This window comes from Ursus arctos, unplaced genomic scaffold (assembly GCF_023065955.2).
Source record: "Ursus arctos isolate Adak ecotype North America unplaced genomic scaffold, UrsArc2.0 scaffold_9, whole genome shotgun sequence".
In the NCBI taxonomy this organism is placed as follows: Eukaryota; Metazoa; Chordata; class Mammalia; order Carnivora; family Ursidae; genus Ursus; species Ursus arctos.
Window position 1 is genome coordinate 64604363 of NW_026623111.1, and position 101051 is coordinate 64705413.

The 101051-nt window shown below is 42.1% G+C and overlaps 2 protein-coding genes and 1 long non-coding RNA gene across 5 annotated transcripts; 1 reads left to right on the top strand and 2 right to left on the bottom strand.

Annotated features, from left to right (window-relative positions):
* Nucleotides 1–1222: 1222 nt before the first annotated feature.
* Nucleotides 1223–20006, bottom strand: COQ2 (coenzyme Q2, polyprenyltransferase). 2 transcript variants are annotated; one of them, XM_026509835.4, is made up of 7 exons: nucleotides 19737–20002; nucleotides 14700–14866; nucleotides 8476–8597; nucleotides 7167–7252; nucleotides 5640–5773; nucleotides 4415–4603; nucleotides 1223–1610 (listed from the first exon to the last, which is right to left on the bottom strand). In XM_026509835.4, the coding sequence occupies exons 1-7, from the start codon at nucleotides 19981–19983 to the stop codon at nucleotides 1563–1565; spliced, it is 993 nt and encodes a 330-aa protein (XP_026365620.2). In that variant the 5' UTR covers nucleotides 19984–20002; the 3' UTR covers nucleotides 1223–1562. The 2 variants fall into 2 exon arrangements, with proteins under 2 accessions (XP_026365620.2, XP_026365619.2); XM_026509834.4 differs by lacking the exon at nucleotides 1223–1610 and adding an exon at nucleotides 1866–2519 and having other exon boundaries at nucleotides 19737–20006.
* Nucleotides 20007–21713: 1707 nt separating this feature from the next.
* LOC130543241 (uncharacterized) lies at nucleotides 21714–26050 on the top strand. The gene is made up of 2 exons (XR_008958438.1): nucleotides 21714–22172; nucleotides 25392–26050. It is a non-coding gene; the product is annotated as an uncharacterized LOC130543241 (long non-coding RNA).
* Nucleotides 26051–28604: 2554 nt separating this feature from the next.
* Nucleotides 28605–62267, bottom strand: HPSE (heparanase). 2 transcript variants are annotated; one of them, XM_026509832.4, is made up of 12 exons: nucleotides 61925–62267; nucleotides 50160–50305; nucleotides 48290–48415; nucleotides 42883–43056; nucleotides 40983–41151; nucleotides 40658–40705; nucleotides 39862–39955; nucleotides 38913–39019; nucleotides 37667–37781; nucleotides 35448–35566; nucleotides 34689–34835; nucleotides 28605–30196 (listed from the first exon to the last, which is right to left on the bottom strand). In XM_026509832.4, the coding sequence occupies exons 1-12, from the start codon at nucleotides 62140–62142 to the stop codon at nucleotides 30037–30039; spliced, it is 1623 nt and encodes a 540-aa protein (XP_026365617.1). In that variant the 5' UTR covers nucleotides 62143–62267; the 3' UTR covers nucleotides 28605–30036. The 2 variants fall into 2 exon arrangements, with proteins under 2 accessions (XP_026365617.1, XP_044244062.1); XM_044388127.3 differs by lacking the exon at nucleotides 42883–43056 and having other exon boundaries at nucleotides 61925–62224.
* Nucleotides 62268–101051: the final 38784 nt, after the last annotated feature.

The following is a 101051-nucleotide window of genomic DNA, read 5'->3' on the forward strand; positions in this document are numbered from 1 at the left end:
CAGCTTTTCTACCTGGCAGAAGAAAGAAGAAATTAAATGTAAAGGAACTAAAATAATTAAGTTTAAGCAACTTTTTGAAGGCAAGACAATCTCTGAATTTTAATCTATATTCTCTCCTGTTCCTGTTTATCATTAATGGCTGCAATTTTGCTGATTCTAGGATTTGTCCCATATTAATGTTCATCAACCAACTTAGGAAAATAAAATTGAAATACATTGTACTTATCTTCCTCTAATTGGAATTACTGCTAATGGGTTAAGATTTTAAGCATTTTAAAATACAGGGTGATCTGCAAATTATGCAGCCAGTCTAGAACAGCTTATGTAGACTTTGGCAAATCATACAGTCAGTCCTCAACAGAGTTATTGCTCTTTTAGACACTGGAACGTTTTCCTAAATGGAAAGGGATTCTGCTCTCAGGTGTCCTTCAGGGTACGATGTAGGGGATGCCATACCAGGCCTCGCTGCGCTAAGCACAGATCCCCACCGGCCGTGCTCCTCCACCATTTAACCTGGCCAATGTTCTTCTAGAGCCCATGCCTGGGAAAAGGCATTTAGAAATCAACATTTTTTGCTACGAGAAACAGTATTTTTTTAAGAGGCATAACCCTTTTCTACGTTCAATTTTTTCTGTTTCTTCATTTCTTTCATTATTGAAGACATCCCTCCATCTGTTTAAACTCAGTATTTTTACTATTACTGAATTTTTTAGAAAACTGTATATTTCCCTAATTTTTTTCCAAAGGATAAAATATATGTATTTGTAAAACAAACAAAAACCAACCCAGAAATCAACAGATTTAAAGTTTATCTATCCTGATACAACGTGAGAATTAAATAGAAGGCGATCATATTTCCCTTAAAGTAGGATACATTTCTATTCTCCCCTTCGACTCATTGCTGCTATAGTAGAGTAGAATTATGGCCGCTACTACTGCTGTAAATCTAAACACTCACTTTTGGTGATTCAGTATTTGCTGAATAAACAGTTCACTACATTTTCCTGTGCTTATTTATCGGGGCTTGGCACACGTAAGTGCTCTGTCAGCTGCATAATCACCACTAACATTATCACCATTACACAACTGAGTGTTTCCTGCCACCCACAATCCACATACACAAACAACGGCCTCCCCTGCACCCCACTATCCACGAGAGCCACTTAAATCAAGCAAAACATATTTTAGGTTAATAGTGTTAAGTTCTGGAGAGAAAAAACAGTAAAGGAAGCATAGGTAGCATTTATTATGTAATTTTATAAACAGTGGCCAGAAAAAGCCTCTGGCAAGGTAACATTTAAGAAAAGACCTGCTGTGAAGGACTGACATAATTCAAGGACAGCATTCCAGGAAAGAGGAAGTGTACATGCAAAGGCCCTGGGGCAGAAGTCCACCAGCCAGCTGAGCAGCAGTGAGGAAGCCAGCGGGGCTGGAGAGGGGTGTGGGAAAGTACCTGCAGATAAAGCCAGATCACATAGGGCCTGGCAGGTGACAGGACTTTTGGTCTGTACTGAGGAACCTGGGAGATCCTGGAGGGTTCTTAATAGAGGAATGACGGAATCTCACATAGATTTTAAGGAAATCACTCTGGCTGCTGTGTTGAGAACATTCTGAAGGGGGCAAGGGAAGAAATTTTTAGGACACTTAACCAACATGCCATTATTCTATATATCACAATCTGAGAAGATAAAAAAAGAAAAGAAATCAACAGAAATTAAAATAGTCCCTGGGACTATGTTGATCAATTTGCTTTCGGAGCAATTCAACTCAACCCACAACCTCTGGTCACCATGGCTATACACAGAGACCGGATGTGCGAAGTAAACGTCGGGACTGGTAACAACAGAAGTACGTATGGATGCAAATTTTTATTTGTATAAATTTTTATTTACTTATTTAAATTCTCCTAAGATATAAAAAACAGAATGGTTTCCTCAATTACAACTTTTGGTAGTGAGTAAAGGCCACAACAAAGAACAATAAACCCCAACTTTCTACAGCAGCTTTTATTTTTCCCTAAAAATAAAGTCCGTTTTCCTACATTCATTCATTTAGATGAGATACAAATCAGGCGTCTTGTAAAGTGCCCAAAGTCATATCATTCCCGTCATAATGAGCAGAAGACTCAAGGTCACTCAAATCCTAAAGAGTTCCTGGTTTCTGAGACAGGGGAAGGATTTTGCTAATAAATACTTGAACTAAATCCAGGCAAATATGGTCTACGTCTTCATCTTCTGGTTCTTAATTCATTAACATATTGCAAGACTGCTTGTTCAAATCTAACTATGTGCTAACAAGACCTGAGAGTGTTTTGCCAAAGTCTGTTTTAAAGATTCCCAGATCAACGTCATTTGCTACTTTTCTATTTTACTATCTATACTTTTCTTTGCTTCATCTGTCTTCTTTTCCTTCTGCAAATTCCCAAGGACAATCCCTAACAGAAATATTAGTCCTAGTGTTCGGTTGGAGGTAAATTTATCCCAACAATCCTCAGGTCTGTGGATGTCTAGAGTGTAAATCTGTAAGAGAAGATATCAATGCTGCATCAGCACTTAGTATAAACTTCTCGCATCGCCAATAAACACATCAGTACGGAGAAGATAACAGCACTTTGTTACAGGATCTTAAGCAATGGGAAGCCCTTAATGTACCCTAAGCTGTTTCCCTGTGTAGAAAAATCTACCATATCTCTACTGGGTAACATCCAAACCGTGTCCTAACACCTTCCACTTGAGCGGTGCATGAATGCTCGGAGAGGCAACCCCTGCTATTTGTACTTCTCTTTAGAAAGCTCTGAACTAGTTACACTGACTGATCTAAAATCTGCCTCCTACCAGTCCTACCCTCCAGTTCTAGCTTTACTCCTTGCAGCCATGTTTCTTAACAGGTGGACAAGTCACCTTTGGGAAGGACAGCTCCCTACTGTGAAGGGCTGTCTAGTGCATTGAAAGATATTTAACATATCTGGCCCCACTCACTAAATGGCTGCAGTGACTTCTGCCCAGTTTATGTATGATAACCAAAATACCCCTATGCAAGTGTAAATCTCCCTCCCATCCCCACATAGAGAAAGGAATCCAGCAACCTAGATCTGCTACTAGTCACCTAGAGCAAACATATTCCTTCTTCTCCATAGTAGTCCTGTAAAAATATCAAGAAAGTCCCATGTCCCTGTCTTAGTCATTCCTAGGCTTATTAAGCATTAGCATCCCTCATTTTCCCAACTATTCTTTATTATATGGCCTGTGAACTTAAATCATGATTATTTCCTTTTTTTCCAAATCTGAGAAGGCTATGTCCATCTTAAAGTATTGTGTCAAGGACTAGATAAAAGACCACAAATGCCATTTAGAATTATAAGGTGGGTTCCAAATGTTTCTTATGGTATTTGTAATTTTCCTTGTAATTTCTGCCTTCCTCCACTAATATCCAGGTGCTTAAATATGGCTACACATCCATTATCCTGATCAGACAATCAATTGATGGTGACAACCCCCGCAGAGCTGAGTTATGAGTAAGAGAGGGCTACAAAATTTTGAGGAGGAAAATGGTGAAATCTAGAGAATGCTGGAGAATCACCAGTTTCTGTCTTTTAGTTTTCCTTGTGAGGAAAACAATGAAGATGATACAGCATGGGGTTTACTTTATGGACACTGGAGTTTAGTTTCCGTCATACTGCTATGCAAGTCTGGCTTATACTGGTAAGTAATCTGCAATAATCTGTATAAAACAGATCATCTACATACAGGCTAACATCTTTTTGGATCCATCTGAAGAAAATTAAAGTAACACTGATACAGAACTAGAGTCCAATTTCAAGCAATCTATTTCATTAAGATTAGATTTAGTTCATTCATTTTACAAAAGTCACTAAAGTAGATTCACAATATAAGCTTGTGGGTGCTGGCTGGATATCTTGAAATGACAGCTTCCCTCTATCTAGGCAGAACTCTGACAAGTTAGCACTTCATGTCTTATCTGGCCTTGGTTGCTAATGCCAGGGGGACCCAAACTTATGAATGATTAGTTTCCAAACTACCATATCCATCACTGAAGACCACATAGTAAAAATACAGTTATGTTGATCAGAGTTTGCTTTCAGAGCAATTCAGCTCAACCCACAACCTTCAGACATTGCTGAAATTTTTCCAGACATGAATCAGAAGAAATTCCAGAAACATCAGAGGGGAAAAAAAAAAGTCTAGGTTTTGTTTTAGAGTATTTCTCTAAAATAATACAGGTAGCTTTGTTAGATGACATGTTGGGAGCAGGGAAGGGATGGTTCAAGGTAGCATAAGCCAAAGTTGTTTTAAGAAGTACCTTGCTTGGTAAACACAGAGGCTGTTTTGGTTAAACAACTTTTACAATTTATACCAAGGAAAAATGAGGGGGAAAAGTAAGAAAAAGGTCTAACCTGGTGTGCCAGATGGGCTCCTACAGCGGCCAGAGCAGTGTAGTAGGGCGCCGTCTGACCACTGTTCACTCCCACCAGGCTCAGAGCCCCCAGCATCGCCACACCAAAGCCACTGAGCCACTGCTTCGTGTTTTCACGGAACCGCAGCGCCGTGGACTTGAGGCCAATCAGAGCATCATCTCTTTTGTCCTAACATCAGAAAGCAGTAAGACACTGTCCGGTTTTTATTGACATGCTATAAAATTCACCATTGTCGTATAACCATCACCACTATCTGATCCCAGAAAAAAAAAGAGTCTTTCAAAGGACAGAAGCTATGAAAGCCGACAGAAACCGAGACACAGGCTGGTTAGCAACGAATGTGCAGGCCGAATCGAAGGTGTCACTGCTAAGATGTCTTCCAGCTCCATTCCCACATGTCGTATTTCTTATAACCCTATTAGTGACTCTTAACTACACAGTGACTACATTCAAAGTAAAACGCAAGTCTGTTTGCAAAGCTTCTTATCTCAGAGTTCTCAAATCTCAACAATTTCCTATACATTTTAGTTTCAATGTTGCTAAAATCACAGATGTAGAAAAATGCTCAACTGCCACCTAACCAAATCCATTCACGTTTCACTTCTAGCTCAATTTATTCCTTGCCTCTCCCATCAAATCCTTTCTGTGTATGCAGAGCTGGGTTTTGGTGATACACTCACATCTGACTGATCTCCTCCAGCAATTTAATTTCCAAGCATTTCCACATACTGTTGGAATTCTGGTCATGTGTTATCAGAGGCTGCACGCTGAACTCTGCACCCACCTACAGGCAGACGGCTATCCAATACACTATCTTCTGGACACCAGATCCAATAACGAACATGGGCTTAGTGTATGTGTTTCTTTTCATACTGTGAGCTCAGAGAGGAGTGTGCTTCTCTCCCTTTGCCTCCCCCCGCCCGCGCCACTCTCACACTCTCTCTCAATCTTTAAAAGAAAAAACAACAACAAAAGTATTTATATGCCTGGCACATACTGTTTGAGTGCTTGTAAATAAGAGTAGATTTCTTTAGTAAACATATATTACACATGAAACAAAAATATTTTGCTGGTATCAAGGAAGCGTGAATGATTTTCTTTTCAGAAAAAATACTTTCCCCTTAATGTGGTTCATAAAGTCCTTAAATGGCAACAATAACTAAACCAAAGTTAAGAAAAAAGTGTTGTTGTTGTTTTTTTTTACCTGGTGGGCGTAGATAGTATCATATATTAGAGTCCACATAATTCCAGAAAAATAAAGAGGCAGGCAAACAGATGGATCGCAGGAGCCCTTGACAGCAGACCATCCAAGTAATGCTCCCCAATTAAAAGTCAGCCCTACAGATGGTGAGACAGAGGACAAGTCTAAATGCACTTTCGACTCCCCAGAAGAGGAGGGGGCATCAGCATGTAGTAAGTGCTTCTATGCATTAGGCTCTGTGCACTGTTTTCTACTATGTCTCTTCCTGAAATTCTCTTGGCTCTCGTGGTGGTGACTAACTACACTGAACAAAAATGGAGACAGGCTCAGAGAGGTGAAAGGACAATTAAAATAACAAAGGTAACAGAAGGAATAATATCACCCTGATAAACAGGAGGTTTCGTGAGAACATTTACCCTCCCTAGTATGGTGCCTGGCACAGTCAATGAGTAGTAGAAGCTAGGGTTTCAACTTAGACCTACCTGAGTCAAAACCTTGTGTTCTTTCCTTTATGACTCAATTTCCCCCCTAAACTACAGAAATAAGAGTACAGGCAGGTACACTTATTTATTCTGTAAGCATCTTCTCTGAGGACTATAAACAAATATCCTCATGTGAACAGCTCCTAAATCTCCTTGTGCAACCTGATCCCTTCCCTCCACTTCAGACTAGACACTGAACTGTCTGCTGACATCTCTACCTGCAAGTCCCTCAGGTACCTCATACTCAGTGGGTCCCACGTGTCTTTTCTCAGAAACCCCTTTTCTTCTTTTATTCACTAAAAAAATAGTTCGAACAACTAGAATAGTTCTAGGAATATTCTTATTCTAGGAGTAGGTGTTTCTGCAATAGATTGTGATTTCCCTACCTATCTACCTTTTGCTCCCATTGCCAACAAATATTTATGGAATACCCGTGATATACCAAGTGCTATGCCAGACCCTGGGCCATCCCCATGCAAAGAGAGCTTTATCTGTTAGGCATTTACAATTTACAACTGGCGGGACAGAGGCAGCCCTCAGCATCTTCTCTTGTAGTTACTGCCGGTGAAACGAGTACGTGCCACACTAGAGCACCTTGGGAGCCGGAGGCAAGACTGGCTTACTTTCTCCTGGGACGTCTAAGGAAGGCCTCACAGAGATAGGCTAGCTAAGCTTTCACATACTAGCCCTGGTTCTCTTGTCTGACTCTGCTTTCTACCCCACTCCCCCAAGTCCTCAGGGCATCCAGGTTGGTGACCTAAAGAGAAGGGTAGGGTCCAATCAGTTAATTTTTTCTTCATGACATACCTCGATTTTTAAAAGAGAATTTCAGAAAATAATAATGATGAGAATCTTAATAATACGCAAAATTCCTTAGCCAATAAATATGGCTAATTGTCCTCCCTTAAAATATGAAAATCTACTCTTGGTTTAGAAAATTTCATGACTGACTTGACATTTTATCTCTACCACATTACACACATACACACACACAAAAGTACAAGTTTGAGGGTATCGAAGGAAACACTTGTAGTTATTTCAAGCTCACCCAGGGCTAATTGAGGCCAGTATGTAATTCTTTTCATTAGTGGGTAGGTGATGACAAGAAGCAGGGACGCTGCTCCCAGAGCTATACTGAAACCAAGAAAAACCATTGAAGATTAGTATCCCCATCTCTTAGAAATCACTAAAGAAGACAACAGTAGTAATACTAACTGGAAAATGACTTAAGTTATCTTTTTTGTTATGTAAAATTATTTTCTTACACTTTAATTAGGATAAAAGATGATTAGAAAATATTTTAGGTGTTACAAAACAACTGAACAAAACAGTAACACATATAGTGCTTTCATGTATTAGGCGCTATTCTAACTGCTTCACATATGTTAACTCATTATCTTCACCACAAACCTAAGAGGCAGACAGTTTTATTCTATTTGTTTTTTGCAGATGAAGACACTAAAGCACAAAGCGATTAAGTACTCTGTTGACTGTCGGTAGCAGGGCCAGGATTCAAACCTAAGGCAGGATGGCTCCAGAGTCCAAGTTAAGAGCCACCATATGCTACTGCCTCTCTAAGTGCTGTTTTCCAACAGAACCGGCGTCAGGATCCCCCTCCCGATATGCACGATGGGTGTTACTTCTCGAGGAGAGGGCAGAGCAGCTATAAAAGCATGACAGCATAAGGTGTTCCTAGGTATTGCACAGCTCACCTAACACCGTCCTTCCAGGAAATACCTTCCAAAAGCATTTTCATGTGAAGCTATCAGGGCAAAGAATGCAATTAAGTCTAGTCTCTATAAAGTGACACTTATTTTTTATCTTTTTTCTTTCTCATTTCTATACTTTGCAAGCAGCCATCTGATAACCAGAAGTTTAAACCTGTCTCTATTGAAGAGACCTAGGAATGAATCCCTCCACTTTTCCCCTCTGTCATCAATTATGAGTGTGACTCTGGGAAAGACCTGGTTAATCTTTTTGCAAAATGAGTCAAATCACTTCTATCTACTTTAGAGACACTGTCAGGATAAATAAAATTATACATAAGGGCATATACACACATCCATGTATGCATCTGGAAAGGCTACGAAAGTGCCATGCGTTTCTTCGGGAACACGTAACCGAAGTACAATGGTGGTGCAGAATAAATGAAATGCTCATCTTCTCATTCCTTTGGGTGAAAGCATTCTTGATTTTAGGACATGTGGTGATTTCTTTATACTTGCTAATTTACAGATGCTCCATAAGTAGCCAATAAACAATTTTGTGATAAAGATATCTCAATTTTATTTATTTCTACTTTCTCCATTTCAAAAGAGAGCTTTCATACGTGATTCTGAAAAACACATTTACTATACCTGTAGTAATTCAGACACAGAAGAACACCCAGTGCCAAGGTCAGCTGTCCCCCGAGGAAAATAAAGGATCGAAAAATGGAAATGTCTCCAGCAGCTATTGGGCGACTTGCTGTTCTTATAACCTTAATACATAAAAACACATACCTTAGCCGCATGTAATGGTTCAATCATGGATTTAAACATGCAATCAAGAGAATGGCCCAAGGCAGGCACGAAGGCAAAAATACAAATAAAAAGTGAAATCAACATTGGAAGCACTGCCAAATATCAAATCCTCATATTTAAAACAGCTTTGAAAAGCACTAAAAATTCCCACCACTCATTCCCCTTTCTTTTCATTTCCCATCTCCGACCACACAAAACGAAGCAACTTCCTTATCTGGCTAGTTAGCTACACAGCTTATTAGCAAGTATATGTTTAATTTCCACAAAGAAAAAGGAGACAATAATACTGGTAATTCTCAGGAAAGAGGAAATTGCAGTGAATGTTTTGATTACAGGAAGCACTGCAATCAGCAAACAAATGTAAATAAAGAAAGAAGACAGATTATCTGGGTTTGAAAAGGGAGTGCTATTGCCAGGCCATTTAAAGATGGATCTGTAATCTAATATTAGTTGTACCCAAATATAAAGGGCAGACTCAATATAAGAATATGAACAGACAGAGCTATTATGTGGACAAATAAGATATATTAGTTGTTCTTTTCCTGTCTAAAGATCATGAAATGTGATTATTCTAAACTGAAGCATAAAAAAAAGAGCATAACCAAAATTTTCAACATGGTTAGAAGAACTCAGGATCTGCGATCCAAGAGCCCAGCATGTGAGTCCAGTTCCATCACCTACCAGTTGGGTGAATTTTGGCAAATTACCTAACCTCTCTCAGACTCAGGTTACTTACCTGTTAAAAGAAAAACAGAGAGGAAGAAGAAGAGAAAGAGGTAATAAGAGTACTACCTCACAGAGTAAATGCAGTGTCTAATGCACGTAAGTATGCAATAAATGTTATTGCTATTAATATAACATATTTCCATTTTGATTTTGATTTATATCAAGGGTTAGCAAGCTATGGTCTTTGGGCCAAATCCAGCCTACTGCCTATTTTTATATGGCCCGTGAGCTAACAAGAATGGTTTTTGCTTTTTTAAGCAGTTGAAAAACAGTTAAAAAGAGAGTACTAGTATTAAGACACATGAAAATAATATAAAAGTCAAGTTTCAGTATTTATAAATAAAATTCTTTTGAAACAGAGATATCCCCATTTGTTGACCTATTGTATATGGCCACTTTCATTCTCCAACATAATCAAATAGTTGCAACAAAGATGGTACGGCCCACAAAGACTAAATATTTACTATCTGTTCCTTTACAGAAAAAATTTGCTGACCCATTTTATAGCATGCTTCACTGTGCAATAAAACAGTTTGTCAAAAACTATAATGACTCACCTTGGTTAGAGTGCCAGACTTGGATCTTTTATCTTTGATTTGATCCCTATACTTTTAGTTAGAAATACAGTCATGTCCTGTATTTGTTTTAGAATATTATGATTATTCCAGCTAGTATGTGAGGGCTCACAATGTACCACTATTCTAAAAGCTATGTATGCATCACACCATTGAGCCCTCATAACAACCCTGACTTTTAGCCACTCACAAGTTCCTGCCATTTCTGTTTTAGGAAACTGAAGCAGAGGGTCAGTAACTTTCCAAGGTCACGGATGGTAGGCAGCACCATCTGTCTAGTCCCCCTGACCACACTACTAACCACAGATTACACTGTCCCTTCAGTAGTGAAAATTACCTGGCTATATTCAAAAGCTGAAATTAACAAGCACTCCATCAAAAGACTAAAAATGTTGTAATACGATGATCAAAACATACTCTATGAGGTTTTTAATAAAACCATTTGCTCATAGCTTATAAAACTAAATCACTGGGGCGCCGGGGTGGCTCAGTCGGTTAAGCATCTGACTTCAGCTCAGGTCATGATCTCGGGGTCCTGGGATCTTTGGACTCCCTGCTCAGTGGGGAGTCTGCTTATCCCTCTCCCTCTGCCCCTCCCCTCGCTCATGTTCTCTCTCCGAAATAAAATATTTTTAAAAAATAAAATAAAACTAAATTATTAATACCTATATGTTGAGATTATTTCAATGTTTATGGGCCTAATGCTTATGACATGGTTGGGAGAGTATACAGAACATCAACAGAACACATTTAACTCATATACCCGAATAACAATTCACTTATCATTTAATATATTAACAATTTACTTATTATCTAACATACTAAGCAAAACCCTGAGCCACAAACATATCCTTAATGATATACAGTCTTTAAGAAACTGTGAAATAAGCATTACAACTTGGCCAAGCTTTTTAACTCATCCTTTAAAATACAAAAATCTGTTGTGTTCCTTTACACTGATAATGAACTATCGGAAAGAGAAATTAAGAAAACAATCTCATTTACAATTGCAATAAAGAATAAAATACCTAGAGACAAACTTAACCAAGGAGGTGAAAGACCTGTATACTGAAAACTACATGACATTAATGAAAGAAATTGAAGAAACAAATAAATGGAAAGATATTTCATGCTCATGCATTGGAAGAATTCATATTGCTATAATGTCCATACCTCTCAAAGCAATACATAGATTCAATGTAATCCCTATCAAAATTCTAATGGCATTTTTTACAGAAATAGAATGATCCTAAAATTCGTATGGAACCACAAAAGACCCCAAGTAGCCAAAGCAGTCTTGAGAAAGAAGAACAAGCCTGGAGGCATCACACTTCCTGATTTCAAACTATACTACAAAGCTACAGTAATTAAAACAGTATGATTTTGGCATAAAATAGACATATAGATCAATGAAACAGAATAGAGAGCCCAGAAATAAACCCACACGTTTATGGTCAACTGATTTATGACAAAGGAGCTAAGACTATAGAATAGAAAAAGAACAGTCTCTTCAATAAATGGTGCTGGGAAAACTGGACAGCTACATACAAAAAGAATAAATCTGGACTCCTATCTTACAGTATACACAAAATTAACTCAAAACGGTCTAAAGACTTGCACGTAAGACAAGAAACCATAAAACTCTTAGAAGAAAACATAGCAATAAGCTCCTTGACACAGGTCTTGGCTACAATTTTTTGGATCTGACACCAAAAGTAAAAGCAACAAAAGCAAAAAAAAAAAGTGGGACTCCATCAAACTAAAAATCTTCTGCACAGCAATGGGAACCATCAACAAAATGAAATCAACCTACTGAATGGGGGAAAATATATGCACATCATATATTCAATAAGGGGTTAATATCCAAATATATAAAGAACTCCTATAACTCAAAAAAAAAAAGAAAAAAAAGAACCCAAAAATCCGAATAAAAAATTGGCAGAAGACATGAATGGACATTTTTCCAAAGAAGACATATAGATAGCCAGGAGATGCATGAAAAGATGTTCAACATAGCTAATCATCAGAGAAATGCAAACAAAACCACAATGAGGTATCATCTCACACCTGTTAGAATGGCTATTATCTAAAAGACAAGTAAAGTTTTGGTGAGGATGTGGAGAAAAAGGAACTCTTGTGCATTACTGGTGGAATGTAAATTGTTGCAACCCCTGTGGAAAACAGTATGGTGGTTCCTCAAAAAATTAAAAATAGAACTACCATATGATCGAGAATTCCATGTCTGGGTATTTATCCAAGGAAAACAAATACATGAATTTGAAAAGATATATGTACCCCCATGTTCACTGCAGCATTGTTTACAATAGCCAAGAAATGGCAACAATCTAAATGTCCACTGACGGATAAATGGATTAAAAAAACGGTGGTACACACATACATCCACAGAATGGATGGATCTCAAGGGCATTATGCTCAGGGAAATAAGTCAGACAGAAGACAAATACTAAATACTGTACGATCTCTCTTACACGTGGAATCTAAAACAAAAACTCAGGCTTGTAGAAAGAGAACCAGGTTGGTGGTTGCCAGAGGCAGGGGCTGGGGAGGGGATGGTGGTTGGGAGAAACTGATTTTTTTTTTCCTTCTGTTTAAATACATTGAACAAAAATTGGCAAAAAAAAAAAAAAAAAAAAGAAAAAAAGAAATTAGGTTAAAAAAAGATGAACATAACATTTTAAGTCATGTTAACAAAACCTCCTCAATAGCTATAAAACACTCATTTAAGAGCTCTGTTGTATGTGTATACAGAATCTGGACTCTTCTAATCAGAGAAAAATGTCATAGGGGAGATAAAAGGTAACATTTTACCTAAGGAGAAAAAAAAATCACTCAAGGGGAAACTAAAATGATCATATTTTGTTAATTAAAAGTTGGTTGGTCTGAATATATTATTTTTTAATTAACCTTTTTCTTTTGAGATAACTGTAGATTCACAAGCAGTTTTTAAAAAATGTAAAGATCCCACGTACCCTTTATCCAGTTTCCCCCAAGAGTAACATCTGCGAAACTTTACAGTTTATTTTTTTTTTAATATTTATTTATTTTTAAAGATTTTATTTATTTGACAGAGAGAGAGACAGCCAGTGAGAGAGGGTACACAAGCAGGGGGAGTGGGAGAGGAAGAAGCAGGCTCCCAGCGGAGGAGCCTGATGTGGGGCTTGATCCCAGATCACCAGGATCACGCCCTGACCCAAAGTTAGATGCTTAACGACTGAGCCACCCAGGCGCCCCGAAACTTTACACTTTAATAAAATATTACAACCAGGATTTTGACATTAGCTGCTCCAAACATGTTCAAGACTTAACTAGAAGCCTCAATCATATGGTTATGAACCCCAGATCAAGAAAGTATGCATCTCCTGGCATGAACTGACTTATCCCAGCTGGGTCAGCGGGGCAGAGAGATGTGTTCAGGATACAGTTCCTGCCACAATCCTATCCTCCAGCCACACACAAACCCCATCGCTGCGGTGGTTAAGCTTCACACTTTATCTCACAGCCATGCCTCTATATCTGTTTCCTCTGACCTTCCCTCGCAAGCCCACCCTTTTTTTGCCATCTTATTCTGACACAGTTCAAAGGTCACCCCCCTGGAAAGTTCTCTTTGCTCCCTTCGGCAGAGGTAGGGGGGTCTTCAGCAAGTTCCCCTGTGGGTACGACTCTGACAACAGCGCTGCTGGAGTGTAACCAGGAAACTGTGAGGTCAGGAATACTGTCTTTCATCCACGCACTCCTCCTAACACCTGCCACTGTGTCTCACACACGGCAAGTATCAATCAATATTTTTTTGAATTAAAAAAGACATTGTGATACTGTTCTTATAAACTAAAAATTATTACAGGTGTGTCTTGCTAAAGGAAAATTCAGACCAGTATGAAAGGCAAACTAGGGATGATTATTCACTTTACATAAGTGTATACAAGATCATTCATTTTATATAATTCACCATGGGTTTCTTTTAAACTGAAAGTTTACTTGATTATTTACTCAAGCATTTAATGAATGATCTTATACTTGTTTATGGCAGAGTCGCTAGGATAAAAGGCAAACAAGATGGACGCTTCCCTTGAGAAAACAGCTGTCTGTTGACGAAGAAATAATTATACACATGCATTAGAATACGCATAGAAAATAATCCAGAGAAACAAAATGCAACAAACTGTTGAGTGAAGCTTCTCTGAGGGTCTGGCAGAGGAGATAAGAAAGACTTGCACTTTCTATACTTTCTGTTTCTGTACTGTCTGAATTTTTCAGATTAAACACGTACTATTTTTCTAAGGAAAAAAAAAGAATAAAATTACATTTTTTAAAAAAACAATTATAGCAAATGCTAATAGGGGCTTCCCTGGCTTATTTAAATTAAGATTTGATTTACAGAAGAATAGTTACAACTCCAGTATGTATCTCAAAGGAAAGAACGAAAGTTCTTTTGGATAGACAAAGGTTCAGGATGAACTTTTCACTTTGCTCCTAACATCCTTACCTTGGCCTTCTAAATTCTAATTCATTTTGTAAACATGAAGTACACACCCTGTCTGCATGGCCGCTCTTGTGTTGAGAAAGGAACTACACTGCACTTTGCAATACTAGCTACTCAACTGAAAAACGGCACTTCTCAGGCTGGATTTCAGTAAGTCCACTAAGTGATCCTCTGCCTTCTGTACCTCAAAAGCGATGCCACATGTCACTCTGCAGACTTGAGAAGAGCCTCCCTATTTCTTTCCAGGAAAAAACTACCTTTTTATCATAGTCCCGGTCCCACATGTCATTAATAGTACAGCCTGCTCCGCGCATCAGCACAGCTCCAGTGCCAAAGAGGGATAACATGTACCAATCTGGAAAACAACCTGGTTCAGCTGCTAACCCAATGCTCCAAGTACATGGCAGATACAGCAGCCAGGTGCCTAAGCAAAAATAAAAAGACAAGAAAGGTACACATTCAAGTTAGTTAACTGTCTTCATTTGTTCAAACACTACACCCCAAAGAAGTAAAGAACACAAAATCAAAAACACAAGATAAAACTAGGAAAATAAATGAACAACTCATATCACAAAGGACTCTTTTGCCCAATACAATAGGGTTCCTAGAAACTGAAAAGAGATCAATAGTCCAGTGGAAAAACAGACTAAAAAGACTATAGAAGTTCACAGGAAAAGAAATACAAATGACTCTTATTTATATGAAAGATCAACTTTCAGAAATACACATCAAAATTACATTGAGATAACATTTTTCACATGTTAGACTGGCAAAACCCCGTCTGACAACACACCCTGGGGAGTCAGATACTCATACATTTCTCATGAGGTTACAAAGCAGTCCACCCCTATGGAGGGCAACCAAACTATTTTTACCGTGCGTGTGCACCCCCACACACCAAATACATACATTTGAATGTCAGTGTGTTCACAGGCCATGTCAGGGAGGATACAGTAGAAACTGATAATGATTTTTGCCTCTGGGGAGGGGAACTGGGTGGCTGGGAGACAGGGGAGGAAGCCTTCGTTTTCCACTCTACACCTTTGCACATTCTGAATTTTGCATTATATGCATGGATTACCTGCTAAAAAAGAGTTAGCAAAACTTTCTTCTGTTGTTAGCACAATAAAATAAAATGGTCTTGAAGCAAGGAGGTCATTAACCTACTGTTTTTTAAACATTTTGCAGCTACATGCACAAATGGCATTAGTTCTTGGTACTCAGCCCATAAACTAGATGAAATTAAGCTAAAACCAAATAGATTGTACAGAAAAGAGATTTTACATGTAAATTTTGATATTCTACTTTCAAAAGAAAGTCTTTCAACAAATGTTTGGAGATGGTGCCTATTATGATAAATTCTGACCTTTACTTCCCAATTTAGACACATAAGAGAAAAAGGAGATGTGGCTAAATAAAGAAGAGATCCTATACAAAAACGGCCGAGTGCCAAAGTGCCTATAATCATATTTAGGGGCAGCCGGGTGGCTCACTCAGTTAAGTGCTCATCTGCTTTCGGCTCAGGTCATGATCCCAAGGTCCTGGGATCAAGCCCTGCATCAGGCTCCCTCCTCAGCGGGGAGTCTGCTTCTCCCTCTGTCTGCTGCTTCCCCTGCTTGTGCTCTTTCTCTCTGTCAAGTAAATAAATAAAATCTTAATAAAAAAAAACAAACAGGGGCGCCTGGGTGGTTCAGTCGTTAAGTGTCTGCCTTTGGCTCAGGGCGTGATCCTGGCGTTCTGGGATCGAGCCCCATGTCAGGCTCCTCCACTGGGAGCCTGCTGCTTCTTCTCCCACTCCCCCTGCTTGTGTTCCCTCTCTCACTGGCTGTCTCTCTGTCAAATAAATAAATAAAATCTTAAAAAAAAAAAAAAACAAAGTGCCTATAATCATATTTAAACTTTTTAAGTTTAAGCTTTTTTCATTTATAGATATTTATAAAGTCCATACAGGAACTGAGAATACAATAGTGACTAAGGGAGAGAGGCTTATAAATGAAAAGGAAGAAACACAGTTAAACAAACAAAAACAATAAAATCGATCAATTACAGGGTCCTACAGAGGCATAAAACAGTGCCACCCAAGTCACTGGGGAAGGGACCAGGGAGGACACAGCAGAAAAGGCAAGGAGACGCTGAAAACAAGCAAAGGCCAGTTCAGACTCGAATTCAGGCTCAGGTTGTCCTGGACAGAATCCTATTTGGTGTGTCCCACATAAAACAAAAGCAACAAAAGCTAACATTTACTGAAATGTTAGCTACTGTTCTAAATGCTTTATACACACAAACTCACTCAATCCTCCACCACACCCTTACAGAGTGGGAACTACTACTGTTCCTATTTGACAGAGGAGGAAACAAACACACAGAGAGGTTAAGCTTTAACTACTTCTTTTTTCCTGGATCTACCAGTATAGCTCAGAGGGACAGAGGGACCCTGCCCTGACAAAAACAAAAGAACACCACTTCAAAGGCATGATTTTCCTGGTGCAATTAGAACTGAAGGGTCTATTTAAAAAACAATTCTGGAGAGAAAAGATGTATAGTCACCTACAGCATTTTTGTGTCAGCAACAAAATTTCCTTTGCCATTAGTCTACATTATAGGTACTATATTCACTTACCTATAGGAATCTGTAGGGCACCCTTATGGATGGGGGGGGGGGCTTCCTATAACAAAGGGGAAAGTCAGACATTTGGTCTGATGTCTGCTACTAATAAATGGAAAGATGCTAGACACTAAAATATATTAAACTTTAAGGTTCAGTCTTCTTCATGTATACATGAGGGGAAAGACTATCTACCTCTCAGAACTGTTATGAGAAAACAGTGCTGGTGATGATGAAAATAAAAAACAGTAAGAGCAAACATGTAACTGTTACTATGTCCCAGGTGCTGTCATGCAACATTTTTGGTTCTCGTGACAAACCTAAAAGACAGGCAGTGTTTTTATGATACCCACTTAACAAATACAAAACTGAAGCACAGAGGAAGTAATTTGCCCAAGGTCACAAAGGCCAAGAGTGGCAGAAGAGAAATTTAAACGCAGGTAGCCTGGCGCGAGTCGTCTAAGGCCAATGCTATCACTCAGTATACCTAAATCTCTACATACGCTGAAGTTCTTACTGCTCCTCTGCGCTCCCGATTCTCAGCCACGGTTCTTGCCACTCTTCCCTATGGCACTTTCATTATTCTCTCTTCCCTGAAGAAGGATGCAGACGTGACAAGGATGCAAACAGGTTACAGTAAGAAATGTCTATTGTAGAAAAAGGAAAAAATCCTCTGGGAGATGAAATAAAATGAACAAGTTCTGAGAGGTGGTGGGCAGACCAAAAAGCCTGTGAAAATGGAACCTAAGATTCTTTACTAATCACATATCATCTTCAAGACAACAATAATCACCCATAAATGCAGTAAAACAAAAATTACACCACCAATTTAGTGTAAAGAGTGCCACCTCCTGGAACTTTCTGAAATACCGTCGTTTGCGACACTGGAAGTTGTAATCTGCTCTGAAAAACAATGAATTCCACTTTGGTTTACAAAAACAAGACCTAACTTCAACAAAGTAAAACAACAAACATAAAACTGCCCCATGAAAGAATAATTTAAATAAAAAAATATCAAACTTGCGATTCTACTGTCAATTTATTGTCCCTGGCATATAGGAGGGGCTCAAAAATGTTTGTTGAATGAATCGTAACATAGTACCATTAGTAAATTGTCTAAAAAACCCTGCAATCATCATCTTCCTTAGAAATAAAGCATGCAGGCTGGTATCTTCTTAACATACATAACTATTAACCCAGTCTTCTTCAATTCCCTCTTCTTGAGTACTAAGGCCTAACTTTCTTGAGCACTTATTATGGCAGGCACTGTTCTAAGGACTTCACACACATATATATAAATGAATTCTCATGACAACCTTATAAAGTCAGTACTATTAGTATCTTCATTTTATAGGTGAGAAATGAAGAGGGCTGGTTCCAGAGCTTTACTCATAACCTCTTAGTAGCTAGACCCTCGTTATGTGGTGCAGTGGTTTAGCCACTAATGTAAAAGCCAGAGGTTTATGGAAATGGGAATAACGGCAGCTGTTGATCTGTCCTGGATATTTGTAGGCCTATACTGCTGCTCTGTGACACAGACACCAGGACAGAATCATAGTCATGCTTCAGATTAGAACTGGGCTTGGAAATTTATGCCTATCAACTTTTATCTGGCCCCAAAATGCAAGGAGTTGTGATGGCAGGACTGTGCTTTTAATTTGCTTTTATACTTTAATAGCTAATTGTTATAACATTTAGTGCTCTGATCCCAAATAAGTAGTGCATAAACCTAGAATACCATAAGCAAGACCTAATTTGGGGTCTTGCCTGGGCAGAGGTGGAGTGACTATATCTAGGGATTTCCATGCACTGCCATGGCAAATGTCATCATCTAGATTACCTGGAGTTCAGGCTCCGCCCCTCCCTCCCCACTGTCCATCCTTCTTCTGTCCAGCTCTTATCCAGACTTGTCTCCTAGTGTTTCCTACACCCACCTGCCATCCCAGATCAGCTCATATCCTTGGTGTTTCAACTCTCCACCCTTGAGTCTTTGCAAAAACATGTCCCCGCCCATTAAGTTTTCTTCTCTCTTCTGTAAAATCTACCTGCCCTTTGAGATCCAATTTGTTCTTGACACCTGCTAGCAATGGAGATCCATGGTAACTACTCTTTTAACTGTAGCACTAGCCATCTGTACCACTAACATTTGATCTCCTACTTTCCTAGCTCACCCAATAATTTTTCTTGTTCAACTAGGCCACGAGTTCTTGAAAGCGGGGAGTTTCCAAAGATCTTTCTGTTCCTGAGACTAGGCGATGTGGTAGGAATTCGTCTGATACTACTGCCAGGCTTTATAGTAGGCCCTAGATAGAAATGTCCCATATATAGTTCACCCGGTCTGGCTCTGCTTTCCTCAACGTCATTACAGTTTTAGTTCTTTGCTTTGGGAGCCTTACAGAATTATGGGGAGGATCAAACAATAATGAATGTGGAAGTGCTTCAATACTGTAAATCTGTGCAAATAAAGGGACACGAGAACGGAATTTCCGCTCGATGCACTGTTTAAACAAGGACTGTGGAATGAGCCAAGTTTTCGCTCGGAGCCCTCCGGATTAAGGGGGATGGGAAAGCCGGAGGGCCACTTCGGAGTCCGGGTGTCCCGAGAGCACCGGGCACCTTGGTTTCCACTACACCCGCAATCCCCCTTACCTGCGGCGCCGCGCGCCACGGCCCGTCCGCCCACACTCACCAATGGGCTTGTCCAACCGCATGAGGCGCAAGTAGGGCTGCAGAGGGCGGGGCGCCGAGTTCACGACCGCCGCGGCCGACAGGCTGAGCCGACGCCTGCGCGGTCCCGGCCCGGCAGAAGGCTGCCAGCGCCCCGCGCGGGGCGCGCTCACAGCGCGCGCCAGGGCCAGGGCGCGGGAGTCCCGCCGCCATGAGTGCGTCAGGACCTGCAGGCCCCGCGCGAGGGCCGCGCCACGAGCGCCCAGCATGGCGCTTGGGAGGGCGTGGCCCCGCACCGGCCTGAGGTCATTCCCTGGCGTCAGGTCGCGCCAGGCCTGCGCAGTGACGTCAGTGGATGACGGTCCACGCCAGCCTGGTCTGAGTGGCGGAGTGGTCCGAGCCTTTCTAGTAACGGTAAAGGAGGGTTATCGTGGTCGCTTTAACCTTAGGGGGCGGGGTTCCCCAAGGTACTTAGCGTTAGGAGGAATTCCTATTATCAGCTTTCCCAATAAATGCACAAGGAAAAAGAAAAAAGAAACAGAACAAGAAAAAAAGAAAACCTCGAAAAACCTACCAAAATACTGGTCTGCGGGCAGGTGTTTCCTTTTTAAAGCTAAAAGGGCACCAAGCGCCAAATATAAGAATGCAAATTAAAACCGTGCTCAGAGGTAAGGGACATTCATTACACAAGTGAAAACCTTAAATTTGACAGTCAATTCAGAAGAGTTTGTGTTATCAAACTTGTGGGATGGTAGAAGCCTGCAGCTAAAACATCTGGTCGTGCTCATAATTATAGCCAATTCTTGGATAGCGCTGGCCACCAGGCACTGTTACAGGCGCTGCGCATGTATTATCTCGTTTAACCACTTACTTAGTAACCATGGGTAAGTCACTCATTTGCATTGTAGTGTTCTAGAGAATTGGGTTTGTCTTTAAGCTCCTTTCCTTAAAACCAGAACAGTGATTCTGTGCTATCTTGAGGCTCCGATGGTGGTGAGGAGGGGGTGGCCCTTCATAATTCTCCAAAACTAGCTCACCACTTGTGCTCTGATTGTAGACAGAGGGATCAAGGCATCAGGATATTTTGCTATATAACTGTAAATGAGAAAACACACTCCCTCCTGTATATGTTACCTCTACTCTCAGTACTCCGCTACAATGTTTCTTCACTTCTGAAACCAGATGGATGCGTTTTCCACATATTAAGCAATTCTGTGACAACTTGTGGTATCCTCTAATTTAACCCAGTGCTGGTACTAACTACCTGGAGACACCATCAGACCCCACAGCTTAAGGGCTTGGGCCCACAAGACAGCCCCTTGTGCCACTTCAGATGCTGAATGCAAGTCCAGATCATTACCCGTGCTTCGGACCTATTGGCCATAGATTGGAGGTTCCGAAGACCCCTTCTGGCATTTGATTAATAAACTAGAGTGGCTCACAGGACTTAGGAAAACATTTTACTTATTATATTACTGGTTTATTATAAAAGGGTGTAACTCAGGAACAACCGGATGGAAGAGATGCATAGGGCAAGGTGTATGGGAAAGGGCACAGAGCTTCCATGCTCCACTCTCCCCAAACCCCTGTGTGTTCACCAACCCTAAAGCTCTCTGAACCTTGTGGTTTTGGGTTTTTCGTGGACACTTCATTACATAGGCATGGTTGGTGAAATCCCTGGCCATTGGTGACTGAACTCAATCTCTAGTCCCTTTCCCTTCCTTGGATGTTGGGTGTTGGGCTGAAAGTTCCAATCCTCTAATAACACATGGGTTAGTTCCTCTGGCAACCAGCCCCCACCCTTCAGGATTTTCCAAAAGTCCCCTTGTTAACACGACTGAGGTGTGCTCAAAAGGGGCTCCTTACGAATGACAAAATACATTCCTATCACTCAGGAAGTTCTAAGGGTTTTTGAAACTTTGTGCCAGGGATTTGAGACAAAGTATATGTCTTATATAAATTTTCAATATATTCTATAAATATTTATTTATTTAGAGAGAGCTGAGTGGCATCTGGAAATTTACTTGTTCCTGCTAGCTTTGCAACTTGCTCTCAGAAGTTGAAAACTGATGAGCTCACTTTTAAGGACAGATAACTGGAGGACATTGATAAACAGTAACCTAGAGACTCCCAGTCTTTTGCAGCCAAAATAAATAGATCAACCTCAGGTAAAACACTTCAATTAATAATTTATAAACCCACCTCTAGGGGTGAGGAAAGCTCTAAAGTGACAGCCTTTGCTGATTCGGACATGTGGCATGGACTTTTCCTGCTTATCCTCACCCAGTTATAAAAGTTACAATATTTTGCTGGATTGGACTTGCTATAGAGGGACAGAAGGTCTTGCAACCCTGGTTATTGGAGAACAGTGAAGAACTTCTGAGGCTGCATTAGCTCTGGATAAGGGTACTTTTTGGGGATCGCACCTTCAGGGGATGTCACTGCAGTTGGAGGACAGGTAAGATGTTTAGGCAGAGGGCCGCCTTGCTGGAGGGGAACTCCTGTCCTTCCAGCCATCCTCAGTCATGTGTTTGGCTAAATTAATTAAACAAGGAGGCCATTAAACTGATGTGGCTTGAATGCTGTGACAGGCAAAAATCCAAGCTATAAATGCTACAGGATTATGAATTCAAAATGCTAAGAACAACCAATCACAAGTAGCCAATTAGGCTTTAAACTGTAGCCAATCAAATAATTTGCTTCTGCACTTTTTCCATGTAAAAGTGGCTCCTGTCCAGGGAGCATTCCTAACCACTTCCATTTGGAGCTGCCTGATTCAAACCAGTAAAGGCTCAAGTAAACTCTTAAAATTTTTAATACGTGTCAAGTTTCTCTTTTAACAGTTTCAATGCCTTCTTCATCTGAATTCTCAAACTCAAACCCAACAAAGACATTGCCTTGGCCTTTGGAAAGATGGGTTTCTGTAGGCATATCAAGGATCTAGATTGTTCCCAAAGTGGAATATATCTATGTCATGTGATCCTTAGTTACACTTCTTGGAAGCCTTTCAGTGTATATTTATGTAGAGGGGAAAATCCCACCTTTTCCTTTCCTTTTTATTTTTAAAGATTTTATTTATTTATTTCAGAGAGAGAGAGAGGGAGGGAGAGTGTGCAAGCATCAGGTGTGGGAGGAGAGAGGGAGAAGCAGACTCCCTGCTGAGCAGAGGGCCCTGGGATCATGACCTGAGCTGAAGGCAGATGCTTAACTGACTGAGCCACCCAGGTGCCCCTTTCTTTCCTTTTCATCATTTTTAGGAGATTTAAATTTGAGGTGAGAATGCTGTACATTGTCCTGTCTCTGATGAAAGGAACTCAGGGGAGGTACAGAGAAAACTGAGACTTCCAGAGTGGATAGCCCTTCCTCTGCAGCTTGGTGCAAAAGTGCTCTTCCCAGGCATGGTCCTGCAATTGTCACCGTCGATGAGAGTGCCCTTGTCTGGAGCTAAGCTTCTAGTTTCCTTGATGGGCTCATTACTTTAGAGCAATCATTGGACCTGTCATCAGAGCAGTTTTTGTGTTTGTTGGAGAAAAAGCCCTAGAGCTGGATTGGGATGGGGGAGGTGAAGGGATGAAGGTGAAAGTTGAGTTTCTGAGTTCACTATTTTGTTTATTACACTATCTACCACTGAAAGTTACATGAGAGAGCAGCAGCTTTCCATTACTACTGCTGTAGCATTTGGAATTGTAGACATAGTCCTTAAACTATATATAATTTTTTTCTCCTTAAACACTAGTAGAACTTTGCTTTTTCTGTTTTACAGAACTTAAGTAATTTTCCTTTGTATTATACTAATTTTATGTTCTCATTTTGGTTGTAAATTTCTTAGATAATTAACTAAATTTAACGAAATATTTATTGAATTCTTGTTTCACAAGAGCACCGTACTTAGCACAGGGTATGCCAAAGGCGGAAAGTCCTATTGTCAAGGAGCACACAGACTAGAGGGGAAAACAGACAGTGTTCGATTCTGGGTGACAGCACTGTGTTCTCTAGACCCACGGCACTGTGGGCGCACTCCAGAAGAACATCCTGCTGAGGCTGGTGTGGTGAGGTCAAGAAAGTCTTCCAGAAGAAGCGATGTGTGGTCTGAAATCTGAAGCTCAGGTCCCAAGTAACTAAGCCAAGATAGGATAGGAGGTGGAGAGGGATGGAAGCAGGATGTGCTAGTCCAAGAGCACATACAAAGTTCTGCAGAGTAAGGAAAAAGATCTTCTGAATTGCTCGGTGCTCCTATAAAAAGCACTGGCCTCCTGGGATACTGAGATGTATATAGTGTAACGATAGAGAATGTTTGCCTTCACTTCCCCTAGAAGCATTTTATTTTTTACATACCATGAAGATCTGATTACAGCCATTTGTCTAGTGAATTGCTCTGCTCCAGAAGGGTAATAAAATTTCTTATCTCCCTGGGGGCGCCTGGGTGGCCCAGTCGTTAGGCGTCTGCCTTTGGCTGGGGTCATGATCCCGGGGTCCTGAGATCGAGCCCCACATCAGGCTCCCTGCTCGGCAGGAAGCCTGCTTCTCCCTCTCCCACTCCGCCTGCTTGTGTTCCCTCTCTTGCTGTGTCTCTCTCTGTCAAATAAATAAAATCTTTAAAGAAAAATTTCTTACCTCCCTGGAAGGGACACATAATTACAGGCCAAACTAGGCTCCTAGGTTAAGTTCTGTGTTGTTTCCCCAACAATTACCAATTCTCCTATTCTCTGAAACCACCTGTGTGTCCTACAATTCAATTCAATTCTGTAACTCATTGGACAGAGTTGGTGCAGACCCCATAAGTTAAAGGCTCAGTCCCCCAAGACTGCCTCTACCTCAGATGCCGGTAACAGATGGGGTCTTCAAGCTAACTGCACTTCTGCCTTATGGATTACAAATTAAGACATTCCTGTGATCCTCCCTCAGGTTTGATAATGCTCTAGAATGACTCACAGAACTCAAGGAAGCAATAGATTTATGATTATAGTTTATCATAAAAGATGTAAATGGACAGCCAGATGAAGAGTTACATAGGGCGAGGTTCAGAAGGGTCCAAAACACAGACGGATCTCTGGGGAGTCAGAGTGAACCATCCCCCTGCCACATCAACGTGTCCAACAACCAGGAAGCACTCTGAATCTTGTTGTTGAAGAGTTTTCATCGAGGCTTCACTTTATAGGCACTATTGATTAAATCATTGGCCATTGTTGATTGAACTTTGTCTCCAGCCTCCCTCCTCTCTCCTGAGTCTCTTGGGGCTCTTTCCTGGGTCTCTAGCTTGCTGTCCTACTCTAAAGATGTTGGACTCGTCAACCTCCATAACCATGTGTGCCAATGTCTTAAAATAAATCATATCTATATATTTATATTTTTATATAAATTCTCCTATAGAATCTCCTGGTTTTATTTCTCTAGAGAACCCTGCCTAACACAGGAGCATAGTACCTAGTAGATGGTGAATAAATTCATTCCACAAATATGTGTTTAAATGATGAGTCAAGCAAAACATTTCACTTATCGTAATCCCTCCCCCCACCCCCGTTCTCCAAGCTTTCACTTTCCATGGTTTCACTTACCAAGGTCAAACGTCATCCAGAAGCAGATGATCTTCCTTCTGATATATCATCAGAAGGTCAATAGGAGCCTAATGCTACATCACAATGCTACATAATTTACTTCACTTCATCTCATTGTACAGGCGTTTGATCATCTCACAAGAAGAAGGGTGTCCTACAAGAAGAAGGGTGAGTACAGTACAATAAGATATTTAGAGAGAGAGAGAGGGAGACCATATTTACATAACTTTTATTATAGTATATTGTTATAATTGTCCTATTTTATTAGTAGTTATTCTTAACTCTTTATAAATTATAAACTAAACTTTATCATAGGTATGTGTGCATAGAAAAAAATAACTTATTTAGGGCTTGGTATTACCCACAGTTTTAGGCATCCACTGGGGGTCTCGAAAACCATCTCCTGTGGATAAGAGAAGGCTAATGTAAAAGTGTCCTTCATTTTTATGGATTTATGTATTTTAAGTACTTCTATATTCATCATAATATTTGATCCTTGGAACAATTTTTACTTCTCTACTGTGTTTCATCTGATTTGGGGGTGAGTCCTAAAAAAGGTATTTTAGATTAAAAAAAAATCATTTGGGGCGCCTGGGTGGCTCTGTCGATTAAGCGTCTGCCTTTGGCTCAGGTCATGATCCCAGGGTCCTGGGATCAAGCCCCACATCAGGCTCCCTGCTCTGCAGCAGAACCTGCTTTTCCCTCTCCCTCTCCCTGCCGCTCCCCCTGCTTGTACTCTCTCTCTGTCAAATAAATAAAATCTTTCAAAAAAATAAATAAATGTTTAAGGAACTTGATCTACTAAGTTTGTGTGTGATTTATTAGCTGTATAAGAGTTTTTAAAATGTGTTTAGAAATAATAAGCTAAATATGCAAGTTTGCCTTATTAAGTTTGGAGTGCCGCAGAGTGGAATAAACTAGCCTTGTTATTGTCCTTTGAAAGGTCTATGGTAATCTAAATAAATATGTAAGCTGGACTTAACAAAGTAAACTATCCCCCCCCCAAAAAAGGAACCTAAAAACCAATTTAAAAACTAGTGGGCTGTCATCAAATGTATGAAAATAAAGAGCAGATTTGATTTAAATCGAGGGTATCATAAAAACCTGTAGCATTTAGTAGGCATTTAATCTTGAAATAATAATAATTACACTGATAGAAAAGGTTTTTTTAAAAAATACTGTTTAATCTTTAAGTATCTAAATTTCTCCAGGGTTTTCCAACCCATGTCGGTAAAATTGAGAATGGAATAAAATTGGAAAAGGACAAGACTGAGTGTCCTACCTTGGAAAAAACCTCAACTCTGACCCAGACATGGAGCAAGTATGGGAATTGTTATTATCGCTATTATGTTTTTCTAAGGCATGTGCTGCGTGAGCTGGTCTACACATCATCAGTAACGTTTTCTAAAAGATCACTGAAGATATTTACAATTGAAACTAGTTATTCATTCTGCTATTTATTTTTAACACTCCTGCTTTGATTTTGTATTGCACTGTCAGATAAGACAGATGGGTGTTTATGTTAGTTTCGTTGGTAATCAAAATTCTGGTTAGAAGGATAATTAAAAGATTTACCAGTTGGGAGGTGATTCAGCAGCCTGATGAGACACATCAGAGTTTAAAAAAAAAAAAAAGGAAAATGAATGCCATTACTGAACAGACAAGCCCTTTGAACACACGAGCTTCACAACAGGACTTAGAATTTCCTGGTACCAGGGAGATGAAGAGGCCCACAAGGCCAAAATAAAAGACAAAAGTAAATTGGAACCAATATGATTTGTAGGAAATAAATGTATATGATATGTAAATGATATGTGAGGGCTCAAAATGTCTCACCAACAGGACAGGCAAAAGCTTTCTCTAAGGAAACTTAAAACCTTAATATTAATTCATGTAATATTCATTAATATGGGGGCACATGTGTGGCTCAGTTGGTTAAGTGGCTGGCTCTTGATTTCGGCTCAGGTCATGATCTCAGGGTCCTGGGATGGAGACCCTCTGTGGGGCTCCATGCTCAGTAGAGAGTTGGCTTCAGGATTCTCTCTCCTTCTGTCCCCCCCTAAAATGAATAAATAAATCTTTGAAAAGATATTTATTAATGTATAACTAAGAGCATTCCTTTCTTCATATAACAATGCCCCCCGTTTTTCACATAATCATCTGCCATTAATAAGAGCTCATTAGTGATGATTTTTAAAAGACTCTTTAAAGGTAATAGACAATACCTTCTCAGGTTGAAATATTATTAACTTTTTCTGTATATTAAAAATCAAAACACCTCAGCTAGTTTCAAATGTGTTCTCTGCTGTCATTAAGGAACATTTGAATGGCTGCTGTGTGCCAGAAAATATGTGAGCCACGGGGAATAGGAGATGATTTAAGATATTGTAACTCTTTCTTAGGAGCCTAGAGTCAAGTTAGAAAGATACATGGATACAATTAAAATGCACCATAAGTGCCATAGTAAACGTACAACTGCCAAAGGAACAAAGAAATGGGACTAAAACTACTTAAAGGACAGGGGAGTTGCGGGAACTGGTGTTTGGGAAGGTCTTAATAAATGTGAAAGTTTGCCACAGAGAGAACAGAAGGAGCAACACCAAAGGTGCAAGGGGCTGTAGGTTCAGACCCCCAACCAGGGGGCAGGCAGGAGAACAGCATACTTTTTTTTTTTTTTAATATTTTATTTATTTATTTGACAGAGAGAGCGCGTGAGCTGGAGGGAGGAACAAGGGGACAGGGAGAAGCAGGCTCCTGATGAGCAGGGAGCCTGATATGGGACTTGATGTGGGACTTGATCCCAGGACCCTGAGATCATGACCCAAGCTGAAGGCAGATGCTTAACTGACTGAGCCACCCAGCTGCCAGGGAAAAGAGAATTCTTGGCAAGAGTAAGAGTTGAGGCTGAAGAAAGAGGCAGGTGCCGGGTTATGGAGCACCTTATTGTGACTGTAAGAAATGGAGAGCCATGTAAGAATTTTATGCAAGTCAGGGAGGACAGTTAAGAGATTATTATAATAATAGAAGTGAGAAATTAGGCTTTAAATTTAATAAGTGGCACAGGGTACAGGGAAAAGAAAAATAGACAGGACAGGACTTTGATCATGATTGAATCTACGTGATGAGGGAGGAAACTGTGTTTGTACCGGATGATCTCTTTTCTTCAAGTCAAGGCTTCTCACGTGGGGGAGGTGGCAAGGACAGATAAAGGTAGCAGGTGTTAACAGTGCTGAAGGAAAATAAGACTTGCAAACGTAGGATCTGCAGGCTTAAGGTTTTTGGTTTTTTTTTTTTTTTTTAGCCTTAAGTTTTATTGAAAGAATAATCATGCAATATTGAGGTTATAAAAATTACTTTATTTTAAATGTGAAAATATAAAAACTACTTATATACAAAATTTAGGGGTATTGAAGCATCCAAACTCTAGGTTCTGTCTTTAGCTCCTTATAAATGTACTTAAATTTAATTGAGACAATATTCACAGAAGGCATAAATAGAAAGAGAACTATATTTCTAAAAATTAAGATACAGGAGAAAATAATTCCTTCTGTCACTGATAAAAGCACAGAACTATAGTGGTCAGTGCCATAGACTTCCCAGCACCCTCTCCATTCCAAAGGATTACTAGGAGACAATTATAGGGATCTCATTGATGTTGGTAGTGACTGGGGAGAATGGCCATGTGACCCATTCCTGACCAATAAGACATAAGGAGATGTGAGGAGAGGTTTGCTCAGAGAAGCTCTGAGAAAGGGCTCTTCAAGTCTATGAAGGGGAGGCAGAAAAAGTTGCTCATCTTTCTCTAGCTGCTGCCCGGGTTGAATGGGTCCGTGGAGTAACTCCAGCCATCATGCCACCAGCTTGAGAATGAAGCCAACACTAAATGTGACGGAGCACAGAGAGGCAAAGGACCTGGTTCCTTGGTGACCATCCTGAGCCCTCCCTACTTGAACTTCTTGTTGTGTGGGATTAAAAACATCCTGATGCTTTAAGCCATTTGAATCACAGTGTTCTGCTACTTGCAGCCCAAAGTTTCCCAACTAAAACAAGAACTAAAGGTAGATTAAAAGTAAACATTAACAGGTGGTTATAATGTATTGAGTTACATTTTCTCCTCTTGGCAAATCAATTTCACTTACAGTCACTGTAAAATTTCATTTGACATTTACATAATCCAGTCCCCCTGAATTGTCATTAATTCTTTTTTTGGTACTATCCCTTCTAACCGTCTGTTGTCTCTCACAGTATTGTTGACAAAGACAGAGAGAAGAGAAGCAGCAGTTGACTCTAGCTCTCTGTTTAGGTGAAAAGAGACTGTCTCTCATTTATACACAATTTGAAGATTGTGGCAGTGAACTCTTTCCATAGAGACAGCGTATAGAATAAGGGATCCTTCAATCTTTTAATGACTGTTTTTTTAAGATAAAAACAACTAAGCAATTTCTTAAAATTAATCATAGAGCCTTCATTTACTTGCCTTCTGGCTGTCTTGGGAACATCCCTATACCTTTTTAATAACCTTAAATAAAAATAGACCATGCAAAGCCCTAAGCGTAGTGTTTGGCACAAGGTATTATTAGCAGTGGTCTACTTAGAACAAAGGACGATGCTAAATCTAGCACTGACAGTGTCCCAGGGTCCCTGCAGCTCCCACTAGTTCATCTGTAATGTATCTGCTTGCCTTCCTATAGCTTGGGTTTTGCTTTCCTCTTATCAATAAATATACTTGAAAAATTCAATCTCAGGGCTAGTGTATGCCTTTCATTTTCAGAGGCAAGCAGTAACTTTGGCATTTCTTATCACAAAAAATCCATATGAGAAAGCTGGCAAGCCCAGTGAACTTCCTGGGCGGAGAGTTTTTTCTGTCAAAGCTGGGAGGGTGTGATCGTCCACCATCTTCAGAGTTCGACCATTGAGCTGCACGGATCTGCAAAGGGGAAAGACAGATCCAAGTTAGCCCAGCTGTGTGATGCCACCTTCTCTACAAAAGTCGTCTTTTTACGACCAAAAAAAATTTGTGACAGCCTGTATTATATAACTTGTATTTCAGTACTATATCGGGTAAGTATTCGACCCAGATGATCTCTGTGCTACGCTGGGAGAGCTGAGTCATTGCGACAGACCATATGGCCTGCAAAGCCTGAAATACTTACTAACTGGCCCATTACAGAAAATGGGACACACATAATCTATTCTAGGCTCCATGACGGAGGTATAAAAAAGATAAACACGACATAACTTCTGGATTTGTGGCATTTTTATCCCATAAATAATTGAAAAATTTTTTATAAAAGGCAAATAGATATATAGAATGGAGCGTAAATTTCACAAATTTAACATTAAAAATGGCAATGAAACTTTCTGCTTATAACTGGGCCCATTAACCCTCTAACTCCCCACTCCCCAGGAGGCTATGCATTCATTTGCATATCTTATGTTGTTAAGATATTTTGGAAGAATATACATTGCTGGAGTGAAACAAAAATAATTGTTTCACTAAACCACAGATTCCAAAAAAATGTATGTTTTCTTTGTATTCCACTGTTGGAATTCAAATTCAAAACCAAGTCAAAAAAATGTGAAAAGTATTTTAAGGACAAGTGTTATTTTTGTGCATATTTATCATTATTTAAATCAAATTAACAGATGCTCACAGCAATAAATCCAATATAAACAAGGGCTTATAAAGAAAACCTTTAGTCTTCTTTCAGTTCCACTGATAGTTAATTCCATAATTCTAAATAATGCTTACATTGTTATGATCTTTTTCTCAAGGGCTTTTTACACTATGAAGTTTTTACAATATGAAAAACAGTTTTCTTGTTGGAAATTGGTTAATGTCAGAATTGTATGTATGTCGTATACGTAATACACGTAATATACGCGGATCACTTACAGGAGTGCCTTGCATATAGTAAGCACTGCAGAAGTATGACCTGTGGTCATTCTTATTCTGATAAATAAATATAACAGAAGTAACCTGCTAATTCGTCATAACCATTTTTAATATTTTGATGTATATTCCTTCATCTCTTTTCATCTTTTTTATGTATATACGTGCATATCTTCATTTAAACAAGAGCGAGCATACCGTACATGGTCTCCCAAAACTTGATTCTTTTTCCCTTAACATATCTTAACATTTGCTCACACACATCTTCTACATCATTTTAACAGCTGTACAAGATTCCGTTGTGTGAGCATAGTAGCTTAGTAATTGTCTAGTGTTAGACATTTGGTTGTTTCCAGTTCAGAATTATTTTTTATTTTCATCTCTAAAGATCTCTCAAACTCTATCCTCACTAAGTATCAGCAGAAAAACTGGTTTCCATTTAACCTTGGTTGGCTGCCCAGCTCTGGGCTCTGTACCCACAGACGGAAGAAGATAACCATGATCGTGCTAGGGGCTATCAAGCCCGCCCTGCATTTACCCTTGGTCCACACGCGCCTGAATTTTGTCTTACCGCCTATATCACATCCATTTTTAGATGAGATAGGGGAGGAAAGGCCATGACTGTCATCAGGAAACCACAAACAAAAAAAGGCCTTGAAAGTACCTCTCAATGCCAGTAGTAAGAGCTGTTCTGCATGAATTTGAGACCATTTTCAAGGGTACATAGAAAAGTTTCAGAAATGCTTTAGGAGACACCACAGAGCTTGAAGGTAAATCTCATCATAGTAAATTAATAGTGCAGCGGGTTCAGATGATGAAATGTGGGCAAGATAATACCCAAGACCATCTGGCTACATTTGTTTAATCAGCTGTAAAGATAGCTAACGGATGCTATCCATACACTGAGGATAAGCTTAAAGCATGTGCGTTATTTCTACATTGGGCTGGGTAAATCAGGGTAGGGTTTTATTCTAGGGTAGTGTCTTGTTTCGTATTTTAAAGTCAGTAGCATGGTGACAAGAAATAGAAGACATGCTTGTCAAGGTTCAGATGAAACAGAGCTGAAAGGAATTAGCAAATAAGAGGAATCTAAATTAGGGATGGTGGGTAAAATTTATCTGAGAGAAATATAAAATACTGCTTTTATGTTAAAAATATAGTCCGCCAAATATTTACTAGACACTTACTACACCAGACCTTCTGTAGACACTATACAAGTTGTTCAACTAAAAAATGATTTTTTTTAAAGATGATCATTGTTTAACCCTCTGAGGTCATTAGAATGAACAAGTGTGCAGACTGAACACTCATCAAACTTCTCTGGGATACTTTTGCAACATTTTACTTTATTTTTTGCAACATTTTAAAAGAGAAAAACGTACAAGTAATGTATACTCATCAAAGAGAATTTAGGGTAATAAAACATTATCCACAATCTCACCAGTTTTCCATTAAGTATGAAATGTGTGATCAGAATGCAATGGGGTCTGATAAATATAGCAAAGAGAAGAATCATTGATGAAAATGGGTATACTAAGCCTGGAGAGAACAATCTAATTGTCCTGCAGACATCAGAGTTATTCTGGAGAAAATTAGGTATTTGGCATTGTTCCACATTAAGGGTAGCAAACTCAAGTGCCCACAAGAGGCAAGGAATTTATATGTACAAGTGCAGTGGGACAGGGTCACAGAGATAACAGGGTCACGGACTAAGAAGAGCCTGTCTAAACAAGCCCAGTTCAACTCCATCTCCTCGGGAAAACAAGCCCAGAGTTCCTAGAATATCTGTTTAAAAAATTTTTTTAATGATTTGTTAATTTATTTTAGAGGTAGGGGAGGGAGAAAGGGAGAGGGAAAGAGAGAATTCCAAGCAGACTCCCTGCCAAGCGTGGAGCCCAATGCAGGCTCTATCTCAGGACCCCAAGATCCTGACCTGAGCCGAAACCAAGAGTCGGATGCTTAACTGACGGAGACACCCAGGCGCCCCTAGAATATCTGTTTTTAAAGAGTTCTTAAGCTAGAAATCCAGGTATTTTCAAAGTTATCAATTTTTTAAATGTTGGCAACTCAGTAAAAATAAAAATTAACACGGAGTGCATGACCACCTCCCCTACCAGAGAAAATAGGGGAAAAGCCCTCTAAACCCACTTGTGCACAGGCATGAGGCATAGTTTCTGACCTCTGCTCTCGAGGACAGAACTTACAACGGCAGATGGAAAGCAGAGAGAGACATTCCCCTTGCCAGAGAGGATGGCTGCTGGGAGAGGCTGCCAGATCCCAAAGAGGAGGAATCACGCTGAGCTGAATGGCCTAAACTCCCCATCTAAGGTTGGCCTAAAATATCTCTTAACACTCTTCCAACTCTACAACTATTATTCCGTAACTTCAGAAAAGCTTTTCCCTTGTCAGCATCAGACACAAAAATACACATTTCAAAAAGTCAGAACCCAAATAGAAAAAAAGTATCTGTTAACCAAATCTGCATTATTTACATTAGGGAGGGGGAAAAAAGGTTTAAACGGCAGGAAAATGAGTAAGTAAATCATGGTATTTTTATAAAACATGCAGCCCATTAAAAATGTCTACAAAGGCTATGTATGGAAAGACATCTGTGGGTGCCCCCTCTTTCCCATTAGAGGTTTATGATTACGGTTGTAATAAAATAAAGCATAGGGAAAAAGTAAGGAATGGTATCCAATGGTAATGTTTGTCTACAGAATATAGGTCTTTGGGGAGAGCATGCTTACTGTCTTTTCAGTTTCTGATGCTAATTATCACAGAAAACATCACTCATATAGCATTTGCAGAGATGGGAGGAGATGGTGAGCATTTTGTAAACTCTTAGTTTTTTACGCTCCAATGTGAGAATAGTCATGATGAAAAGAGCTCCTTCCAACACACATTGGACAGAATCTTATGATGTTTGTGTGCCTGACTCTTCCAGGCTCATGCTCATTTTGGGTGTTCTGTTGCATACAGTCTTTTATAAGACATATCCAATGACTGGCTTTTTAAAACTAAAATGTGTTACAACCAACTTCAAATAACCCACCTAAAAGGTACACGTCCGGACGTTTTTTTCCCTTACTCTCACCAAATAAAAACACAACTTTAACACTGTAAGAGAATCACACTCAGCTCACATGGTGTAATATGTATACCAACCCCCACGCCCTTAGTACCAATTATACATAGGTACGTTCGCTTTAGTGACTATGTTACTGAGAATTGTGTTTGTAGAGATAATCTACGTGCCATGAGGGTGCCTTGACATATCAAATTGTTTCGAAATACAAACTATTCCCTAAGGTAACTGCTAATTTGTGTTCATATCCTTCTGCTTTGGACTCGGGGTGAGTTATAACTGTATTGATAAATATTCATATATAAACTTCCTGAATATTAGGAATTGTTAGAACTTGAAATAGTTGACCTTTTTTTTTTTTTTTGCTCCCTAGCAACACTCTATTCTGATAAATACCAATCAACTTGGTGAAAGTTTAAATGAAAAAGGGAAATTACTCACTTGGAAAGCAATCCATCAAGCCCTAAAGGTTTTATGAGGTATTTGTCCACTTGTTTGTCAAACAGATGAGAGGGCAGCCTCAGGCGTTTGGTGACATTATGGAGGTTTAAAGCATACAGAGTTAAATCTCCTTCTTTATACCTTGGGCTAAAAGCAAATAGATTAACTCCATAAAAACATTTATCTAACTTAAGCAATTAAAAACTCAATTACAAAAACATAATCATGGATACTAAGAATTCGTATCTATAATGATGCTGGCCCTCTTTTTACTCTTCCTTTCATGGTTACAGTAGATGGCTGATGTGGTCCTGTTTGAAAACACGATCGAAACTATTGCTCCTCACACTACCATTTCTTGGGTAAGAGCATTCTGAGATCTCTGCTGCTTTGCCAGGCTGAGTTGCTAGGAAGCTGGTCAGCCCAACCCTGTTCAAACATAAGAAGGTTAAATAATAAAAAGTGAATTTTCTGGGTTCCTAGGAATTCAAATTATAAACCATGTAAACAGGAGCTTTTCCTAGCCTTATGAAAAAACTAAAACAAATAAGAAAATTAAATCTATGGACACTTTTCAGAATTTCCATCCAAACCATTCCCCTACTTCCTAGGGGGTCCTCACTCTTTCAAGAGTTCCCACTCACCGGAAATCACGGGTGGCTTTATTTTGACTAATTATTATTTAAGTATCATCCTATGAGGAAGGACATATTACTGATGAAAACTTGTTGACTGGTAAAGGGTGTGTTACACACTTACTGGTTGACGTTGGTGCAATGAAGGTATACTCGAAGTTTATTTCTGTCTGGACCTTTCACACTTGCCATAAACACACTGGTGCCTACCAATTTCTTGAACAGAAGAGATAGCCAATAATCCTAGTTATGGTGGTTGGGGAGAGAAGGAACAAAAATAGATCTTATTTCTTTACTTAACAGAAACAGTGTGAGCAAATAGTTAATCCTACAGAGACTGTGACTGTTCTTCTGGAGTATTTAAATGGACTACACCTTTTGATCCACGTTCCCACCATGAATCTGAGGGCAGTTTCTTGTCTGCTGCTTTTTATCATTGGAGGACTATATTTGCACAATTCAGAGGGCCATGAGCACTAGGAGATATATCTCAAGAATGTAATTCATTGCTGAGAGAGTTTAAATATTCTTTCTTGTCTATCATCCAAGAATTCAAAGCAAAGCTCAAAGCAGAACTTTTAGATGTGCACAACTACATGCTCACACACACACAAAGGCAAGTCTTTACAATAAAACTTCTACCAGTTTAAGAGATTAAAATAATTTCTTTTTTTAAGAATTGTAAAATTTTTAGGTAATCTCCAGACCCTGCATGGGCCTCAAACCCACAACTGTGAGATCAAGAGTTGCCTGCTCCACCAACTAAGTCAGCCCGGTGCCCCCAAAATAACTTATTTTAGAACCTTATAATCCCCCTTCCTGAATAAAGTAATGGATTAGGCAACAGTCACTACTAGCTATGAAGTTAAAAAAAAAAGGGTGGGGAGCAAGAGAGAGAAAAGAGAGAGACGACCAGACATTATGTGCCTCTTATTGGAAGCATGTGACATCTCCTGTGAAGAATTTGCAAAACAAAACAAAATCCAAAAATCTGAGTAAGTTCAAGCTTCTAGGTCTAACTGCCAGTTTCCAAGAAACAGAGGAACAAGCTAATGGATAGCACAGGAAAAATTTAGCAAAGTCCAGAACATGGGAAACACTATAGAACAAATTACCTGCTTTCTTTAGTTAATAAATTCCACAGGACAAAAAAGGAGCAGAGGGGAAACTTCAAGATTAACAGACTTAAGAGCTATTTCAACCAAATACAATATATGGATCTTGTCTGTATTCTGATGTGAACAAGCCATTAAAAACACTTGAGACAATAAGGAAAATGTGAAACACCCACTGACTAAACATTGATGATACCGAGGAATTAGTATTTTACAGTATAATAATATTTTATATTTGCATAAAGCAGATACGTATTGACCTATTTATGGATATGGTGATACATCTGAGATTTGCTTGAAAATAATCCAGTGGTTGGGAGGTGAGGAGTGGGGAGGACTACATAGTAAACAGAATTGGGGATTTATATGCTTTTCTCTCTACTTTGAAATTTTCCATAATAAAAAGTTTTGTTTTGTTTTTTTAAAGAACCCTACTCAGAGTATCCCCCAACTCTTCCTTCTTCATCTGAGGAAATGTAGACCCAACAGGGCAAACACCTTTTGTTTTTCTGCTTACATTCAAATTTTTCACTGGAGAGAAGAGTCGAATCAATTATAAAGGAGATCTAACTCCAGTGTCATGTGGTGACTATTAGAGTGGAAAGCATTCAGGCCTCAGAGCCGGGATTTGTATAGGATTCTAGAGTAACATGGGACAGCTGTGTGACTCCCCTAATTACCCAACCATGTCTCAGTTTGAACTTCCTCATCTGAAAAATGGATCTAAGACCCTGCCTTGCCAACTCCCAGGATGGTTATATAAATCAAATAAGAAAAGTCATGTGGGGGCGCCTGAGTGGCTCATTCAGTTGGGCTTCCGACTCTTGATTTCGGCCCAGGTCACGATCTCAGGGTTGTGAGATCGAGCCCCACCTGGGCTCCTCGCTCCGTGTGGAGCCTGCCTAAGATTCTCTCTCCCTCTGCTCCTCCCCCCTCCATGCTTGCTCCCTCTCAAATAAATAAATGAAATCTTAAATAAAATTAAATTTAAAAATCCCATATTATGTCCCAAGTGACCCACATTAAAAACATTATTCTGCTTCTCAGTTTCTTCTCTTGGGACACAAAAGTATTAAAAAGTTTCTTCCAATTCATCATTCCACGGATTGGCTGCCTATTCAGAGTACCGAATTTCCTGAGAGGATTGATTCTTCATAGGAGGTTGGAACAAGAGGCCCTCAGTATACTCCAGGCTACTCACAGCAATGGGAAAACAACAATCACTTACAGGTAGAGGTTCGAAGTTTTCATCCACTAAGTGGTAGTTTCCGGCTCCGAAGAGCACTTGCCTCATCACCACTTCTATGCCCATTCTGGCCGACAGGCCCAATTTATCCAGCCACCTGGAACAGAGTAAGGCCCAGCTCTCTTCATGTTTGGAAACCAAAGAAACTCAATTCTAATTACGCTTTATTCTGATTAATTCATCTATGTGGGAGGAATTGACAGGAAACCAGAGAAGTGGTATCAATTATAAATAAGCCACTCTAATGAAATGGAGACTATCCTTCCCTTCTCATGTTCCCACTTTTGAGCATGACAATAAATCCTAGAATACTATAAATATGCCATAGGTGTTCCTTTCGGGGTAAGAGGAGTTCTACTAAGCAGAGTGGATAAATTCTCGCCCTAGAGGCAATCATTCTCAGTCTTGCTGGATACCCTCCCCACCTCTCCACCCCCAGACCCATGTGAGGAAGAAAAGGTTGAAGAAGAAAAGGCAGCTTGTAGTCATCGGTAGTAAAATGTGAAGTAAGTAGAATCACACCTAGACTGTTGTGGCTATCTCCCTGCCCCCCTCCATCTTTGGCTAATGGCAAGACAAACATCTTCATTCTTAACTCTCCTCCTCATGCCCCCATGAGCAAAAAGGATTCGTTCTTTATCGTGGATTTACAAGAATGAGGGTAGGAGGGGAAAGAATAAGTCCCCATTGTGCGGATACAGAACTATAGGTTAAGAATGTTCATGGAGTTATGGAAGGTAAGTACACCAGCTGTTTATAGCAATCAAGTTCGTTGTGGCTGGATGGCGAGGGGGATTTCGTAAGTCTTTAAACGCACTGGTAGCTCCTCTGGTATGACCTCATACTTCAGACTCTAAACTCCCTGGGAATCTACGAACAGAGCTACACGTACACTAAGGATCCTTCTCAGACTCGAACGTCTGGATGCACTCTTTCATGATCTCTTTCAGAGGAAGGACTCCTTGGCATATTTACGGGCCATAATTAAGGAACAGCACTTCTAAAACAATTCATTCATACAATGATTAATTTGGAACACCCATTACAGATGTCCAACACACTTCAGGAAAACATTTTCTTGCAAAATCTGGCATGAATCTTGGGTCTCTGCCATAGAAACCGTCTTTGATCCGCTGTGTGGCGGATGAGCCGTCTCAACAGAAGCTGTTTAATATAAGGCCAGGAGGACGTTGCAGGCTGATCCCCGAGGCGGTGCTGCTTCACTCACATAAAGCCAGCCACAAAGGTGTTAGACAGCAAGGGCGCTCCACCCCCATACGCAGAGCTCGTTTCTCCTAACCAAACCTTCTTGTGGGGTCGGGTCTCCTCAACAACCTATGGAACAGGAGAGTCCCCATTACATTTGCAGACAAGCTGACCAACTATGGTGTCAAAGCCTCGTATTCCCAGACCGATTTGTCCAATATACTTAAAAATACGTTCATGGTCATTTAGGTTTGGGCAATTTACTTTTATGGGAAGACTAAGTGTGGAAGGGATGTAAATCCTCCCTTCCTATGGCCTTGGAGAGTTAATGCTACCAAAAGGCTACTGGAAGTGCTTTTAATTTTTAATCGAAACACACGGGTAAGACCTGATGCTAAGGGGGGACTGAAAGTGACTAAGTGCCTGTTATCTAAAGAAAAACACGTAATTGTATATCCGTATGGAATTCAGAATTCGCTAGACTGCATAATAAACACTCTGGATTTACAAAAGTCCCTCCTTGTCCATGGTTTCGCCTTCCGTAGTATCGGTTACCTGCGGTCAACTGTGGTCTGGAAGCTGATGATCCTCCCGACCTGTCATCAGTAGGTCACTAGTAGCCTAACGCCACGTCACAATACATATGTCATTCGTCTCACTCCATCTCATCACGAAGCATTTTATCATCTCACGTCATCGCAAGAAGACCACATTTGAGAGAGACCGCATTCACCTAACTTTTATTATAGTGTATTGTTATAATTGTTCCATTTTATTACTATTGTTGTTAATCTCTTACTGTGCCTAATTTATCAGTTAAACTTTATCATAGGAACGTATGTTTAGGAAAAAGTATATAGAGGGTTTGATATTATCTGTGGTTCCAGGCATCCACTGAGGGTCTTGGACCATAGACCCTAGAGAGAAAGGGGACACGCTCCATTAGAAAAAAAAAAAAAAAAGACTATTACCTGGAAAACTTTTTGCACAGATGAAGTAAAAGTGTCCAACACATCAGGGTTTAGGAAATCTTCTTTGGTAGCAATTCGTCCATTCAAGTAGTAGCTAAATTATTCAGAGAATATTCAGAAAAAAGTAACTGTACTTTCTGCTTTTAAGTTAATTGGCTACCTGGCTCTCCTTCCTACCTCTTCCCATCCCTCTGTTATTAAAAAAAAAAAAAAAAAAAAGCAGAACTTCTGGCAAGAAGAGACCAAGATGGAAGAGGATCTGTTATTCTGTTTTTTGTTTTTTTTTAAGGTTTTATTTATTTGACAGAGAGAGAGAGTGCACAAGCAGGAGGAGCAGCAGGCAGAGGGAGAAGCAGGCTCCCCGCTTAGCAGAGAGCCAGCCGTGGGATTTGATCCCAGGACCCCGGGATCATGACCTGGGCCGAAGGCAGAGGCCTAACCGGCTGAGCCACCCAGGCGCCCCACAGTTATTCTGTCTGGAAAAGACACAGTCAGAAGTGCAGTACTTATAGGTTACCTGTTCTTTGACAAGCATAGTGATTTCAGCTACGCATATGCTCCATGATTTAAATGATAGTGTGCCTCGATCTTATGGGAACTACCACATGAGGTAAAATAAAGTTTAAATTTTTGTTTTATTAATATTAGAAGTCTAGTACATTGCTGCTTGAGATACCATTTGTTTCTTATTTGAGCTATGTCAATTAGTAGTTAAACGGAAATAATTTTTTGAAAACTAAGTAGTAAGTAAAACGAGCATTAGTTTCTTAGTACTAAGAGCAGAAGCCAGACTTACTGGTGCCAGGTAACCGAATCAATCACTTCTCCTCCAGCCTTCAGGAAACTGGAAGAAAAAAATCTATTACGATCTTTACTTAATCCTCATATGCACAATATATATGCGCAATGTATGCACAGGTCTGTTGCCTGGAAATGGGCTGGTCACTGCCTTAGCATCAGGCAAACACAAACTGGTATTCTGAGCCAGTCAACGTTTCCTCTTTTGGTAAAACATCTGCTTAAGTAGCAGATGGTTTAATAACAGGTGGACTATTGAGAATTCTCCACCAGAGAGAAATATTATTTTTAAGAAAAGTGGTTCTACTTCCTCTAGTTCCTACCTCCTCAGTATCTTGACCGTCTTTCCTCGAGGCTGGCCAACATCAGGCCCATAGAGATGCGAAGTTTTGAAAGTGGTTTTTCCTAGAAGTTTATGCAACTTGACAAAATCTTCTCCTAACTGCAATCCATCGATGAAAATACCAGCCTTCTTCCGGAAACTGTTAGGTTCTGAAAGATAGCAGTTCTCAAGGTAATCACGTACTTAGAAATTTGGTATTTGAAAGCAAACTTAAAAGAAGCATAAGAAAGCAAGAAAACATTTTCCAGTTACAAAAACTTAGAATTCAAAGGCAAGAGAAGGAAAACCCCTCATTATGAAGAACATATTTCAGTTAAACACAAATGCAAATGACATAACTAAAGTATGAGGGGCTATTACAATGATTTGAAGTTAATAACGGGGCTATTAAACTAAGGGATATTTGGGGAATAGGCTACATCCAGTATTTAATAAACTGATTTACTTAAAGAGGACAAAAAGCTTGAGTGGGAGGGGAAGACATTGAAAAACTGATTTCTACAATGCCATTAAAAGCCTTACTGAGCCTGTTTATTCAGAAATTATCTGTGCAGGTGAGCCTGGAAGTAGCCACACTGAAGACATGGGAAGGAGGCACAGAGTGTTCAGTCTACTTCCCCAAATATCTTGCACACACTCTGCCTTGTTCCCTTCTCCTTCTCTCTGGAAAGCAGACCTTTTTCTTGCAAAAGGGGGCCCAAGAAAGAGGGAAACAGGATGGCATAGCTCTGTTATCTTACTCTGAAGAGCAAAAGGAGTTGGGGTTGGGTACGGTAGGAAAGTAGGGAGGGAGAGATATAAGGACGGGTTCAGATGATCCATTATTCACGTGTTGCCATTATTGAAAGTTGTTCAGCGTCTAGCTAAGATATGGTTCCCTCTGCCCCTATGTTGTGTTCTGTGCTTCACCTGCCAGTTACCCTTAGCAACCTCATCCCCAAATCTGTCTCTAGACACTACTGTAACACACACCACTACAGACATGTATCTTATTTCTTTGCTTGCTTTCTGGTCCGTCTGGCTCCCTTCCTCTAGAATGGAACTCCAAGAAAGCAGGGACTTTGCTCTGGAGCCAGATAACCTGGGTTCAAACCCCAAGTCCTCCACTTGGTAGGCCCATGTCACGTGGGTATTTAACTAATCTTTTTGTGCCTCTTTTGTCATCCGTAAAATGAAGGCCATAATTGTATCCACCAAAGAGAAAATAATACTTATTAAATGCTCAGAACAGTGCCTGGAATATAGTATGTGCCCATCATATTACTACATCTCATTTCCCATTTTAGTTTCAGTTCCATTGGCTCATGTGTGGAAAAAGCACTATAAATATGTTTAAATGAATGTGACAAATCATTAGCACTTCAGTTAGAATTTACAAGTTCTTTGCAAAAAAGTGAAGAAGGGAACCATCAGGAGCTTGACCTGAGTGGTCTTCTACACCAGGAACTTCTAGCTGGAGCCTATCATGATGGTTAGGATGGAGTTGCTGAGATTAATTGACAAGTTGAGAAACAGAGAAAGAAATGAAAGGGCAAAAGCAAAAGTGCCTGCTGTGCAGTTTTCTGAGTCCAGCCTGCCAACCGTAATAGGTTTAAGCGATCCCGAAAACGTCAAGTGAGCCCAGGAGCTGTGGAAGTTTCTGGGTCCAGCCAGTTGTCTTCAGCTCAAGCAAAACATAAACTAGGATTCACAATAGGTTCTAGGATATACAAAGGAGTGTTCTGCCATAAGCAGTTGCAAAAGTTGCACTGTTGAGCACTCGTACAAGTGTGCCGAACCAAAAGTATATTTGCTAATATTAAAAAGAATGTCATAAATCGGAACAAGTAATGCCAAAGGGGAATCTCCTTACCAATGAAATGTTCCCCGGGGGCACTTACCATTGCCTAGTTCCCAAGAAATGTTATAATTCTTGGAAGAGCAATAGTCCAGGAGCAACTGAGCGTTAGAGCTGTTCCACTGCAAGTCCGCTGTTCGTAGTAAGGCATTTAGCCCAAAGATCAAGTCCAGTCCCGAGCAATTTGCAAAAGCATACAGCATATCCACAGAGCTTTCTAAAAGAAAAATGTTGCAACTTAATGGCTGGGTCAGCACCACAGTAATGAAGGCCTCCAGATTTGTTCTCCAACGAATAACTATTTTGGTTGTTAAACTGAAGGAATTATAGTCCTATATGAGTGACTATAATTATAAATATGAGACAAAAAATTGGACAGGCAAATAAAAAACTTAAAAAACCAGAATTTACTAGGACTTCATTTACTACAGCTGTTGAATCAACTTTCCATGCTGAACCAGGTAGAGTATCAGAAGCTTTCGTCTGGCACTCGGGTTGTGTTCAGATGACCTCAGGGGAACTCTTGCACGGGCCAGACTGTCATTAGTCCATACACGCCACACTCTTCATAACTGAAACATCTCTACTCACAAACCCAGTCACAAAATATTTTGGTAAATTTTACTCTATTTAAAAACAATTTTGGGGAAATTCATGTATAGGGTTTATTAATTTTAAATAAGTAAAATTTGACATTAAAAAACTGGCCTCGGGCTATGGATCTGTGGTTTCCAAACTCTGTGCCAAGACATCTGGCAAGCCTCAAGAAATTCACCATGTGGTTGTCAGACTGAACAAAGGAAAATATAGACAACTAGTTAAGTTTGGACTTCAGATAAATGAGAAATAATTTTTACTGTGTGTCTATACAATATTTGAGAAATACTTATAGTAAAAAAGAAAAATCAGTTTATCTGAAATTCAAACTCAACCAAGCAACCCTACTCGCATGGATACTACTGGACCCTTTAGTTTTGCAAGGGAAACGTCAACTCTGTTGGACATGACAAGAACTATATTACTAGTAGAATCTGGGACTGAACAACTTAATAACTGAAACTCTTAGGTATTTACTTGGGACTAGGTAAAATAACTTTAAAATTTAAACTAAAAAAATTACTGAGTCACGTAAGTGCTATAAAGGTTTGGGGACTTTTGAACTCCGCTTTTCTAATCACTAGCTAGTCTAAAATCACTGCTTGAGAGTGGCAATAATGTCAGTTTGAATATCACCTCCAAGTCGGGTATCGTATGCATAATAAGTCTGCAATTTTCATGTATATTTAGGGTTACTTGTTGAATAGAAATTCACTCTTGAACTCTCTAAGTTTAAAAAAAATCTAAGTGAATTACCGGGTGAGCTTAGCAGAGAAACCCTCAATTTAATATTGCCGGTAAAGGCTGAGGGGCAGAAACGTCTCTCGCAAGTTCTTTGAGGTGTTTTAGATGTCTGCTGTGTCACCCACTTCCACAGAGCTGCTGCCTGTCATCAGGGAGTTACGGACAACAAGGGTGGAAAAGCTCTCCCGTCCTGTGGCCCAGCATTCCACTGGATCCTGAGCCATGGTTTGGGATGACACAAACAGAGCCTTGGGGATTGTTGGGTTCTCCCCAAACCTCTACCCTCGTTTTTCCATGAGGAAACTGATACCCACGGAAATGAAGTGCTTTGCCCAACACTGCTTAGCTATTTGGTGGCAGTGCCCTTACTAGAGCCTGTTGTGAAGGGGTGACTAGACTGTCTTAGTCACAGCTCCATGTTAGACATACATATTGCAAAATCATGCCGTAAAAAGTTTCGTGAGTCAGGAATCCTCCTAAGACCTGAGCTCCAGGACCCACTCTCCTACTTACAGACTGTATGATCGGGGTGACCCCTTTACCTTGCGTGAGCCTCAGCTATGGATCCACAGTCCTGGAACTAGCACCACCGTGTGCCTACTCACAAAACCGAGGTTGAAACGGCATATGCGAAAACCCTTTGTAAGCCATAAAAGCCTTTACAGATAGCAGGCACTGTCACTACCTCATCCCTCTATGGCATTTTCGAAAAACCTAGAATGCTTGCATTTCAGAATATTTATTCAACTCATACTTGACTCTTTGTCTATTTCATTTTTCCAAATGCACTTGGAATTTATATAACTTAAAATTCTATTATATGCTTCCTACAACATAATAGTAACATCTAGAATAAGGGCTGTGTATTACTGAGTTAGAATCTACTCTTAAAAAGAAAAACACAACCCACTCAGCCTACTCTCTCCTCAAAACATGAACAATAAGAAAACTTACAGCTAATTTTCCAATTCCCAATTATGACCCAGTCTCTTATCTCTTATTCTACGAGAGGGTGGAAAGATCCCTGGGACAAGGATAACTTAAATGCTACACTAAAACTGGCACTGGTTCTTTCCCTGGCGTTACGCCATGTCTGTTTATATGAGTGTGTCCAGTTCCAGTGTGGGAGTGGGTGATGGAGGCGGACGAGTCAGGTGATGAGGAAGAGAGGTGGAGAAGGAGAGCAAAGAATTAGCTCATTAAGTAGAACTATTTGAATAAGGAAGTTCTTTCTGCAGTCACACCCAGAATTACATCTGTAACATTGCTTCCTTTTCCTGCCTAAACAGGCTTACAGAGTTTGCAGTCTTATGACAAATGTTTTTGTCACCTTCTACTTAAGTGAAACCCACCATCCAGTGGGTCCTGTAATTAGAAAACTTGCTTATATCTTCTAGGACACCTGTTTTAAGGGTATAGGCCACTGACTATTAGTCAGTGCCATGACAGACACATTAAAGGGCAGTGACTGTCCTTACCACCATAGACTTTTGCTGTCTCTTCCATTAGACAATGCCAGCCCAAGTTCCTCAGGCATTACCAACCTCAGTTGTCAGTACAGGACAATGTGTGGAAACACCTATAGGCCTCTGAGATACTTCTCACCATAAGGAGTTGGTGCCCAGACTAAACACAGTGCATTCCTATCTATATGTTTCTAAGACATGTATGTTAAAACAAAAAATTTCAAACCAAGAGTCAAATGTTTCCAAATACAAATAAAGTATCCATATTTATTAAATATTTTAGCTAATAGGGTGGCTACAATGACCTATTTACATAGTTAGTGAAGGAACTTTCTTCTGGTGTAGGAACTATGAAGGTCCTAGTCCCAGAGGCAGGGAAAGATGGTGGAAACCTGCCATCTTGATTCCAGATAGATTGTGTGAGGTAGGAAACTGGTGTAAACAGGTGTAATGCTTAACATGATGCAAAATAAAGTAGAAATCAATAGATTACCTAACACCATGGAGTCTTCTCTTAGCAGACCTATATCATAATGATTTATTGTGAGACCTTACTGCTATAGGTCTCTTGTCCTCTTGTCATTCCCTTCATGGGACTGAGATGGCCCTGTGTCAGGCCAAATTCCATGCAACCACAGATCATGTTATTAAAGTGTCAGAGTTGCTCCCCACCCCATTTAAAATGCAATAAATAATTTAGAGGATGCATTATCTAATGACATGTAAACTATTTTCTGATGTTTTATGTGTCACATCTTTTCTGTACCTTATAAATAAAAAAATAAAAACCCACTGGATACACTGAAATCCAGATAGTAGCCAATAAAATCTTACAAAGACAAAGAATCTACTTCCAATAATGTACTCTTAGAAAGGCCAAGTGACCCAAATTAACTACAAGATGATTTATTTTTTAAAAATGAAAAGACAGTTGTAGAATATCTGAGCAGTTATTCCCTTAGCTGAGATCTGGGCCAATATCATCCCTTACTTAGTTGGGTCTAAAACACCAACTTTCAGATAAAAATATTTTTCATAGTTAAATAAGGATTGCTTGTTTCAGTTGTTTTAAAGCCCTGCATGACAACATTATCCCATTTTGAAGACTGGATAACTGTTTCAGTGAATGGAAATAAATTCTGTCTTCGTCAAGCTAGTTCTATGTCTGCAAAGCCACAGAGGAAAGAAAAAGAGAGAGCTGCTTGATGGCCAGCAGTGTCTGGTATGACACAGGCTTCCACTGCCTAATGGTATACCAGCTCAAAATAGGGGTTGCTTCTGGGACGAGAATGGGTGGATTCTGGATGGAATGGATGACGAGGTGTGAATGGTTTTCACAACTTGCTCTTTTTTTCCCCTAAAGATTTATTTTTATTTTAAAATAAATAATCTGTACACCCAGCATGGGGCTTGAACTCCCAACCCTGAGATCAAGAGTTGCGGGCTCATCAAGGAAATTCAAATCAAAACCACACTGAGATACCACCTTACGCCAGTTAGAATGGCAAAAATAGACAAGGCAAGAAACAACAATTGTTGGAGAGGATGTGGAGAAAGGGGATCCCTCCTACATTGTTGGTGGGAATGCAAGTTGGTACAGCCACTCTGGAAAACCGTGTGGAGGTCCCTTAAAAAGTTAAAAATTGAGCTACCCTATGATCCAGCCATTGCACTACTGGGTGTTTACCCCAAAGATACAGACGTAGTGAAGAGAAGGGCCATATGCACCCCAATGTTCATAGCAGCAATGTCCACAATAGCTAAATCGTGGAAGGAGCCGAGATGCCCTTCAACAGATGACTGGATTAAGAAGTTGTGGTCCATATATACAATGGAATATTACTCAGCAATCAGAAAGAATGAGTTCTCAACATTTGCTACAACATGGACGGCACTGGAGGAGATAATGCTTAGTGAAATAAGTCAAGCAGAGAAAGACAACTATCATATGATTTCTCTCATCTATGGAACATAAGAACTAGAATGATCAGTAGGGGAAGAAAGGGATAAAGAAAGGGGGGGTAATCAGAAGGGGGAATGAAACATGAGAGACTATGGACTATGAGAAACAAACTGAGGGCTACAGAGGGGAGGGGGGTGGGGGAATGGGATAGACCGGTGATGGGTAGTAAGGAGGGCACATATTGCATGGTGCACTGGGTGTTATACACAACTAATGAATCATCGAGCCTTACATCGAAAACCGGGGATGTACTGTATGGTGACTAACATAATATAATAAAAAATCATTATTAAAAAAAAAAAAAGAGTTGCGGGCTCTACTGACTGAGCTAGTAAAGCACCCCCGTGATTTACTCTTCATACTTCTGTATTTTACTTTTTCACAAAGAATGTATCCGTGTCTTCCCTGACTTCCTAGTTCTTCAGAGCAGTAAAGGTTATTATCAGCTCGTGAATGAATGATTTCTAGATTTCACTTAATGGCTAGTAGGCAAAGTCAGGTGGAGAAGAGAAAAAAAACCAGAAGTTTTGGGTTCAAGATCTCCCATTAACTCTTGATAACATTTGAGTATTATGCCGCTTTACCCAACTGTTGTAGGGCTTACGTGATTCAAGCTCAAGTTCAAGCTATCCATGTATTTTGGGGGCTGGGACACCTGCAGGGTGCCCTTCATCTCTTACTCGAGTAAGTGCTGTTCTTGAACTTTTTCTGATGCTGTTCTCTGAGCAGCAATTGTTCCTGGAAGGGCCATTCCAACTGTAACTTCTTCTCTACATCAGAAGGGAGGGAGCCAGATTTGCAAATATCTGCAAATGGAAGAAATAGTTTAGAGAATCTCTTTTCAAAGTGGTGAGGTTGAAATCCCATACATTTTGTTCATTACCTATTTATGTGACTAAAGCAGGATAATATATTTCTGGTTTTTAGGCATGAGGTCAGAGAAAGATATATTCTGTTACACATGTCAATATTGCTGGCTAACCAATCACCACACAAAAAAAACACCAAAGGGCAGGTCTCCTAAGAAACGTTGGACGTACCCTGGACACAGCTACACTGGACATAACTTCAAGTTATTTAACAATTCAGAAGGCTCTTCAGAAACTTAAAATTGCTAGAGAACCCCACCGAAGAAAACATAGTTCAATTCTCTTAAGATTCACTTTCAAAATACTCAGAAATTTGTCTTGCTGGACTCTATCTGCTTTGTGATGATTTCCTCTTGCCATAATGGTGGGACGGGAAATGTTGACTTTTTTTTCTCCTTCAAATATGGTATCCTCAAACTTCTGAGACCACAACATGGGCAATTGGGAAAATCAACCACCGTGCTGTCAGGCTAACCGTGCTTCCTTATCACAGGACAGCAGAGCTGCTGGGCGCTGGCCGCCAGTGCGGGCTGACCGGCCAACAACTTCCTTTCTGGGAAGCTGCATGTTCTGGCTTTCTGGCAGCTGTTGCCTCATCCCTCCCTGTGCTCAAAAAGGATGTTTCAGAGGCACCTGACCCCCCCACCCCATATACACACAGGATGAGGAAAACTGATGAGCAAAGGAGAGTCTCCTGTCTGAACTTAAGAGACCTTTCAAACACACGTGACTGATAGGAATGGTTAAGTCTAAACATAAATTATTCCAATATGGCATTTGAAGAGAATTCTCCTGTTATTTTTTCATTTTTTTCTAATTACTCTTCTATCAATTTTGGCCCAATTACTGATTAACTCTTCTGGACACTACCTAGCTGAAGAAAATAGAAGGAAAATATGTAATATATGATATAATGAAATATTATTCACTAATATATACATGATGTGTACATAATTCAACTATATATGCACCATATTTTTCACAAATGTTACAATAATGATTTAACTTCCGTTTGATGTCTGTATAGTACTTATGAAAGACATAGGGCAGATCCTCGTTGCTCCCTAGGGCAGGTTTCTCAGGGGGAGCCAACAGGCTTCCAAATAGCAGAATCACCTGAGGAGCTTGCTAAACTCGTAATCTAAGGTTGGAACATGGAATCTAAATATTCAAACTCACCCCAGGTGACTACGGATAGCCAATGAAGTTTGACAATTACTGCCCAATAAATCAAATCTTAAAATCCATCCTAAGAGGCAGAGCATATCCCCACACCCTCTTGTTATACCTTCCATTCACATTCTATTTTCAGAATAAATGGGTTTCAATCCAATGCTGTGTGTCTTCAGCTGGAAATACTCTTTTCAGTTTGACACGTTTCTGCCCACACGCTCCCACTAAGCAGCTGTGTCCTTCAGCTACAATCATTGTCCTATTTACAGCACAATTAACTCTCAGTTATGCCCAGCACAATTTTTTGTGTGGGGTCTCACATTCATGAAAACATGGCGAGGAGGAAACCTGCCCCCTGCTTCCTCCTTTTGTGAGAGTGCCTCCATCGGGCAGTCGGGAGCCCTTGATTTCTTACTAATTGTTAAATGTCAGCTGGAACATTTCTCTGAGAATGCTCAAGACTGACTCAAGGGAATTAAAATGTATCGGGAATGTTTAAAAAGTTCACCCTGGTTGACTTGAGACTGCCAGTAACTCCTCTCTTCAAAGGTCGGTTCTTTTTGGGGATCGAAAATGAGAAAGTCCGTCTTGGTGCCACCAAATCGCAGGTATGCTGGAGACAAGCCTCTAGCCAAAGTGCGAAGCTTTGGAGAACTGTTCGGAGACAAGCACGTAATTAAAATTATGTTTTCCAGGAAAATCCAGTCAAACATGATTACGCTTGAGGTGGACCTATTTCTTAATACGTAGCTGTACGGGGCTTGGAGGGAGAAGTCCTAGCGCGAGAACGGGGAAGTCTTCTCAGTCTGACCCTGTCCAAGTACAAGGTTGCACGTCTAGGCGCCTGCAGGCAACCTGGAGCTCTGACTCTGGCAAGAACTTCTATTTTAACTTGACAAGTAGGATAGCGTTCAGTACTTTCAAAACACTCACAACCTTTTATGATCGATGAAGGAAGAGAGGTTAAGAGAGTGGGCACTCTAGGAAAGCTGACTTTGTGTTTCTTTGAAAAATAGATTGTCTTCAAAAATGTATATTCTTGGGGCCCCCGGGTACCTCCGTAGGTTAAGCACTGGACTCTTAATTTTGACTTGATCTCGGGGTCTTGGGTTGGCCCCACATCAGGCTCCACACTCAGTGGGGAGTCTGCTACTTGGGATTCTCTCCCTGTGCACCTTCCCAACTTGCACTCATGCGCTCTCTGAAATAAGTAAATCTTAGGGCACCTGGGTGGCTCAGTCGGTTAAGCATCTGGCTTGGGCTCAGGTCATGATCCCAGAGTCCTGGGATTGAGCCCCGCATCGGGCTCCTTGCTCAGCAGGGAGACTGTTTCTCCCTCTCCTCCCCACTCATGCTTTCTCACTCTCTCTCTCAAATAAAGAAATAAACCTAAAAAAATTATAAAATTAAATAAATCTCTAAAAAAATGTAAAAAAAACCGTTCATGTTCTCAGATAAGTTCATAAATGAGTTAGGATTCTTCCTCTTCTCCTTAACTCTGGCTTTCAAGGAAAACTGTCCTTCTAAATTTAAGTCAAATGAATTAGAATTAGGTAAGATTCTAATTCCTATCATCCACAACTCTAATTTGAACAATTCTAAATGCATAGCCCATCAAGTCAAAAATGCTGCTGGTGGGTGCCCGTTAGGTGCTCCGAATGGCACCAAATGCTCTAGAACGGAATCAGAGCGCGCTACAATCCCTTCCCGCAGAAAGATGAAGATGTCATGAATATTTAAGTGAATAAAATGAAGATACCAGAAGACACAGGTAACAGGGACACCTGCCATGCACTTCTGAAGTCTCACACATGTGATTCTGGCCACACTACTCTCTGAATTCTGTTAAAACACAGAAAATCAATGCCATGCAGTTCTTTGCAACGGTCCGATTAATTAGCTTCCAGGTGGGTTCTTCCAGATTGGAAAATCGTTCCAGCAGGACTAATTAATTGGCAACATGTCTTAACATCCGAGGAATTAGAGGCCTGACTTAAAATTTAAAATTTTTACATTTTTAAATCTAAAATTTTAGGATATTGCTGAAACTATATATACTGCTATGTAAAATGTTTGAAAGATAACTTTATTTATGCTTAGGAAAGAGAACTTAAAAGAGGGAAACAGACCAAAGGATAAGTCTCCTGCATTAAAAACTTCAGCAATTCCTCTTCCCCATTCTTTTGTTTATTCATAACTTGAGAACTTTTTACTGTACTACCTAGGCACTCGTGCCTTCATCACCCTCTTCCTCCATAAAAAAAAATATTTAAAATTATATTTCGTGATGATATTTCTATAAAGACAAACGAGTGAATATTATATATGAAAATATTTTCTTTGACCTAAAAGTTCATGTTCTTTGGCTCTTACAAGAAGTTAGAAGATTTTCATGGGCCCCTAAGGGTGTTGTAGGTTCCGGCATGCGGAAACGCAGTACAAAGTGAGTCTTCAGAAATGTACTGTATGGTGACTCACATAACATAATAAAAAAAAAAAATTAAAAAAAAAAAGAAAAGAAATATTATCAACCTGGCATTCAGTGCTGACTGAAACACCAGGCAGCACCAAAGAACCCAGGAAGGATGGCCTGTGCCCCCAAATCCTCACAACCACTTGAAAATAAGCAGAGACGCTAACTTGGACTAAGTAAGGATTCAGAAGAAAGCCATTTCCACTTCGCTACAAACACAAACAAAAATAAGCAGGGAAGAGGGCGCTGTTGTTTCATGAGCACAGAGTTTGCATCTGGGAAGACGAGAAAGTTCCCAGGTGGGGGGTGGCGATGGCTGCAGTATGAGTATACTTAATGCCACTGAACTACACACTTGAAACGGTTAAATGGTAAGTTTTTTTTTTTTTAAGATTTTATTTATTTATTCGACAGAGATAGAGACAGCCAGCGGGAGAGGGAACACAAGCAGGGGGAGTGGGAGAGGAAGAAGCAGGCTCATAGCGGAGGAGCCTGATGTGGGGCTCGATCCCACAACGCCGGGATCACGCCCTGAGCCGAAGGCAGACGCTCAACCGCTGTGCCACTCAGGCGCCCCAAATGGTAAGTTTTATGGTTGGTATCTTTTACCACAATTAGAAGAAACTGCAGACATAGTGTGATTTCAACAATGAAAATAATATATATAGAAGGTGGTAACAGGGGTCATTACTATGTACTGAGATGGACGGCAGACTCTCTTCTGTATTTTATAAGTGTTCCATAATAAGCATATGACATTTTAATTTATACAAGGTGGTTTTGTGTGTATGTTTCTATTTTTTAAAGATAAGCGAAGAGGGGCGCCTGGGTGGCAAAGCGGTTAAGCGTCTGCCTTTGGCTCAGGGCGTGATCCTGGCGTTCCGGGATCGAGTCCCACATCGGGCTCCTCTGCTGGGAGCCTGCTTCTTCCTCTCCCACTTCCCCTGCTTGTGTTCCCTCTCTCGCTGGCTGTCTCTATCTCTGTCAAATAAATAAATAAAATCTTTAAAAAAATAAATAAATAAAAATAAAGATAAGCGAAGAAACCAAAATTTAGTGAAGGGAGACATAGCCATCTGTTAATCAATAAATATTCATGGCAGGCCCATACTGCCAGGCATATGCTAGTTGCTGGGGATACAATAGCAAACAAGACAGAGATAGCCACTGTTCTCATATAATTTACAGTCTTGCATATATATATTTTTTATTTAAGATTTATTATTTATTTATTTTAGAGAGAGAGCTCTCAAAAGTGGGGGAGGGGCAGTGGGAGCGGGAGAGAGAATTTTAAGCCGACTCCCCGGTGAGCACGGAGCCAGACCAGGGTTACGGGGTGGGGTGGGGGCTCAATCCCATGACCCTGAGATCATGACCTGAGCTGAAATCAAGAGTTGGACGTTTAACCAACTGAGCCACCCAGGCACCCCAATTGCATACATATGTATTTAAACAGGTAAATAGGCAATTCTAAAACAGTGCTATGAGAACACAGGAAGGGGATCCTAACCCAAACTTTGGGCTGGGGGTAGGGTGTGGTTAGAGGTTTTGGGGGGAAGTAGCTTCACTGTTTGACATTCAAAAGGAATAAATCTTATCCGGGTCAAAGATAGTGAGGTGGGGTTGAAGGAAGCGTTCTAGGTGTAGAGAAATGTCGGGCAAAGCCGGAGGTCGAAGAGAATAGGACACCGCTGAAGAGCTAACAGATGGGGTTAGAGCCTGCAGACTGGGGGCAGGGAGCTGCGTGGAGAGGATGGACTACAGAGGTAAATAGGGCCGCACCGTGGAGGGACTGTGAGCCACCATGTCCTGGAATCCAGCTTTCTATGAGGGCAATTTAGAGCTATGGAAGGATTTAAAGAAGTGAAATGGCCTCAGCAGACTTCTATTTTAGAAAAGAATCTCACACTGCAGTGTAAATACCTGAAAAGAAGGACCAAGAGTGTGGTCACATTAACATAAGCAGGAAGTGATAGGCTGAGATCGGGTAACAGCCTTGGGGTGGAGAGAGGTGGATATTCAAGACACCTGTGGAGGCAGAAATACTGGATTTGGTGTTCAATCGGATATTACAGAAGAGTCAAGGATTACCCCCTGGGAAGCATCTTGGAAGATGGTAACATTCGCTGAGATGAAGAACAGGGGATAGGCTGGAGATGGGGGTGAGGGCAGGGGGAGAGGCTCAGTTTTGTAGAACTGGAAATGCTAAAGCAACACCAAAAAACATATTTCCATCTGGCCCTCAGCCATAGGTAACTGGGGCTGAGGGACACATCCAGGCGAGATGCAGAATGGAGGGTCCTCGGTCTAAACGTCAGTGACTGGTGACCTGCAGCCCACGGGTGCAGAGACACGGCCCCACAACGAATACAAGGAGCTTCCTCAGAGTCACTTCAGGCTGGCTCTGTCCCCCTGCCTTTGGTCAGGCATTGATTCTGGTTGTTGGCATATTGACTGCCTTTGATGATAGAGGAAGCTTATTTCGATTTTTTGTGTAGCTGGTACCAGACACTGATGCCCTCTGGGAAATGGAAGAAAACTACCACCAGGTGGAAGGAGCTATGGTACGTCAAGATACATATCTGCACACAGCCTGGGTCAGACGCCTGAGTCCCAGAGCCTACCTCCCAGAGAGCGACTATACCACCTCGGGTCACTCTCAATCACATTACTCTGCTTTGATTTTCTTCACATCATTCACCATTCTCTGAAATTAGCTTCCTGTTATTTGCTTGGTTTCCTATCTCTCTCCCCTCCACGCCCTGCAAGCTCTTATCTCTCTGGCTGATCAGAATCTCCGCAGCACCAAGATAAGGGCCGATAAGGGCCGGGCAAACAGCTGGTGCTCAATAAATATTTGTTAAGTGAATGAACAAGCGAGTCCACCCTGATGAAGGGCCAAGTGGGGCCAGACAAAGACTGTTTTCTGAACACAATTAAAACCCAATGCTATGGCTCCTGCCAAGTAAGGAAATCACGTGTTTCAAAAGTATTGGTTTTAAAGACCTTGTTGTTCGTCTTCTTTGCAAGGGAACATTTTCTTGTTTTGAGAATACAACACTGATGCCCTCTGACCAAAAGCAGATTTTAAACAGCTGCAAAACATGTCATAAAAATAAAACTGATCAAAGGTACACTACTTCTATCATATGGGGGGGAGGAGTGTGGGGGGGATCGATCACCACCACAGTGACTCGGAAGTAAACGAAAAACACCCACAGAAAAGCAGCTGCAGATAGTCGACTTCCAGAGCAGTTTGTTAGGGCAAAGCAAAGTCTGCAGGTATTTTTATTTTACCTTCCGTGTAAAAATAAGCGGCTTACCTCCGACACCAAAGCGCAGGTGTGCGGCAGCCAGCTTGCACCGGCGCCTACCCGCTGTGAGAGCCAGCTGGGGTACTTCGAGAACAAGCCGCTGAGCTGCTGGCAGTTCGCAATCAGCCGCGGTGCGAGCATATATACCACAGAAATCAGGGGAAAAGCAAACACACACACACCAAAAAACAAAACCCACCAGCAGCCCATAGATAGTTTCCCCTCCTCCCCAGAGCAACTGTTAAACTTTCCCAGCACACAGGGCACGACGTCAAGCCACGGAGGCGGGGGAGACCACTCAGGAGGCTATGTGATATGAAAAGAAGGCCCAAGTCAGAAGTCCGAGGAACATCAAACATTTAAGACAAGCTAGAGAAAGGGGCGAAGAAGACGTGTTAAAGAGGTGGGGGAACCCCCAGAAACGGGAGCGACATAGTCCCGAAGGGATGAGAAAGAGCTTCGTTGTCCACCTGGCCAAATGCTGCCAAGAGACCCCAGGACTCTGGTAGGGCCGCAGAATCAAAGTACCACAGACCGGTCCCCCAAACACGGAAATTTACTCTCTCATGGGTGTGGAGGCTAGAAATAGGAAACCAAGGTGTCTGCAAGGCCACGCTCCCTCTGAAGTTACTGGGGGAGGAGCGGTTCCAGGTTCCCTCCCAGCTTCCGGTGGTTCCCTGCAGGCCCGCACTCCAGGCTCCACAGCCTTCTCGGTGTGGGTATCTGCCTCCACATTTCCTCTTTTTTAAGGACATCAGTCGGAGTGGATGAGGGCCCCCTCATTACACTACAACTAGATCTTTTTTTTTTTTTTTTACATTTTATTTATTTATTTGACGGGGGGTGGGGGGGACGGTGCACAAGCAAGGGGAACGGCAGAGAGAGAGAGAGAAACAGGCTCTCTGCTGAGCAAGGAGCCGGATGGGGGACCACGACCTGAGCCGAAGGCACATGCTTAACCCACTGAGCCACCCAGGTGTCCCTAACACCAATCTTTAATCAAAAAGAAGTGAATAAGAGCAAAGCCCAGTGTGGTGACAGGGAACACAGGATGAGAGCCAGACAGGGAGACAGTGGCCCTCACACTGGAGTCATGGCAGTCGCCTCTAGCACGGGTTGGGTTCATGCAAACTCAGTGTTTTAGACACTTTGCATACATTCTTTCACTCAATCCCAAAACAAGCCAGTGAGGTAGGCTATCATGTTCTTTTTATAGACAAGGAACCCGAACAGAAGGAGGCTGTTGCCCAAGGTAACAAACCGGCAGGGGTGTAAACCACATTCAAACTGGTGGGCGATCGCTTAGAGGCCGTGGTGGGAACGCGGAAAGGGCGGCAGTATTGCCGAACGCACAGCGTCCACTCCAAAGGCCTACCTCAGGCAGCCACGTCCACTTCCGCTCTTGGGTCTTGAGAGAAGAGCCAAGTTTTAGCTAGGGTGGGAATATTCTGCGAGGAGGACAGAGCAGGGTTGCCATGCAAAGGGCTCCAGGGAGCATAGGGAAAGGTTTGGGAGGGAAGGGAACGATGAGCACTGAGCCAGAGGGACAGCGCTCAGGGGCCAAAACATGTTGAGTCTATGGCTTGTAATTGTTCTCAGTTCTCGGTTTCTCTGGCTCTGGTTAATTCTCTCAGCAACAGGCACATAGACGGCCTGAGGTTATTTCCAATATCGGTTTTCAAAACGTGCACTTGACATTGATTAGAAGTGATTTTCTGACTATGAAAAGCAAATTTGTCTATGATGATGCAGGGATCTGATTACCGAAAGTCATTATTAATAACTACTTCTCGAATTGGCGAAAAGGGATGAACGTTGCTGAAAAAAAAAATAAGCAAACCCTTATGAAAAGTAAGCCTGGGCACCTGGGTGGCTGAGTCGGTTAAGCGTCTGCCTTTGGCTCAGGTCATGATCTCAGGGTCCTGGGATCGAGCCCCACATCAAGCTTCACATCAGGCTCCCCACTCAGCAGGGAATCTGCTTCTCCCTCTCCGTCTGCTACTCCCGCTGCTTGTGCTCTCTCTCTCTCTCAAATAAATAAATAAAATATTAAAAAAAAAAAAAAAAAGGGAAGGGAAGAGAGGGGAGGGGAAGGGAGGGGCGGAGAGGGAGCACAGCGGCAGAATCAGTGCTGTCGGTGCTTAGCACCAGCTTGTCCGCCCTGCCTGGGAGCACTTAGGGTCTCCAGGGCTGACTTCGCACTCTACTTTTTTTCCCTGTGTTAGAGAGCCGTGCTTGTGTGTGTGTCTTGTTTGTACTGTGGACCTCACTGCTGAGAAGGTAACCACTAGCCGCATGTGGCTAGGACTTGAAATGTGGCCAGTCTGAACTGAGATGTGCTATGAGTATAAAATATACACCAGCTTTTAAAGACCTGGTTTGAAAAAGAATGTAAAATATCTCATTAATATTTTTTATGGGTTGCATGTTGAAATGATAATACTTTGGATATTTTGTGTTAAATAAAATATATTGTTAAAATTAACTTCACCTGTTTCTTTTACTTTTTTTTTTTTTTTTTTTTGAGAGAGAGAGAGAGAGCGCGAGAGCATGAGCAGGGGGTGGGGGGCAAGAGGGAGAGGGAAAGAGAATCTTAAGCAGGCTCCACGCCCAGTGCAGAGCCAGAGGCAGCTGCATGACACGACCCTGAGCTGAAATCAAGAGCCGGATGTTTAACTGATTGAACTATCCAGGCGCCCCTCTTTTACCCTTTTTAACGTGGCTACTAGAAAATTTTAAATTGCATATGTAGCTTGCATATGAGGCTCACATTATATTCCTTTTGAGCAGTGCTGGTCTCACCCCCCCCCCATCTTTGAGGGTCAGTGCCTCTTTGAAGCTCTGCTCATAGTCAGGCATAGGAAATTTTTGATTGGGTTGTTGATTAGTTGCCTCGGGAAGAAGGCAAACTGAAAAGATGTTCCTTTCCAATTCTAGATTGTTCTATCACTGGCATTTAAGTTCTGTGTACTCTACATTCTCTAATTGCAAATAGGAAAAAAAGAAAACCACATCTGTTTGCTATCATGGGAAGCCAGAACTATGCCATCTGATTAAACTTGCTCAGGCCTCTGGCGAAGCACCCTAGAGGTCTGGGCCCTGACCCTCCCATTCTCAGGTCAGTGCCTCTTTTCATTACATCAGTCCTCTCAATTTGTTTCTGGACAATCTTTTTCTTCTCTAGCCTACCCTATTGCCTTTAAAGGATATAAACTGCTTTTGAAGAAACAGATGAACATAGGGGATGGGAAGGAAATATAAAATAAGATGAAAATAGAGAAGGAGATAAACTGTAAGAGACGCTGAACTCTAGGAAATAAACTGAGGGTTGCTGGAGGGGAGGTGGGTGGGGGGATGGGGTAGCTGGAGGATGGGCATTAAGGAGGGCACATGATGTCATGAGCACAGGGTGTTATATGCAACTGGTGAATCACTGAATTCTACCCTGAAACTAATAATACACTGTATGTTAACTAAATTGAATTTAAATTAAGAATCTATATCTAAATCTGTATCTATATCTATAAACTGCTTACTTTATTTTTGTGCACTCTTGTCCCTGCAATTAGTATCTGGGCTCAGACTCTGCTCCTTCATGAACAGCTGGTAGATTAGGGGTCATTTACTGCATCTCTCTAACCCTCAATCTCTTTATTTTTTTAAAAATGGGGATAATACTAGTCCTGCCCTCACAGTCTTGTAGTAAGGACAAGAGGGTCAATACCCAGGAGATGCTAGGAATGCGACCCGACATGCTGAAGGCTCAGTGAGCACCAGCTATTTCTATCACCCTGTCCTTGGTCCTCCGGCTTCATCTGCTCAGCTCTTGCCATCTTTGCCTGAGCATCTGCACTTTTGAGCACCTGTAAGAGAACAACACCCATCTCACAGGCATTAAGCTTAGTGTTGCCATCTGAGAGGGCCAGGTCCCTTGGGGCACTGTGCTAACCATCCTGGGGAGATAGTAGGCTCTCAGACCCTAATTGAGAAGCCAGGTCCTAGCAGACAGCAAGAGGAAGCTCCTGCCTATTCAAACACCAGTCTTGTAAATCAAAGCCAGGAACAGTCTGGAAGTGCTCGCAGAAGCCTCTGGGAAGCAGGCACTGAAGACAGCTTCTGCCAAGGGAGTGGACTGGAGTGGTCAGGAGCCAGCCTGGGAGAGAAGCCCGTATGAACAGGGATACACTGAGTTCTGGAAACTGAAGAAATAATTTTATCTATTGCACACTATACTCTTCTGGTTTCATTATCCTCCCGCCTTTAACCAAAAGGTGGGGGCTATGGGGAAGAAAGAGTGCTACGGGAAATGAGGCAAAGTTATCACCCTTGCTAACTGCAGACCGGAAGTTCTGAGGCAAAGGTATCACCCTTGCTAACTGCAGACCGGAAGTTCTGCGTGCGTTGGGGGTGGGAGGTTAGGGTGGTGCTAGTCAACTGGTTCGCTCCACCGCAGGGTGATCAGACCTGGATCCCAAAAATCCTGCTGTAGGGCTTTTCTTTTGGATCTGTTTCTCCAGGAAGAATCCCCAGATGGCCTTCCTTGGGGAAGGGTGGGGCACACGGTAGCTACAGCAGCAGAAGAGGACTGGTGCTCTCACATTTCGGGAAGTGGTTCAGTTAGTGCCTCTGTCTTCAGCAAGGCACCTCAGGCCTTCTCTTTCCCTATTATCCCCCCACCCCACCTCCCAAGCTAGGCCCGGGGTCCTCAGATACTGAGCCCATAGTTCAGCGTTTCTCCAGAATTATCTTTCCGTCTCTCCCAACCACCTGCTGTGTGATATCAGCTTCCTATCTCTAAGAGGAAGGTCATAAAATGGGGATTCCTCTCCACCAGGCAATTCTCCCTCTCCTGCCATAGGGAAAGATGGAGGTTAATTATGATCAAAAGAGACACACAGAGAACTGGTGAACGGTTAGCAAATACTCATTATTTTCCAGGAAGAAGCAATGAGCTTAAATTTTGAACACTTTGTGGCAAATGCTGTGCTCCCTACTTATTTATTATCTCATGAAATCCTCATAACAGGGCTACAAACTGTTTAGAAGTTCTATTCTACAGGTGAAGGAACTGAGGCTTGCAGTTGCCAAGCCACCCATAACAGCCAAGCCACCCATAACAGCCAAGCCACCCATCTTTGGCAGAGCTGGGAATGAAGTCGGTGTGGTCTGCCAGTGTCTTCACCATTACGCTACCTGCTTTTCTTTACAGAATAAATGACCAAAATTAGCAGTGGCTGGCATGGGTACAGGCAGAAGAGCATGTAAGTGTTTGGGAATGAGGAGATGCCCAGCTGTTTGGACTGGTTGAGGTGTGGCCATCTCCGGAGGCTCTCATGACCTAGATAAGTGGCCTAGATGACCTGGGACTGTCCCTGCAGCTCCCTGCCCTGGGATCAGCCTGCACTCATGGGGCAGGGGCCAGTGAACAAGCACCAGTTTGTCCCTCTCAGGCAAGAAAAAAAATTATGGCTGATTTTGCAGCCTCATGTTGAAAAAATATCTTTTTATTAAGGCTCTGTAAGTTCCTGCAGTAGTCCCCTAAGTCTCACTTATTTAATATTTAGATTTTTTTAAAAAACAGTATAATACTGGAAATCTCTGGGGCGCCTGGGTAGCTCAGTCGTTAAGTGTCTGCCTTCGGCTCAGGGCGTCACATAGAGCTCCTCCACTGGGAGCCTACTTCTTCCTCTCCCACTCCCCCTGCTTGTGTTCCCTCTCTCGCTGTCTCTCTGTCAAATAAATAAATAAAATCTTAAAAAAAAAAAAAACTGGAAATCTCTACCTTGTGCTTAACTTTGCTGGGAATCTAAAACAGTTGCTTAAAAGTTTATTTTAGGGACGCCTGGGTGGCTCAGTCAGTTGGGCTTGGCTCAAGTCATGATCCCAGGGTCCTGGAATTGAGCCCCACATCAGGCTCCCTGCTCAGCGGGGAAGCCTGCTACTCCCTCTCTCCCTCTGCCCTTTCCCCCCTCTCATGCTCTCACTTGCTCTCACTCTATCTCAAATAAATAAATAAAATTTTTAAAAATAATAAAAGTCCATTTTTAAATTTATAAAATTATATTTTATATATACACACACTTATTTTCCTTGGAGACCTTTTCCATTTGACTTTTTTTTTTTTTTTTTAACTTTCCTAACAGAGTTTAAGAGAGGGAAGCCTGGTCCACGATCTTACCTGTCCTACACTGTGCTGCAAATTCAAGGGCGCACTTGCCTGGGTCCCCTCCTCCAGGCGTGTTTCTGGGGCAGGTGGGAAGTTTCTTTTCCAAATTTCCCCTAATACCTGGCCCTTAGTTGGCGCTTAGGCAACCCTTGCTGAATGAATGAAAGCGAGAAAGAGCGGTTTGGGGGCGGCTGCCCGGGAGAGGAAAGGAGGAGAGGAGGGAGGAAAGGAGAGAGACAGAGAGAGACGGAGAGAGAGAAAGGTTCCCGGGCGCGGAGGTCAGCAAGGCAGGACACGGGGACAGGCAGGCCGGCGCTTACCCCAGGAAGGTGAGGAACCGCGGGTCCGTGGCCAGGTTGGCGTCGATGGTGAAGGACAGGAACGCCGGACTCACCAAGTGCACCGGCCGCTCGGTGGAGAAGTCCAGCTCCACAACGTCCTCGGCCTGCTCGGGTCCCGCCAGGGCGCCCGGGGAGAAGGGACCGAGAGGGCCCAGGAGCAGCAGCAGCGGCAGCCCCGGCTTCCAGCGCCGCAGCATCTCGGGCTCACCTGGCCGGCCCACCCGCTAGCCGCCTCCAGCGGGAGCCGAGACCGCGCGTACTTCCTCCCGCCCCGCCACGGCGCCCTTTTCTCCCTTGCTCCTCACCCCTCCCCCTGCGCCCTGCATCCCTCCCACTCCTGCCCTGCATCCCTCCCACTGCTCCCTCTTCTCGCCGCCCCGCCTTCCCCCGCTGGCTCCCACTTCCTTGCAAGCTTTCCCCTTGGGGCCAGTCACGCCCACTTACGAAACCACACCCACTCGGAGGGTGCGGACCTGGCCCGGAGCCAAGTGCCCAGGAGCCCTGGAGAGGGAGCGCCCGCGGACCGGCGCTGGGCATCCAGACCCCGGAGCCCAAGGTCCTTGCGCCCGTTTCCCACTTCCACGCCTTGTGTGGGCGGCGCCAGGCCTTCTGACCCTCAACTCAAACCTCCAGCTGGGCATTCATCGCTCCCCGCGTCATCCGGCTTAGCAACACTTGCTTGTCTCTTGATTAACCGTGTGTCCTCTGACCCGAGAGCTGTTTCCCAGGCGTCTTACTCTAACCGAAAGGTCGAACCGGGGCATTGGCTCGTCCACAGCTAGAAAGAGATCCACCTTCAAAATTTCCCTACCAACTTATCATGAAAGGAGCACTTGGCAGAGCCTTAGAATATCAGGTGCTCCAGCACCTGAAATTCAGGACAGGAAGCCTGAGTTTGGGGTAGTGACTGTCTCTCGGGTTTGGAGCCTTTGCCAGGTTTCCCCTCCGTAAAGTTACCTTTAGCTGTTGGGCAACTCCTTCCGTTCTCCCCCGATGCCTTACCGTTGATACGTAATTGTGAAATTATGACTTACGGCTTACTCTATGTGCCTGACGCCCTAGGAGATGATTTCCTCATATTCTCTCACCTTTTCCAAATTCTGCCAAGTGTGTATTATGCTCAGTTTACACGTGAGGACTCAGGCTCTAAGACATGAACGTGTCCACGTGTCACAACTGGGATGTGAAGACAGTTACTCAAGCCCGGGCAGATGGCTGCCTGTCCCAGCTGAAATACAACTTCCTCAAAGAAGCTACGCCCGAAGCACCAGGCAGCTGGAAGTCCCCATGACACGCTCTCACTGCATCCGAACTGGCTAGAACTTAGCCCATTGGCCAGTACCGTGGCTGTTGTTCCCAAGCCGGCCTCACCTGCTAGACTGTAAACTCCATGAAAGCAGAGGTGGGCTCTGTCCCGTCTAGAGCACTCCCTGAAGCTCATGGCATCATGCTTGGCTCTTAGTGGCCATCAGTAAATGTTTGTTGACTAAACAAATGACACCGAAACCCTTAGGATTTTCTACTGAGATTGCACCACCTATAAAGCAATACATAAAAATGGACTGGGGGCACCCAGTTGGCTCAGTCAGTGGAGCATGAGACTCTTGATTTCACGGGCATGAGTTCAAGCCCCATGTTGGGTGTAAGGCTTACTTAAAAAAAAATAGGTAAATAAAAATGGATTGTTTTGAAATGTATATCTAATTTGCATAGATCCGTCTATTCTCAGGCAACTTAAAAGTTAACTATATAGTTAGCTGAGGAAGGTGGCAGTTTGGGGGGGGTGTATCAGTTACTATTTTGCAACCCGAATCAAGTTTATATCCTGAAACTATACACAAGAAAAAAATTCATACATCAACACCAAGTCACCAGGAGATCATATGGGGGTAGACATGGAGGTGGAAAAGCAGACACCGAGGCTCTTTCTCTGCCTTTGCCATGACATTGACCCCAATGCCACCTCAAAGGGCAAAACTCACGACAATTTCTTTGGAATATTTGGGCGACTTGAAAAGTGAGTCTTTGCAAGTTTTCTAAACAGTGAGTCCTCGTGACATCCTGAGATGTGGGCCAATGCAGTCCACATATAAGTTACTAATATGGAAACTGGGAAAACCTAAATGAGGAAGCCAAGAAAAGCAACTTGCACACGAGACGATCTGTGGTTGAGATTAGACGAGTTTCTGGCTCCTGGATCTAAGTTGGTTTGATCCGTTATGCCAGAGACGAGGGCTGTATGGGCACATAGGAGGGAAGAGTATGTAGCGATATTAAGAGAAATGGTGCTTTCAGAGACACATTGGAATTAGATGCCTTACATTCTCGTGGCAAGTTCTCGCTTGCATACATCCTAGCGAGAGCCCTTTACATGCATCCTAGCCCCACGTCTTGAAAGGTTGTGCAAACTTGGCCACTTTTTCCACCTCCCAGAGCCCCCATTTTCTCATCTGTAAAGTGGGACTAATGCTGCATATTTCACACGCTTTTTTTGAGAATTTACTTAATATATGTAACACATCTAGCTCCATATACAATACGAAGTAGGTGTTCCACAGGTGTTTTTATTAGCAGTAGTACTTCATTGAATCTTCACAATAACCTTGTAAAGTAGATTGATTCCAAGTCCAAAGTTTTCCCACTGCGCCACACAGATTTGGTGACTCACAGATTATGTGATGATAATGAGTTAGAAATAAAAATCTTCGGGGGCGCCTGGATGGTGCAGGTGGGTAGGCATCTGAGTCTTGGTTTACGCTCAGGTGGCGATCTCATAGTGGTGATCTCACAGCTGTGACGTCCAGCCCATGTTGGGCTCCACACTCAGCACAGAGTCTGCTTGAGACTCTCCCTCCCTTTCCCTTTGCCCGTGCTGCGTGTGCTCTCTCTCTAAAATAAATTAAATAAATAAATAAATAAATAAATAAATAAATAAATAAATCTTTTTTAAAAAGGTCCTCTCTCTTCCTCTGCCCCTCCCCCATCAAATCAATCAATCAATCAATCTTAAAGAGAGATAAAAATCTTCAAGTGAGCTAGGACAGTTCATGCGGATCATTTAATAATTATGAAGTGGTATCATTTCCACGTGGCCCTTGGATTGATTTTTCTCTAATGGCATTGGGTTTTCAGGGACTCACACAAGGTTTACCTCATGTAAGAAACACTCATAAGACAACAGGCTGATTTCGGGGCGTCTTCAGAAAATATTAATCTTTTTACTCAACTGTATAGAAAATTAAGATCTTCTTAATGTAGAAATCCCTCAATGGGTGTGATTTCTTAAGCATTTTTTGTTCCTTCTAATCTGTGTAAATAGCTCACATAAACTATATTGTTTTGAGATATTGGGTAGACTTACTAAATTTAAATTTAAGTTTCAATTTTTTGGTTCTCAAACTACTCTAAAACATGGAGGAATTAAAAGCAAATATATGCTGGAGTCTGGAAAGGACGCTAAGCTGTATTGTGCAGGCTGTCCTTTCAGGGGCTTTCACATATTTGTCTATTCATCCAGTCGTTCAGATATATACTGGGTGCCTACCATGTGCCAAGCATTCAGCTACGCAGCAGTAAGCTTACATTCTCTTCTATTCAGTTTATGTCTAGGGGCGCCTGCGTGGCTCAGTCGGGTGAGCACCTGACTCTTGGTTTTGGCTCAGGTCATGATCTCAGGGTCATGGAATCGAGCCCCACATCAGGCTCCAGGCTCCCGGGGGGTCTGCTTCTCTCCCAGTCTTTCTGCCCCTCCACCCACTCACGCTCTTTCTCTCTCTCTCTCAAATAAATAAATCTTAAGGAAAAAAGTTTATGGGGTGCCTGGGTGGTTCGGTCAGTAAAGTGGATCTCAGGGTCCTGGGATGGAGCCCCGGATTGAGGTTCCCTGCTAAGCGGGGAGTCTGCTTTTCCCTCTCCCTCTGCCCCTCCTCCTTGCTCGTGCACTCACTACTCTGTCTCTCTCTCAAATAAATGAAATCTTTTTTAAAAGTTTATGTTTATATATACCCTATAAATATGTATTTCTCTGTGTCTGTGGGCAAGTGGCTACTTAGAGCAGGTAAGCGAGCCAGAGGGTATCAGAGAAAGCAGGAAATGTCCCTAGAATAAGGACTCATAAGTTCCAGTGGTCACACACACACACACACACAATAACCAGGTGGGTTATTATGGTGTAGGCTGAAGGATTATTTTGGTCACCTGTCTCTGGGATGATGCAGGCCCTAGAGACCCTATTAATTATACTCACGACAAAAAGGCATGATAAAGTGAATTAAGTGGAACATTATTTATTGTTACCCCCAGGCTCTGTAAATAGTGCAACCAATATAAACATGGGGCAGAAAAGGAAGAGTTCCAGGAAATGCATTAGAAATAGGGAAGTGGTTGGGGTGTGGAGATAGGAGGAGTTGTCTTATCTTAATATTATGTGTTACATAATACACATGTTATGTATTACATTATTACACATATTACTATATGTGTGTGTGTATATGTATGTATGTGTGTATATGTATGTAAGACTCTACTCTGTTTTGACTTTTGAACAGACATCAGGTAGTTTTGGGCTCTCTCAAGAAATAAGTGCTATGCTACTGGGTATTTACCTAAAGAATACAAAAACACTAATTCAGAAGGATATGTGCACCCCTATGTTTATTGCCACATTATTTACAATAGCCAAATTATGAAAGCAGCCCATGTCCATCGAAAGATGAATAGATAAAGAAGATGTGGTGTAGAGACAGGAAGTAGAATGGCCGCTGCCAGGGGCTGGGCGAGCGGGGACCAGGGAGTTGTTTAATGGGTGAGCTTCAGACTTGCAAGGTGGAAAAGCTCTGGAGATCTGGTTCACAACAACGTGAATATACTTAGCACCGCTGGACTGTACACTTGAAGACAGTTGAAATGGTGAATTTTATGTGGTATTTTTTACCACAATAAAAAAAATGTAGCTAATACATATAGAAAAGGAATAGAGAAGAAAGTAAATATCTCCACAATCGTACAGCCTAGAAACAATTAGCATTAAATGATATGCATCCTTCCATGCATTTTTCTTGTGGGTACACACACACACACACACACACACAATTTTAATTAAAGATGGGATCATACCCATTTAGTAAATATGTTTACATGTGCCATTTCAATGGCTGCAGAGTTTTCCACCATATCAGATGTGTGGCAGAATAAAACTTTGGCATTCGTTCTCAAAGGTTTTGGTCTCAAGACCCCTTTATGCAATTAAAAATTACCAAGATTACCAAAGAATTTTTTGTGCATTAGATCTGTGATATTTAATGTACTAGATATTAAAACTGATAAATTAGGGCACCTGGGTGGTTCAGTAGGTTAAGCATCTAACTTTGGCTCAGGCCATGGTCTCAGGGTCCTGGGATGGAGCCTCACATTGGGCTCCCTGCTCAGCGGGAAGCCTGCTGCTCCCTCTGTGCCCCCCACTCTCTCTCAAATAATAAATAAAATCATTTAAAAAACCTGATAAATTAAAAATATTTATTAATTCATTTAAAAATAATTATAATGAACTCATTTCATATTAATATAAATACAATTTTTATGAAAAATTGCAATATTATATTTCCTTTTTGTTCGTTTGTTTTTTTAAGAAAGAGAGAGAGCAAGCATGGAGGAGAGCAGGGGAGAGACAATCTCAAGCAGGCTCCACACCCAGGGCAGAGCCTGATGCGGGGCTTGATCTCATGACTCTGAGATCATGACCTGAGCAATTATCAAGAACTGGACGCCCAACTGACTGAGCCACCCAGGTGCCCTAGCTATATTTTCTAAAACAAGAAAACTAGTATGAAGGGAGGCATTGTTTTACATTTTTGTAAATCTCTTTTATATCTAGCTTAGTAGAAGACAGCTGGATTCTCATATCAACTTCTGTAATCAATCCTTTATGACATTATGTATGTATCTTCTAGAAAACTGCTCTGTCCTCTTATAAGAGAATGAAAATGGAAATTATTATGTATTATTATGGACAGAGTTTTGACCTTGCAAGGTGTCTGGACTTTCCATGGACTGTGGACCACATTTTAAGAACCATTGTTTTATAGATATTGCTCTATGTCCTTAAAAATTTATTTTTAATTTCCGCATGATTGAGGTATAGCAATAAATAAAATTGTAAGATGTTTAAGATGTACAATGTGATTTGTTTATATATGTATATATTGTGGAAAAACCCCATCTAGTTAATTAACACGTCCATCACCTCACATATGTTTCTTTTTGTGCGTGTGTGTGAATATTTAAAGTCTACTTTCTAAGCAAATTTCAATTATACAATACAGTGTTATTGACTATAGTCACCATGTTTCACATTAAATCCTCAGACCTTATTCATCTCATAGCTGAAAATTTGCATCCCTTTACCAACCTCCCTATGTTCTTTTTTCTTTCTAGTCTGACTGACATTGCATCTACCCCTTCTGTGGAATGGGCTCAAAGTAAAAATTGTTGCAGAAAATGTTTGTAAAGTTTTACATTTAGTACACACCTCAGTTTGTGCCTTGAGTTTCATTTCTGTCACAGTGTCTATGTAGTTTGTTTCCAAACGTTTTGTTATGATAAACAACACTTTGGGAAAATTCTTTGCACACACTTTTTTTCTCAGGTAAGGTATCATTGTTTCCTTAGATTAATTTGCTGAAGCAGACTTGCTGGGTCAAGGGTTTATGGCATCTTTCATCTATCTATCTATCTATCTATCATCTATCTATCTATCTATCTATCTATCTATCTATCTATCTATCATCTATCTATTATCTATCTATCTATCTATCTATCTATCTATCTATCATCTATCTATCTATCATCTGTCACTTATCATCTGTTTATATTTTGCTTTTTATTTTTTAAAAAGTCTTCATTACATGTTGGTAGAATAATCTTAAAAGTTGTTAACTACTCATAATTTTTCTATCGTTTCATTATAAAATTTGCAGATACATAGAAAAGTTGAAAGAATTATACTATACAGTGAACACCCATGTAACCACCATCTAAATGCTGCAATGAATATTTTGCTACGTTCGTTCTATCATGTCTATCCATCTAACCTCCCTCCATTAATCCATCTTATTTTTTAATTGAGATATAATTCTCATAAGTTCCCCCTTTTAATGCATGATTCAGTAGTTTTTTGTATATTCACAAGATTGTGCAACCATCACCACTAATTCCAGAACATTTTCATTACCCCATTCAGCAGCCACTCTGAATCAACATCTACTTTCTGTCTCCATGGATTTGACCATTTGGGACATTTCGTACAAAAGGAATCATACAATATGTGACTTTCACTTAACACAGTGTTTTCAAGTTTCTTCCATGTTGTGGTGTGAATCAGTACTTTACTCCTTTTCATGGCCAAATAATATTCCATTGTTTGGATATACCACCTGTAGTAGTCCCTTTCTCAGCTGATAGACATTTGTGTTGTTTCCATTTTTTGGTTATTATGTATAAAGCTCCTGTGAATACTTATGCAAATTTTTGTGTGGATATATGCTTTCAATCCTCAGGAGTAGGAGTGGAATTGATGAGTCATATGACAACTCTATGTTTAACATTTTGAAGAATTGCCAAACTGTTTTCCACAGTGACTATATTACATTCCCACCAGCAATATCTGAGGGTTCCAATGTTTCACATCCTTTTGAATACTTGTTATTTTCTATCTTTTCGATTATAGTCTCATAGATGTGAAGTGATATTTTCTTGTGGTTTTGATTTGCATTTCCCTAATGACAAATGATTCTGAGGATGTCCTCATGTTCTTATTGGCCATTTGTATATTTTCTCTGGAGAAATGTCTATTTAAATTCTTTGCCCATAATCTTTTTTTTAAAGATATATTTATTTATCTGAGAGAGAGAGAGAGAGAGAGAGAACAGAGCAGGGAGGGGGCAGAGGGAGAGGGACAGAGAAACTCAAGCAGACTCAGAGCTGACTGCCGAGCCTGACTCAGGGCTCGATCTCAGGACCTAGAGATCACAACCTGAGCCGAAACCAAGAGTTGGACACTTAACCAACTGTACCACCTAGGGACCCCAGCCCATAATCTTTTTTTTTTTTTGATATTGCAATATAAATTACAGACTGTATACTTTACTCTTAAAGACTTCAACATGCATTATTATTACCTAGAGTTCAATATTTGTTTATGGTTCTCTTTCTTTTTAAGTAAAATTTACATATGGTGTGTTAAAAACAAGACAGTAGGCCCCAAATGGAGTTTCTTATGCTAAGTCCCCTGTCACCAAACCTAAACTTAATCACAATTTCATTTCTCCCAGAGATGGAATCCTAAGACAGTTAGTTAGGAATCACACAATTGGCACTAGTTAGGTAATCGGCCTGAGAGACCCCTGCTATCCCCTAAAGAAAAGTGACCTTGCAGTAACTAACTCACTTTTTCTCTTTTTACCTAGGGTAACTTCCTTCTTCCCATCCCTTCTGTCTATAAAAGTCCTTCGTTCTGTCCTGCACCTCAGGGTTCCTTTGAATCTGTTAGATTGGATGCCGCCTGATTCTTGAATCGTTGAATAAAGCCAAGAAGATCTTGTTGAATTTTGTGTTTTAACAAATGCACAAATCTTAAGTGTACCATTGAATGAGTTTTGACAGACATATGAACCCGAACCTCTATCACTCCAGGAAGTTTCTTCAAAGCCTTTCCCGGCAAACCCCTGCTCCCACCCCCAGAGGCAATCACTCTGCTGATTATTCATCTTATATTAGTTTAGCTTGATCTAGAATCACTTATCACAGAGTCTTGGGTAAAGCTCCTTTTCCTCAGAATACTGTTTTTGAAATTAGTCAGGCTGTGGCAGGTCTCAGAGTTCATTTTCTCTTCCTTTTTTTTCCTCCTCAGCAGTTTCCATTGCATGACCATATCACAGCTAGTTTATCCTTTTTCTATGGATGGGCTTTTGGGGTTGTTGCCAATTTGGGGCTAATATGAATAAAGCTGCTAAGAGTACCCTTACCTCAGTCTTTTGTGGACATGTATTTTCATCTCTCTAGGGTAAATAGGAGTGAAATTATTGGGTCATAGGGTCGTTATGAAATTGTCAAAAGTTCTTCCCAAGTGATTGTACCATTTCACACTCACATGGGCAACGTATGAGAGTTCTGGCCATTCTACATCTCCACCAGTGACAAACGTTGTCAGTTTTAGAAATTGCAGCTCTGTATACCCAGACAGGACGGGGCACATAATCCTATCTCATTGTGGCTTTAATTTTCATGTCTCTGATGACTAATGATGTTTTTTATGTGCTTATTTGCCATTTGAATAGCTTCGTCTGTGAAACAACTGTCCAAAATTTAGTTAATTGTATAGCATTTTAACATACGTAAGGGTTGTACGCCCGTCCAGATAGTTAAAAAAAACAACAACAGCATAGTACTGTGAATTCAGATATTTAAATATCTGAAGAGCCAAAGAAATACAAAATGCATCGGCATGATGGGCCAGTCTAGGTGGGGTGTCAGAGTTCTGTAAATTAATTTAAGAATTAGGACCTGATAAAACTCACACCCAAGAATGAGGACTGTAACCAGGGTTACATTATGACTTTCAGAGGCTCTGGGGCACTTTTGCCTTTGTGAGAAAAAATACTAGAAAATTTTTCTACTATAGCGTTGGTATAAAGATGAATATAATCCAAGCTTGATTTGGCATTATATATTCACTATTATTACATTAATATTTTTCTTCTGATTTTAGAAGAAAATCAGGGGTGCCTGGCTGGCTCAGTCAGCAGAGCACGATGTAGCTCTTTTTTTTTTTTAAAGATTTTATTTATTTATTCGACAGAGACAGCCAGCAAGAGAGGGAACACAGCAGGGGGAGTGGGAGAGGAAGAAGCAGGCTCCCAGCGGAGGAGCCTGATGTGGGGCTCGATCCCATAACGCCGGGATCACGCCCTGAGCCGAAGACAGATGCTTAACCACTGTGCCACCCAGGCGCCCCAACAATGTAGCTCTTGATGTCAGGGTCATGAGTTCAAACCCCAGGTTGGGCATGGAGCCTACTTGAAATTTTTAAAAAAATGAATAAATAAAAAAAAGGAATTAAAATTGAAGTATATTTGTGAGCACCTGGAAATATCGTAGGTCCTAGACCCTGTGCCACTCTCAAAAATGAAGGTCATTCTTGCTATTGACCACCTCCTCCGTAAATTATGGCATAGAAAACTATAGCAATCATAAAAAGGAACTCACCCTAGGTCTGGGTTGTGAGAAAAGCGGGCCTCGAGGTCTATAATCCAGGTTCATTGTCCAGGCTGAATCTTCTGGTTGTTCTGCAACCTTTCAGGCACCTGAGAAGGTAATTCCCCAACGTGTGGGACAGCGTAATCTTTTCCCTGGTGGGGAAGCATCTCTCAACAGCCGAGAGCATTAGTTATAGGAATAGCTAGGAAAATCACGCCTATACATGAATATTTTGGGGTGAAAGGAACTGTACATATTTGATATGTAAGGATTTAAGAGACTTGGGCCTGTTAGAATAATATTTCAGCTTTGTCATTCCCAGCTAATGTATAATTGAGCAACTAATTCAGCCCATGATTCCAAGTTCAGTGGTTACAAGTTAAATCTGTTAGAGTTTAACTTACCTAAGAACATAGAAGAACTGCTTAAGCAGTACTTGAAATAAAAATCAAATATGTGAAGTATATAAATATAGTTGGAAATACTTAAGGAAATCTACTCACTTTAAAAATCCTTTTTTAAGGTGAGTGCTAAAATTGTCTAGATTTATTTTTTAAAACAGTGACTTTTTAAAAGCTTAAGAAGTAGATTTTGAGGGGCGCCTGGGTGGCACAGCGGTTAAGCGTCTGCCTTTGGCTCAGGGCATGATCCCGGCGTTATGGGATCGAGCCCCACATCAGGCTCCTCCGCTGGGAGCCTGCTTCTTCCTCTCCCACTCCCCCTGCTGTGTTCCCTCTCTCGCTGGCTGTCTCTCTGTCACATAAATAAATAAAATCTTAAAAAAAAAAAAGAAGTAGATTTTGAATAATTTGAATACTAATTTTTAAAATGAAAAGAACTCTCTCTCTGTGCACAAAAACCATCCACGAGACGCTAAAAATTTGTTGTGGTCGATGTATATTGCGACAATGAAGGAAACTTGATTTGGGTAAGTGACGAGGACAGGCTGTGTAAAGCAGGGATCCCAGGAGCCAAGTGAGAATGGGAGCCTGCTCTTACCCAAGCCTCATATTTGCCATGTTTGGACCTTGGTCCCATGCTCAAACATGTGTCTATGAAGTCCTATGGCATATGTCCTAGCTGCTGACACCCCAATGGCAAAGCCCTGTCTCAATTTGCTACAGTCACCTTCCTACCAAATACACTTTAAATCTTTCCATCAGCACCTGGTCTCTCAAAGACGGCTTCCTCCTTGGCCCAGACTCTCTGCTTTTCCATTATTTACCTGGCTATTCATTCCACCCAGATTCTTCTCTTTACTCCCTGGGTGCAAATGAGAGCTTTTGGAAGCAGCCTCAAATTTTTAGTCACTAGGGTCCTATTTACCCTCCCTTAATGGAATAATAATTCTTTAAATGCTGCCCTGGCGGCCTGAATAAATAGATGCCCCCTTTCAAATTGCCTAATTTGCATCCTGAGCATGATTTAGCCACCCGGCAACATCTAGGATTCTCTTTTTACTGATCTCATTAGTTAACTTTCTAGCTAACTCTGTGAACTATTCTCAGATTAGCCATATCATATTGCTTGGATAAGGGGAATACTGAAGCCACGGAGCTAATGTGGGATATTTTAAGTTCCTATATGAGGTATAACATCTATGTCTAATATGTACATCTTCATATGCAAACAGTATCATTTTGTAAATGTGAAGGTGATGATATTCTGCTGTATAGGCAGTTACGTTATATTAGCTTCACATCAAAGTCTTTGTTCCCGGGGATATTGTCATGCACACACCCCTCTTCGCACCTCTGGGAACTGCTCCTCCCACCTGTCCACAGAGTTGATTCGGGGCAGGAAATTTGTACTACGCGGTGGCCACTGTTTCCTGCCGTAGTTGATTGACCAAGGACAGAAATGCAATCTCAACTTGGTCGTTCCTTTTTGGGACATTTAGATAGTGATCCAGGAGAGTGACCGCCGGTGTGCATGTGGGAGGCCCCGTGAACAGGGCTCAGAATCTACGGCTGTGAGGCGGCCAGGCTTCCCCCCATCCGCAGAGCCCAAGGAGCCCATCTGCAGAGAGGGAGAGAACCAGATGTGCAGAGCGAAGTAAGGGTAGCTAAGGGCAAGGCGGCAAGGGAGGGAGATGGAGCAGCTCATTTCTGATGGCTTTGGGGTTCCTGGTTCCAGTCCCTTGCGAGCCTGAGTGCCCACCCTGTCCTTGGAATCTGCGAAGTGACCTGCATTTTATAATAAATCCCCCATTCATCCTGGCTTACTTTGCTTGGGTTTCTCTTACTTGTCACCCAAAGAACTTTGATATGAAATAAAGGCCACTTACTAAATAGTAGGTACAGAAAGTGAATCTTTTTTTAAAAAAATTAACCTATTTAGGAGAAGAGTAATGCAATCTTTTTTTGTTTTTGTTTTGTTTTTTATTTTAATTCCAGTAGAGTTAAAATACAGAGCTATATTAGTTTCAGATGTACGATGTAGCGATTCAAGAATTCTACACCTACTCAGCGCTCCTCACGACAAGTGCCCGCCTTACTCCCCAGCACCTATTTCACCCACTCCCCCACCCCCCACCTCTGGTTACCACAGTTTGTTCTCTGCGGTTAAGAGTCTGTTTAAGAGTAATGCAATCATGGGGCGCCTGGGTGGCACAGCGGTTAAACGGCTGCCTTCGGCTCAGGGCGTGATCCTGGCGTTATGGGATCGAGCCCCACATCAGGCTCCTCCGCTATGAGCCTGCTTCTTCCTCTCCCACTCCCCCTGCTTGCGTTCCCTCTCTCGCTGGCTGTCTCTATCTCTGTCAAATAAATAAATAAAATCTTAAAAAAAAAAAAAAAAGAGTAACGCAATCTTAAATGAAAGATCACAACCTAAACTGTTTTATTAGGTTCTACTGTTGTTAGGATTTCCCTTCCTATCTTAAATAAATAAACTGCACAACAAGCTCAACCGGAAATAGCAGAGTGAACACTGCACAAAAATAAGCACATTGTCATTTTCCTTTGATTTCCTCTGAAACTTTTCCTTTCCAGTGGAGAATTGTGAATTCTGTAATAGACCCTATTCAACAGCTCAGTTCAGATCTTTTAGCAGACATTTAATAGGCATATAATAGATTATGCCAACATTGGGAATATAAGATGAGTCACACTGGTTCTTGCCTCTAGAGGAGTGCCAAACACATAAAGAGGGAATGTCAATACATATACATTCCCTTCCTCCCCTTCCTCTGCTGCTGGGGCTCTATAGGAAGATGGGGTGTGGTCACCAGAGTCAGCTAGCTGGTCCAAACAAGCCACCTTCCTTGGAGTCTGATCTAGCAGAAAAGTACTGAATTGGGACACCTGGGGGGCTCAGTCAGTGTCTGCCTTTGGCTCTAGTCATGATCCCAGGGTCCTGGGATCGAGCCCCACATCCGGCTCCATGCTCAGCAGGGAGCCTGCTTCTCCCTCTGCCTGACGCTTACCCTGCTTGTGCTCTCTCTCTCTCTCCCTGACAAATAAATAAATAATCTTTTTTTTTTTTTTAAAGCACTGAATTAAAAACCTGCTTAGAAAGCTGGGCTTTGCCAGTACTAACACAGATCTGTGAAGTCTTTTCCTAAGCCAGTTTCCTTGTTTATTTTCACAACTGTAACTGGGGCAAAGGGAAACGGAGAAGGGCTCACATGGGTAGATCACTCAGGATTCAGTGGTTAGAACCGGATGCCACTCCATGTATATTTTGCAGAAAGGGATTTTTAAAAAGGTAAGTAAGCACCTGCACAATTGCTGCCTGGGCTATAAGAGAGGGCTCTGGGCTGGACCTTTGGGATGGTTCTCAAGAACTATTGTAGAATTGGCTCACCAGGGAGTCAGAGGCTGAAGGGACTTGGTGATGTCAAAGACATACTTCTATAGCCTTGGTCCAGGACCAGCTGCCTCTGGACACCCAGGAAGCTACTGACAGCCATCAGAACCCTGCTACAGAAGACCCCAGGACAGCACTTGCCAAAGGAAGACAGCCACGCAGAGGAAGATGGCCTCTACCTCACTTCCGCCTTCAAAATAACAACGATAATTCAATGTTAGTAAAGCTAACACTTACTGACACTATGTACCAGTCTAAGCGATTTCTATGATTTAACTCACTTAGTCCTCATAACAACCCTATGAGGTAAATGCTGTTATTACCTCTGTTTTACAGACAAAGAACCTGAGGTAAAGAGAGAGTAGGCCTATTCAGGTCACAGAGGTAGTAAGTCGCAGTAGAGATGGGCACACATCTTATTGGCGTAACTGATTTCCTGTTTAGACGCTAGCTGCAAGGAAGTCTGGGAAGCAAAGCATGACTTTGCTTTTCCCACCCTGCAGCTTTTGCGGGCACACTAGAAGGGAGCCAGGAAGGCCGCAACAGGGCTGTCCACCACGTCCATCCCCACCAGGCAGCTGCAGACCCAGGGCTTAGTGCGACCAAAATGCCACAGCAACAGTGATTCAGCACAAATAGATTCAATGCACTGAATCTGTCATCTGTTACCCAAAGATTAGCTCACCACAAAACCCTATCAAAGTGATACGGACAGCTTCTAGATGGTGTCTGACACAACCCCTGTTTGAACAAAGCTTCATTTCATTTGCTGTGTTTATCTCATTCATACAAAACTACTAACTAAAATTTAGTGTTTCAAATTTACTCATTTTTGGCAAAATACAAAGTATTTTTCTTTAAAAACAAGCAAACCAACTCTAAAAAACATCACAAACTCATTAGCTGTCAATGATTCCCCCTCATTTCTCAGAACTAAACTTAAAAGTCATCTCTTTTGTGAGGATTTCCCTCTGGCATTGAGTACTTTTGTGTATTAATTCTTTCCTCTTCTATGAAAGATCTGTACATGTCTGCATGAGTTTGCTAGGGTGGACATAACAATTACCACAGACCGGGTGCGTTAAAAGCAGAAATCTGTTTTCTGACTATTCTGGAAGCTGGAAGTCTGAGATCAAGGTGTTGACAGTGTTGGTTTCTATTGAGGCCTCTCTTCGTGGCTTGTAGACAGTTGTGTCTTCAGGGGACCTTCCCTCTGTGTTTCTCTGTCCTAATCTCCTCTTCTAGAACCAGCCATATTGGATGAAGGCCCACCCTAAGGACTCCATTTTAACTTAATTACCTCTTGAAATTCCCTATCTCCTGATACATTCATATTCTGAGGTACTGAGGGTGAGGGCTTCAACATATGAATTTAGGGGGACACAATTCGGCCCATAACAATGTCCTTTGCCAATTAAACTGTTGTACTCTAAGCATTTTTCATACCAAATACATTTTTTCCAAATCTAATTTTATTTTTAGATACAGGAGTTAAAACGTTTTATGTTGTCAAACAATGCCCATCTTTCTTTCATTCAATTCTTCAATTACAATTTTTAAATTTTTTTAAAAAAAAGATGTTATTTATTTATTTGAGAGAGAAAGAGAGAGAGCATGAGAGGGGAGTGGGGAGGAGCAGAGGTAGAGGGACAAGCAGACTCCTTGCTGATCCTGGAGCCCAATGCAGGGGCTCCATGCGGGCTGGATGCCACGACCCTGAGAGCACGACGCCGAGACCACAACCTGAACCTAAATCAAGAGTCAGATGCTTTAACTGACTGAGCCATCCAGGTGCTTCTTAATTTTTTGTTCTATTTAGTTACATAATTAAAGTCTCTCAAGCTTATTTTGCTATTATTGAAGTGAGAACCTAAATAGTTTTTACTCCTCCAACTTTTTAACTAATTATTCCATCATCACCCTTTAAAAAAAAGATATTTATTTATTTATTTGCGAGAGAGAGTGAGAGCGTGAGCTGAGGGAGGAGCAGAGAGAGGGATAAGCGACTGCACTGAGCGCGGAGCCCGAGGCGGGCTGGTTCCCGGAACCCTGTGATCGTGACCTGAGCCAAAATCCATAGTCGGGCGCGTAACTGACTGCGCCACCCGCGTACCCCTCCAACATCAGCTTTTGCATACGCCTTCCTTTTTTCATGCGATATGTGATGATGTCTTTCTTATAACCTACATGTCTTTGTATGTAACTCTGTTGCTTTGCACGCAAGACCTACGTACGGGTTCAGACCGGTACCAGAAAGAACGGGAAAGAGTGCTTTCCTGTTGGGGGGGCGTCCCTCGGCCTGTGAGGAGGCAGCTGAGGAGGGTCACGTGCACATCGACTTCCCTCCGTGCCCCGGTCTCCTCTGTCTGTAGAGGCGCGTGCAGACACCGAGCCCGCGCCTGACGTGTCACCGCGTCTTGCCTCTTCTCGGGCCGGGCGGGGCCTGCCGGCTCCCTGCATCCGATGCTGGCCTAGGACTCCGCATCTGGGACAAACAGTTGTTCTCGACAACTGCAGTGATGCTCTATGGAGATGGCAGCAGTGTCTGGTGTCACAGTGTCGCTCCCAACTGTCGTGGCTAAAAGATGACTTTATGTCCTTCCTTCCAGCTAGGTTTCCCGGTGTGGCCCTCGGGCCCCAGGCTGATATCGTAAACCTGCACTATCCTTCCAGGAGAATCGTCAGTGCCGCTTCCTGTCACTTGCTACCAGGAACTCTGACTGTTGCTTGGGGGCGGGCTTTGGAACTAAGCAGGGGTTGTAGTCTTGTCCCCGGTACTAGCTTTGTGGCCTTAGACAAGATGCTTCAGCATTCTAAGCCCCGATTTTTCTCATTTTGTGAAATAAGAATCTATGTCTTACAGAGCTGTTGTTAGAATCAAATGAAATAACAAGTGTAAAATGTCCTCAATAATACCAGCATTTTTGTAAGATCTTGAGAAAGAAGAGTTGTTCTTTTACAGGTGTTTTCACATGTGTAATCTCATGTGAGGTTCACACAAAGCAGGACAAAGATCCCCATTTTACAGATTTGGAAACTGAGGTTCTGAGAGGCATGGTGACACCCTCGAGCTCACATGGGGAGTCAATCTGGGGTTTACATCTAGGTTTTCTGATTTGTGATCCAGCTTTTCTAGAGCCCTGGCTGTGAGCTTGTAGATGGAGGTGAGAGTTTCATGCAGACCTCTGGAAAAAGGTAATTTAGGGGTGGACATTTGGAGCTTATGACCGGCAAGGTGCATTTTAATGCTGTGATTATAGTGAAGAGGAGCGTGAGCACGGTCTGCTGTACGCCGGCTCAGAGGAGAAACAGGCGCAAATGCAGGGTAGGGTTTGGTGCACAGAGAAGAAGACAATCGGTGCTTTAATAGCATCTGAGAATAATAAGAGCAGGGGATGGGTGACAACATCAGGCATTTCAAAGAGGTCAAACAATGAAATCTGAGAACAAGCCATTGGCCGCACCGTGTTCCGCTCCAATCCGCTCACCAGGCTTACCTATATCAACAAATTGACAAGTATTTTATTTTTAAAAAAGATTTATTTCTTTACTTAACAGAGAGAGAGAGGGAGGGAGAGAGAGAGAGCATGAGCGGGGCGGTGGGGGGGGAGGGGAGCAGCAGAGGGAGAAGCAGACTCTCTGCTGAGCAGGAAGTCCAATGTGGGGCTCTCTGGGGGGCTCCCTGGGGGGCCCACTGGGGGGGCTCAATCCCAGGGCCCTAGGATCATGACCTGAGCCGAAGACAGACGCTTAACTGACTGAGCCACCTAGGCGCCCCTAAATTGACCAATATTTTAAAGCATTTGTTTCACTCACGAAAGTAGACATAACTAAATAGAACACCAATGACGTTTTCATTAAATACACTGTAGTATGCTTTTCACTAATTACCACTAATCCTCTAAATGGCACTGTTCCCCAAAATGTAAGAACATAATAATAATAATTTCTAAAATCACCTCATAAAGATCAAGGCATTTTCTTATTTTTAGTACATTTTTTTATTGATCATTAGGAAAAATATGAATAGCTTTTCTTTTCTTTTTTTTTTTTTTTTAAAGATTTTATTTATTTATTTGACACAGAGAGACAGCCAGCGAGAGAGGGAACACAAGCAGGGGAAGCGGGAGAGGAAGAAGCAGGCTCCCAGCAGAGGAGGGAGCCCTATGTGGGACTCGATCCCAGGACCCTGGGATCAGGCCCTGGGCCAAAGGCAGACGCTTAACAACTGAGCCACCCAGGCGCCCCATGAATAGCTTTTCTGATACATGTAAGTGCCCAATTAAAAGCAAAAAAAAAAAAAAAAATCCAGCAACACAAGTAATGTAAAGCTATTTCCTAATGCATAGAGATAGGAAGTGTCTGGGGTGCCTGGCTGGCTCAATTGGTAGAGCATGTGACCCTTAATCATCAGGTGATGGGTTCGAGCCCCACAGGGGGTGTCGAGATTACTTAAGAATAATATTTTTAGGGGAGCCTGGGTGGCTTAGTCGGTTGGGTGTCTGCTTTCGGCTCAGGTCAAGATCCAGGGGCTTCCTGCTCAGTGGGGAGTCTGCTTCCCCCTGTGCCCCTCACCCCACTTGTGCTCTCTCTCTCTCAAATAAATAAAATCTTTTTTTAAAAAAATAATACCTTTAAAAAAGAAAAGGAAATGTGTAATACTGGTGAGCAGTTTTGTTTTTGTTTTTGTTTTTGTTTTTGTTTTTGCGAGGTTGAGTACAAATGCTTCTGTGCCTGACAGGCTCACTCAGCTCTAACATCCTAAATTAAGGCTGAGCGTATGATTGGAAAATGACTTTGGAGGTCAGTCACCACAGAGAACTGAGTGGGAAAAGCCCTTACGTGGTGCTTCATACACTGTCCTCTGTATCTTCTCGGGGTAATAATGACAAAGTGTTCTCCTTATGACAATGAAAAAGATATTATTTGGAAAATAGACTGTTATTCTATTTTCTTTTGTTAATTTCTTGGAGACTTATTTTCAAATATATTTGAATGGAAAATATAAATATAATTTTAAAATGTTTTTATGAAAATGGATTACTACCCTGTTTGCATTATGAAAACTCATAAGGACAAAAGAGAGACTCTGGCTGCTTTGATGACCTGAGGCAAATTCCAGTAAGGTCCCCAACAGCGTGACCTTTGAGACAAAATTCAACAACGAGAACTTCATCATTTTTCTCACTAAAGGTTGAGCAGCCATAACTGCTGGGACAATGCATGGCAGAATCTGGCTGTTTGGCTTTGGCCCCTACTTTCTCCAGCACCCCCCAAAGGAGCTGGCCTGCAGGGCCAAAACCCAAATGGGTTTTCTCCGACTGTTTCTCATGGCTCGCTGGTCCTGTCAGCGGCTCAGAGCTTCCTGGCGGTGGGGAGACTGCGCCGGCCTGGCCCGCCAGCGTGGCAGGCTCGAGAGAAAGAGTGGGGGGGCACAGGCTCTTTGACTCATTTTTTGGGTGAATGTTATAAACACACAAAAAAATGGAGAAAAAGAAGAAAAGCAAAGGGAGATGTGATCTTAGTGGCTGTACCAGTTATCACTTTATTGCTGCTGGGCTCAGTATCTATCCTTTATCATCTGCTCTATGATAATGGGCTAGACCCTTTAAGCACTTCTTGTTTGCAGCGAGCGTTTTGTTAGACTTTGTCAATAGAAGGTGCTGGAAGGACACAGCAGGAGGAAAGGGTTTCTCCTTCTGGTCTGGTTCTTTATTTTCCCCAGATTAGACACACTTGCCCACCCAGGCGGAAGAGCGCGGGGCCACAGCAGGCTCCCCGTGCTAGAGGGGGTTGGTGTGAGGGGGCCCAGATCCCTTTTGCCAGCAGGTGCACCCACTCCCCTAATGTTGCTGTGAGGAGGGGCCTGATAACATCCACTATTGCTGCTCTAGCTAGAGAACTGTCCTCAGCCACATTGCTCCGGTCTCTGCCCTCGTCATGGCATTCTTCCCTGTGTCTTCACATCAGCTTCTCATAAGGACATCGGTCACACGGGACTTCAGGCCCACCTCCCTCCACGATGACCTTGTCTTACTCTTTCTACAATGACCTATTTCCAAATAAGATGATCTTTGGAGGTCCTGGGGTTAGGACTCCAACATATCTTTTTGGAGGGCCCAATTCAACCCATAATGACTATATAGGTCAACTAAGATACCTGGGAGGGCCAGATTCAGCCAGAGGGCTGTCAGCTGGCTGATACTGGCCTTCCTCCTCTGTTTCTATGGCACCTGCTTCTACCTGTGTGCAGAGGACCCGTCTCTATCACGTGCCTGTTACGTTACACAGTAATCAGCACTCTGCTCGGATTTCCTGTTAGGCTGCGATGTCTTGAAGGCACCGGCAATTTGTTACCTGGCATCCTCAGGGCCTGGTATCAAACCTGCCACACAGGATTCACTCGCCAAATGCTTGTTGAATAAAACTAGAATGGTTCTAGACTCTCAAACACAATTTGGTTTAGGTTACGGGGTCCATTACTTAGCTCCTCTGAGCCTTTAGTGTGCTATTTGTAAAACGGAATTAATGAAAACTAACCCGTGAAACTGTGTGAATAAAGGCTGGGGCCGAGTGTCACGGTTCGGAAAGTATTAGCTTCCAACCCTTTGCTGCTTTTCTGTCTTTGAAGGTGTGGGGACTCACTTGTAACCCCCAGAGTTGGTATGAAGATTATTTTAAGTTGAAGATATTTGAGATTCAAGCGATACAGAGAGAAGCCTTCTCCGAGCTTCCCTTATCTGACTAAAAGCAGAAACTCCTAAGAAATGAGGCTGCCCTAAATTCTCTTTGGGGTGGTTTCTACTCCCAGGAGAGGAACCAACAATAAACCTACCATATATCCCCTCTCCAGAGGTGTTTCAAGGCCATGAAGAAGACAAAAAGACCACCTGCACCTGTATAAACAAATATTCTCATAATTTTTTCTTATCTTCCATTTGTGCTCCTAAAAATCCACTTGTCTTTGCTAAAGGAATATATTTCTTCTTGCCATAGAAGCTGTTAGGTATACAAACCTTTAACTTCAACCGTTTGACTAGCCAGCTACTTCTTTTACTGGCTCCTGTGTGCATACTGATTAGCCTTCCCTTGTTGATCTGTCTTTTGTCAGTTTAATTCACAGGCCCTGGGCACTCAACCTAAGAGAGTAGAGGAAAAAGTCTTTCCTCTCCTACAAAGCCTCTGGCAAAGAGCTTTTTTTTTTTTTTTTCCATTTGTGGCTCCACTATGTACAAATACAAATATCCTGGAACATTATCTGAACAAGGATGGATGATTCTGCCAAAACCTGGTGTGATCATTACTGCTTTCATCAGCTTCTAGCAACTGCTGAACCATGTCTGAACCACAGATGTCCACGGTGACCCTTCTCTCCCTTACACAGAAGGAACAGGCAGCACGTTTAATTACATTGCTAAAATGTGTATATTTGCAAGGAAGAAGGAAAGACTACATACCAAAGTGTCAGCATGAGTTATTTCTGGATGAAGATATTTGAAAATGTCCTTTTGGGGGGGGGGTCTTTATTTTCTAAATTTTCAGTAGCGAATATTAGTTTTATAATAAAAAAGCTCTTTCCTCCTCAATAAATATTATTTAAAAAACAAAAGTACAAGATGGGCAGTATCTCCTAGATCACTCTTGTTTGCTGGTTGTTTTTTTTTTTTACCTTCAATCCAGATTTGACATGGTTTGTTTGTTTGTTTGTTTGTTTGTTTGTTTATCAGAGAGAGAGCACAAGCAGGGGGAGCAGCAGGCAGAGGGAGAAACAGGCTCCCTGCTGAACAAGAAGCCCCATGAGGGACTCGATCCCAGCACCCCGGGATCATGACCTGAGCCTAAGGCAGACGCTTAACCGCTTAGCCGACTGAGCCGACTGAGCCCCCCAGGCGCCCCTGACATGGCTTTCTAAACGTTCACTGCATAGTCAGCATTCTTTGCTCACTGGTTACATAGCAGGTGGAGAGTTATTTCTTCTGGGATTTTGCAGTCAATGCAAGTGGTAAAAAAAGAGACAACAGGCCCCGAATGGAGCCGCTTGTGCAAGCCCACATCAGCCAACCAACACCTACTACCTAACTTACTGCGGCCATAGTTGTCACTGAGCTCCTGTGAGTTTGCTCCTGGGGGAGTTCCAGGTGGGGACCATGCCAGGGGCAGTTGTCACACAAAGGAAATTTTTTTTGCAGCAAATAAGAAGACCGCAAGGAATGACTTCCAAAGCGGTAACTCCGGGAGCAGGGGTGAGTGGGTTTCTTTTTTTTTAGAGTTAGGATAAGTCTCAGAAAGGGGAGTTTAGTCGTCTTCCGTAGAGGCAGGCAGAAGGGTGCGCGCGCATCTTAAGGAACCGTCGCTGTAAGGACATTGTACCTGGTGTTAGGGAGGCTTGGGCTCCTCCTTGGGTGGGGACTTTAACATTATAATGAGGCAGAGGAAACCTTCGGACAGAGGGAAGGGGCTACGGGCCAGGTCCAAGAGCAGGAATGAACTGGATGGGGTCTTGGGCTCCTCATCTCAGGTAAGGCGTGCAGGGCCTCGCTTACCTTCGAAACAGCCCCGATTGTCTCCGATCTGGGACGGCGATTTCCAGGCCTGGCAAAGACTATTACAGTTTTTTGCATTCCCTTGACACCCCTAAAGACTGGGCTTTTTGCATTTCTTTGTAATTGAGCCCCTCCTGGGAAGTTCTGCAAGCACTGTGCTGGGGCAAGCAAGTCACAGACCAGGAAAAATAGCTGGGGGCCTAAAATGACTTCTCTTGTTTCACAAAAGCTCTGTCTCACCTTTCTTTTTCTGGCTCACAACCCTCTTGGGAGCTTTCCCAGTGTAATCTGAAACCCGCCCCAGTACTCACCCAGCAGGGATTGACCAAAGGAAGAGGCAGGCCACTCCAGGTTGGCAGGTGCCAATTTTAATAATAGCAAAGGGAACTTACATAGGAAGATTGTTCCGAGAGACAGCAAAATGAATGGATCCCCGCACCCGTCCTCCAAGTCTTAAGAGTTGATACAGAGGCCCTAACCCGTGCAGGTGTTTTCAACATCACATCACCATCCCAAGGCTATGTCCTTGGAGCAGTCTCTAGGAGCAGGAAAGGAAGTGGAACCCACATTCCAAGGACAGGGGAGGGAGTAAGGAGTCTCCAAGTGCCCCAGTCCAGCTCACGGGTCTGTTGGAGGTCACATCTTTTTGATGACGTTACCCGTATCTGGGGACCCCTCGCTCTTTCTGCTTACATAGTGTCTCAACCTCTCACTGGAATGGAATCCGAAACCAGTCAGTCTGAAACCACCTGATTAGCACTAGAGAGGTAATCTGCCTTCCAGACCCTTGCTGTCCCCCAAAGGGAAGGTGACCTTGCCACAAAACAAATCTACTCTTTGCTAGTAACTTCCTTGTCCTCCCCCTTCTGCGTATAAACGTCTTTCATTTGTATGACTCTTTGGAGCTCCTTTCTGCCTGCTAGATGGGATGCTGCCCATGAATCGCTGAATAAAGCCAACAAGATCTCTAAAATTTACTCAACTGAATTTTGTTTTTTAACTCAGGGGTTCAACATAGGCCTCCCAAACCTGAAACCAGAACTCCTTTTATTTTATTTGCCAAAAATACCGGAGCTGGTCACTACTTCTTACACAAGCCCAGCCCTGGGAGCTATTTTTATCAAAGAAATCTCCTATTAACAAAGGAAAGGAAAAATTTTAAAAAGAAATGGATAGCATGATTTCTTGGAAAGAAATATGAAACAGTGAAATGTGCTTTTGAAACAAAGGTGATTTTAAGATCACATACAACTTATTTGAAAGCAATACTAATGTTTATTATCATTTGGTTAAGGACAGGTTATAAGGACACTTAAACAACAGAGAACTTAATCTTGAACTGAATCTAGATAAAAAGAAAATAAGAATTAATTGGTGTCAAATGGCCTTATTAGGAAAAGAGAAGAAATGCATGTCCACAGCTCTGACAGATTTTGCTTTCTAACTATTCTAATAAACTGGCATTTGTTGGGGAACTATAATTAAAAATGAAACGTGTTTGTAACTCAGAAAACCTCTCTACGAAGAAGAGAAAGAAAACCATCTTTTACTGAATGCGCATCAAGCCAGAATGTGATACGCATCTCAGGCCATCTGCTGAAAATGGCAAAGACAAAGGAAATCTTTGCTCTCCTGCAGCTGAGTGAGCGCCCCCGTGACATTCGGTGGGTTTTGCAATTTGAAGTCAGATGACAGTTGAAGTTAGGTCGGTCCTCTCCTAGCAAACTGGGAAGTAGGGCGCGATCTTCCCTGATGATCACATTTCAGAGAGATGGCTTCTGGTCCTCTGTCCTGGGCGGGGAGAGGGGGGGGACGACACAGGACACACGACATTCCTGAGTTGTGAGACTGGCAACAGGCTTATTTAGCCATTAAAAAGATTTATATCGTTTGTTTGAAGAAACAGAGAAAGAAATTCTGAAACAAAAGGGAAAGGAAGGTCTCTTCCCTTGTTTCCAAAAGGAAGAATTAAGCCTCTTATCTGACCTTACACACGCCGTGGGGTGACTTCTCAGTTCACTTACCGGGTGTCAGAAGACGAGGGGGGAAAGCAATTCAGCGAATGTCAAGTATGCAGTTTTTCCTTTTTGGCAAAACAGCAGAAGCATACTGTTTTTCTGATTGCCTCGAGCAGGGACTTTTAGCCCCGGCACTACTCACATGTTGGGGCCGGGTGATTCTGTGTGGTTGGGACGGTCGTGTGTATTGTAGGAGGCTTAGCGGCACTCCTGGCCTCTCCACCCACCAGGTGCCAGGAGGATAACTGCCTCTCCCAACCTGTCGCGTGAGGAAAGGCGCAGGTAGAGACGCGGAGGGCAGGAGGACAGGCGAGGCTCACGCAGGGGGCTACGTGACCAGGCTCACGGACATCCCAGACGTGGGGAAATGCTGAGGCGGACGAAACCAGAGATAAGGGAACATAACGAGACTGAGAAGACTCCCTCGTTTGTCTCCAGTGTCAGAGATGAGCTCTCTCCGCGACACTTAGAGCTGGGCCGCCGAAAGCTACCAAACGTCACGGAAGAACTAAACACGGTGCAATCGGGGAGAGGCGTCAAGAAGATCTAAGTTCCCCGGTCAGTTCTCGAGAAAAGACTGCCACTAACGGCCCTGGGGCAGCCCGTCAGGACCCTCTCCCTCTGGAGAGCTTTCTTCTTTCCTTTCTGTTCTCACCGTCACTTACTTTCACTTCACTTCACCCTTTTGTGTCCGCGAGATTCATCCTTCGCCTCCCTAAGACAAGAGCCCAGTAACCCTGTAACACTACAGCAACTAAAAACGCCTTCGGTCATAATCAAATGTCTCCAATGAAGTGAGGGTGGCAGTTGCTCTCAGTTGAAAAGCACTGGCTTTGACAAATGATCTAAACACACAGCCCTTGGGGCGCCTGGGGGGCTCAGGTGGTTAAGCGTCCCACTCCTGGTTCCGGCTCAGGTTAGGATCTCAGGATTGTGAGATCGAGCCCCGTGTGGGTTCAGTGCTCAGCGAGGAGTCTGCTTAAGCTTCTCTCTCTCCCTCTCCCTCTGCCCCTCTCTCCCACCCCCAACCCTGGCTGGTGCACGCACGCGCACTCTCTCTCTTTAAACAAAACAAAACAAAACAAAACAGAACGGGGGTGCCCAGGTGGCTCAGTCGGTGAAGCGTTGGCCTTTGGCTCAGGTCATGATTCGGGGTTCCTGGGATCGAATTCTAAGTCGGGGCCCTTGCTCAGCGGGAGGCCTGCTTCTCCCTCTGCCCCTCCCCCTGGTTGTGCTGTCTCGCTCTGACGAATAAATAAAAATCTAAAAACAAAACAAAACAAGAACACAAACCCACAGCCTAAACAGGTAGTTGAGCCTAGCCTGGGCTGGGATCCCCACAAGTCTTCTCTCTCACGACCTGAGCCACACCTGTCCGAGGCGCACTGGGTAATGTTCAGGGGTGCTCGACCTGAGCAGTGGATTCCGGAGGACCTGACAGCCAGTCCTCTTGGTGGAGGACGTGCCTGTTTATACCACCGGCAGCCAGCCTCCTTCCGCTCCCCACGCCCCACCCCAACATCTTTACTCATCTTTCTCAGTCCTTGTGATGCAGGAAGGGGGGTTATGACCTAACCAGTGTAGCTCCAGGCTTTGTCTTGTGTCCAGGGCCTACCAATCACTACAATCTCTTCTTTTGGCTACCCTGAAAAAGAGGAAAGAGGAATTCTTTTTGGGATGGTTTTACCTGGCTGTGAGGAGATGATTCTGCAGGCAGCCGTCTGGCCACCATCATGGGGGAGCCTGACTGAGAATGGAAGCGGTTCAGGGGGAAGTAGAATTAGGATAATAGGAGACAGTGTCCTGGGGACAAACGTCGAGCCCTGGTTTTAGCTGAGTCTGAAACCACTGCTTCTGAATCGTTTGCTACTGAGTCATCGAAGGGGAGACTTTTGCGTGCAACTGGCACACAGCACTCACGCGCAGACTCTCAGTGCTCTCCTTTCTTCCCAAATGGAGGGGGAGGGGGAGGGGTGGGGGATGAGAGTCACGATCTTAATCTTCTCTCTCTCTCTCTCTTTTTTAGTTGGCAAAGATTTTGCCTCAAAATATTTATTAATTTCTGTGGTGGTTTTAACATATTTTCACAAATACTTTGATACTTTGCCTTCAAGCAAGTGGAGCTAAATTTGTCTCCCCTTAATTATGAACTAAGTAGACTTGGTGACGCACTTCTAGCGAGTAGAGGATGGACATGGAAAAGTACTAACCACAATGTCGAGAGCTGCAGATACCACTTGAACTAAGGTGGTCAAAGGAAACATCTCTAACAATAACAAAGGGTGGTATCGTGTACTCCCTGATATGATGCAACCAGAAGGGTACTCTACCGCATGATATTTCTTCCAAAAATGGACTACCCAGTGTAATCATGAGAAAATATGAGACAAGCTAACATGTGGGGGCATTTTACAAAATAACTGACCAGTCTTCTTCAGGTCAAGCTCATGACAACAAGAAAAGACCAATAAACTGTTAGAAACCAAAGTTAACTCAGCAGGCATGATGACTAAATGCAATATGGAATCTCATTTAGTTCCTGGAACAGAAAAAAAATTGTTAGAAATACATTATTGGAATATTTGGTGACATTTAATAAAGTTTTTAGTTTCATTAATAGTATTGTATCAGTATGAATTTATTAATTTCATAAATGCACTCTGATTATTAACATCCTCTCCCTTTTTTTAAAGATTTTATTTATTTATTTGACAGAGAACACAGGCAGGGGGAGCAGCAGGCAGAAGGAGAGGGAGAAGCAGTGTCCCCGCTGAGCAGAGAGCCCAACATGAAGCTGGATCCCAGGACCCCAAGATCATGATCTGAGCTGAAGGCAGATGCTTAACTGACTGAGCCACCCAGGCACCCCCTCTTCTTCTTCTTCCTTTTTTTTTTTTTTAAAGATTTTATTTATTTGAGAGAGAGAGAGCGAGAGAGAGTGAGAGTACAGGGTTGGGGGGAGAGGGAGAGGGAGATGCAGGCTGAAGAGGGGGCCTGACACAGGGCTGGATCCCAGGACCCCGGATTCATGACCTGAGCCAAAGGCAGATGCTTAATGGACTGAGCCACCCAGGTGCCCCTTAACATTCCCTTCTAATCTCCCCCAGCACTGGGCTCTACCTTTGTTCTGAAGCTCCTCTCCTCATCACTTTTGTTATGGTTTATTTATGAGAAAGCCTTCTCTGCTACTAAGCTACATGTTTCTTAAGGTCCAGATCCTATCAGATTCATCTTTATATCCTCTGCACCACACACCAGACCCTCAAACTAAGAGTTACATGAAGCAACTTCAACAGGTACCAAACTCAGTGATCTACGTGTGTCTTAAATTAATGTCCTGGTTTCCGCAGTAAGATTAGAGGGAAATTTTTAGCAGTGTTCAGATTCTGGGAGCTGGGACCATTTGTTTCCCCTTAACTGTCTGGACTCCATCTTTCTTTCTCTGTATTATTCCTTGCTCATAGCTAGGGACACATGCCATGGCTAAACAGTTCGATTGTCCCTTTCTTTGCCAGCCAGTCAATGTTTCCTGAGTTCCTGCTGTCTTCAAAACACCAATAGATTCCCTGCTCCTGTAAAGGGTTTAAGGATGGCGGGCAATGGATGGGCCCTGATGGTGCTGAGGAGGACCAAGCCATGGCTATCTGTTTATCAGTCTGGAAAACAGAGCCCATCCTAGATAAGTCAGTTGAGGGAATATGATATAGGCAACCGCTTACAAAGTGTTGAAAGAGTTGAAAAGTCAAAGAAAGGATGGGGAGGAAGGAGGAGCAAGCCAAATATTGGCAACAGAAAAAGCTGCTGTGAGGGACAAGGTGGTCTCAGGAGGCCAGGAGCCAGAGCCACCACCGTCAGTGGGAACCTTAGGGAGGGGCCAACCTTGGCATAAAGATTATTTTTTAGTTAAAAGCAATCAAGACCCAGCCGATTCAGGAAAAGCTCTTTACCTCCCTCCACAACTACATAAAAAGAATTTAGCTAGAGGACCTGCTCCAGGAAGAGAGCTAGCACCACAGACAGCTACATATACTCTGAACTACGCATGGTAGACAGGGCGGCACCTAGCAAGGCCTGTTTGCTCCAAGTCCTCTATGTCGCATTGTTTCTGAGTGGCCCAGGAAACATTTGTTTACCAAACATTGACTTTTTTCATTCTTCCTGAAGATTGCATTCCTTCTCTTTGAAGACCCAGACTCCTACCCCCTTCTGCTTAGTTCAGAATGACATATATACTTCCTGTTGCCTGACTGTCTTTGGAATTTCCATGTCTGTGTGGATTCTCTGTAAATACCCTGTTGAATTTGATTTTTCTCCTGTTAATCTCCTTTATGTCAGTTTGATTGTTAGTTTGGCTAAAAGGACAGTGAATGGGATAGGAGTTCTTGCTCTCTGACAGAACTACCCACACTGGGGGCTCCCAGAGATGCTGAGACCAAAGAGGGGCTGCCTGGCAGAAGCTGGAGCCTCCTCGGGGGAGCCATGGCCAGAGATACTGCCCATCGCCTACCAGTGCCTCTCAGGGGAGAAACTGGAGAAGAAAAACTTTTCCTCTACCCTTTCAGGTTCAAGAACTGGGGGCCTGAGAATTAACTGACAAAAGGCAGATTAACAAGAAAAAAGGCAAAGTTAGCTGGTGTGTGCCTTCAGTTTACACCGCAATTCTGTGATGAGTAACTCGAAGGGGAGGTTAGAAAATGGGAGTTCATATGCCTAAGTTAGTAAGGGAAAAGAGGCTGGAGAAAAGGCTTCTATTAGAAGAATAGGTTTCTTTAAGAAAGACAAATGGTTTTTAGGGGAACAAAGAAGAGAAAAGAAAATGTGTGGTGATGCCTGTTTATACAGGGGCAGGTGGTCTTTCTGCCATGACATTCCCCTAGAGAGGGGAAAACGGTAGGTTTACTCTTGGTCTCTCTCCTGGGAACAGACCCACCCCCAGAGGGAATTGATGGAAATTAAATTTCTCAGAAGTTTCTCCTTTGAGTCAAGTAAGGGAAGTTCTGAGAGCGCTTCTTGCTGTATCTGTTGAATCTCATATCTTCAAGTTAAGATAATCTTCATACCAACTCTAGGTTTAGAGGGTCCTGAGGGGGTTCAGGACATGCTACCCCCAAATATGGAACCGTAGCATAATGACTATTTTAAGCTGAAGGAGTTGGAGAAAACTGAAGTGGGAAGGTCACAGTGGCCTTCCTTCTGCCCTTCTTCCAAAATAGGTAATAAAACCCCCGTGTGAGAAGTGTCTTCCCTGTACACCAGGAAAGGAATACCCTATCTCCAAAGACAAAGGGACATGGAGAATCATCCGAACAAAGAGGTCTTACTAAGTTTCTTCTACTAGGCTTACCCCATACTCTTTTACTTGTTATATTTCTACACAACTGCCCACTCTTCATTAGACCTAGCATAAAAATACTCAGGCTTAACTGTTTCTTTGGGCATTATGTGAAACCTATATTAAATAAATTTGTGTACTTTTCTCCTGTTATTCTGTCTCTGTTGGTTTAATTTTCAGACCCAGCCAGGGACCTTGAAAACTTTTTCCCTCCTTATAGTCCCCACAGTTTTAACCTAATTGATGGCCAGTTGGGCAAGAGAGCCTGGGAAATGAATATGTCCAGACTCTAGGCCCTGAAATTCAGAGAAAAAAGAAGCAGGGAATGGTTCTAAGAGCAAACAGGCAAATGGCCCGCCCATCTATTTTTCTGTGGTCACCTGTGATATAGCTTCACCATTTGCCCTTCTCGAGTCCTCCATTTAAGGAAACAATGCCCACCCATCCGACAGCAAGCCCAATGGTTCCCTTCTGGGTCTGCTTAAATTGCTAACTTAGTGGTACTGGCTAAATAGCTAGCAGAGCTTTGTATCTGAGAGACCTCAACCATGCCTCCGGCAGTCACATACATGGAAACGACCAATTTATGTTGGTTTATAAGCAACACGAAACTGAACTGTCCAAATAAAATTCCCGAACAATACTTGGAAGCTTCTTAATTCACAACGTAGATGCAACAAGTGTTCCCAGGGATATGGAATGAAGCCATTGTACCTAGGGAACAATTGCCCTGCAATTTTAGCAGAGAACAGCCGGGGCACCTGTTTCAAAGGTGGGATTCAACCTTCTCTTTCTCCAGAGATCACTGAAGTTTATGATGGAAGACCAGAAATGTGGAATGGGATTCTTTGGTCCTAGCCTGCTTAGTGGCTTGTCTCAGACATAGGAATCTAATCAACTGCTATTTATGAATGGAATCACCAGCCGTCAGGAATCAGAAACATCCAAATTATGCATTTGGAGTAAACAATGGGAAAGACTCTTTCTCTCTGCTGAATTGACAAGAAAGAAGTTTCTTCACAAGAAAGAACTTTCAGCAGCAGCATCTGCTGGCATGTGCTCATTTGGCAGGAAGAGATAACAAAGTGTGCACTACCCTCAGTAACAGAAGGACAGACGCGGCACTGCCCAACTTGCTCCTTTTGTTCTTGTCCTATTTAGGGAGGCGTCACAACCTTCTTACCTTTTCTCTGTGTGGATGTGGACTCATGTCCTCCTCTGTGCCTCTCTCAAGGACTTTCAGCTTCTCCTGCAAGAACACATGTTTCTCCAGCCCAAAATCTTGGCACAGGTGAGCCCTTTTGGCAGCAGGGCCATTAATGAGAGTGGGAGCTGGCGTAAATCTAGGAAGCCAGGGCACAGGGGAAGGCAGTGACCCAATTACTGACAGCTGTTAGAGCCTCATTTCTCTGCATTTTAGTTTCCCCAGCAGAATGGTACAGACACACCATCATTAACATTTAATTTTGATTTAGTATGTCTGCAGTGGCTGGAACAACTGAAGTGCAGCCTATTACCTATAAAAGTTCAAGCCCCTTTGAGGTCATTCTGAACTGCACCTGCTCAGGCCCAAGCGAGGGGTAGAGGAAGCTGTTCAAGGTCATTCCAGCTTCTTCCTGCTACAGGAGTCTTGAAAGATGAACGTAAAAGCCATGCGAAGAGCGGGGATTACTTACGCATAACCCTCTTCCTACTCCCCTGTAATCACACTGAGAAAAAGAACCAAGAACTAAGGTTGTGTAACACAGATTGAAGGAAACCAAATATCAATTTTGGTGATGGAGTTTTTTTAAGTGAGCTAAGTGATGAGTTTTGAACATAACTAAAGAGTGACGAAGATCCCTTCCTTGACCACACTCTTTTTTTTTTTTTTTTTTACCATACTTTAGACAGGCTCCTCAGGGCCCTCTTTTTGACGAGACCTCAACTTTGACCTATAAAACCTGCAGACTCTCAGCACAAATGATTTCATCTATTCTGCAGCCCCCAGAAGCCCCTGCTAAAAGACCTGAACAAACACTAACATAATTTCTAATTGCTCAAGTCTGCACCCCTAGGATGACCCCAAATCCTTTTAAAGTATCTGCCTGAGAAAATTGCCCAGAGAATTACTGTTTGTTCCAGCCAAACCTGGTGATAATGAGGCCCCAGGAATATCCCCACCCAAAACCTTCCACAGTTACTTTACGGCTTGCAGTTGTCAATCCTTTCTCCCCAGATTTTTAAAAAAATTCAATCTACATATACAGTATTATTAGTTTCAGGGGTAGAATTTAGTGATTCATCAATTGCATATAACACCCAGTGCTCATTCCATCACGTGCCCTCCTTAATGCTCATCACCCAGTTACACGATCCCCCCACCTTCCCCCCAAGCAACCCTCAGTTTGTTTCCTAGAGTTAAGAATCTCTTATGGTTTGCCTCCCTCTCTGTTTTCATCTTATCTTATTTTTCCTTCCTTTCCCCTATGTTCATCTGTTTGTTTCTTAAATTCCACGTAAGAGTGAAATCATATGGTATTTGTCTTTCTCTGACTGACTTGTTTCGCTTAGCGTCATACCCCCCACAAATCAATACAAATAGGTCAACACTTCGACATGTAATAGTGAACTTGCAAATTTCAAAGGTAAAAAGAAAATCCTGAAAGCACCTCAGGACAAGAGTTCCTTAACCTACAAGGTTAGACACATAAGGCTAACAGCAGACCTGTCCACAGAGACCTGGCAGGCCAGAAAGGACTGGCATGATATATTCAACATGCTATCGGGGAAAATATGCAGCCAAGAATGCTTTATCCAGCAAGGCCGTCATTCAGAATAGAAGGAGAGATAAAGAGTTCCCAGGACAAACAAAAACTAAAGGAATTTGTGAACACTAAACCAGGCCTGCAAGAAATATTAAAGGGGATCCTTTGAGCAGAGAGAGAGATCAAAAGTAACAAAGACCAGAAAGGAATAGAGACACTCTACAGGAACAGCGACTCTACAGGTAATAAAATGGCACTAAATTCATACCTTTCAATAATTACTCTGAATGTAAATGGACTAAATGCTCCAGTCAAAAGACACAGGGTATCAGAATGGATAAAAAAAACAAGACCCATTGATATACTGCTTATAAGAGACTCGTTTTATACCCAAAGCACCTCCAGATTGAAAGTGAGGGGGTAAAGCACCATTTATCATGCTAAGAGACATCAAAAGAAAGCTGGAGTAGCCACCCTTATATCAGATAAACTAGATATTAAGCCAAAGACTGTAATAAGAGATGGAGAAGGACACTATATCATAATAAAAGCATCTATCCAACAAGATCTAACAACTGTAAATATTTATGCTGCCAACTTGGGGGCAGCCAAATATATAAACCAATTAATAACAAAATTAAAGAAACTCATTGATAATAGTACAATAATAGTAGGGGACTTTAGCACCCCACTCAGCAATGGACAGATCATCTAAGCAGATCAACAAGGAAACAATGGCTTTGAATGACACACTGGACCAGATGAACTTCACAGATATATTCAGAGCATTCCATCCTATAGCAACAAAATACACATTCTTCTCAAGTGCACATGGAACATTCTCCAGAATAGATCCCGTACTGGGTCACAAATCAGGTTTCAACCAGTACAAAAAGATTGAGATTGTACCATGCATATTTTCAGACCACAGTACTATTAAACTGGAGGTCAACCACAAGAAAAAATTTGGAAGGACCACAAATACATGGAGGTTAAAGAACATCTCTCCAGCTCTGAGATGCAGACCTTCTACCACTCAGCACTGCCTTCTCAAGAACTCGGAGCTGCCTGTTGAAATGCAGACGTGCAGGGCACCTCCAGCTCTCCCACCAGGCAATGGGCAGCTTGCTCTAACATGCCCCACTGCCTCCTGTCACAAAGATGCTAGAAGTTTGCTTCTCCTCCAGATAAGCACTGATGAATAAACCCAGTCTGCTGGGACTCCCACTTGTTCCCCTCCTTACTCCTTCATTCTGGCTTTAAAACACCCAACCCCTTTGCATGGATAAAAGTTGAGCTCTGGTCACACTGGACCCTCTTCCCCATTGCAGTGGTTATTACTGAATAAAATCTATCCTTGCCACTTTAACCAGTGTCTGACTTATCTTTGACAAAGGCCAGATCCACATTTTGTATCTGCTCTAGGGAGCAAAGGTTAGTTTAGACAGATCACAGTGGCTGAGGTTATGAACTTGATCTCCACATGGCTCTGTCCACATGGTGGCCACACGTGCGCACCTCTGTCAGGTGTCATCAGTGCCTCTCATTCATCACGAGGGACACCAGATTTGAAATTAGAGAGTACAAACCATTTGCTGCTGCTTTGTTTGTTTGTTTGTTGTTGTTATTGTTGCTTTGGGTTCTCGTTTCTGCTTTAAGAGCTCAAATATCCAGATGGTGTGGGATGCAGCCTTCACTTTGCTAACCTCCTCTAGAAGACTACCTTCATGTCTGCCCTCCCCCAAACGTCCTTCTCCCTTCTGCCTCAGACATTCCCGATTCCCCTGCCTTGTTAGCGTCTAGTTCGTGGCTGACCTCTTCCACCAGGTCTTTCTCAGAAACTCCACCTCCCACTTCTCTTTCTCTAGTGTCTATAAGCACTGGTCTTTTGTACCCTGTTTCATCTACTGTATCAGTGGCTCATGGTTCACGCAACTATGCAGGAAACAAGAACCAAACATCCCACCTGTTGTTTTCCATCAGAGTCAAGCAACAGACTAAGTATATTGAAACCATTCAGTAAAATGCATTGAGATATTTTCAGAGCTTTCAAACAGCTTTGACAAATTTCAACAAAATGATGTTGAATTCCTTCATCATTTCTAGGATGGGCACTAGGCTGTTATCATAATGTTCAAAGTACTTACAAATCTATTCAGAATCAAAGTGGTGCTACTGTACTTTATACAGAGTGAGGAGTCAGGCTATTGCCTGGGGATTTTCTCGAATTTTGTGTGTGATAGGACAATAGATTTTACACAAGGAAAAAAATCGTTTGGCATACAGTATTATAGCAACTAGTTCTTTATACTTCCCTTGCTGTTGGCCCACATTTTCATAGTTTTACACAGTTCTCTTTATTATTATAACATACCTTATGCCCATTTAAAAGAGAAAAAAAATGCGTGGGAAAATTTCATAGACTAGCTGGCTTGTAAAACTCCTCAGAGTTAGGGATTCAAACTCCCAGTGTCTGTGGTAATTGGATGTTTTTTGTTGTTGTTCTGTTTTAGTCAACCAGGGGTAGGACTTCTACGTTAAGCTGTAGTTCACTTAAGCTGTCGTTAACAGGATTAGTAAAAAAAAAAATCTTTTCACTGGAGAAAAGTGCAGTTAATGAAAATGGTAGGCAGGGCACGTGGGTGGTGTAGTTGATTGTCTGACTCTTGGTTTCAGCTCTGGTCGTGGTCTCAGGGTCATGGGATGGAGCCTTGCACTGGGGTCTGTGCTCAGCATGGAGTTTGCTTGGGACTCTCTCTCCCTCTCCCACTGGCCCTCCCTACGACGCTCTCTCTCAAAAATAAATAAATAAATCTTGAAAGAAATGGTAGGCATTTGTCACAGTTAACTTCTACAATTTTCAGGAATATAAAATCATACTTTCAACGGGCATAGCACATTCAACTTAGATTGTTCGTATGCTGTGTTCCACAAGGGGTCCTCTAGAAGGGTGGTTTTCCAGCTGTGTTCCATTTATTTTCAGATTTACTACTTTCCTATGGCTGCTGTCACAAATCACCAACAAATCACTGGCTTACAACAACACACTTCTATTATTTTACAGTTCTGAAGGCCGGAAGTCTCAAGAGGTTCTCAGTAGGCTGACAGGTGTCAGCAGAGCTGAGTTCTTTCCTGAGACTATAGGAGAAAATCTGTTCCTTTGCTTTTTCCAGCTTCGAGAGGCTGCCTGCATTCCTTGGCTTGAGGCCCCCTTCCACCCTCAAAGCCAGCAATGGCTGGTTGAGTCTCTTACATCATATCAGACTGATTCTGACTCTCCTGACTCCCTCTTTCCTTTATAAGGACCTCTGTGATTACAGTGGAGCCATCTAGATAAGTCAGGATAATCTCTCCATCCCCAGGTCAGCTGATTAGTGACCTTGAGTCCATCTACAACTCTAATTCCCCATTGCCATGTAGCATGACATATTTATACTTTTCAAAGATTAGGAAGTAGGGATCTTTGGCGTAGGGTAGTGGGGTGTTAATTCTGTCCACCATACCAGATATCATACACATTTGCGTTAAATTTTTTTCCCCAGCTGTATTGAGGTATTATTGGTATATAACATACATAAATGTAAGGTGTACAACCTAAAGATTTGATACATGCATATATTGCAAAATGATTACCACAATAAAGTTAGTTAGTATCTCCAACCTCTCACATAATTATCTTTTGTGTGTAGTGACAGCATTTAAGATGCATTTCCTTAACCACTTTCAAGTATATAATACTGTACTGTTAACTATAGGCACATACTGTGTGTAGATCCCCGGAACTTATTAATCGTATAACTGGAAGTTTGTGCCCTTTGACCAAAATCTCCCCATTCCCCCTACCCCTCATCCCAGCCTCTGGCAAAACACCAATCTACTCTGTTTCTATGAGTTTGGCTTATTTAGATTCCACATATAAGTGAAAATATACCATATTTGAGCCCAAATTCTTAAAACAACAAAAACAGGTTAATTATTTAAAATACTCAGAAGAAACAGGGTTGCCTGGATGGCTTAGGTTGTTAAGCGTCTGCCTTCGGCTCAGGGTGTGATCCCGGTGGTCTGGGATTGAGCCCCACATCAGGCTCCTCTGCTAGGAGTCTGCTTCTTCCTCTCCCACTCCCCCTGCTTGTGTTTGCTCTCTCACTGGATTTCTCTCTCTCTGTCAAATAAATAAATAAAATATTAAAAAAAAAAGTGTCTGCCTTCCACTCAGGTCATGATCCCAGGGTCCTTGGATGGAGCCCCACTGGGGCTTTCTGCTTCTCCTTCTGCCCCTCCCCCCCTCCTTGTGCATGCACTCGAGTCTCTCTCAAATCAATAAAATCCTTAAAAAAAAAAAACTTATAAAAAAATACTCAGAAGAAACAAAGCATACACTTGAAGGGGGAATGTACCAAATTTTAAACACCGGATATACCAGTGTATTAACGTGGGCTGCCAACTTCATTTGTTTAATGTGGCCCTTAGAAGCTTCTTCTGCAATCTCTGTGTATGTGTCTCATTTTGGGGGAGGTTTAATTGTCTAACATGTTTGGTTCAGCTAAAGCAAAGCCACTCATTTCTTCCAGAGCGACAATTACAATTCTACATAGCAAAGTTTTTACACATTACATACCTACATTCTCCTGAAAGACAATGGCCACATATCACTTGAGTAATGATTTACTGAAGAAAGGGATCAAAAGACTATTTTTAAAATGCAAAATGAAGGAAATGAAGTGTGCTAATTTATCACATCAAATTTTTATTTTTAATCATTTGGCAGGATTTTAGGCATTTAATATACTATATTATATTATATGCACAGTCTGCCATCTTGATCAACTCCTTTCCAAACACCTGTAGGGTAGCTCATAATGTAAATAAACACAATAATAATAAGAAAAAAAAGAATTATCAGAATGCCCAGGTGTGAGGCTCTGTTAATGGGGTGATCCAGGGCAAGCCACACTTTCTTTGTAACATTTAGACTAAAAAATAACATATAACTCAGATGGCCAAGAGGAATTATCTAGAAAACACATGGACGATGTTTAGTAGTAGTAGTCACACTGGCACGCGACAAAACCCTCAATAAACAATAATTTCTTGTCATCCTTATTACCACTAAGGATTACAAAAGAAAATATACACTTATCAATGTAATTATAAATGACTGGGAATTGGCAAAGAAAACCAAGTATAACAATGCTTACATATCCTTGGTGTTTTCTTTGTCATAATGGGATGTAGTTCAAAAGCTTCAGCAATTCTTCTGTGGGAAGCTTCTTACACATGGAAGCATAAAGCCACAGAGAGCCTTGTATTTGTCCTTCCTGAAATAAATATCAGTGTAGATATTTGTTGAGGGGGCAGCTGGATTTGAAAAGATTTAAACCTGAATTTGTTGAGGGGGCAGCTGGATTTGAAAAGATTTAAACTTGACCAAAACGTTGACCTACCTAATAGAAAAGTCTTTTTTTTTTTGGTGGTGGTGGTGGTGGGAATTGAAGCTGACAGTGAAAATCAAAAGGAGCCAGGACTTTCGAAAGATCTGGGGAAGTTAAGCATCCTAGAAACGGGTGAGCTGGTTCATAGCTTCCCCCTGCCCCCTCCCCCAAAACATAAAAACTAAAAGGAAAACCGGACAACACATTGGAAGTGCTGAAATTTTAACGTCTTCAAGCCTGATGTAAAGGAACTGCAGGTACATTCTTGCAGCTTCGGCATAGTCAGATGACACCGTTAGACTCCACATTCAAACCTTTTCATTTACCTAAAATTTAATCTGGTTTAAGGACATGGGTAGAAATCCAGCTTCCTGTTTTTCTAAATCATAAGGTAGCCATTTGTTTCAACTCCATTCACCAAGTTACTGCTCTTTTCCACGGGACCCAAGCATAGCCTGTCCTAGCTCTTGATTTCTCTGCCTCCCATCCCTTCTCCCTGACTTGTGAGGAAATGGAAACAAAACCAATGCACTGCACCCTGGCCACAGGGGTGGGCATAGGACCAATCAGACCATTAGAATCCCTCCCAGGAACCTTTCCACCTGGGGTTGGCCACAGAGAGCTCTTTTTGCTTGGATCTTGAAGCTATAAGGAAGTTCAGAGTCCCCTGAAGAGGTGGCAAGTCCTCCGTGGTGCTGAGTCTGGTTCTCATAGTCCTCAGGCCAGTTTGAGCCCGGCTGTGGCTTGAGAATGTGGTCATTAAATATTCCTTTTCGTGTAAACTACATATACCTGGATTTCTGTCACTGGAACTGGAAAAACGTTTCTTATATATTAAATTCTTAAGTGTATTTGAGTCTATTTTTATTTTCACTCTGTTCCCACTGATCTACTTTTCGCTTTTTCTCTAGAGCTAGAGTGTTTTAATTTCTTTACATTTGAAAATCTTTTAGGGCTAATCCCCCATCATTAC

Bases quoted from the DNA above. Each gene is read 5' to 3' on its own strand.
- COQ2 (XM_026509834.4), bottom strand. From the start codon at position 19,983: ATGCTGGGCGCTCGTGGCGCGGCCCTCGCGCGGGGCCTGCAGGTCCTG. The intron at 14,867-19,736 runs GTGAGTGTGGGC...ATTTTTGCTTAG, and splicing joins GCGGTTGGACAAGCCCATTG to GCACCTGGCTGCTGTATCTG. The intron at 5,774-7,166 runs GTGAGCTTGAAA...CACCATCTGTAG, and splicing joins CTGGCCTCAATTAGCCCTGG to GGCTGACTTTTAATTGGGGA.
- HPSE (XM_026509832.4), bottom strand. From the start codon at position 62,142: ATGCTGCGGCGCTGGAAGCCGGGGCTGCCGCTGCTGCTGCTCCTGGGC. The intron at 48,416-50,159 runs GTGAACTTTTTA...TTCCATTTGCAG, and splicing joins GCAGTCTCAAGTCAACCAGG to ATATTTGCAAATCTGGCTCC. The intron at 39,020-39,861 runs GTAATAGTCTTT...CCTGTTCCATAG, and splicing joins CTGTGCAAAAAGTTTTCCAG to GTTGTTGAGGAGACCCGACC.